At 31.9% G+C, this 142,346-nt stretch overlaps 12 protein-coding genes across 26 annotated transcripts in view; 4 read left to right on the top strand and 8 right to left on the bottom strand.

The window, feature by feature from the left end:
* Positions 1–2,612, bottom strand: part of LOC126670520 (probable phytol kinase 3, chloroplastic) — a 2,847-nt gene extending 235 nt beyond the window's left edge. The window contains exons 1-6 of one of the 2 annotated variants that reach the window (XM_050364272.2): positions 2,265–2,612; positions 1,029–1,096; positions 807–938; positions 365–480; positions 152–266; positions 1–78 (exon numbers count right to left, since the gene is read on the bottom strand). The exon at positions 1–78 is cut by the window's left edge and continues 235 nt beyond it. In XM_050364272.2, the coding sequence (XP_050220229.1) occupies positions 1–78; positions 152–266; positions 365–480; positions 807–938; positions 1,029–1,096; positions 2,265–2,537 (782 nt within the window). In that variant the 5' untranslated portion in view covers positions 2,538–2,612. Of the gene's footprint in view, positions 79–151; positions 267–364; positions 481–806; positions 939–1,028; positions 1,097–1,947; positions 2,111–2,264 lie in introns of those variants that run through there. The other variant, XM_050364273.2, reaches the window with a different exon arrangement.
* Positions 2,613–5,523: 2,911 nt separating this feature from the next.
* On the bottom strand, positions 5,524–18,357 carry LOC126667984 (uncharacterized). 4 transcript variants are annotated; one of them, XR_007638319.2, is made up of 12 exons: positions 17,977–18,355; positions 16,566–16,634; positions 15,993–16,088; positions 15,564–15,685; positions 14,334–14,529; positions 13,034–13,209; positions 11,626–11,755; positions 10,265–10,425; positions 8,846–8,928; positions 7,532–7,625; positions 5,954–6,247; positions 5,524–5,807 (listed from the first exon to the last, which is right to left on the bottom strand). XR_007638319.2 is itself a non-coding variant. In XM_050361145.2 (11 exons), the coding sequence occupies exons 1-11, from the start codon at positions 18,235–18,237 to the stop codon at positions 6,028–6,030; spliced, it is 1,608 nt and encodes a 535-aa protein (XP_050217102.1). In that variant the 5' UTR covers positions 18,238–18,355; the 3' UTR covers positions 5,524–6,027. The 4 variants fall into 4 exon arrangements, 2 of the variants coding, with proteins under 2 accessions (XP_050217102.1, XP_050217103.1); XM_050361145.2 differs by having other exon boundaries at positions 5,524–6,247; XM_050361146.2 differs by lacking the exon at positions 17,977–18,355 and adding an exon at positions 16,833–17,391 and having other exon boundaries at positions 5,524–6,247.
* Positions 18,358–22,083: 3,726 nt separating this feature from the next.
* Positions 22,084–40,589, bottom strand: LOC126667614 (dicer-like protein 4). Of its 2 annotated transcripts, XM_050360620.2 has the most exons (25): positions 40,290–40,589; positions 39,941–40,118; positions 39,260–39,370; positions 38,474–38,614; positions 38,288–38,360; positions 36,969–37,033; positions 36,106–36,249; positions 35,852–35,989; positions 34,475–34,613; positions 33,610–33,706; positions 33,096–33,288; positions 32,536–32,696; positions 32,236–32,442; positions 31,884–32,140; positions 31,533–31,807; positions 31,043–31,464; positions 30,753–30,853; positions 29,983–30,188; positions 29,649–29,858; positions 27,744–28,208; positions 27,332–27,604; positions 26,622–26,948; positions 24,539–24,863; positions 24,343–24,463; positions 22,084–22,507 (listed from the first exon to the last, which is right to left on the bottom strand). In XM_050360620.2, the coding sequence occupies exons 1-25, from the start codon at positions 40,406–40,408 to the stop codon at positions 22,360–22,362; spliced, it is 4,896 nt and encodes a 1,631-aa protein (XP_050216577.1). In that variant the 5' UTR covers positions 40,409–40,589; the 3' UTR covers positions 22,084–22,359. The 2 variants fall into 2 exon arrangements, with proteins under 2 accessions (XP_050216577.1, XP_050216578.1); XM_050360621.2 differs by lacking the exons at positions 38,288–38,360; positions 38,474–38,614; positions 39,260–39,370; positions 39,941–40,118; positions 40,290–40,589 and having other exon boundaries at positions 36,895–36,984.
* Positions 40,590–58,692: 18,103 nt separating this feature from the next.
* On the top strand, positions 58,693–61,309 carry LOC126669583 (wall-associated receptor kinase 2-like). The gene is made up of 3 exons (XM_050363091.1): positions 58,693–59,575; positions 59,673–59,822; positions 60,107–61,309. Exons 1-3 carry the CDS (start codon positions 58,702–58,704, stop codon positions 61,231–61,233), a joined length of 2,151 nt encoding a protein of 716 aa, XP_050219048.1. The 5' UTR covers positions 58,693–58,701; the 3' UTR covers positions 61,234–61,309.
* A 10,706-nt stretch (positions 61,310–72,015) lies between these two features.
* On the bottom strand, positions 72,016–84,914 carry LOC126666614 (probable serine/threonine protein kinase IREH1). 5 transcript variants are annotated; one of them, XM_050359435.2, is made up of 18 exons: positions 83,878–84,910; positions 81,753–81,817; positions 81,467–81,646; positions 79,984–81,369; positions 79,334–79,506; positions 78,898–79,144; positions 78,587–78,679; positions 78,367–78,507; positions 78,191–78,283; positions 77,205–77,409; positions 76,003–76,088; positions 74,753–74,811; positions 74,080–74,131; positions 73,916–73,972; positions 73,646–73,819; positions 73,486–73,563; positions 72,336–72,523; positions 72,016–72,241 (listed from the first exon to the last, which is right to left on the bottom strand). In XM_050359435.2, the coding sequence occupies exons 1-17, from the start codon at positions 84,638–84,640 to the stop codon at positions 72,440–72,442; spliced, it is 3,936 nt and encodes a 1,311-aa protein (XP_050215392.1). In that variant the 5' UTR covers positions 84,641–84,910; the 3' UTR covers positions 72,016–72,241; positions 72,336–72,439. The 5 variants fall into 5 exon arrangements, with proteins under 5 accessions (XP_050215392.1, XP_050215391.1, XP_050215394.1 ...); XM_050359434.2 differs by having other exon boundaries at positions 74,753–74,841; positions 83,878–84,909; XM_050359437.2 differs by lacking the exons at positions 72,016–72,241; positions 72,336–72,523; positions 73,486–73,563; positions 73,646–73,819; positions 74,080–74,131 and having other exon boundaries at positions 83,878–84,914.
* Positions 84,915–88,556: 3,642 nt separating this feature from the next.
* Positions 88,557–92,111, top strand: LOC126669530 (vacuolar protein sorting-associated protein 20 homolog 2-like). Its single transcript, XM_050363019.2, has 6 exons — positions 88,557–88,713; positions 89,061–89,213; positions 89,288–89,440; positions 90,346–90,429; positions 91,295–91,457; positions 91,543–92,111. The coding sequence occupies exons 1-6, from the start codon at positions 88,612–88,614 to the stop codon at positions 91,566–91,568; spliced, it is 681 nt and encodes a 226-aa protein (XP_050218976.1). The 5' UTR covers positions 88,557–88,611; the 3' UTR covers positions 91,569–92,111.
* Positions 92,112–92,234: 123 nt separating this feature from the next.
* LOC126669529 (disease resistance protein RPM1-like) lies at positions 92,235–95,736 on the bottom strand. The gene is made up of 2 exons (XM_050363018.1): positions 95,660–95,736; positions 92,235–95,272 (listed from the first exon to the last, which is right to left on the bottom strand). The coding sequence occupies exon 2, from the start codon at positions 95,232–95,234 to the stop codon at positions 92,403–92,405; it is 2,832 nt and encodes a 943-aa protein (XP_050218975.1). The 5' UTR covers positions 95,235–95,272; positions 95,660–95,736; the 3' UTR covers positions 92,235–92,402.
* Positions 95,737–103,502: 7,766 nt separating this feature from the next.
* LOC126666713 (protein TIFY 6B) lies at positions 103,503–106,546 on the top strand. 2 transcript variants are annotated; one of them, XM_050359565.2, is made up of 6 exons: positions 103,503–103,719; positions 104,504–104,742; positions 104,827–104,920; positions 105,494–105,767; positions 105,864–105,921; positions 106,202–106,546. In XM_050359565.2, the coding sequence occupies exons 1-6, from the start codon at positions 103,570–103,572 to the stop codon at positions 106,368–106,370; spliced, it is 984 nt and encodes a 327-aa protein (XP_050215522.1). In that variant the 5' UTR covers positions 103,503–103,569; the 3' UTR covers positions 106,371–106,546. The 2 variants fall into 2 exon arrangements, with proteins under 2 accessions (XP_050215522.1, XP_050215521.1); XM_050359564.2 differs by having other exon boundaries at positions 103,504–103,719; positions 105,861–105,921.
* Positions 106,547–106,823: 277 nt separating this feature from the next.
* LOC126666712 (calmodulin calcium-dependent NAD kinase-like) lies at positions 106,824–110,067 on the bottom strand. The gene is made up of 8 exons (XM_050359563.2): positions 109,883–110,067; positions 109,609–109,788; positions 109,111–109,334; positions 108,855–108,916; positions 108,453–108,674; positions 107,914–108,363; positions 107,682–107,826; positions 106,824–107,255 (listed from the first exon to the last, which is right to left on the bottom strand). The coding sequence occupies exons 1-8, from the start codon at positions 109,890–109,892 to the stop codon at positions 107,016–107,018; spliced, it is 1,533 nt and encodes a 510-aa protein (XP_050215520.1). The 5' UTR covers positions 109,893–110,067; the 3' UTR covers positions 106,824–107,015.
* A 5,282-nt stretch (positions 110,068–115,349) lies between these two features.
* On the top strand, positions 115,350–125,066 carry LOC126667489 (uncharacterized). Of its 5 annotated transcripts, none has more exons than XR_008790082.1 (11): positions 115,350–116,003; positions 116,101–116,358; positions 118,887–119,129; positions 119,294–119,443; positions 119,638–120,923; positions 121,795–121,868; positions 121,998–122,079; positions 122,154–122,279; positions 122,420–122,513; positions 123,000–123,209; positions 123,334–123,403. XR_008790082.1 is itself a non-coding variant. In XM_050360469.2 (11 exons), exons 1-11 carry the CDS (start codon positions 115,563–115,565, stop codon positions 124,826–124,828), a joined length of 3,165 nt encoding a protein of 1,054 aa, XP_050216426.1. In that variant the 5' UTR covers positions 115,353–115,562; the 3' UTR covers positions 124,829–125,066. The 5 variants fall into 5 exon arrangements, 3 of the variants coding, with proteins under 3 accessions (XP_050216428.1, XP_050216430.1, XP_050216426.1); XR_008790081.1 differs by having other exon boundaries at positions 122,410–122,513; positions 123,334–123,402; XM_050360469.2 differs by lacking the exon at positions 123,000–123,209 and adding an exon at positions 124,583–125,066 and having other exon boundaries at positions 115,353–116,003; positions 122,410–122,513; positions 123,334–123,488.
* A 648-nt stretch (positions 125,067–125,714) lies between these two features.
* LOC126670607 (surfeit locus protein 1) lies at positions 125,715–129,608 on the bottom strand. Its single transcript, XM_050364375.2, has 6 exons — positions 129,359–129,608; positions 129,153–129,268; positions 128,192–128,430; positions 127,211–127,385; positions 126,846–127,129; positions 125,715–126,244 (listed from the first exon to the last, which is right to left on the bottom strand). The coding sequence occupies exons 1-6, from the start codon at positions 129,516–129,518 to the stop codon at positions 126,184–126,186; spliced, it is 1,035 nt and encodes a 344-aa protein (XP_050220332.1). The 5' UTR covers positions 129,519–129,608; the 3' UTR covers positions 125,715–126,183.
* Positions 129,609–133,504: 3,896 nt separating this feature from the next.
* Positions 133,505–136,195, bottom strand: LOC126666750 (non-specific lipid transfer protein GPI-anchored 3-like). Its single transcript, XM_050359611.2, has 3 exons — positions 135,317–136,195; positions 134,649–134,702; positions 133,505–133,693 (listed from the first exon to the last, which is right to left on the bottom strand). Exons 1-3 carry the CDS (start codon positions 135,639–135,641, stop codon positions 133,584–133,586), a joined length of 489 nt encoding a protein of 162 aa, XP_050215568.1. The 5' UTR covers positions 135,642–136,195; the 3' UTR covers positions 133,505–133,583.
* Between the last annotated feature and the right edge of the window lie 6,151 nt (positions 136,196–142,346).

Raw genomic sequence — 142,346 nt, 5'->3', positions numbered from 1 at the left:
AGAGAAACAACTAAGAATCCCAACACCATTTCATAACTTTTCTCAAGATATCCAAAAGAGGCAAAATAATACATATACCTGTGGGACATTACAAAAAATTTAGATTCTTTGAATAAGAAAGAAAGAAATTGGTAAGTGAGTCAATACTTACAATACAGATGATACAAAACCAGCTAGAAACATTGAAATGCTACCAGCTATGGACTTATTTCTGTTGTAGGGGAGTTTCTGCTTACCAAGTCGTCTCCCCACTACGTCCGCAATTCCTGAAACCGAACAGCAGTTGTTTCATGGTATCACTTAAGCTCAGGCATTAGAATAACTGGAAGTATTTGAAATGTTAACAGAGTTCAAACAGAAGTACCATCTCCAGCACACAAGTTGCATATTGCTGCTATAGCAACAGGAGAAGTTCTCCAATAGACAGCACACGCCAACGTAATAGTTAATGCATAGTAGAGTGGCCCCTTCAGAAGTTCCCTGATATATAAAGGACAGTTTGAGAAGTCACAGCATAGCATAGTGGTCTCTTTTGAAGGAGAATTTATTATCTACTTTGTCATTTCCTCAGCTTACTTCATGTAAGAATTCAGTCAATAATAGCAACAGATATCCAGAAATCAATAACATTTCCCCAACAAATCTAGTTTAGATAAGATCATATAAATATAGATTTTATCTGTGGATTTGCATTCAATTGACAGGATAGACACTCAGAGGAAAGCTACCATCAAATGTAAAGACTTAGTACAATTCCAAATTTAAATACAGGCTACATAAACAAAATTAACATATGAGTTTGTAACCTGTGGTCTCCAAATCTGCTCATTGATTTCACTGTGGCTTCATCTTTCAATATCCCTAATCCCAAAAGAAGCATTCGAAAAATGTTTATACCTGGAGTAAGAGCTGCTAAAATTGCTCCCCGATGTCCTGAACTGTAAAAAATGATTATGAAAAGCCATTTCATCAGCCAAAGTGCCTAACAGGTAATAGCTTATGTAAGGCTCCATTAGTCTTGAGATTACCTGAATAATGGCCAGCAAAGCATGAAAACTAGCCCAATGCTTATGTGTACAAGCTTCCTATTTAATTTCTGGACAAGAAAGAATAAAATTATAAGAAACCTCCACGTTAAAAAGAATTAGGGACTTTTATGCAGAAAGTTCCTAAAGAAAACTGTGATCTTTCGGTTCTATTTTAACTGATTAATTAAATGAACAAAATACTAGTATTACTTTATGCAACATATAAGCAGAGGGAAAAGAGCTTCTAATTTGTCGAAGAAGACAAACAACAAGCACAGATTCTTCACATTCGAACTCCCGTCTTACCTGGATTTATGTACTAATCTTATGCTTCCTGCTGTATTATTTTTAAATCTTAAGAATATCAGATGTTGCTGTGCAAGTATTCAGTCAGTTTCTAGTAAAACGAAATGAAAAAGCCACATAAGATATCAGATGTTGCCAGCATGATTGAATTGCAGCATCATATTTCCTAACCAAAACCGCCATTTTAGAGCACATAAACATGATGGAGAGAATCACAAGCTTTATAAGCCTCAAACCTACTACTAACCAGCATCATTAGTTGAAAACCTTTAAATCTGTAAATAAAAAAGATTCTCGCCCTCAATAATTTAACATTTTTGTTTAATTGGCCAACTGGAACTCGAACTTAAGATTTCACACTAACAACTAAGCTACACCCAGTTGACTCTTGCTATTCTATACGCCACAACAAAGCGAATAAACTCGAAAAGTAAAGCATCAACCAGAGGCAGCTAAGGCAAATAGCTACTGATCCATATTTAGACGCAAAAACCAGTAATTAAAACAAACACAGAACAACAGTTGACCCCGCATCTCGAAACCGTGCAATGAGTTGACTAAAAATCAAAGCAAATCTAAACAAAAAACTTGATTTCACAAGCAAAATTTAAACCTGGTCAAGCCCATGCTTAGCTGTTTCTTTCCACAATCCAAGAAACGCGAAAATAACTCCGGCCGTCGCAACGGCCGCCAAAACATCAGACATTACAGGATTACTTCCCAACATGGTAGCCATAACAAAGTTACAGGTTATGTGTGATTTTTATTATTCTGTATTATTATCCTGTGATTTTATTTTACAATTATTAGTGACAGTACGGCAAGTATTATTAAATACTGTCCACTTAATTCTTACAATAAAAAATTAAAATTATTTTACTTCATTTTAAAAATCAACAACAAAACCAAAAAAAAATAGCTGAAACTAACCTGATCAAATATGCCTCGACTAGCGGTTTCTTTCCAGAGCTGAAGAACCGAAAGCGCAATCGAAGCGGACAAACCAGCAGCGCAAAGATCGGACGCCACTGGATTTTGGAGGAGCATGGTGGCTCCGGTGGCGGCTGATTTCAGGCAACGGTGGTTATGTTTACGCCGTTGAGTAGCGGTAAACGGCGGTAAAAGTAAGTTTAAACGCGGGGAATGGTGAGGAAGTGAAGGAGAGTGGTAAAAAAAGTTGGTAGTTACTGGTGCTGTTGCCATTTTGAATTTGGTGGGGTTTTTAAAGTTTGTTTTAAATGTTTAACCAAATCTAATAAATTCTTTCTCTGCTCACACATTGCACATGACTAATGACTTTTCAAGTTCTTACTTTTTTTTTTTAAATTCATTGGATCTCATTAAATTGAATATGAAACAATTATATTTGTAAGAAATTCGGAATAATTTGAAAACTAAATCCGACGACCTGACATGGAACAAACAACATGCTGCCTGATTCGCAGACCTTACTTACGAAAATAAAAATAAATTACTAACTGTTTCGCGAATTAAGTGCAGTCTTCAATCGCTCTTCGTTCAAACTTCTCCAAACACCCGCAAATTCACAGCATCCGATTCAATCAACACTTGATATAACTCCTTCTAAAAAAAGAGACAACAACTTCTTCTAAAAAGGAGACAACAAACCTTTCACAAAGAAAGGACAACAAACTTTTCATAAAAAAAAGGATAAAGTAAAATATTTATAAAAAAGACAAACAATGAAAAATAAATAAAACTAGTATAGCTCATAGACGAGTCCATTTTATTACTGAAGGATCTTCAATCTATCGTCGCTTCTTGATAATTGAATTGCGCTTCGTGATAAATTTTAATCCATCAGAAAAATGAAAAAGAATTGGCTATTTATTATATTCTATGAAATTAAAATAACATAAACAAAAGGGGTGGCTACCGTCAATAGAAAAACTAAGCCATTGACGGCTGCTGAATAAAAAATAAGAAAAAAGCTCTAGGCGGATAGGGTTTGTTAGAGAAAAAAAAAAAAAGGTGGCTAGGGTTTTGGATTTTTTATATCAAGTTCTTACTTAAACCCGGAATATGGAAAATTTATGGAATTATCGAATGAGATGTTAAAAAAATGAGAAGAAAATCATAATTTTCTTTTCTCTTCGAGTATTGTTTGTGCGGAAAATATAGAGCATATATATTTTTAAATTTATAATGAATTTATTTCTTACCTATATCTATATCTGATTCATGAATTTCATTATTGACTGACGGAAATAATGCCCCAAAATAAGTTTGATGTAAAAATATTAATGTAAGTAGTTAGTGTTTGGACATATGACAATCAATTAGACTTTGAAGTGTATATAATTTTCAGAAAAATATGCTCGGATGATATTGTTGATGAGCTTGGTAAAATTAAAAGACTAAATCAACATAAAACGATAAAATTAAGGGATTGAACCGTAATTATTGCAATATTTTTATCAATAGAAAAAAAATCAAACTAATTTCGGAATGTTAATGCCAAATTAGGGTCCTTTTACGCGATAAAATTAATATTTTAGCACAATTTCAGGACAACCTTAATTAAACAATCGAATAATTATTTTAATAGAAAATTAACTATGCTAAGAAATTCTAGAACACACCTCAATAAATACAACTTTCTTCATTTTTTCAAAGAAAAGTACATGAATTAAAGAGCATTAATTAATTAAATATTGATAAATAAGAGTGCTCCTAATCTCAAAAGAATTGCAGCCTCTAAAGTCTAAACACCATAATCATTTCAATCTCAAGTTCGGATCGTTATAGTCGATCAAACTACACTAGATTCTTCGGTCAGATCACCAGAGAACGAGCCAAGAACTCTGAAGCATGTTATGAGCCGTTATAATCATTGCATGAGTATTTTTTTTTTGTGTTTAATTTATTTCAAATTTAATTATTTTATTATTATTTTTTGTGTTCTTGCACGTTAATCATAAAAACACTTAGATTTGCATGTTATATTCATCATTAGCACTGAACAAAAGGTAGTTGATAAGAGTAGAAAACACTTAAATGATGAAAAGCTAGCTGTTATGATTAGGATTTCATGCAATTGAATATAATCTATTTGTAACCTTATTTTATTTTATCAAAATTTTCATCAATTGCATTCATTGGTATTTGTTGCCTTATTCAGTATTATAATTCTAAAAATTGTTCCTAAAATAATTATAAGCAAAAGATTCATAAAATTGTTCGTCTCTTATATTCAATTTCGAATCTCGGTAGTGTCAATATTTCAGGCCGATTTAAAAAATGAAAGTTTAACAACCAACTACTAACGTAATTAGATTTTATCTTTATTAAAAAAAATTAACGATATTTTATAGGATAGTCGCTTCTTTGATTCGATGAACATTAGAAAAGGGTCATCATTTGAGCTCCATAACTCAGACAAACTCTCGAAAAGATAATAATATATAATTCCAGTAAAATAATTATATGAAAGGGTACGACCGGACAATTTAGACAAAATAATAATAAAAAGAGTGTGCTAAGTTGAGAATAAAAAATGATGACTTAAAGTAAAAAAATAGAAAAAGTTGGTAAGTTGAATTAAAAGTATATATTTTGACAAGAGATGAAATATTAGAAAAAAAGGCAAGATGTTTTAGAAACCTCACTTTTTAACCCCTTTTCAATTACATCCTTATCTTGTCAAATCATTAATTTTATCCAAATATCTTTCACTTTCATACACAATAACTTTTTCCCCCTCAAAAAATTCAAAACAAATGCCTTATTTAAATTTTTTTCGAGCAGTAAAGAAGTCAATTTAATGCTTGTTGTGAATACAATTGAAAGTGAATAGCACATATTTGGACAAAATTGACGCTTTTACAAAATCAAGATATAATTAAAAAGGGGCAAAAAAATAGATATTTTCTTAAGACATTTTGGCTTAAAAAATATCATTTCCAATATAACTGAGGACGCCATAAAAGGTTTGGTATTACAAAAAGAATTGCCTTTAAATCTATGGCTTCCAATTTGAACCATTTGAACCCTTCATAAGACGAGCTCAATTAAAACAATACTACAATACAAGAATTGAAATGACCAATACTACAATTTAAGAATTGAAATGGCCAATGAAACGAATTGTGAATGTTTATAAATGACTCTTTAAAATTTTGATAGTTGAAGGATTAATTGATTCTTTTTTCATATGATATAGTACATCTTTTTGGATAAATATGTTAACCAAGTTGCTATATATCAAAGTAAATACAATTTGCCATCCGTTCATCCAAAGCATTTCCCAGAGAAAAGAATATTATAAAAGCCGGAAAAATAGAAAAGATGTACAAGAGAATATGTTTTAACATATAGCATATGATCCATTATGCAAGCGATCGGTCATGAACACTCACTTTAATATCGAAGAAGACGATCTATCCCGTCCGCCCTACAGCCATTGTAACTAAATAAATAAAACCCCGAGCTACTCTCTTTTCTCTTCCGTTCCTGAAATTGGACGAGAAGGCTATTGAACATGGCAGCAACTTGCAGCAATCACTTCCAATTTAGGTCAAATCTTGACAATGATGCACTTGATTCATGCTTAGCGCATCAAAAATGCAGAAATAACATGTAAATTATGCACATCTCACCGTGTATTTCAGGTTTGGCAAAGGATGCATCTATGCAAATATATTTAACCAATGACCTAAGCTGAAATAATCTTTCAAGGCTGTTTTTTCTTGTTCCGAATATGTTGAGGATGAGAGTCCGTTCTTAGTGATAGTTTGCACTTGTCAATCTTTTGCATGACAGTCCAGATGTATGTCAAAACAATAACTGATATTAGTGAGCATGTTAGGGAGAAATCTGGCCTACTAGACTTCCAGAAAAAGCCAGATGTATCCACTGCAACTGATGCAAACCTTTCTCGAGATTGCCTCCGCCTGCAAGTCGAGCAATAACTTAAGTGATGTTTCAGACGAAATGGAAGATAGTAAATAATCCTGACTGAATTACAAATTGTTGCATGCATTTTATTTTATTCCAGCGATAAAGAATGATTGCTTTTCCTTAAAAGATCAGCTATAAGCCCCACAAATTATTATCTGCATTACTCATGGAAAGATATGTATGTTTTCTATACAGCTAAATAATGAAATCGCATAATTCAGGACTTCAAATTGTACAGCCAATATATATATATATATATATATATATAGGAATACAAAGAAAAATAAGAAGACACAGATGCATCAGCTTAGCACAGAGCAATTCAAAAATAAAATCCATAAATTGTTTCTTTTAAAGTTCCAAAACTATCCAATGTAGATTGGGTTTCTATGATCTGTTTGCTTCCTCATATAGGCCACCAAATTGAAATTGTGGCCCGGAATTGCAAACTTGTTTCTTTTCCTCGCGACTCAATAACTTTTTTAATCTTTTTGCTCCTATTTGAATCTTTGTCTTCTCAATTCTTTTGCATTTACAAGCCTGAGAGTAGCTATTGCAGTAACTTGATGCTTTCAAATTAATTCCTATTCTAAATCTTTACCTTTTTCTTTTTTTCCTCATATTATCTGAATTTCATTATTAGAAACTTTTTTATACTCTTATCAGCTCTGATTGCCGGGAGAAATTCTGTTTGTATATTTATTGCAATGTCATTATAAACTGTCCCGTGGGCTATATTTGGCCTCAAAATGTTTCAGTTGGAGAATTCAGGGAGCAGATGGCACATAACTTTGGTTGGGGGACCAATAAAAGATGATCCAAAATTTAGGGTCTAATTAATTAATAGGTTTATCAAAAGCAAAACTTGATCCACATATACATAAGAACATATTCAGAGTGCATTTGCAGTCAGTGCTTAGTGTTATGCATACTTTCCTTCCTTCCTAAAAGTTACTTATGATATTTGTGTGGAAGTAATAACTTACACAAGTTCAATCTAAAGAGAGAATAATATTGTATCAAGAAGCAAGTTCCCATCAATAAAAGAAAAGAGCAGCCTATGGATGACTTATAAATGCATCATAAACAAGCAAAAGAAAAGTAAGTTCGAGTCAGCAAAACAAGAAGACAGAAGAACATATGGATGGTGGCTCATGGATGCAACAGCAAAATTCATCTTTTCATTTTCTGATGTAAAGACTCATGGATGCATTTTAAACCAGCCACTTTTCTATACAGGGGACACGCGAAAATGACAATAAGTTTCTGAAAAGTACCCCAAGAAGTCTCTAATTGAGCTCCAAAGAGATGAAACAGATTTGGTCCTTCCACGTCTGGTCATGCCTTCATCAACTTTGCTTTTGAATGTCCCTGATTATGTAAAAGTATAGATGAAACTCCAACATATTGATGCATTAAGAAGAATGTATATAGATACAGGTAGCAGGTACACGCTACTAAATGAATACATATTCTCATGCATGTGCATGTGCGAATTAAATGCGAAAAGTTCTTGGTTCAAGAGCATCAAAATATAGCAAAAATGAACAAATTAAATTAATGAATTACTGGGTAAATAGTCGAAACTTTTATAGCTGATCAAAATTCCATGTTCTGGTAATTCTACGCTGTAATATTTAATAGATATCATGTTAAGAAACAGGAAAATAGACAAGAAAAAGGAGAATAAGCTTTTATGCCAATAAAGATTGGAAAGGGGATGCCAGAGGTATATCACAAGAAGCATCCCCCTATCAATTTGCATTTTTTGTGCCCCACGCAAATTATCTCAGCATCAACGTGGAAGTATATAGATTTTATTGTTTGACAAGACATCAGATACTTTAAGCAATTTACACTTCTCATGACAAGGAAAAAAGACTGGTGAGATTTAAATCGAAAAGGAATAAATGATTATAGACACAATATAGTGAACTATCATTCTCAACAGAAAATTAAATTATTCTAATGTCTATATTAGTCTTTAATTAATTGTTCAATCATATGTATAGTTACTATTAGATTATAATAAATTTTGTTCCTGATTTAGTTTATGATTCAATATGGATTTAGATTAGTCTTATAAGTACCTAGTTTTGTAAGATTACTTCTCTATGCATACTGAGCCTTGCATCAATCTGAATTTAATAATAATTAACTACCCTTACAATTATAATTGAGTTAATTCAATTCTCTCTTTGGTTCCTTAGGTATGATTCCAAAGTTTAGGTGTCCTAAGAAAACCATCTATTCCTTTTTTTTAGCTTAATTTCCCACACTTGAAATCCTATATCTAAAGTTTACCTCTGCTTAATGTTACTAAGAAATAACAATAGACCTTTTAAATCCATCCTGCATCATAAGGGTTCAGGTGTTCAACAAGTTGAAATAGTTGCCGGGAGGGGTAAAATTTAGATGAAATGATGCATCCAACCAACAAAGAAACACACCTATACACAATTTTCTTAGTTGTTGACTTCTCGATGCATCTGATTTAAAAATGATAACGATACAAGTAAAATTGAACCAGAAATTCAGCAAGTGATACCAAATGACACCAAACACAAATTAATTTGGGAAAACACCAGTACCAGATTCGTTGGAAGGAATCTCATGGTGTTTGTTGTAAGAACCAAGAGAAGCCAACTCCTCAACAAGTGTGCGTTCCTTGTCACTGCCATCATTGCATTAATTTATTAGGAAACCAACGATTTCACAGTACGCGAATAGCAAAAGATTGTGAATTGAACTTCCAAATAAATGGTAGAGAGTATAAAATTAAATTGACTACAACTGATTGAATATAAAAAAAATATATAGTTTCAGAGAAATTGTGTAAATTAAGATATTGCTAGACTAAAAGGAGATCTAACAGTCCCGTATCTAAACTGTTCCAATATAGGACAACAGGATTCCATAACAGTTGAAATGATATTTCATACTGAACTGAGATTTAATCAAAAGAGGTAGGATGGCTAATGTTAAACAGAACTTAGCGTTACAACCATGCACATAATTGTTTCATTCACCAAAATGCACATCAGATGATTTTCATCAAATCTCTTTAGCCAAATTTGACTTAGTTATAATAATCTTCTTGAGAATTTCAAGTCATGTCTTTGACTTAATAACTAAATTATACATGTTAACTAAAGCAAAATTTTAATGTTGAATTTAAGTTTAAATTTAAATTTTGACAAGTTGACATTTAAACTTTTTAGCTTGCAAGGTAAGCATTCTTGTTAATTTCAAGTTTTAAACTTGCAAATTTTGTAGAAATTTGAAATTGCAGCTAATTACAAAATTTGAAATCGCAGATAAAGAACTGCGTTCGACTTGTTTCCATTTAGAAGAGATAAGCAGGCAACCAAAATTTGGATCTAGTCACAAATAAAAAGAACTAAATTCATTGTTTTGAAGTCAATAACGAATACAAAATCAAATGTCATCAAGAAGACAAAAACTTAAGGATAATGTAAATGATTGTAAATTTACCAAATCTTGAAAGCCCTAAAGACTACAAATGGCTTGATCCCTTTAAAGGGTAGGTAGTTTGAATTTCTAACTCAAGTGCAGCACCAGTTTTAAAACAAATATTAACTCTTCAATTAAAAATTAAAATGATTTTCAAAATGAGAATATTGTAATCCTAATCAAATGGTCATCCTTTGTACCAAAAGATTGTAATGAAGGGATACAATAATCCTAAATGGAACTAATCCACTATAATCAAACTTGCATGTTAGACACATATAGGTCAAATTCTGCTTGACATCATGACATGTCTATAATACTATTATTTTGAAGATTTCCCCCAACACTTAAGTTCCATTGGTGGTCTGCCCATTTGCACAGTTTGATCTACTGTTAGATTATATAATATGATAAAAAAACATGCACCAAAAAGAGAGTTCTAACTTAATGTTTTTCAGCTTAATGGTTCTTGCTCATGCAATATGAATTTATTATTGATACTCTTGAGAAAACATAAGTAGCTAGAATATTCAAACCTGATATCTTTTGGGATCAGAATATTTACTACAAAGTGATGATCACCTCGAACAAAAGGCTTATTAATGTCTGGAACCCCCATCTGTGATAATTTTACTGAGTCTCCAGGTTGAATTCCAGAAGGAATCTGAAGATCTCTCAAACCATCAACGGTCTCCACCTGTGGTTATTTAGAATTTTATGCAAATAACTAGCAATATAAGATTAATATTAGCAGTCCAATGTCTTTTTAACAAAATATTATTACTAGACCTAACTAGGTATTTCTTTTAGTAGATCATCTTTCAGATGGCATTAGAACTGTAAACAGAGAAAGGAAGAAATATGTCTTGTGTTTTTTTTGAAAAACCATACACTTATTTATATATGGATGTGAATCTATACTAGGAAAGTTTTGAACCTACTACGAAAATACAACTTAATTTATTATTTACAATTACAACACCCTCACCTCGTGTTGGAGCATAAATATCAATCATACCCATCTTGTTACAGAGATAACTGACTCGAATTCAATTTAAGGCTTTTGTGAAATGATCTCTTAATTGCTATATGGTCTTGCATATCCTATGTAAATTAAGCCATGTTGTATCTTCTCACGAACAAAGTGACAATCAATTTCGATGTGTTTACTTCGTTCATTAAATACATAATTAAATGCAATATGAAGATCAGCTAGATTATTATAGGCTTAATCCATCAAAAGGCCCCTGCACTATCAGTTTTTTGTTTATATGGTCCCTCTTCAAAGTTTGTTATTCAATAGGTCCTAATACTATTCGTTTTTTAATTAATGGATCCTTTTATGGAATGTTGTTGTGAGTGTGCGGCTCAGTCGTGGTGAAATGATCAATAATTTCCATGTCGGAAATGTCAAAAAGTCCCTATACTTTCAAATTTTTGGTCCTTGTTTCAAGTTCTTTTATTCAATATTCAATAGGCCCTTGTACTTATAAATTTTTATTATAAAAATTTGCTATAATCAAACTAATCAATTAAGCTTCTTTATTAATATATTATTTATAGCTATAACAAGGGCCATGGACTTGGAGCATAACATTTAAACAGGAAATAAAACACCCAAAAATAACAACTTGGTCATCAAAGAATACAGTTGAAAGCCATCTAACGAGGTACAGTAATGTCTCACAAAATTATAACTTGAATATCAAGCAACGTCAATAGGAAGCATTGTCCAAATATTCAATACGTGAGATAATACGTTCTTTATGTTAAGTGATCTCAAAACAATTATACTTTACTACTTTATGAAGCAGGAAACAAAAATTACACAATTTGAAAGAAAAAAGCAATCCAACAATTTGACCATGCCTTAAATCACACAAGGAGATGGCCGTACCTTTACTACAGTCCCTAGTATTGCTTGGGTATAATCAATATTGATCTTTGAGTAAAGGTTGAGGCCATCCCTCCGAACCCCACGCTTTTCTTTGACATGAACAGTGATGAACAGATCACCGGCGATGCCCCTGTCAAAGAAGAAAAGAAAAGAAATCCGTCTTACTTATGAAACAATAAATAATTATTTTCCTAATATAGCATATAGTTTTCGCAGTGATTAGAATAAAATTTAAGCAATTCTATAGAAATGATAAACAAGAAAAAAATTCTTAGTGAACTTTTTCTTGTGAAACATAATGTGCATAAGATGCAACATGAGAATATAAGGCCTCCATTCAAGTTGAGTTGTATCATTAAGAAAGCAGCCATGAATAGTTGAGAAAACTTATGTAAAATCACATAACACGATTATCTTCCTTGTCTTTAAGCACCATATGACCAAATAAGGTGCTTAGATGCCACATATAACACCAAATCTCATCGTTGAAGAGTTTTTTCCTCACATGAGAAGGAAAAAAACTGAGGGTGATAATGTTCTATAATGAGGCAACCGCATCCCCACCATCGTAAAATATGAGTTTACAAAGTTAATACTATCGGGAACAAAAACTTCAATATAAAATATCATCGGTAAAACTGTAATTCACGTTAATGGATTAAACAATGAATTTATCCATAGTAGAATTGGGAGAAAAAAATGAAGAAAGAAACTAAAAGCCAAGACAAATGATTCAGTTACCCCAAGTTTTTGTTTATGATACTATTTTAGTCTCTGAGAAAAGGCCAAGGGATCAGCGCAAAGATATGCTTTTTATCTTCTATAAAAGTGAGGCTCTCCGGACTCCAATATTGGCAAGAATGTGAAGTAGGAGTGATCCTGGTACAGTTTGTCCTTCAACCAGCCTGTTATAGCCTGGTCCTCTAACTTGTCCGATGAATGATTCCATTGTTCAAACCAATAAATAGGTCTGATTGCTTTCAAATCAGGATAAAATGAGCTGACCAGAAGCTGGAACTAGGACACAAACTGGTCCAGCTCAACCAGTTCATGGAGCTGGAACCAAACAGCAGTGCCCAGACCAATCTCAGTTCACTTCACCTAAGAGCTGGAACTTCTGGTTCCCAAACCAGGGTGAGCTATAATGTGACTTATCCCTTGTGTTCGCAAAGTCGCATGCTTAATAGTAAATAAATCACAAAAATTTGATAGTTACCATTTATAAATCAACATAATGTAGATTGCTAATGCTTCTAAATACCCGAAAGCTATTTTTTACCCTCTTCCATATATTTCTAGATAGTGATGCTCATTATTAAAGTTGATGACACCAAGCTTGACATATTGGCATGCAAAGGTACACAAAAAGAAGTTCAAGGAATATTCATTCAGTCACCATCTCACCGACCTTTTCTTCTCGAAATTACCCTCTCCTCGAAGCTGCATCATAGCTCCAGTACTGATGCCAGGAGGAATTAATACGTTCATACTTCGCTGTGAACTAACTTTACCACTGCCACGGCACTTTCGACAGTGATCAGTAATTATCTTGCCATCACCATTGCATTTTGAACAAGTAGATACCTACAGAGACCGAATAAAAACTATGCAACACACATCAATGATCACGCAGCATCAGAGACTCATGCTTACGATACTTTTTCATAACGCTGAATTTAAAAATAATAGGATTGGATTATGAAAGAAATTTTCACTAGTCTGGCTTCAATTTTAATTAAATGTGATGGATTAAGTAAATGATTAAAAAAATGGTGATTTATTATTATTTCTTTTCTTGAGACTCCAACATTAGATGTAAATTTCTCGAGTTACTGATTTCCAGTTTAAGAAATAGAAATCACAAGCTTTAATTTGCCATCATTTAATATTTTTAATGCATTTATTGTCTAGTTCCTGAGACACTGAAAAATTGCAAGGAAATAGAAAAAACATCCCATTGAAAGAACCACAGCTTCTAAAAACACTATTAGTGGGCAGTGGACACTTTTAAGCCCTTCACGCAACCTGCAATTAAGAGGCTTCATGATTTACAATTGTATCTATGCCATAGATGGAGCCAGAAATTTTATCGGGTGTAAAGAAAGAAACAGAGCCTTGTGCTCTAGATATAGTACAGAATCAGATGATTGAAAAGAAATAGAGATTGCACTAATAATTTACCTATGTTCTTGATGCGTTTTCATATTTAGAAACCGTGACATGAGTATCAAAGCTTTCTTTATTCTCTCAAAATCAAACTATCAATAAGTGATGAATCACTCTTTTGATTCTATAATTATTCAGTAAATTTGTACAAGGGATGCGTTTGCATTTGGTAATAGTCAAAATATGTAATACTAACTGTAGTTTTACAAACTAGTAATTTTAGGATTTTAGTCTGTTATATATTATTATAGACTAAAACATACTTAATGTTTTTGGAAAAAAACAGCTTGATAAATTCTTAGTAGCCTCATGAAGGAAATTCATAATGATCTGAGAAAAAAAATTCAATTGAAACAAAAAACTAATTCCAGTTGGTGTACCAAATAAAAAAGTTGTATTTCAATTAGAACTATAGATCTACTGTTAGTATTTATGACAATATCATGAACCATTAAGATTTCCAGCACAAACTCCCAACTATTTGCAATAAACGGAAAAAATTAAGAATTGCAATCAGTTAGCATCTGTACAAGTCAAAATACCTGTGACATCATTCCAAACGGTGTTCTTTGGGTTTTCATCACGCCTCCGCGACCTCCACAATCAGTGCAAGAATTGATGCAGCTTGCAGATTTAGCACCTGTTCCATCACAATCGTCACACGTCTCAAAATAAGGAACTTCAATTTCACGCTCTCCACCATAAATTGATTCTTCAAAGCTCAAATAGAGGTTGTATCTAAAGTGGAGAAAATAACAATGTGGTCACAAGAAAATACTATAGCAAACAAAAAAATCTGCATCAAAGTAGCAGTAACATTAACAAAACTACAGTGAAAAATATATACAAATTTATGCCATAAGGTGCACATTATTTAAAAATCCACTATCAGTGGTAAAAACATTTTCATTTTCGTTTTGTTTCTGAGGGATGATTTAGAAAAATGTACAATGTACAAGGGCATCACAAAAGTACATAAGAGGCCATTGGATCAAGTAATATTAACATAACACCAAAAGTATTAGCATTAAGTTTATAGAAAACAATGCTTCATAAGCTAAGCTCTAAAGCTCTTACCAAGAGTTACGTTTCAGCAGATTAATTAAATCAAAAGGAAAGTTACGATTGGATGAATGGATGGATTTTTTTTGGCAATTGGATCAAGTACATGATTTAGACACCCCATTTAGATTCAACTATTGCTTTTGGTCCTATATGTTTATAACCTTCATCGCATAGTAAGAACAGATCTAACATGCTAATAAACGAACGTATAAACATTTGATGTATGGGTAAATTTTCGATTCTGTTTATTTGTTATTTATTTTGATTATTTTGAAACTGATATAGCAGTTCAGTGTTATGAACAGTTGTTTTATTACAGCTGTAATAAGACAAGATCCTATTCACGGGACCTCATTCAGTTGCATATCTAATTAAGACAAACCACCTGAAACTGTACGCATCACTACCAAACCAACTACTATGCAGCACTTGGTGATTCTCAATTTCAAAATAAAATTTGTAAGGACAGCATATGAACTATTTCAAGAATATCTTCATTAAATATATGCAAATGACAAGTTGAGCCTTCCCATGGATCTTTGAACAAAATTTTGTGAGAAAACCACATATATGTTGAACTGAAAAATCTAGTGAATATTCAGGAAAAAGTTGCTTCCTTTCATTTAAGTGAACTCATTTTAAGTGCAAGAAAAAAGAGATATTGCTTTAATAGTCATAAATTTTTAAAAAAATTACAAGGTCATTACCGAATGTCAAGATCCTTTCCCATATTTTTCAAATTGAAATTCATGCCACCTGCTTCACCATTGCCTCCAAAGAACCCGTCTAAATCGCCAAAGAATGTATTATATATATCAAAAGGATCCATCTGAAAATCATGACATAAGTTCGTAAGAAAGTAGCCTGGTCAAGTCTCGGAAATTAATTTGAATGGTGCAATCAAGCCCAGCCAAATCAATACAGTATTTTATCTACTCAACTCGAGTTACTCGACTAAAAAATGCTATGCATAAACTCAACTCGAGTTTACTCGACTAAAAAATGCTATGCATAAACTCAACTAGAGTAGCTCACAAGTAATTTAGCCTTAGTTATACATGCAAAGACACTCATAGAATTACAATGACATGGAAAAAAAATATGCATTCATATTTTGAAGGTGTGCATAATCTTACCCCTTGTGACCCAAAGCTTGATCCATCATATTCACTCTGTAAACCTGCCTCACCAAAGCGGTCATACAAAGATCTTTTCTCGTCATCTGATAGGACCTACATTTATGCTTCATTAATCGATAGAAGAAAAATGTGAAAAATTGCATATACCAATATGTTAACTCTCCAATGGTGCTGAGATGGCATGATTGCACCATAGAGGAACCAAGTCTTCCAATGATATGAGTGGACAGTAACAGACCATATGCATGCATGGCCTACAACATTATGCCACATAACAGTATCAAATAAGAAATTGGTATTGGAAGAGCTGGCATCAAATGCACGGGGAGATGCAATACAACCATTTCATACTAACATGATTTGGTAATGCACTAACCTAACATGATTTGATCATTTGATGATGCACTAACCTAACAGGACAAGTCTAATTAAGCATCTTAAATTAAAAATGAAACATATTAAAACCCTACAACTAGCTAGATGGCATATTATACCCCATAAAAGAATCTAAACATGATTCCGGCCCAGTAGAGAACAGGTAAAGAAGTGTTTTGGGAAAAGAGTAGTTACCTCATATGCGGCACTTATTTCTTTGAACTTCTCTTCAGCACCAGGGCTCTTGTTTAGATCTGGATGGTACTGTTCCAAAACAGGCAAATATCTAGAATCAACATATCTAACAATGCATTTATTGCAGGAACATGACCAAAGCTGCTCATATCTGGATGATTGCTTTTATTGTGACCATTCATCAAGCAGTTCGGTCTTGCAAAACAATTCACATCAAATGCACCTAAGGAAAACAATCAAATTTCAGTTTGTCTTGTAAATGCTCACCTGCCCAACAGAATAAATTCCTCTCATACAAATGAGAATTCTTACTGAAGAAATATAAGAGTTTAATGTCAGAAATTGCTAGAGAACTTATATTGGCCACTAACAATAGACAAGAAAAATAATTTTCCTTAAAAAAACAAATGGAACTTTTTAGCGTGCTTTCACTACAAGGTGAGACAACAATGCCATTTCATACGTGGAAGGATGCCAGAGAATACTTCAAATTGATTAGATGATGAGATTGAAGCTTCTTTTAGGACAGGGAGGAGAGGAGAACATAATGAGAAGAGAGTACTTAGTGATTCTTATTAATGTAGTGCATTACCCATGCATGGATTATAATTATGCTACTTGAATTGTGTTGAGCAAATCCACCTGAACCTTAGGTACGATTGTCTTGCACCATGACATCGTACCACTTAGAGGAAACTTTTTCTACGGGTACATTAGCTAATGGTTTTGATAGGTTAAAATCTTTGAATAATCATAGGATTTAAGATCTGAATACGAGTTCGTATAACTTTGAGCTCAATAGCTACAAGCTAGTTCATGTGATCATATGGAACTAGTGTCGGCCACGGACGATTCACTACAACATTTTTCTCTATAATAGCCACATCTCCTACTTCTCTTTAATGAAAATAAGATTTTAATTAATCAAAAACATTAATTCTAACTTTAATTTTAATTTAAAAAAAAATGAACCAGTCAGAAGCTGCCGATTCCATAAAAACTGGGACCATGAACCGTGGCCAGGGCTACATGGACCATTATATTTAACAATAATAAAGACATGCTGTTTTTCACCCTACACGTGACATCCAATCAAAACTACAACTCATAACATATTAATAATGTATAAGAAGTCTAAAATCACAACAATGCAATTCAATTTAGTCAGATTCTCAATTTAAAAGGGTTAGAATTACTACATTTCAATTTCTTTAACTTAAAAAAAGTGGGGGAAAAAAACACAAAGGCAATTTATTCGCAATTTAAATAACGAAAGAAATTATACAACAAGTTAAATGAGCTTACAAGAAATATCATCCAACAACCTTCACATTCACATCACCGACTAAAATCTAAACTAAACAGCAACTCAAATAACTAAAATTACAGCAGATGAGTGAAGAAAACAAACCTTGCGGGCGAGCTTCCTGTAGGAGCTTTTGATATCTTTCAATCCAGCATTCCGATCAACTTTCAAGGTCGAATAGTGATCACTACCAGCTGCTGCCCTGATTACCAAGTTGAAACGACGACGTTTCAGGTTGGGTGTACTTGTACCGAATGAAATTCTGGAAGAGTGAGCAGTTAAAGAATTTGAAATTGAGGAAGATGAGATGTGTTTGAGGTTTGCATAGCATGGGATTTGGGTCGCAGCTGCCATTGTTAGTTGCATCAGAGAGATGATAATTATTAAACCCTAATTGCCTAATTGGCTAGTTCAGGCGGCAATTCACGAGCAAGGAAATCGGAGGAAGAGACAAGAGAGATATTATTAGATTAATTCATTTTACGATGGTCTAATAGTAAAAAAAACTCAAACCTTTACGATTTGTTGCAATTATATCCAAACTTTTTAATTTTTATAAAAATATCTAAATTGCATGTTTTTTGTTATAATAAAATTCAAATTGCTTTTTTTAAACAATAATAGTCAAATTGATGGCTAAACTTGTTGTTTTCAATTAAGATATTAGGCTATTATTATTTTTTAATGTATAATAATATAGTAAATGTCCTAAGAAATGGCAAAAAACTCAAAAACAATTCACAAAAAAGTGCAATTTGGATATTATTACAATAAAATAATGTAATTTGGATATTAATGCAAAAATTAAAAAGTTTGGATAAAATTACAACAAGTCGGAAAGGTTTGGGTTATTTTTGCCATTAAGCCTTTTACAATTCCTTTTAAATTTACTATTTACGACTTTTTATAGGCTAATAATCACCCATGTTCCCGACTTTTGAACCCTCTTACAACAAACTTCTTAAGTTTTATTTTCGGCCGGTAAATCTTCTAGGTTTTGATTTTATCGATAATAAACCTCTTCCGTCCATTTGAAGAAACACTATGGCATTTTATTATACACACAATAAAAATTTAAAAAAAAAATATAAAATACCCTGAAGAATATAAAACTACAAAAATTTAAACACTAAAATCCTAACCACTTCTCAACCTGCCACCGCCACTCCGGCCGTCGCCTCTTCGCTAGCCGCTACTACCCATTTCGGCTGCCATTCATCCTTAGCTGACGACGGACTGTTCAGTCGGAGAGGACGGCGACGGAGACGGCGGGAGTCTGAGGTAACCGGAGTAGGCGGAGGTAAAATGTTTTTTGATTTTTTAAGTAATTATTTAATTAAATTTTAAGATTTACTCCTTCCGTTTCAATAGATTCATCCACTTTATTATTATTACATGATTTAAAAAAACATAATTAATGTTATAAATTTTTACAATGTTTTTTCACTTTTCTTATTATATTCCTATTAAATATGTCCACTAACTCTTGTTTACTTATAACAATATTTACTAGCTAACTAGTGGGTTAAAATAAAGGTGTTATAAGAAAAATAATTATAAGAGGTATTTACTGGAAATAGACAAGAATTTTAAGATAAAAATATAAAAAAAGTAGACACTCTATGGGATGACGGGAGTGTTTTCTTAATTAATTATAATTAAATTTTAATATTTTTGGTTTAAAGTTTTTAAGAGTATTTTTGATTTTTTGAATTTTTAGGGTTTTTAAATGACATGTTAAGTGATATAAAGCTGATTACGTGTTAATTATTTTTTTAAATATTGTGTTAGCAATGTTTAACGGTGTTAGCCTTTTGGACAAAAAGAATTTACTAGCCCCAAAATTAAAAATCAAGAGATTTATTGACCGAATAATATGAAACTTAAGGTGTTTTTTGTATCAGAAATCATGGATGATTGTTAGCCCTTTTTGTACTTTGATTGAATAAGAAATCGATTCACCTTCAACTTGGTACATAATATCAAGGGCAAATAATAAAAATATCATAAACACTCCTACTTTTAAAATAATGTTAAGTTTATAAAAAATTCTCATCCACTATCTATATTATTCAAGACAATTTCGGAATATCATTTTCTGCAAATTTTAAAAAACCTATGTATTTTAACCTATAATAGTTTTCAATATGACTATTTGATTTTAAATTTATTAGGCTAAACATTAAAATTTATTGTTAATTTTTTATGAATTAACAATTTTATAATATGTTTTTGTTGTTCATTAGTAATATTTAATATCGTTTTTCTATAATTTTTAATTCTGCCATATATGTTTGATAAAATGCTTCAACATATTTTTATATATTTTCATATGTTTTGAAAAAAACATTTTTATAATTAGTCTCGTACAGCTCAAGTGGTTGCACAAGATTTCATATTATTTCATTTAGTTCTATAAAATTTCAAATACTTTCATATATATATATATACTGCATATAAAAGTACGGATGGGGAAGGATAGAAAAATTTACTGAATAATCCTTTTCAGTTTACTATTAAATAAAGGTTTTATAGTCATTAATTATAGTTCTAATTAGAACAGATAGCTAAATTATCTCCAATTTAATTTTTAGTATGTAAAAAATAACTAAATTGTCTCCAAATTATTAGGAATACCTATCTTTTAGTTTGATTGAACTACAAAATTAAAATACTGTATTTGGTCAATATAATATTATTTAAATTTCTATCTTATTATTTTAAGATATTATTAATAAAATTAAGTAATTGTTTAATTATGGTTATCATAAAACCAAAAAAAGAATAAATTCAGTATGTAAAAAAATTACGTTACGAGCCACGTGCATAGCACGTAATGCGAAACTAGTATATATATATATATATATATATATATATATATATATATATATATATATATATATATATATATATTCATAAGGTTTTACAGTTTTTACTTACTTTGAAAATGTGTCATAAGAATTTATAAAATTTAATTTCAATAAGTTTCACAAAATTGAATTTGAATTAAATAAGTTAATTCCAATTTAATTTCAAACAGTTTCACAAAATTGAATTTGAATGGAATTTGTAGAATCTAATTCCAATTTAATTTCAAACAGTCACAAAATTCTACAAGATTAAAAAGATATTAAAGATGAATCTCCAACAGATTGCTAATTTTTATACAAAATTTAACATAATAGAAAAATAAAATGCTATAATTAGCATAGCATTTTAGTTTTTTCTCCAATGCAAAAGATCGAAAATAAGTGTCATAATTATTACTATGGTAATTTGATTTTGTCAATTTTTTATCATTTGATAATTGTTTTTATTATATATTTTAAATAAAAATTAATGTAATAATTTTTTTTGGATGAAATGAGTTTTTTTCTATAAAAATTATTAAGAAAATCAATAAACTATATAGAGATAAATTATTATTTTTTATTATATTGATGTATGATCTACTATTAAAAAGATTAGTCAATCGAGATCGTAAAGTTAAGAAGAAAAAACGCAAAATTTAAAATAAAAAAATTAATAAAAAGAATATCAAATAATAAATGCAAAAATATTACGATAAAGTTGTAATTAATAATAAATTTCTATTGGATGTTATAGTTTAGCTAAATTTAGCACAACACTGAAGCTGCATTTTAAAATTTAATGCTGAATTACGACATTAGCATCCCATTTTAGCATTTATATGCTTTCACAAAATTTTCCAAAAGATTATATCTAGTAGCAAATAATTCAAGATTTAGCTAATTTCACAATATATCACAAAATTTTACAAAAGTTCCTACTAATTTCACAATCACAATATTCATAATTTAATGAGAATAAAAAAAAAAATGGGCAGCACATAGAATAGCAAAAGTAAATGAAGCAATGCTAAAATATTTTTTGTTTACAAATAAACACTTTAAATGGTAAACATTTTCTCAGAAAGGAAGAGAACAAAAACAATTTTTCTGTAAAAATCAATTTTACTATAAACTTTGATCCGGATTTAAAAGAACATAATATAATTAGTCGTAAGCTAAGAGAAACATTAGAATTTAAATCGAATTCAATTTTTAATTTTACGCTTATACTACGAGCTAAATGACTAATGTTTTCAATGAGAGAAATTATTGCATTTGAAAGAGAAAAAAATACATAAAAAAGCTTTTAAAACTAAAGCAATAGTATAGATTTGAAAATAAAGAAAGTAAAAACAAAAAATTGGAAAAAAGAAAGAAAATATTTTATTTAACTCGTACAGTATTTTTTTAAATATAAGTAAATATAAAAATTTCCCTGTAATAAACTCAGAATCAAGGAAATCTCCCTATATATAACCTCATCAACTAATGTCGTCCTGATTTGTTAGCATAAATACATGGAGGCAAACTCATCTTCTATATAATCATGTACCAAAAACTAGTCCATCATTAGCATATGAACTCATAATTTTTCTTAGATCATTATAGACAAATTAGAGGATAATATGTGAAGATTCTAAAGTAAGTAACCTTGATGTTTCAAGTACCAAAGTGCTCCTTCAGCCGCATGCTCGGCCGCAGCTTTCTTTTTCGATCTGAGTTCTCCAAAACACTCCAAAATCAAATGAGGTGCTTCTATTTCTACTACTACCTTGTATGAGAATCTGCAAATTCAGTATTTATGCAAATAGTAATAAATACATAGATTGTACAGGTACGAGACCAACCCTATGGCATGCATGACGCATCATTGGAGTGTGCATTATTTAGGTATAACCGAATTAACCAAAACAAAATTTTAATTTGGTATGAATTAGGTTAATTCAGTTCAATTATGGTTAATAAGTTTAAACTTTTGGATCAACTCGGTTTAGTTAGATTTTCAGTATGAATTTTTAAATTAACCAAACCGACCGAACCATCAGAATTACATGTATAATGCCATTTTTGTAATTCTTTCAGACATTTAAAGTTGGGTTAATATTAAAAAAAATCACGAACTTTATACGTTTTCTCATTTTAATCACGCAGTTTAAATTTTCTCATTTTCATGCACGAACTATCACTTTTTCTCAAATTCATGCACGGTGCTGAGGTGGCACTCTTTCATTGGTCTAAAATAACCTCCACCTCAGCGAATTACACCAATGGAGCAGTGACACCTTAGCACCGTGTATGCATTTGAGAAAAAGTGATAGTTCATGCATGAAAATGAGAAAATTTAAACTTCGTGATTAAAATGAAAAAACGTGTAAAGTTGATGAATTTTTATGACATTAACCCTTTAAAGTATTTAGTAATTTTTATAGGACTCGAATAGCAAGTTGCCACAAAATTTACATGTAACTAAAAATTAACACCAAAACTGATTTATTTTATTTTATTTTTTTCTTAATAATTTATATTATTGAAATTCGGTTAATTGAAATAACCGACCGAACCAAATAATTATTTTAGCTCAGTTACAATTTGGCTACGGATACAGTTATAACAAGTTAGAAAAATCAAACTCATTGTCGTATACCCCTATGTATCACCATGTGGAATTCGTAAATGGACAACTTCCACTGTCTAGATTAAAAGTTTGAGTGGCATCAAAACTTTGCCTAATATTTTGATTTGATACTCATCCCATTTTGTTCGTCACTTTTTTATTCTTGTCTTGGAAATATAATATAGTCAACTACAACATTAAGTTTACCCATTAACCTATAAATCAAATGTTAAGGGTAAAAAAGGAAAATATGTGTTAATAATACAGAAGTGATATTATTTCGAGACATCAAAAAGTACAAAAAGTGACAAACAAAATGGGATGGAGGTAGTATTCAAATTTTAATTCGTAGCAAAGGATACCAATACTTTAACTTTTATTTCAGGCTAAAACACTTTAAATTTCTTAAATCAAAATAAAGTGACGTGGTAAAAATATGCACTATGCTATAGCATAGCGACTGATATGCCGACTGACATGACAGTATATTATGAGAATATATTTCATCTAATAGCTCTATCAAATTAAAACATGAGTACATGACAGGGTATCATAGCCTAAAATAAAAATTAAATTTTGGATACGACTTTGATAAAAGTTAAAATTTTGGTCCAAAGAAATGTTTAGTACCACCACTCAAACTTTTAACCTCAAAAGGGAAGAACAGACATAACATGAGGGGAGCGAAAGAAGTGCGTGAAATGCTAAATCTACTCTTTTGGAGAATCAAAACTAATCTCTACCGATTTTTTACAATTTCATGATCACTTGAAATGAAAAATTATGGGTTCGAAGCTGGTCAAACAGGCCTACATTCATTCTGCAATTGCAAAATTATAGCTTCAAAAAGACATACCAACTGTACATTCAACACAATAGCATCAAAAACAGTTAACCAGTCCTACGCCCAAGTTTCAACTCTATGTCAGTTAAACCTACACTAGAAGTAGTATCCTAACATAAATATGATAGAAGTCACTAAAATAAAACAGATCAGAAACTTACAGCTTCAAGTGGCCTGGCCCTTCATCCGAGCAGCATTCAAACAAAGGAGGTTTCCAATAATTACCAGCACATGTTTCATGCAAACGCGATTTTGCTGATCCATGATTTGAGTTTGAGCCATCTGGAAGAAAATATCAAAGTAAAACTTAAAATCTAATAACACATTTTCAAACCAGCTAATAATATTACCACTGACCTGTGGTGGGCATGTCTGCATCAGATTTGGGACGTGCAAGTGTTCTACTTGTCTGCCTGCCAGCAAATACAGATGGAGATATAGGGTGTTTATTTACAGCAGCAAAGCTGGGGGAACAAGAATCACTAAGTTCACTCATGGAATGAATTTTGGTATTCATATCACTGCCACAAGGCTCTCGGACTTTAACAGTTTCAAGATTAGTAGCATCATAAGCAGTAATATCAACAGGGGTTTCATCATATCCAATCAATTTGGCCTCCATTTTCTGGCTAGACCTTAATATTTCCTCCAAATAGTTAGTCTTGCGAATGTAGCCTTGATCCTGAACATCAGAAGCCAATGAGATAAAAAAAAATAGAGCAAAATCTCCACGTGTTAATCCTAGTTTAAGATTATTAAAAGTCGTGGAAAAAGCATGGTTAGTCAACTTTTTTTTTTCCTTTCTAGCGTTTGGCAAGAGGGATTTCGCATAACTAAGACATGGTTTCAAGCATGAAAATTGATCTAATGACAAGAACCACCACCTTGACATAGTGAAACTTGACAGCTCTCCAGACACGCCTATACACTTAGGGGCCGTTTGGTTAGCCAAAAAAAGGAGAGAATGGACATGGAAATGATTCCCATTGTTTTTGTTTGTTTTGTCAAATTACACTAGGGAATGGGAATGTGATTACCCCTTCAATGGGAATCACCCATTCCCTCCTTACCCCATGGGAATGAACTTTTGGGAATGAGAATCAAAATTTAACAAAATATTTTAATGATAAATAATAAATATATAATTATTTAAAAAATTATTTTTAAATTTTAGAAAATACACTTAAAACAAAAAAATACTTTTTTAAATATTTCTTTTATTTTTTTTATTTTTTTAAAATAATTTTTTTTCATAATAAATTTATTTAAAAAAAAATTGATTTTAAAAATATAAATTTTTATATAAAAAAATAAAAAAAATATTTTAATAAATAATAAATAATTTTTTTATTAAACTTTACCCATTCCCATTCTCATTCCTACACTTTGAACCAAACAAAAAATGAAAACAATCATTCCCATTCCGATTCCCATTCCCAACCTTGAACCAAACGGCCACTTAAATGATACTAAAAGGCAAAGTTCAACACATTGGTCTCATCAGCAAAGTCACCAACTTTAAATGTAAGTTTCCGAGCAGGTAGAAACAAACAATCCAGCTTTATGAGGTTGTCAAATACTCTAATTGGGTAAAAGCAAATTGGCAAACATAAAGTTATCGCTCCTATTAGACCAGGACCAGATTGCTATTAAGTAAAAGTTTGAGCTGAGTAGACAACTCGGTCATGAACCAAACTCCTAGTGTTGTATATGGAAAAGCATTCTTCAATGATGCAGATTTGTGATTTTTAACCACCAACAAAGACATAATCAGCGTATATGTCTGGATAAATTTTTTTCCATAGGATTCCATTAAAATAAAAAATCCTAGCAATACTTAATTATTAATAACTTTTTGTTATTCCATTATCATCAAATTAAAATTCCAATTTAAGCCCACTGCAATATAAACTAGTTTTCAAATAAATTGATTCATATGTTATGACCAATTGGAAAAGGTAGATCTACATCTCATTACTATTTTATAGCTCATATCCTTAGGCAACCAGAAAATTCAGTCGATTTTTAAAATAAGTAGACGATTTGACATATTGAGGGATTATTTTGAGCTTATCCATGTTGTATGTATTCTAGAACTAACTCAACTGGGCCATAATCTAATATTAACTGGAGTCGACTATACAGATTCTCCTTTTTCTTTCAAATGATTTTGGGCTTTATTCTAGATCATGATTTCAAGCTCTAACAAATGAACGAGTTTGTTCACCTTTTGTGGAAGAAAAATGGGAAGTGCAATATAAAACTAGAGATGGAAAACTGAAGTTGGTTTCTCCAAATGGGACCTAAGTCTTTCTGTTTTTTCTTTGTACTATTTTTAAAAGTTTGTTTGTTTAGTAAAAAAAATAAAAGATCTCAATTATGTCTTTTTAACTTTTTTAGAAGTGAATGCATGTAATAGATCAAAAAGCAATTATGTTACCTTTAACTTCACAAATATTTTCTCTGAAGCAATTCTAATAGCCTCTTTTTTGTTCAAGTTACTTGCAGAAGCAGCAAGACAAATATCTTTACCATCTACTTTTGCTTCAACTGAAAAGATCCTGCCCTTTTTTGATGTTGGAAACTGTAACTCCCAGTCACGAGATTGACAGAGCTCTTGTAGTTCTTTAAAAGGATTCAAAAGCACATTTGGAGAATTCAAAACCGGATCCAGAAAAGATAGCATTAATTTCCAGATACAGTTCAGATTGAACCCAGTATCTAGAAGAATGGCACCCAAGCAAGACTCCACCAAGTCACCAAGTACCTGGATCATTAAATAAAATTAAATAAAGATCAAAACTCTCTCGGTGGACCGTGTATCAGAGGCATAACAGAAATTGACCTCATATTATGGTAGCATCGCAATTTCATACCCAACCTACCCACTGAAAAACGTTTATACATATATATAGCTCCTCCTCATCTCAATGAACTAGTTGTTTTGCAGATAATTTATAAATTGATTTTTTAAAATGCTCATGATCTTATCTTGCAACAGAAGAGAATCACAAATTCAAACTTTATCTAGTCAACGGTTTAGCAACAATAACTCGGACAAACTATAAACTCAACCCCCTGTTCAAAAGGCAGAGACTGGCCCAGCCAGTTCACTAAGAAAAAGGACGATGTATAAAGTTTCAAGTATACCTTGGGGCATTTTGGTCCTTCAAACAAATTCCCTTCTGATGCAGGTTCTTTAATAAAATTCACATATGTTTGTATAGCCTCTGAAAGATTTTCAGAATCACATATAAGAAACCTGGGGAAAGATCGATCAACTGCAACGATGGCGAAGGTTCTATTGTTTACCAATGCTGATCTGAGATCAGTCAAGGGACCAGGCTTCAATTTGGGATAAACTGAAAATAAAAATGACGTGATCAAGTAATCCAAGACAGCATCTCCAAGAAACTCGAGTCTCTGGTTGAAACCATCAAAGTATTAGCCATTTGGGTATCAGAAAATAATTTCTCAAATTTAGTTGGTTGAGAAAAAATTATGATAAAGAAAAGAATGCTTGCTTCTTCTTGCCGAAATAAAGATAAGAAAGAAGACCTACTTGATAGCAACCTCCTCCATGCTTGTTGTAGGAAGGGTGCACAAATGCCTGTAGTAGCAGACCTCTATTGACGAACTGACGCCCCAACAAATCTTCAAGGGAAGTAATTTCTATAGAAGAACAAAGTGGCAAGAAACTACTACTTGCTAGGCAGGCCTTGGTCACTTCTGAAGCTTCAAAGTCCACTCTGATGCCTAGCCATTTAAGAAATGCAGTTGCAGCTTTGAAGCCACTATCAACTAAAAATGCTCCAACAAGAGCCTCAACTACATCAGCAATTGTTTTGTTGTACAACCAATGGTGACCTCTACTGCATCTGACTTCACCTGTATATGCTTGATCTAGTGCCTGGCTTCCATTTAAAGAATGAATATTTCCTTCTGATTCCTTGGTGCATATTATAGGGCAAGGACGACCTGGAGCAAAGAACTGGCAAGGATCAAATGGCTGATCACGTATATATACCTGAAAAACAAATGCATAAATTACATCCACCTGATGTTGAGCTTAAAGGAAAAAAGAGAAACAACATAACTGCGAATCTCCTTACTGAAAGGAGTCCATCTACACTATTGTAAAGAAAATTTGGTTTACAAAATCATGTTATCATAACTTTTTCAACATAGAAGTACTTGCAGGCTGGCTGAACTGAAGAGAAGAGGAGCATATAGTATAACATTGTAGGTTATTGTCGTTTCTATATGATTTTCCAAACTCGCCAACACTTTTAATTCTTTGGAGGGCATAGTGCAGTTTATGCATGTAGAAAAGGAGTGTAACCGAGCCGCATCGAGTCGAGTTTTGGGTAACCCAAACTCGAGCTTGAGGGTAAATATACAATCTCGGCCTTGGGTCAAATTTTAAATAGCTCGAGCTCGACCAAATTCTGGTGCTTTTATCAAATTTGAGCTTAACTAAGATCAGATAAATGTTTTTTTCCCTATCAATTTGTGACAAAATTAGTTTTAATTTTATAAATAAATTCAACTTTACTTTGTAACAAAAAATAATCCAAAGAGAACACTAAATTAACAGAAGACGTATAATCTAACAAAAACCAACTTGAAAAAATTAATCAAAATCAGAAATATAACATACAAAATTGAACTTCGAATTTATAGTGTATTTGCTCACCTTATTTTTCTAATACATAATATTTAAAACTATAAAACCTTATTCAGATGAAGCAGAATACAAAAAAAGGTATAAACATAGAGATGTAATTAGAGAAAAATAGCAACAATAGTGTGTAGTAGGCGAATGTGAAACTTGTTAGATTTGGGAGCGGAGAGTTGTTTACTTAAGTGTCGAAAGATTGAAATGAATAGAAAATTATGGTTTTTAATTTATACATATAGGGTATAACCGTAAATATATATTATTATAAAGAGAAAAATAGTACAACAAGCAAGCTCGATAAGACTCGCAAGTCTATCTAGCTGCATATTTTGATACCCAAACTAGACTAGACAGCCTGATACGAGTGACTCAAACTCGAGAACAATTTGGTTAATTTTGACTACTGTTCGATTCAATCACGAGGAGCTCAAATGCTTACTTTGACTCAAGTATACCCCTATGTAGAATATGTAAGTAATTAAAAAAGAGAGTCGTCTTTAAGAACATGGGTCTGCTTCCCTGGTTGTCATGCAACAAAAAAGTTTCATAAGCCTTAGGGTGATTAAAATAACTTAAAGATTGAAAGTCATATTTCATCAGTTATAAGATTTGATTTAATTCCTTTAGCTAGTACACTTTGTTTTGTAATATGTATGCTTCCATCTTCTGTAATAAAATCATCTATCAATTTAATAGATTGCAAAAAATTTAAAACTGAACCATAAACATCCGAAGCTAAAAGATCACACTAGAGTAATTATTTGGAAAATAATTTTCATTTTATACCTGCAGGTTTCTTTTGCATGCCAGTTTCAACAGATTGGAATTGTTTACTGCCTTGGAACGTTTCCTAGTGAGCTCCCCTTCATCAAGGGTATCATGCAAAAGAAACAAATGTCGACCAACTGCAAATTTGAGAAAAGCATCACCCAAGATTTCAAGTCTTTCAAGGGAAAGACGCTCCTGGCACTTCTCTGTAGTGAGCGCTTCCAGTATCTGATACAATTCACCAGCAATTAGTGACAAGAAAAAATAGCAAGTAAGATGATCACTGGCATGATTTTACTAATTGCAATTAGAAACTTTAAATTTAAATTATAATTTGAAGCTTGGGCCTTACTCTACATGCAGTCACTTCAGCTCCCTGTGAGAAAGAAGAAGATAATAAACTCTTCAATTCAATCGCTACAAGCAAGTTTTCCAGTCGATGCATAACTGATGGCAATAAAGAGATGGAACTTCCAATATCCTTAGAGAAGCCTATTATCTTCAACTCACAAAGTTCAGGAGGAAAATCAAAAAAGTACTCTTCCAGCTCTTGTGCTTCTGCAATGAAGAGAATTAATTCTATTAGCACAATTAAACAGAATAAGATTTTTTGTCTAGAAAAGCAACTGCACAACCACAAAACAAGAGTGAAAAGACAAGCATCCAGGGGAAACTTTGGGCTTTAGAAAGTGATAAAGGATACACAAAAAGTAAATGAGAAACAAGAATAAAGATAGAAGAAGTCTATGGGCATGGCAAAATTTCTAAGCCACTAAATAACAGAGTGCAGGACATTATATTCCGTTTTTATATCTTGTCTCTAATGCATAATTTGAAAGAGCAGCGGAGGAAGCAGGTCCGGTCTCACTACTGCCAATCCAGTATCCAATGAGAAATTCAGGAAATTCTTTTTATTCATTCATAGATCCTAAACTTTTACATATTTTAACTTCTAAAAAATGTCCTAATCAGAGGTGTGTAACATACAACCTCTAAGTAGGATCATCCTGCCAAGGAATCAGCACAACAACTAGAGGCTTATAACCATTTAAAGTGAAATAAACAACCTCGGGTGTAATACTGAAGATAAGAGAAACAGGGCTAAGAAACGCAAACGATTACCAGAATCTTCTTTCCTTCTGTCGTGTAGCAGGTTGTGCAAAAAAAAGAGAGGTTTTGCTTGAAGAAGAGGCTGTTCAGGATATTTAAGTTGAACGCCAAACCTAATACCCAACAGTACAATCAATATCCCAAAAACAAAATGAGAATAAATTACTGTCATTAAAAAGTTAAAATTCTTCGACATATAAAAATCATATAATATTAAGGAGACACTGGATGCGAGACAAAACACAGCATTCAAGGGATATCTAAATGCAGTATATTAAGAAGTTTATAGACGCATAACATACATTTGGATTAAGTGCTCCATATAGCTTAAGGAGTTTGAACCTTCACGTGGGCTATAACCATTCTTTTCTTGAACAACCTTCGTAATAAAGTAAAACTGTTTCTTGTGTGGGATGTATACTAAGCTATTCTTGATGTCACTTATGCTTTTGCATCCATTAGCAAGTTGCAAATGATCATCTGAAGAAGGACATTCTTTTTCCAGACCGCTAAAAACAGGAGAAGATAAGCATCTTTCTATAGTCTCCCAATCTACTGTCACTCTATCTCTGTGGCCACATAAAAGGAAGGGAAGCAGCAGATAGAAACTAGAGCTTGGTTCACAAAAAGACTTTTTCCCTAAGGTAACAATAGTAGGAATAAATTCTGATCTGTCAAGAATGACCTTCAATAACATTTCTTGAAAATTCATTGCTTTAGTGATCTGCGTGAAAATCATTTGTGAATGTCTGCAAGTTGAACATCGTGGATTTGCTAAACATTAAAGTTTACCTCCTCGGCTTTGAATGAAAAAACCCCTGATGGAACAAGCTTTGTAAGCACACATCTGCCATGAGCCAGGTGAAGATTGAGTTCCATTTGCTCAGCCTCTAGGGGTAGAGGTGCTTTTATAAAAAGACCAAACTTCTTATAGATCCTGTCCTCAGGAACAGGAAAAAATTCTATATAGTAAGAATGTAGATTAAGTATATTCTCTGAGCCAGTCTTTAAATTCTTCAACACAGCAGGAACTATCATCTCATGCAGTTCACCACGGACATCGTCACCTGCCAACAAACAATATGAACCAACAGCCAAAAAAAAGGGAACAGATATGTTAACTGTGAACTTCCACATTTCAACCTTTGTTGTCAAAATCAGAATCAAAAACTGACTCCTCATCTGCTTCTTTCTGATGCGGCAAAAGATTCTTGCTTAATGCACCAACTTTATGCAATTGTTCAATGGCCTTCAGACAAGCATCTTTTTTTGCAGCTTCTTGCGAAGATTGTGGTGTACCAACAACTTGGTGCACTGGAGCATTTGAGGGTAAGATTATGTGGCAGACAATTCCCCCTAAATCATCAATAAAAAAGAATTGTGGCTTGGGATCAAAATACCTGGAAAAAATAATAAATTTCCTCAATGCACACTGGATGAAGATGAATTGTCAGAAAATAAATGGTCTAAATCAAAGGATAGAATGAAATCATACTCATCACGTGGAAGTTTTGAGCAATAATGATGCAGTAATGATATACTATAAGCAGAAGTGACCCGGGCGCCAGATGCATCTACTTTAAACACTTTTTCCTCCATGCTAACAAGTGGCTCGTTAGAAGTTCTCGAAGATATTTCCATATTCATTCGGTCTTCATCTTTTCTAAACTTCTCTATCAAATCTATTTCCTTCTGATTGCCACTGTAGTATCGAGCAAGTATTATCCAGTTAGAAGGGATTGAGAAAATGATTGATGAATATACATATGTACAGTATTGCAATGTAGGAAATGACCTGTCCACCAAAAATGCATATTCAGACTGAGGCATGCGTGCGCGACCTCTTGATTGTATAAAGCTAGCAACAGTTTCTGGGAGATCAAACCGTATAACCAGACAGCATGTCTGAATATCAAGTCCCTCTTCACCCACTTTAGTTGCAATCAACAAATTCAACTGCCAAATCAACAGCAACAGGGATGAAGTCTGAGTATATAAGAAGCCAATTTAATGAACACTAAATATTTTGATTACATAGATCAAGCAAGGTTACTGTATTGCCTGCATATTCAATGTGCCGAACACCTTAAAAATGTATTGCCTAGTTAGTAACAACTTTGTGGTTTTCATCCGCTTGTGACATAGTGGGTGCTTCACATATCCTAAAGTGCCCTCTAACATCATGATGTGCCTGGCATTTCTTATACAAAAACTCATCGAGTTCAAAGGCATTTTTCATGAAATCCAGGCTTGATTTTTCTTCAAGTGTCACATGCAAATCAGTTGCTAAACTTAAGATGCCACTGCACAGATATGATCAATGATGACATGTTACCAATGTGTATAAAGCATTACCTTTCCCGATCGGAACTTCTCAAGGATGCTGCCCATGGTCTTTCGTGACATACTCTTTAGCCCAGAGTGAACGCCAACAAGAAAATCACACTTCCAAGAATTTAAGAACTTCGTATTTTGCAATATGTACGAAAGGGATCTTGCAGTGACAATCCTATTTACAAAAACTATACCTTTCATATTTGGTTGTAGCCTGAGAGAAACATAAAATTGTCAAAGAACAGCAGCAAAATATGTTTAACCTGATATAGTGGTATGAGCATACATCTAGAAACAAACTAATAAAAGTATCAACGTTGAAGACCGGAGTAATTGAAATTGTTAAGAACAAAGATCAATCTTAACATTTAACAACAAACCAATCAAGAGTAATGTCAATTCAAAAATAAGCAGGAGTTAGAATCTTTGCTAGCATGCAAAATGACAATTGATAAGATAAAACCGAAACAGAACACCGCTTAGAATTGATTTATACAAGTAGCTTGAAAGGATGCATTTAAACTTGATAACCAACCTGAAGGTGGAAAGAATGTCAATAAGTTGTAAAAGTTTTCTTGAGAAGAAAGGCTCGTTTAGAACCTCTTCACATGATAGGTCAAATGCAACACCATCTACAAGAACATAAGAGCAAATCCACATCAAAATGCAACAGAAATGATTTCTTTTTCCATACAAAATTTGAGTCAAACACTGTCTTATGCACAGAAAAGAAATATCTAATCAAACCTTCAAATATCCATTGAGAAATAACGTGCACAAAAAATGTCAATAAGAGGAAATGATTACATGCAATCTGATATTAACTACCATAGATCAAATCAATCTAAAGAGTTAAAGACTGCATATTGTGGATGTTTGATGGCAAAATAGCAGTTTTTTTGTTTGTTATTTTTTTCAAAAACTGAATTACCAAACCTGCTTTTTGGAAAAGCATCTATGTACTAGCTTTTCTCAATAGCAATTTTAAAAACTCAAAAAAGTCCAACAATTTTTTTGATGCAACGGAAGTGCTTTTTCCAACCACAATCCCAAAAACATAATGATTCTTCTCACAATTGCTCGACATCCATAAGTTGACCATTGCAAGATGGAGATCTACACTAACCTGCATCTGTATAATTCTCAATACTGGTAGGACAAATGCCTTGATTTTACATAAATATGTTGCGAGAATAAACTCTAGTGATAATAAATTTACAACACTATTTCATGGTACCAACAGTCAGTTTGATGGTAAGCTCCCCCTTGCCCAATCACTTAGCCAGAAATCAATCAACTTCAACGCAATCATATAGTTAATAACAAATGTATCAAGGATAAAAGTGAGTTGAATATGATAGAGGATGCAACGGAAAATTTCTATTCAAGAAAAAAAATACCTCTCATGCAAACAGAAGAAAACATATTTGTGGCAAGAGCAAGATATTTATCACAAACTGAGGCATCAATGATATTTCCTTCTGCTTCTATCTGTGCATTCCACTCAGAGTAATCGCCACTTATAAGAGTTTTACAAGCCTTCAGAAAAGATAGGAAAATAGAGGGAAAAACAGAAAAGTTACAAAAATGAAGAAAAAACTTTCTGTTTAAAAGTAAATACTCCGCCATAAACTGAAATTTGAATAAACAAGTTATAGCAGGTTGATGTGAGAAACAAACTTGAGACTCCACAGAAACATAGTCTAATTTCTTCCAAACTATCACTCAATATCTAAGCAGTTAAGATTAAAGAGGAAGCATGAAGATCACAATGGTACATGGGAGACAACTAGCCATTTTTCATACATTATACTTGGTTGCCTCAAAATAGAATGCACTATTTATGAATAAAAAATGATGTTTGCAAAATAATACATAAATAAATAGTAATCACTTTCAAATTACTGTAGCTAAGATATTGTACAGTATGTTAGGCTTTTGGCAGCTTCTAAAGTTTGATTATTTAAATATTTTATTATGTTACTTGGGTAATTTTAAACAGCCAAGAGCAATATACTGTTTCAAGAGATACAATCAGATTTAATTAGATATAAAGGGATGTATTGCTGAACTAGAAAGCAGAACATCAAATGGTTATGAAGCATTTTTTGGTTAAATATTTCCCATTCTGCAAAAACATCAGCAAAGTGAAAAGTAAAATGGATTAGAAAACATTCAACGAAGAAAACAAAAATAGCTATGTCTTATATTTTGCTAAACCGACTCATTTTCATCTACTGTTTGCTCCTATAAAAATATTATCTTACTTAGTCTACAACCTCATAATAATTAGAAATGTGCCATAACACAGGAAAAGTAACACAGTTTAATCATATAAGGGTATCCTTATTCCGTAGTAACTTTCTGTTTTACACTACCAGTCCTATAACCTGAGTTTCTAACCACCATATTTAGCATGACTATCATTATAATATCAACGCCAATATCTCTCAAGAGAATAATCACTTCTTTTATTATCTTAACATGTCAAACTATGATCATCTAGCCCTTAACAACTATCACAGCGTGTGCATGTGCACATCCATATGCACATGGTATCTACTTAACTAGAATTTGAAGGAGTGCTGAAAAAACCTAATTTAGAAGGAAAGGTCTATTTGAAATAAGGGTAATTTAACAACAAGATTAACAGTGGTTACCATCCCAGCAGAGACAATAGCTTAGTGTGGATATCAAACATAAGAAATTTATACTAGCATGGAAAAATAATAACAAATGACAATTGGAAGGCTTTATCAGATGCTACGAGAACTTACTTGTAATGCTCCCCAAAAGCCAAGATTTTCCAAACAGAATACTACATTCTCATGCATTCTAGTGAGCAACTTTTTCGTATTTCGTAGACTCCGAAGACTTTGGCAATGATCTAACCTCTTGTGAAGTTCCAATATGCACTGTCCTTATCCGAATAAAATAACAAGTAAAATTGAAAAATCATGATAGTTCACACATACACAGAAATAGAAAAAAAACGAACCTAATTAAATACCAACTAAAAAAGAAAAGATACCATGCGCTTGATCTCCTCCAAATTACTATGATAAGCTATGTAGAAGCTAGATGTTCCATTTGCAACAGAACCATACAGGTATATCCTGACCACTGGAGACGCTACAAACATTTCCAGTTCTTCACTGTCTTCTACAGAATAAACCTGAAAATGGTAGGATTGAAATCAGGTAATAAAGCTGTAGAACAAGAAGATCAGCACAACCACATATAGAATTAAAGCGCTCGTATACTTAGCACACGCTGGGAACTTGAATGCTACTTTCTCATTTCATTCACCATAGTTTATACCTAGTTTGGCAGGTATTGGTCCAAATTGATCCAAAATTGAACAATCATTCAATATGGAAAACAGAGTAGAATGTATTGCAGAATTGCAAATCATAAGAAATGTTTAATACCATCATCTTTTTCGCCACATTCGCCATGTGATTTTTGTAGGTGTAACCAAATTCATCTACCAGCTTAAAACATGGAGAAAATGAAAATGTTGCAAATCTAAGCATGTTTACCAAAGAATGTCTATAGAAATGTTATTTCTTGCATTACTTCCTAAAAAGTACAGGATGTGGACAATAGTAGAGAGTATAGTTGTTGGCACCTTTTCGTTGAATGATGACAGGAACACACAGACTCATATAAGGTAACATATCACAACTCCATAAGTTGTAAAGGACAAAAGTTTGACTGATGACAGGAACACATGCAATGACATGCTAGCAAATAAAGGCTAAAATGGGATATTATATTTAAATGGGTTAGAGACAAAGCTAAATTCAGGTCAGCATACCTCAGCGAGGAAAAGAATAACTACATTAACAGAACATGGCTACTTCCACTGGTTCGCTACAACCCACAACCTACCTTCGCGTCAAGTAAAATTTCAAGACTATTGATGCTTTTGGGTAAATTAGCTTGATTAGAAGCACCTGATATTAAAAAAAAAACATAGAGACAAAAAGCATTTAGGGAACATTGGAATAAAACTATCTCTGAAAATCCAAAATCTGAACCACATGAATAAAGCAATTTGTTAAACATCACATGTATTTTATCTGAGAGGTGGAACCAACCACATCCAGGCTGGTACCCGTTGATTACATAACACTTTAATATCTATTAGTACGATAATTTCAAGATAGAAGGTTAGATTTCTTTCAGAATATTTAACTTGCAGGGTCATATGCATTTTGGATGGGAATGTTTGCTATTTCCATAGAGTCTGCTTCATTGCTTTTAGGTAAAGTGCTCCGAGTATTTCATTTTCATTCCTTTACTAGCATAGGACATAACACAACACATGTATCAGGAGATAGACCTATATTAAGTTGTTTCTTCTGGAATAAGTAAATAGAGCTAACACTTTGAAGAACCACAAACCAAACTCTGGTGATTAATGGTTTCAGTTTCGAAAAGCTTAATGATGGGCTACATAAATGCAAATGCATCAAAAAGAGGTTTCATGAAAAAATGATAGGAAACATTTGGATGCCTTGAGATCTATGATGCACCAAAACCTTGAAGAAGATGTATTTTTTTGTTTTTGAAGTGTCTCAGTGTCTGAAACTTCTAGAATCTCATATGAAACATTTTGCGTCCTTTCTGATTAATAATAAAAATTGAATATCCATCTTAATAGGAAGCTTGTTTCCTACCTGCATGTGTTCTTAATTTTTCACTCTTACTTTGGATTAACCAGAAGTATAATCTGTTTTATTTATTAAAGATAAAAAAAAGAATATACTGAAGAGAGCGATGCCAGTTTAAAATTATACAATAAATCTATTAATTATTTTTCTACTTTTGTTTGATTAAATCATATTTCTATTATAATTATTAAACTTTTTAAATGTTAATTTCAATTATAATATTGGAATTTTCGAACAATTATTATTTATTATGAACATAAATTTTGAGTATATTTAAACGATGTACTTTTCTAATTGTCATAAATGTATAGCAATCCATTAGCATGAAAATATGTTTTTTATAAATAAAATTTGATGTAAATAAAATTAAATTCTTTTAATATTTATAAATATATTTCTATAAATTTTATTCATAAGTTTCTCCACGTTTTCGTTTTCAATTTTGAAAAAGAAAATCGCAATATCCGTTTCCATTTCCGTGCAACATAGCTTGAGATTAAAGAACTCATGATAAACAATCTAGAGTTGAGTTACCTTTTCCCACCACTGGAGATGCAGTCATGCCAAATACACGGGGAAGTTTTCCAACTTCAGTTTTGTAGAAGACCTACATAATATGAAGACAATGATCACCAAACCTAAAAAGAAGATTGCTATAAATTGAGATATACTTCTTTGGCGTTTGTCAAAAGTATAAACATGAATTTATGCAGCCTTTACTTTCATGATTTGTGCATAAGGATGACTGCTTTGAACTTGAGCATGATGGCATTCGTCAAATATCAGAAGAGAAATTTGATCCATCTTGATGAAGCTGTGGCTTAAGGTATGCAGTAATATCTGAGGCGTCATGACAAGAACCTACATAAAACATTCAAGAATACTACGTCAATGGAAAGGTACCAGTTGAAGGGGGCTGTTTAGAGGTAAGAAGACGACATGATAGACGAAACGGAAATAGCAGTGCTAGTGATGCCAGCAGCAGTAGCAATGTATGTGATGCCAGCAGCAGTAGCAATGTATGTGATGCCAGCAGCGGTAGCAATGCTGGTGATGCCAGAAGTAACGGTGGTAAATGAGAAATGATGGTAGTTTGGATGTAGCATTGTAGTAAAAGCACTATTAATAGGTGTTGGAATGATATCAGCCGTGATCCTCATGCTGTCAATGGTAATTTTGCTGATGCCCATGTTTGTACTATTTGAAAAGGTTCGCATGTGAATACTGAATACTAAAGTTCAAAACTTTGCTATATGTGAAAAACACTGCCCAAACAACACCAATTTCCAAGAACCATGCATCCCAAAGTTCATGGAAGGAGAAGTTAATTTCTTGTAAAAGATGTAACTTCATGATTTAGTCAAATACCATTGCCAACAACTTAGTTACATATCAAACTTTGTTATTGTAAAAGGACACATTCATGCCTTATGAGTAGTGAACGGTATTGTACTTTTCAGTATACAATTGCATAACCATGCCATATCTTAAAATAGGCAAATCTACCTCATATTCCTTGATCTCTTCTTCCCAATCACAATGGCTTTTCAAGTGGTTGGATTTCCCACAATGGACGCCAACCTTGAAATCAGTAGACTCTTCTATAACCTTAGCTTGCTGCAAAAAGGATAAAATTCCAAATAGGTTCAGGACTCATAAATTTGACAGGCTGAAATTGATGCTTAGCCTTGAGATATCTCAAGCCAAGTTTATTTATTCAGCTTTAATTGCAGTCACCATTCCACAAAAGCTTAAGTAAGCTCGCCCGAGCCTTGTGGATCAACTGAATGACAAAGACAAAGGTATAACACTAACAGTCTTAAGAAATTAAAAAGACAAAGGTACAACACTAGTAGTATTCTTGCAGATATGTAACTTCAAAATTATGACAAGGTATATGCAAAAATGTTCTAAAATCCAAGAGTCCTTCCGGATCCTTATATATGTATATGCAATTATGCATAGGTCTTTGTTCTCCAATTTATTTATTTTTTTCCTTTAGTTGAATCTTCTATATCTATTATTTTTTAGTTGATCCACATGGTGAACAAACACACATAAGTGGGAAAAAAGACACCTAGTCCATTTCTATAACATAAAAAGACAAGTCCCACGGGCATAAACAATACCCCTAACAAAAACAAATAATCAAACATATAGCTCCACAAGCTAAAAATAGAAGCTCACCTGATGAACAAGGGCGACCGTCGGTGCAAGAAAAACACAAACATTCTTCAAAGGCTTCCTTATAAAGTGAGCCAACTCATACATAAGCAATACAGCAATATGAGTTTTGCCACAACCCGTCCCTAAATACACAATTATATTCTCCTCCAAAGCCTTCCTGCATAACTCCAACTGATATCTAAAACACAAACAAAAACAATTAGTTAATCAATTAAACTACATTATCATTTTAAAAAAAAAAACTCGAAAAAAAATTATGTTACTGTAATCGATTTCTCCACAATTTTCACCAGTGATCAACCAACATGCTTAAAAACGAAAAATAAATTTAAAAAAAACACTGACATACTTTCTCGCGACTTTTCTAGGATCCTTATCAGATTTTTGAAGTACAGAATCGGCGATTGTACTAATAGAACACATGTTACTGTTGCTATCACCGGAAAGATCAGCTTCACCGTCCGGCATACGGATTAATGGTTGATTAGTACTGTAATCAAGAACAATGATTGAAAATAACTAACGAAATTTTGGTTTGGTTTCGTTGAAAATCGATTTTGAAGGAATTTAGGGGATGGATTCTCCAGTACGTTTAGTAGTGTGAGGCGATTTTGCAGGAGCATGACATCATGTGAGTGATGTCGGTTGAAATGGACATTTTTTAGTCAATAGTCAAACCTAAGTCACGTTTAATATTTTTTATAATCATTGCTAATTATTTATTAGGCCAAATGTCGTAAAAAAATCAAACCTTTTATAAAAGTTTCACAAAAGTCCTGATCTTTCAATTTTGTCGATTTTGGCCAAAAATAAATTATTTGGTTTCAATTGTGGCCAACTCTCAATTTGATTTTAAGTTGCCTATGTGACGCATATGTGGCATGCCAAATATTGAAAGATCAGGAATTTTGTGAAACCAAATAATTCATTTTTGGCCAAAATCAAACAAAACTGAAAGGTCGGAACTTTTGTGAAACCAAATAATCAGTTTTTGGTCAAAATCGACAAAATTGAAAGGTCAGGACTTTTTGAAATTTTTATGAAAGGTTGGGCCTTTTTACAACATTTGGCCTATCTATTATGTTATTCTTTGGAGATTTGCGATATTGGTGCTTATACTTTTCATGTTTTCTTACTTCAATGCCCGTATGTTCTTTTTGATACAGGAAAATAGGCAAAACATTTTAACAAAATCAAGCAGCTTCTGAAACAGTTTATCCAAGGTCGGTCCATTAGTGATAATGTTCTAATCGCTTTTGAAGCCATGCACTATTTGAAGAGGAAGAGGCAAGGAAAGGATGGCTTTGCAGCTCTTAAAATCGATATGGCCAAGGCATACGATAGAGTGGAATAGATCTTTTTGAAGAAAATGCTTCTAGCTTTCGGGTTTGGTGAGAAGTTCACAGACCTAGTGTGGAGATGTATTTCCACGGTGAGATACTTTGTGGTCCATAATGGCATTGAGGTAGGTCCGATTATTCCTGGCAGGGGTCTGAGACAGGGGGACCCCCTGTCCCCGTATTTGTTTATTTTATGCGCGGAGGGCCTGAGTCTTATGTTGCAGAATAAAGAAAGGTTAGGGATGATTCATGGGGTGAAGATTTGTCGAAGAGCTCCATCGATATCTCATCTTTTATTTGCGGATGACTGTCTTCTGTTTTTTAAGGCTAATAACAGGGAGGCCCTGCAAATTAAAGAAACTTTGAAAGTTTATGAAGGCTGCTCAGGTCAGATGGTGAATTATGCAAAATCTTCTATCTTCTTTAGCAACAATACTGATGAAATAGAGGTGGAAAATGTTCAGAATTTGCTTGGGGTTAGTATGATGCAGACGGATGGCTCGTATCTTGGGCTTCCGTTTATGATTGGCAAGAAGAAAAGTGCTGTGTTCGGTATGCTGAAAGGCTGTATCTGGGCGCGTATTCAGAGCTGGAAACACCATTTTCTGTCAGCAGCGGGCAAGGAGGTACTTATTAAGTCTGTCTTACAAGCTATTCCTAATTACTACTTTAATGTTTTTCTTATCCCTACTACTATTTGTGTGGATATTGAAAGATGTCTTAATGCTTTTTGGTGGGGTAGCAAAAAGAATGAGGAGTCGAGAGGTATTAATTTGAGTGATTGGGACAAGTTGTGTTTGCCTAAGAAATTCGGAGGGATGGGTTTTAGAAAGTTAAGAGATTTTAATCTGGCCATGTTAAGTAAGCAGGGTTGGAGGTTCCTAAACTCTCCTAATTCGTTAGTAAGTAAAGTTTTTGCTGCTAAGTATTTTTATAACTCTGACTTTTTAAATGCTAGTTTGGGTTCTAATCCAAGTTATGTGTGGAGGAGTCTTATGGCTGCGCAAGAAATTGTTAGAAAGGGGACAAGGTGGAGAATAGGGAGAGGTGATACAGTCCGGATATGCATGGATCAGTGGCTGCCAGATGATTTGTACGGGGTAATGAATTCTGTCTTGCCAGAGGAAGTTAGAGCTGCTAATGTGGAGTTCCTGATGAAGTGGGAGAATGGATGTCGCATTTGGGATGAGGAGAAACTGAATAATCTGTTTTGTGAGACTGATAAGTTATTGATTAAAAGAGTTACCCTTGTTAATGGTAATTTAGAAGATAAATTAATTTGGAAGCCAGAGATTAGGGGTGAATTTTCAGTTAGAAGTGCCTACAGACTGTCCTATGGGGATAGTAGTAATAGTGGAGTTGGGGATGAGAAATTCTGGAGCTGGATTTGGAAATGTAAGATCCCAGGTAAATGTAAGGTGTTCATGTGGAGAGGGATGCGTAATTGGTTGCCTACATTAGATGCTTTGAGGGCAAAACATTGTGATGTTTCGAATTTGTGTCTCATGTGTGAGAATGACGTCGAAACTGTGCCTCATCTGTTCATTAATTGTGCCTTTGTGTCTAATTGTATGAATTTAATTGGTATCTCAAACCATAGTCGGGATTGGAACTCGCTTCTTGATTTTTTCTTTCATCTTAGCTCTTCGCAGAGGGAGGACAAGAAGTTGTTGTGGATCATGTTATTATGGAGTGTTTGGATTGCAAGGAATAATGTGGTGTGGAATAATGCAAAAGAATCTCCTCGTCAGGTAGTCAGTAGAGCGGGGAAGCTTCTCTTCCAGTGGCAATGCGTTCAGAAAGCTGCAATGAAGGAGGTTCTGAACAATAATTTTGTTGGTGGTGCTACAGTTTGGGAGCGTCCTCTTGAGGGTTGGAAGAAAATCAACGTAGATGCTGCGTGTTTCAGTTATGGAGCCCGTACTGGTTATGCAGCAGTTGTGCGTGATCATCGAGGTTGCTGGGTTGCTGGTTTGACGAATACCAGAGGGGATCAACTAACCCCGGTGGTGGCAGAAGCTTGGGCACTCAAGGAGGCTCTTTCCTGGATCAAAGACTGGGATGATCAAAGAGTAACGGTGGAGATAGATTGCCTTCAAATTATTCAGATTCTGCACTCAGATTTTAGGCCTACTTCTGTTTTACTGTGTTTGTTATTTGACTGTGTTGGTTTATTAAATACCTTGGAGCATGTCAAGGTTATTTTTGTTTATCGTTCTGCGAATCGTGTAGCTCACTCTCTTGCGAGAGGCACGAATTCTATGCCAGGACGAAGGTTATGGTCGGATGACCCGCCGAATGTTATCTGTAATGCTTTAGCAGCTGATTTGCTTTAATAATAGTTCTTTTTGATTGTCAAAAAAAAAAAAAATCAAGCAGCTTCTATATAGGAAATGCCTTGAATATCATGCATAATCCAATAGGGACATTTTGTAGTGGCGTTAATTAATTTCATTGCTAATTACAGAGGTTTAAGAAACCCTTATAAATTTAGTGACTGTAAAATAGATTAATCGAACAGGTTTTAAAAAATTGTTTAAACCTAATTGGAAATCGTTTTTTAGCATTCAGAGACGACATCTATTCCGCTTCTCTGTCTCTCTTTAGAGTATAGTACTAATTAATTTTCATCTAAGTAGACCATTGATCTACAAATCATTGGACAATCATAATATGTCCAAGGTGTTTTTTGTGAATTTTAAAAAACGATTGGCGCCTTTATATGTGTGAGCGTGTTATACCTCAAATTTAAGATTTTGAAATAAACAATTGTATCTGTTTCAAAGGACATAAAATCTCTAAAGGTTCTTAAATAAATTTTTTAAAAGCGTTTAAATATGAAAGTAAGTTTCTGTAATTGAGAAAAAAAACTAAGATTGTTGTTGTAATTGAAATTACGATTAAAAATAATGTCAAAGAAAACAAGATTGAAATAAGAAAAACGTAAATTGCAGTACAAATGAATTCAAAAAACTAAAGTGTTTGATATTAATTTCTTCAAAAAAATTCTTTATTATTGGTTTTTGTTAGGGTTGGAATAGTTGTCTTTTTATATTTTTATAGTGTTTGTTCAGAAAACCGTTAGATGCTCACTTTTTTTGCAACTGCCCACGTTCTTCATTTTTCACTTTCTCCACTTTCATTAAAAGAACCGTCATTTTGATAAAATGATAACATATGTTAAAATATGAGATCCTATTGCGGTTCTTCTGAAAACTTTTAGATGTTCATTTTTTCTCAAACCGTACGTTCTCCACTTTCATAAAAACCGGCATTTCAGTAAATGGTCATTGGAGGTGATTTTTTTAATTAAAAGTTTGGAGTCAAGAAATCATCGGAGGTGATGGCTATAAGCAAATTGGAAATCTTGAGCTATAGGTTTCTGGCATCACTTTATTTCTTTTGGTACTTCTAGATTTTTTTTAATTTTGATATAAACACTAGGTAATTTCAATTAGTTTTTTCCTTTTATGTTTTAGATTGAAATTCCTATTTTCGAATTTCTCTTTCTAGCCTTTTCTTTTAAATTTTTCATTGTTTTAGGTTTTGATAGACAGATTTGATTTTGAAATCACTTGAAAAATGTCATTTAGATTCAAGTTTTTTATGTTTTCTTACTGAATTGATAATTTATTAGTATCTGAGGCCTCATTTGGTTCGGAATAAGTTCATTAAGGAAGTCCAACTTCTTAAAAAATAACATTTTTTTACTTATTTTGTTCATTTTTGTCAATCTATTTTTCGGAAAGTTGAGGTGTTTGACTTCTCTTTAATTAGAAAAATGACTTCCATAATAAAATCTAGGTAAGTTCTACTTTTTTTAGTTAAATTGATTAATATCTTTATATTTAATTAGCAATAATTATTGAAGGTAATATTTGTTTTTAAATTTTAATTAATTAAAAATAAAATGCAATTTTCCGGAAAGTTATTAAGCAAACTAAGCAATGAAAATATTCATTTCCTTTACACTAACTTTCTCGTCAATTAACTTTCCGAGAATTATCCACTTTTGAAACAAAGTGAGGCATGAAACTCTTTACAATTTACTTTTTGTTCTCAATCTGATATTATGTTTATTCAGTTAGTTCGAGTTTAATCTCTGTTAGATGATAGATTCTCTAGTTCTTTTTATGATTGTTTTGTAAGATTTTTGATATTGATTGATCTATTCAAGTTTAATCATATCTTAGTTGATCAGTTATTGAACATATTTCTTCTTCAATTATTGACTGGAGAAAGAGTTTTTTAATGCAGAAAACATCAGTTCTCTCTTTATTGAAATGTTAAACATTAGATGATCTGTTGAAGGTAAATTCATTTTTAATTAGCTTATTTGCAATACAGCATATTTAGTATATGCTATGTTTCACGGAAACTTCTCATGTCTACGTTTAGACATTTCATTTCTATTTTTCGTAAATGTTTCTCTTCGATTGATACTGTAGTAAATTAAATGAGTATATGTAATTTATTATGCAATCTTAAATTACATATAGTTATTCAATATGCAATTTAGTCTAATTGAATGACTATATGTTATTTAGTCTAATTGAATCTTGAACAATAGTATTAATTTAATTAGAATTTTGCATATTTGTATGTTTTTTGGAAAATTGCATTGCATGGTCGAGTGGATTAGTTGGCCAGTAATGACTCCAATTGCAATTTCATTTGAAAAATTGTCAATTAACAATTATTATCTATCTTGTTTTCAAAAGGATGCTAGTTGAAAAATTTATGTCCATGATGCAGAAGCCTGTGAAGTTTGATATCTTCAACAGCAAATTGGGTCGGCGTATGCAGCTGAACGAACCGAAGGGGCTATGCATGCCAAAACAGAGCTCGTTGAATATTGAGATGTAAAACTACCTGAATTTGTGCTTCTGTGTACAGAAAATGAACTAGTTCATTATTGACATTTGAAGTAATAATAGATTAGTTTGGGTGTTTTAAGTTTAAGTTAGTTAGCTGAAGATTACAATTTAAAACTATAATGTAGACATTATAATTTCAAGTTAACGTATTCTTGTACACTATTGATATGTCAACTTTTGAATTTTCTAATCATATTTCAGTGACATGTTTATAAATTATGAGCATATATTTTGGGAGTTTTTAGTTTAGCTCATTAGACCATCCCAACAGACAGTTATATTAGCTCGAAGGGGCGGCTAAAACCGCCTGTGAAAACTAACCCTATAAAATGGAATATAAAATCAGCTCGTAGGGGGTGCCTATAACAGCCTCCTCTACAAACCGCCTTAAATCTTACGCTTACCCGGCGCTTGTCAAAACCGACGCTATGATATCGCTACGGCCACAACCGCGGCGCACTTGAGACGGTTTTAAAACCGTCTTTAAACTTTGTAGAGGCGGTTAAAACCGCCCCTACGGTCAGTTTAAACCGCCTCAAATAGGATAAATTTGGTGCAGTGCCCAGTATTGACTTAATTATATATTTTGGTTTCCTTAAACTCCATTTTAATTTGAAAAAATGGTTGCTTTAATTATTCACATCTCAATATCATTCCACGGTACTAATAAGTACATTGTATCATCCATAATATAAAATTGGTGGTTTCGTAATTCCCTTCTTTTTCACCAATGGATGAAAGTAGGGAGAATTTATAAAGGCAAAAGGCTCACTTTAGCCCCCGAGGTCAGACCGAAAGAATTAATAAGACTCTAAAGTTGAAGTTGGCTCAATTATCACCTTGAGGTTGTCCAAAGTGGTTCATATCGCACAAAACGCAAACTCTGTTAGTTTTGTCCGTCTAGACCCTTAGGAAAAAATTTCAAAAACATCCTTAATGTTTAAAATATTTATCAATTTTACATTTATGATTCTTTTTCACCATTTTCACCCTCTTTCTCATTTAAATATATCTAATTAAATAATATTTAAAATTAAAATATTTATTAAAATAATCAAAACCTAATTAAACACGTCAAAATCGAATTAAACAAATTAAAATTCAATTAAAAGAATCAAAATTCAATTTAAACTTAATTAAATCTAATTAAATCAACTAAAATAAAAATAAAAAAATTCATAAAACACCACCAATTCTTTCTCCGAATCTACCTCCGAATTTATATTCCCACATTTTACCGACCGCCGAAATTTTTTTCGGCGGTCGGCTCTTTTCCTGTTCTTCCCAAGTTGGGAAGAACAGGGGCTGTTCTTCCCAACTTGGGAAGAACAAATCTTGTTCTTCCCATGGGAAGAACAGCCTGGGAAGAACAGGCCGTTGTTCTTCCCAACGTGGGAAGAACAAGGCTGTTCTTCCCATGAGAAGAACAGTGAGGCGGAGGACCACCGGAAATAAATTCCGGCGGTCTAAGATGGAGGTGGTAAATGTCATTTTTTTCTGATATTTTTATTTAATTTTTATTTAGTTTTTGGTCGGAATATTTTTTGCCGAAGGTCGTAGAGGTAGTATTCGGCCGATGTGTAGCGGCGGGCGTGCAAAATTTAATTAATTAGTTTAATTGAATTTCGGAGCGTTTAATTAAGTTTCGAAGTGATTAATTGAGTTTTGATTGTTTAATAAATATTTTAATTTTAAATATTATTTAATTAGATATATTTAAATGAAAAAAAGGTGAAAATGGTCAAAAAAAATCATAAATATAAAATTGGTAAATAATTTAAACATTAAGGATGTTTTTGAATTTTTTTCTAACGGCCACGTCATCATTTAGATGGAAGAAACTAACGGTGGTGCGATGTGAACCATTTTGGACAATTTTAGGGGCCAAAGCGAGCCAACTTCGACCTTAGGGTCTTATTTATTCTTTCGGTCTGACCTCAGAGGTTAAAGTGAGCCTTTTGCCATTTATAAAATAACACACAAACCTTAGTGAGGAAAAACAAATAAAATATAACATAATGACAATAAGGCATTTCTAATGATGTTTTTTATTTTAAAGAATATTTTTAAATAAAAAAATTTAATAATAAAAATACAAATTTAGTTTATATTTAATAAACTTTAAATTTAGAGATGGGTTTTTTTTTAAAATGAAAATTAAAAAATGAAAGAGAAATGATAAATGATAAAATATATATTGTATTTTTTAAAAATAAAGAGCTTATTTGGAATGCTCTCTAACTAAATTAATAAGTCATTTTATTAAAATAAAAAAGTTGTTGAAACATTATTTTTCAATTATACTCTTTATGATGAAGAGATTTTTCTGGTCAAAATGTACAGTCGACCCTCTAATAGTTAATATTCTATAAATTAATAATTCTAATAATTAATATAAAATTGAGAGAACCAACTTCGTTTCATGTCGGATAATTAATAAATCTATTATTTAATAATTAATAAAATTTAAAATATATTCTACATTAATATTAATTATTAGAGAGATTTTTTTAAAGAAATATATAACAATTGATGATTTATTTGAGGCAATACTAACCTTAATTCATAAAGTGGAAGTTAAAATACCGTCAAATTATGACTTTTTTATTCTTTTGAGAAATTTTAAAAAAAGTTATTAGATAAACAAATTAAAGTAAGTAAAGTATCTCTAATATAAAAAATATTAAAAATTATTTTACTTTATGAATACAACTTTTTAATAATTATCTTTTAATTTGATATCAATTGATATTTTTTTAAATAGAATATAAAATTGTTTCTTTTAAATTGAGTGATTGTAAAATGTATTTAGTTAGTTTTTTTATAATATAATATTAATATTAGGTCTATTAATGTAGATGCTTTAAAATATCTTTTATAATTTTTTTTATACAAATTCAATAAATTAATAATTCTAATAATTAATAAATTTTTGATCCACCATGTGTATTAATTATCAGAGGGTCGACTGTATATGTGGCAGCTAATGTATGATTTCATTCACGAGGAGAGTTTTTAGGTCAAATTGTATACATTATAAGTTTTTATTTTTTTAATGGTAGCTGACATCACGCATACAATTATAAAAATAGTAATTATAAAATTATATTAATTTAATCGCCAAGTAAGTATTGACTTAATTATATATTCTGATTTCCACAAATTCCATTTTAATCTGAAAAATTGTTAGCTTTAATTATTCACATCTCGATATCATTCCACGATATCATCCATAATATAAAATTGTTGGTTATGTAACTCCCTTCTTTCTTGATGGATACCGAATCCTACTGTAAGTATAATGGAGCCGAGTTGCAGGAGATCTACTCTCAGGTGACGCCGGACTCCCCTGAAGACCGAAAAGGTATGAAGGAGATGCCGAATCTCTAAGATTCGGTAACACGCTAATAAAGACCGAATCCCACATGATCCGCCAAGAGCGCGTCAGGCCCGGGATTCGGGTAAACGACTAAATATGGAAATCTTGTCCTATTTGGACACAAACACTACATATGGAAGGATAAGCTCTACTTTAGGAAGATAAGACTATTTAGGAAGACGTTCCTAAATAGGACTCTTATCAGATTAAGGTAGATCCCGACAAATCAGGAGAATCTCTACGATACGGCCGAATCCCTACAAAGTAGGATTCACCTGCCTAATACAACTTTACTAGGTATATTCGACTACTATAAAAGGAGCACGAGGTATGCCTAGAATCACAATTACATTCATATACTCAAAAACGCTGCTCAAAGCTCTAGACTGACTTTAGCATCGGAGAGTTAATCGGACAACCACCGTCCGGTTAGCTTCTACCCTGTTTTGCAGGTTCACTCACCGGTTCAGAAGGCAGACTCCATCAATTGGCGGCGTCTGTGGGAAAAGCTTAACTAAACTTCAAAAGAAGGAGCTTTTCTGAACTCAAATACAAATCTCATTGAAGAAGATGACTTCTGAAAGAGTAAACCTGAAAGACAAACAACCAATGGACCCAAAAAGCACTCCGGAGATAATCAACGTGACGGAAGACGGGCTTCACAACTCCGGGGAAAAAAGCAACACCGGAGGGCCCTCTTTCTCAACACCCCAGTACCAAACTAATCCGATAAGAGGAAGCATCCCAATTGCTTTCAATCTAGGCACTGAAGAACGAGCACCAAATGCAGCAGCACAAGATTCACACAACGAAATGCTGAAGAAGATACTGGAATCTGTACAGGCAAATCTTGACAGATTGGCTAGCGAAGCCAAAAGAACAAACGACAGGCACGAAGAAACTATGAAAATCCTAAGGGAAAACTTCAGCCCTACAGCTCCCAGAAGAAGAGAAAGAACAGAAAATGCAAACCCAGGCCGACGAGAGGCAAGGGCAGAAAACAATAAAAGCAAGGAACCCCGAACCAGAGGGAACGGAGAAAGAAACGAAGCAAGAAACCAGCGAGAAAATAGAACCAGCAACGAGGAAAGTCCGAACGGAGACAAATCTAACGAGGAATCACCGGAGACACCCAGAAATGAGCACAACCAGGAGGACGCCCGGAGCGGTCTGAATTCAAAGAGAGACGAACGAAGGGAGAAGGAAAAAGAAGACGCCCCGCCAAGGAGTAAGCGACAGGAAAGATATGCAGGGAAAGAGCAAACTAGGAAAAAACACCAAGAAGGAGAGGGCGAATCGTCAGAGACACCCCAAAAAAGCAAAGCCACATATGTGGTGGAAGAAGATTTAGAAGAGAAGATCGCCAAAGCGCTCAAAAAACTAAAATCTGAAGAATTGGATATAGACGACCTCAGGTTGAAAGGATCACCCCTCTCGCCCGAGATCATGGAGGAAACTATCCCGCACAGCATGAAGTTGCCAATCCTGCCAATTTTCAATGGGGAAGGAGACCCCCGAGACCATACCTCTAGGTTCACAGCGACCATGGGGCTACTCAGCGTATCGGACGCCATCCTCTGCAGGGTTTTCCCTACCACACTCACGGGCACAGCCCAGAGATGGTATAACAAATTAAAACCGGGCTCGATCAAAAGCTTCGCTTCGCTTTCAACAGAGTTCCTTAACAGATATCTCACAAACATCCCAGCTAAAACCACTACCAGTATCCTGAGAGCCTGCATCCAAGAAGAAGGAGAAACCCTGCGGAGCTACATCGAACGATTCAACAAGCAAGCTATGAAGATAGACAACCTGAACGTCGACATGGCGACAGAAGCATTGCGAGAAGGGACACGATTCGGAAAGCTGGTGGACAAGTTGCTAGTCAATAAACCCACAACTTTCTCGAACCTAATGGGCATAGCCCAGAAATACTTCGAGTTAGACGAAGGGCGAAGGGCGATTCGCGGAAAAGAAGCAAAAGGAAAAGAATCGAAAGAGAGATCCAGAGAAAAAACCAAGTCCAAACCTGATGACAGGAGAGGAAGACCCGAAGAAAGCAGACGATTCGCCCCCCAGACAAGATATGAATCGAGATACGATCCCAGAGATGACGAGAATAACTTCACTCCGCTAAACACCAGCCGAACCAATGTCCTCATGTGGATCAAAGAAAACGTCAAAAACGTGGTATGGCCACCAAAGATGAAAGCAGAGATAAGAGACACTAGAAAGTACTGCAAATTTCACGACGATTACGGACATGAAACGGATACCTGCAGGGACTTGAAGGTCGAGATCGAAAGAATGATCGACACAGGCGAGCTGAGGAAATTTGTGGCCCAAAAAGAGAAGAGCAATGACAAGGGAGAAAAAAGAAATAGAGAAGACAAGCCAAAAGAAAAGGAAGACGAGCGCCCATCCAAAATTCTGGGAACCATACACATGATTAACGGTGGAGGGCATAGCAGCTCCACGATCAGGAGGAAGCAAAGGAAGGAAGTAATGAACATACGAGAAACTCACATGCCGCCAGTGATCTTCGATGTAGAAGATTATGAACACGTCAAAGCACCCCACAACGATGCTTTGGTAGTGACTACCATCATTGAAAATTGGAACATGGAGCGGATCCTAATCGACGAAGGAAGCGCGGTAAACCTGATGACAAACGCAGCATACAAAATGCTGGGAGGAACAGCGTCAAGGCTACGCCGAGTCCCAATTCCGCTATCAGGACTCGGCGGCCCCTCCATCACTCCACTGGGAGCAGTCACCTTGGAAGTAATAATCGGCCCAGAAAGAGGAATAAATAAGAAAATCATGTCACTATTCAACATAGTGGACATGGAACTGACATACAATGCCATCCTAGGAAGGCCTTTCCTCCATGATTCGGCAGCAGTAACCAGCATAAGAGCGTTGGCAATGAAAGTACCAACCGAAAAGGGAGTAGTGACGCTGAGAGGAGACCAAGGAATAGCCAAGAAGTGCTATGACGAGTCAGTAGTGGATCTCCAAGAAAACAAGACCGAAAAGAAGGAAGAATAGGAATGAAAAACGACCCATCATCGGTAACGACTTTCCGTCTTACCAGATGGCGTCAAATCTATCTTTAATGTTTTGTATGCCATCTTTTTATCAATAAAAATTCAATTTCGCTACCATCTGATTAGCCAGACGAACCAATAAAGAAATAAAAATCAAGAACAGCCACGAATGATTAAATCAAAGACGAAAGAAGAAAAAATAAATTAAAGATCAAATTCAAGAAAAGCTAAAAGCCAAGAAAATGAGTTTAAATTAACTCAAGGCAAAATCGCCGAACTAGGCAAATCGCCACGAAAGGCTAAAAACCAAGAAAATGAGTTTAAATCAACTCAAAGCAAAATCGCCGAACCAGGCAAATCGCCACAAAAGGCTAAAAATGAGTTTAGATTAACTCAGAAAAGGCAAATCGCCAAAAAAGAGTTTAGATTAACTCGAAACAAAAACAAAAATAAAAAGAGTTTAGATTAACTCTACAAAAAGCAACGCCAAGAACAGGGTTTAGAATAACCCTCGAGGCAAGACAAGTACATAAAAATAAGGCGAAAGCACATTTCGAAGAAACACGAAGAAAATATATTCATAAATTGCGAATTACAAAAAGCAAAATTAGTACATCAGCAAATACAATCAAAAGATAAACTACTAGACACGGTCTTTAGACATCTTGACAAGAAGATCACGAGCGATGGCTTGGGGATCCAACCCGTTAACCCCAGAAAGATCAATATCAGGATTTTGCTCCAGAAGCTTCCTCCCAATCGCAAGACGATACTCGCTTATCAAAGCAGAGTAAAAAGCTTTCGTATCTAGCAGACGGATATGAAGACTCTCAACCTCCGATCTTAGACTGTCCCTCTCCCCACCAACGAGGGAATTGATTCGAATGAGCTCCTCAATCTCTTGAGTCAAGTCATCAGTTTTCTTCTCGATCACTTTAACTTGGCGATCATTAATCGCATCCTGCGCCTTAAGCTGCGCCAGAAGGGAATCATGCTCTTCCAAAGAAGCCTTCAATTTGGCCCTTTCAGACTCGGAAGTCGCCAAAAGAGAGGACAGACGCTCAACCTCCTCCTCGGCACACTGTCGGCGGTCGTTCAATACCAGAACAGATTGAAGAGCCTACAAGCACCAAAAATAAACAAATAAGGAAACAACTGAATACAAAAAACATATTATACTCAAGAAAGAAAGCACTTACAGAGAAACCATGAAAACAAGCCAGATCGGAAAGCTCTTGACCCGGCCTACCACAAAACCACGTGACATCAGCAGGAATCGCCAAAGTCCGGATATATTCCGCTAGCACTCTCGGATTCAACAAACTGGCAGGATCCTGACCTTCGACCCACTGAACCAAGTCTGGAGCAGAAGAAGAGCTTCCAGGAAAACTCTCCCTCGTTGGAGAATCATCGCCAACTCGACGTCTTTTTCTAGACGGAGAATCCGGGTCTCGACCTAGAGAAATCTCTCCCGAATCAGCAACAACAGGCCCCTCTGAGGCCACACCCCCAACTCCCCCCGAGACGATAGATGATGCTAGAGGGGGAAGTAGTGACGGAACCGCCTCGTCGCCTACTGGATCAGCCGACTCATCATCATCAACAATAATAATCTCAGGCAACGCTATCTCGGCAGGAGCTATGGGAATATCAACAGGAGCCCCATCCACGTCAATGTCGCCAGGAATAATGTTGGCAATAGGAACGTCAGGACCACCCATCGGAACGTCCAAATCTACTTGAAATCCGGAAAGGAAATCGTCAGAAGAAGAAGACATCCTACAAAAGAAACATTAAAAAGAACTTAAACAAACTAATATACCTTGAACAAAAGAGTAGCAAAGATCCGCCAAGCCTCGAGGAGGATCCTCCAAAGGAAGCCATCGACGCCGAAGATGACTATTGACCAAGACATCTAAAATAGGACGCGATTCAACACTACAGGAAGATATGTCGAAAGCAAGTTTTGACTCGGATAAACTTAAAGGAGAAGAACAGCTCCGAACTGGATGAGAAGAAAAACCATCCGAAAAATGAAGAAAAGCAAATTTATGGTAGACAATAAAGAAACGCCTTCGCCAGCGACTGGTTAGGCAAGGAAGATAAATACGAGATCGCCCTTCTCTACCAAAGGCGAAAACGAAGCAGCCATCACACTTCCTAAAGTCTACAAAATGATATAACACTTTGAGAGAAGGGGCACAGCCCCGGAGCCTACATGCCTCCGAAAAGGCGAGCACTACTCTAATCGTACTAGGGTAAAGTTGCCCCAGAGCAACCTTTAAATCCCTACACACTTCTACTAAAAATGGATCTAAAGGAAACCTAAGACCAGCAGCAAATTGCTCTTCGAAAAGAACCGCCCTACAAGAAGATCCGGGAGAATCAGACGCAGCCATATCGGCACCGGGTAATATTACCCTATAATCGAAAGGAAAACTATACTTAAAATAGATATCTAAGACTTCATCCCTACGAAGCTTTGATCGGGTAAAAGCCATAGCAGCGCATGCATCTTCCACTCGACTAAGAGGCATCCTAGAACAGGGAATCACAAACATAAACACAAAATAAGGATCAAACAAAAAATATATTGAAGAACACGTTGAAGAACACATCGAAGAACAACAAGCACAGAAAAGGAATTTCCAGAATATAAACCATGAAGAATATATACAAAGAAGAAAGCCATATTAACATCCAAACAACGAAAGAAAACATACCTGAAAAATCTCTTGAAAACAAGTCACGAAGAATCAAATGATCAAACGAAGAACAAAAAGGGAAAAGCTACAAGAAATGAGAGTAAATTCGAAAAGTAAGTAAGAGGGAAAAGAAGAAATACAAAGAGATTAAATACAAAACGCTTTTGAATCATTAACCGTTGAAATCATTAAATGCTGACACGTGGCAACACAGAATCTTACTAAAGAAGAAACGTCACCCACAAACATATGAAACGACTCGCCCGGAATACAAAACGACTCGCCCGTATAAGAGAACTCAGCTCCCAAAGAGCCAAAATCCACTAAGGCATAAATGCCAAACTACTTCAGCTCACTTGCGGGGGGGCTAATGATGGATACCGAATCCTACTGTAAGTATAATGGAGCCGAGTTGCAGGAGATCTACTCTCAGGTGACGCCGGACTCCCCCTGAAGACCGAAAAGGTATGAAGGAGATGCCGAATCTCTAAGATTCGGTAACACGCTAATAAAGACCGAATCCCACATGATCCGCCAAGAGCGCGTCAGGCCCGGGATTCGGGTAAACGACTAAATATGGAAATCTTGTCCTATTTGGACACAAACACTACATATGGAAGGATAAGCTCTACTTTAGGAAGATAAGACTATTTAGGAAGACGTTCCTAAATAGGACTCTTATCAAATTAAGGTAGATCCCGACAAATCAGGATAATCTCTACGATACGGCCGAATCCCTACAAAGTAGGATTCACCTGCCTAATACAACTCTACTAGGTATATTCGACTACTATAAAAGGAGCACGAGGTATGCCTAGAATCACAATTACATTCATATACTCAAAAACGCTGCTCAAAGCTCTAGACTGACTTTAGCATCGGAGAGTTAATCGGACAACCACCGTCCGGTTAGCTTCTACCCTGTTTTGCAGGTTCACTCACCGGTTCAGAAGGCAGACTCCATCATTTCTCACCAATGGATGAAAGTAAGGAGAATTTATAAAATAATAAACGAACCTTAGTGGGAGAAAACAAATAAAACATTACGTAATGACAATAGTAACATTTTTAATGAGCATTTTTAATTACATAAACAAAAAATATTTTTAATATAAAAAAAAATTAATTTATATTTAATGAACTATCTAAGTTTAGATGTCGTATTTTTAAAAATTTGCAAAATGAAAAATGAAAGAGAAATGATAAATGACAATATATATTGTGTTTTTTAAAAATAAAAGGTTGATTTGTGTTGCTCTCTAACTAATCTAATATTTTATTTTTATTTTAAAAATAAAAAGAATTGTTGAAATATTATTTAGGCCGAAGGTACAAAAAAATCCCTGAAACTTTTTCGAAAAGTACAAGACAACCCTTTTATTTTTTTTGGGTGCAAATCGACCCTCATTGTTTTCAAATTGAACAATTAAACCCTCCAAAAATTTAAAATTGGACAAATAAACCCTTCTGTTAAATAAAGCGGTTAACGGTGTTAAGTTTATTAAGAAAAAGGTTCAAAAATAACCTTATCATTTACAATATATCTCAATTAATCCTTCAAAAAAATTCATATGATAAAATCAAGGACCTAGTTAACATTTTTCTCTTTAGGTAGAAAAAAACGACCTCCGGTCGCCGGAGGTCGTCTGAGAACTGGGTTTAAATCCAGTTCTCAAAGTCTTCGATCTGTTCTCTGAGAACAGATCGAAGTCTGTTTAGAACAGACCTTTGCCGTTTGTTGGCAAATGTCTGTTCTAAACCGACCTTCGTCCCTTCTGTTCTGAGGAACAGACGATTTCGTCATCTGTTCCTCAGAACAGAAGAAGGTATGTTCCTTCTCAGAACAGACCTTCGTCTGTTCTGTTATTCCTCGAAACAGACGATGGTCTGTTCTGAGCAACAACTGCCCAAAGGTGATGCCGACGGTGTTCTTCATCGCCGGAGGGCCGGTCCGGGACGGTGGTTTTATTAGGTTTCTAATTAAATGATGTAATTAGATTTTAATTAATTTTATTAGGTCTAATAATATTTTGATTGATTAAATTAAATTTAATTAGATTTTAATTGGTTTGATTACATTTTAATTGGTTTGGTTAGTTTTAATTAAACTGTGATTGATTTAGTTGGGTTAAGTTGGGTTTTAACTAGGGTTTCGATGTACTTAATTAGATTTTGATTTGTTTAGGATTTCGATGTGTTTAATTATTTCAAACACGTTGAAATTCAATTAAACTAATCGAAATTCAAATTTTTTTAATTGTGTTTCAAAGTGTTTAATTAGGTTTCGATTGATTGAATCGGCTTTCCATTGGTTTAATTTAATCTTAATAAGTTTTAGTTTATAATTTTATTTAATTACATATATTTAAATGAAGAAGAGGGCGCAAATGATTAAAAAAATTATAAATATAAAATTTGTAAGTATTTTAAACATTAAGGCTGTTTTTAAACTTTTTCCAATGTGCCACGTCATCATTTAACTGAGATTTTGAACGGAAGAGTTTTTTTGTTCGATTTTAAAAGTTAGAGGGTTGATTTGCACCCAAAAAAAAATAAAAAGACTGTCATGTACTTTTTGAAAAAATTAAGGGTTTTTTTTGTACTTTCGATCTATTATTTTATAATTATACTCTTTATGATGAAGAGATTTTAAAAATTTCATTATAAATAAAGTTAAAGGCAACATCTGTCGGTGGGGCATGTAATCATAGTTGACAAGGTCTGCTCATAGGAATGAAATTAATATCAAAATCTATTACCTGATGGAAATATATTGAATAGTTAACTCCAAATTATAGTATTAAAATAAAAGAATTAATTTCAACCAAATGATTTTGGATAATAGTTAACTCTGAGTTATAGTAACTTAAAATAACATAAAATAAAATTTTAAAATATGATAGTTTTGATACTCTTAACAGAAATAAAAAAAAAATTATATCCTTTAATTTTTAAATAAGAAGGACAAAAGTGTGAATTATTACATATATAAAAAAACTTGTAATTTTCTCTTAATTTAATTTCAATACGGTTTTCTGGCCAAAAAATGCATACGTGGCAGTTGAATTTTATTTTCACTTAAAAACTGGTCATGTATGCATAATTTGACCTAAAAACTTCCCTCGTGAATGAAATCATGCATATGTGATAAGTTTTTAAGATAAAATTAGCAAAATTTAATTATCACGTGTCAAACTCCAGTTGCCACGTATGCATTTTGGCCAGAAAAATCTCATTTGAAATAAATTAAAATTTAGTAACTAAAATGAAATAAATTTAAATTTGGCCACCAAAATGTAAAAAAGTGATAGTTTGGGCATCATAGGGATCAGTTATCCAAACAATTTTAGTATATATGTTAGGTTAGTTGCTACAAATTAAGCATTAGCTTCTCAAATAAGTTTACTACAATGTCAAATCTTATGCAGATAATTCTAGCTCTTAGCTTTATAATGATGGTATATTCACTTGATAGTTGCCCTAATAAATGCGGCAATGTTCATGTTCCATATCCGTTTGGCATCAATGACACATCTGCTATTATTGTGAATTCTGCATGTGCCATGAATGAATCCTTCATGTTCTTATGTGATTCAACAGAGGATCCTCCTCGTCTTTATTTTGGCTTGAATCTCCCTATTCGGGATATATCTCTGGAGAAAGGGACCATCACCATCGGCACGTATGAATCTTTTGATTGCTACAATAAATCGGGGCAGACTCATCATTTTAATTACTGGGTGAGTTTAGGAAGTGGCCCTTTCACGTTATCCGACACCCGAAACAAGCTGACGGCTGTCGGATGCGATACTACAGCCTTCATGACTGATGGAGTAACGTTTGGCAGTGGGTGCATATCTTTATGTTTCGGGAACGAAAAGCTTGATTCTTGCTCGGGTATTGGTTGCTGTCAGACAGCTGTACCAAGAAATCTCAAGTTCATAAACATCACCATTCTAAGCGGAAGCAATCATAGCGGAGTGCTCGAATATAATCCATGTGGGTTTGCGTTTATAGCAGATGAACAAACTTTTGATGTCTCAAAATTGAGACTTGATGATCGTCCATATTCCCCTTCTACTAAGGAGTATGCAACTTCTGATGTTGTAGTCGAGTGGGTTGCAAGAGAAGAAACATGCGAACATGCCCAGTCCAGTTCCAACCGGGATAGATATGTCTGTGGTGATAATACTTACTGTACTTACTCCGAAAATGGCCAGGGATATCGATGCTCATGCGCACCGGGATTCACAGGAAATCCTTATCGACCACAAGGCTGCCAAGGTAATTAATTACTAAATACAAACAACACGTTTCTTTTTATTCACAACACTTTACTGTTTTTGATGTATATGAAGCTTTCATTTTAATTGTTCAATAGACATTGATGAATGCAAGGAGGCAGTGAATTACCCGTGTTATGGTGCGTGCAAGAACACGGTAGGGAATTACACATGCCGATGCCCACTTGGGATGCGCGGGGATGGTAAAATTGGCTGTCATGGATTCCGCGTTACAACTATTTTCACAAGTACGACCTCTTTATCCAGTTTTTATTTCACCGAATAGTTGTGCCACATTATTTTTACAACAAATCAATAAATATTTGCAATATTGGAATTTTCAATTATTGTTTATTTTTTTATCATAAAATATACTAACATTACAAATGTCCGATTGTTTTGTTGCACGAATAATGTGACACAACTGTTGTGTTGCCTAATTGTTCCTCTTGATCTTTATGTTCATGCGGTTGATCACTTTTGCTAGATACAAGTCTTATTATTTATACTAATTTTCTCTGTTTTATTGCAGTCTCCGGAGCTTTCATGTTTGTCATGATCATTAGTCTTTTGATTGTGATCATATGGAGGAAACGAATAAAAGAGAAGAATTTCTTAGAAAATGGAGGTATGCTATTAAAGCATCAACGAGTCAGACTTTTTAGCGAAAAGGAGCTAAAAAAAGCTACAAAAAACTATGACATAAGCCAATTTCTAGGCGAAGGCGGGTTCGGATCTGTTTACAGGGGAAGTTTAACAGATGGCACACAAGTCGCAGTAAAGAAGCCGAAAGATTTAGACAAAACTCAAATAAATCAAGAGTTCCAGAAAGAAATTGGCATTGTTTTACAGGTCAACCATGTAAATGTGGTAAAGATCTTAGGCCTGTGTTTGGAGACAAAACATCCACTGTTGGTTTACGAATTTATTTCAAATGGGAGTTTATTTCAGCATATTCATCAGAGTAGGTCTCAAATACTAAGCAGTTGGAAAGTTCGTCTGCGAATTGCTGCAGAGATAGCTCTAGCGCTTGATTATTTGCATTCCCTTGCCAATCCGCCAATTATTCACGGAGACGTCAAGTCAGCAAACATCCTCATAGATGAAAATTACACAACAAAGGTATCCGATTTCGGAGCTTCGGTGCTTATTTCTCCAGGTCAGACAGATATGGCTATGAAAATACAAGGAACATTCGGCTACTTGGATCCGGAATATCTCATGACCGGGATTTTAACAGAGAAGAGCGATGTGTATAGTTTTGGGGTTGTGCTTGTTGAACTCTTGACCGGAGAGAAGCCAAATCCTAATGCAAGATCAGGATCCAACAGTAACATCATTCAATACTTTCTTTCTTCACTAGAGCGTAATGATCTCTCTGAAATACTTTATCTCGCTGTAACCGAAGATGAATTGGAAGATATCAAAGTGTTTGCAGAGCTTGCAAAATGCTGCCTTAGTAGCAGCGGAATGAAAAGACCGAGCATGAAACAAGTAGCTGAAGATCTTGGTAGGTTGAGACAGTCGAATGAAAGTTTATGGGCTCAACAAAACAGCCTTGAGACGGAGCATTTGCTAGCTGCAAACACGAATCAACATGATACCATTATCATGCCAACATTTGATATTGATCACTACTACTCTACTGCTAGCCTTTAAATTTTTCAGTCTTGTATTATAGGAGCACTTGCATTTTCCAAAAATACAACTAGAAATCTCCTACAATTAAGCGAAATATGCGCCTCTCTCCATGTGCGCGCCTGTGTAAGGCGTATGCTGGTCATGTCTGCATTTACAGAAGAATCACCGGTTTGTCTGGTTTTCTTGTTGATTCAAACATGAAAGGAAGCCATGAACTGATGCGTGCACACCCTCCCCAAACCCTTGCATTCTCTATAAATACTAAGGCTAAACACTTGATTAAGGATCCGGGGAAAAAAAATCTTACAACGAAGCCTTGGGATTTTAAAAGAGGAAATTAGACAATACACTTAAAAATTAAAAATATTCACACTGAGCACTTAGGTAGTCTTTTTATTGGGACCAACACTTTTTAATTTGAAAAAATTAACCTTAGCACGTAATTAGTTGCGCTGAACACCTAATTAGTAAAAGTAATTGCAATGGACACGTATTCTTTTATTTCCTCTATTTCTTTCTTATGTAATCTATTGCTTCACCCAATTTCACCATTTTCATCAATCCACTACACAAACCAATGGATATAAAAAAAAGATCATGATCATGGGTTTCTATTATTTCTTATTTTTTTTGTAATTCATGTTTTTTTTTCTATTAACTATGAGTACATTTATAATAGTTTGGGAAAATTATTACTAGAAACCAGCAATTCAATATTGACTTATTTCTCATTTTTAGTTTTTTAATTATTGATATTGTTTAAATCTTAGTTGCATATTCAATTTCAAACTCACTTCACTACTTATTGAATTTTCTAGTTTTCTTTATTCAAGATTTTATCTAATTAAATCTTCATACTTCTATAATTTTTTCTTCTACCAATTATTTTAGCTAATATGAGTGTTTTGTTTGATTCTTTGAGAAATTACAGAGTTATCAATTTGTGACATAAGATTTTCAGTTATGCTTATGAACTGTTTGTTAAAACTTCTCAATGAAATTTTATTCACTTGAGTGAGGTACAATGATAAGGCGAACGTTATATTCTTACTCATTTTGCTAATTACTTCAACCGGTCTGTTACTTAAGTTTTCTGTCATCAATCCTGAAATGTCTATATGTTCAGTCTCATGTCCATTGTGAATTATGAAATGGACAAACCATGTTTTCAAAAGTATACCGAAAGTATACTAAAAGTATACAAATATTAATACTACGTATATATACGATCATATTAGAACTGTAGTACTGTATATTAAAGTATAAATAATAATGATTGGTAGTTCAAAGAAGAGGACGGGGTGGTAATTGAGAAATAATGTTTATGGTGGCAGTGATGTTCAAGAATCAAAGATCTGATGTTATTCCGATGAAAAGAAAAAAAGTAGAAAAAAATGGAAGAAAAAAATGATTCTTTTATGCTCTATTTTTTATTATGTGTTTGTTGTGTTTCTCTTTTATTTACAGTAGAGAGCAGTTAGAAAGAGAAGATAAGAGTAATATGGTTGAATTCTATGACTCAAGAATTTTGTTGGAAATAAATAATAATATTTTGTGTATATTTTTTAATTTTAAAATAATAAGTATATTTTGTATATATTTGTGTATATTTTTATATTTTTATATTTTAAAATACTAATTATATTTAAAAAAAATAAGTATAATTTGTGTATATTTCGTACATTCTTTTTTATATTAAAATAATAAATACACCTTGTGTACTATTCGTGTATATTTTATGTATATTTTATACATGTTTTTTTTATTTTAAAATAATAAATACACCTTGTGTATTCTTCGTGTACACTTTATATATATTTTGTACACACTTTTTTATTTTAAAATAATAAATACACTTTGTGTATTTTTCGTGTATATTTTGTGTACATGTTTTAATTTTAAAATAATAAATATACTATGTTAAATATCGTGTATATTTTGTAATTTTAAAATAATAAATACACCTTGTATATTATTCGTGTATATTTATATATATTTTGTACGTATTTTTTTTATTTTAAAATAATAAAATACACCTTGTGTATTCTTCATATATACTTGATGTATATTTTATACATACTTTTTTTATTTTTAAATAATAAATACACCTTGTGTATTCTTCGTGTATATTTTGTAATTTTAAGCTAATAAATACACCTTGTGTATTATTTGTGTGTATTTTGTAATTTTTAAGATAATAAATACACTTTGTGTATTATTCGTGTATATTTGTACATACTTTTTTTTATTTTAAAATAATAAATACACCTTGTGTATTATTCGTGTATACTTTATGTATAATTTATATATACTTTTTTATTTTAAATAATATATACACCTTGTGTATTCTTCGTGTATTTATTAATTTAAAATGTATATAATGTCAAATACTGATAATAACAGGTGTTGGCATTTCTGAATTATTAAAAAAATACAATATAATGTACAAAAACTATATATAATTTGATTAGTGTAAATATTATAATTATTTAAAAAAAAGTCAGTACATATAACGAATCAGTACATATAACAAATGTACAATATGCATAAAACATTGAAAAGAGATACCAAACCATTATAATCATTAAAAGTAAATAATCATTACATATAACAAACTAAGAAACAAGCGAATAATATTATCAATATAATATTAAAATTATTTAATTTGGATACACTTCACTATTTTAATTTTAAAATTGTGTTAACATATAAAAAAAATATACTAAACTTATATGGGGGTATACTAAACGTATACAACAAATATACAGAAAGTATACTAAAAAAAACAACAGTAGTTGTATAAAACAACAACAGTAATAAAAACAAACAGAAAACAGCAACATAAAAAACAGCAGCAACAGCAGCGTGAAATACAACAACAACAGTAATATCACAATAATTAGATCTAATACACTTTTGTGCTTTTGGTATGGAGTTGGTGCCGCCTGAACCTTCTTCTCCGATCTGCTCCTCCAAGTCGTTGTCGCCTGAACCATCTTCTCCGATTTGCTCTTCTGGGCCGTTGCCGCCTGAACGATCAAATTGATTTCAGCTTTGCTGAAATCAATTAGATTACATCAAATCTCGAATCTGATTTAAGCTTCGTTTTCATCAATTTATAGATATGATAAATTAAAAAATCGAAGAAGAACAAGAATGGTTTATCTTACCTTTTGTTTGATAGCTTGTGATTTTGGATCTGTTAAAAATATTTGGTGGCTTGTGATTTTGTGTTTATAAAGAATAAGTGTTGGATGAGAATATAATTACTAATCAAGTGTTAAAGATGTTTTGTAATGAAATCAAGTATTGACCCAAAAAAATAAGGAACACGCGTGTTTTTGGTATTATTTTCCTAGAATCAAGTAATTTTCATTTTTTCCCATTTTAAAAATTACAAATAGCTTAAGGATTGCCACACCACAACATTGGAATATGGAAGCAACTTTAAACTTAGAATTCAATAGGCTTTTATGTATTAAAATCACTGAACAAATAAATTTCTTCTCTTTGGATATTTTCACGAGGTAAATACTCTCCAACTTATCTTTTGTTAATTACTTGTCATTCTGCACGTTTCATCTATACATTTCTATCGTCTAAATTTTACTATAATTAAAGTTTATATAAACTACTCTTATGTATGAACATATGTTCGTCTCAGCATAATGAGCAAACATGTACATGTCCCCTAAATTCGCGTGTTTGTCTTAGGGCGACTATGGATACTGATCATACGCGAGAGGATGATTTGGAATGAGTGTCGCATGTTTTTATGGTTTGTCGCTCGTGCTTTTATTTGCACATCATCGAGCATTTTTGACACATATTGTCATTTTATTTTTCTTTTCGTGTGTTTTTGATATTGCTATTATGATTCGCCGCGTTTATTTGATTATTGTTTTTTCTTCGTTTGGCAATGTTTTTATGCCAAAATGCTTCAGATGTTTGCCTTGTATGGCTTATTGGTTGGACTTATATTGTTGGATGTTGCCTTTTCTTTTAGATGTTATCGAATGATCAACTTTACGTTCTTTAATTACTGTGATGTCTATGCCATTTGCTCATTTACTAACATCTTAATTTTTGTCTAAGATGAATTAAAATAAATCTACAAACCATATTACAGTGTTGTTAAATTGATGAGGAGTTAAACACTCCAAATTTAATTCTATTTTTACCCATGCTTATATGTAGAAAAACATATGTATTTATTTTCCTAATTTTTTGACATATACAAACAATCAACATTTCAATATTTTTAATAATTGTGTAGAAAAATATCATTTTTGGTAAAAATGCATAGTTGAGGATTTCCTAAAATACCTGACGACTGTTATTCTTGATCAATAATCACCCAAAGTCGAAGCAAAGTCAACTGCGCTAAATTGAAACTTCTCAACGATCAAATTAACGATTTTTGATAATCGATGATTATCAGTTTCAAATCAACTTCGTTAGCTCAAAATTAATCACCATGAAATTCAATTGAATTTCTTGACCGTTTAAAGTCAATGATCGTCATTTTAAATCCAACGATTGTCAGCAACACTCTGAGAAGCATTTAATAAATAAAGAGAAAAGATCAAACGAGATTATTTCAGTTTTGAACCAATGATGGATGATTCAATAAATTTGGATTCTAACTTTGTGCTAAGTAAGAACAATTATTAGCAATTTATATATACAACTCTCTCCAAATACTCTCTACATCTATAGTGCATCAATTTGTTGTGTTGATCGCTTGTTCTTATTAGACGAAACAGTAATTTCGTATCGTGAGTTATTGATTAAACCTTATAAAAAATCATTTATTATGAATTAGAAGTTCAGCTTTATAAAAACTGCAAGTTAGATGTAGAGCCAGTAAAAACACCATTTTATATAACTTGTTCAAATTTTATTGAATTTACAAATCTTAACTTTTGATTGAATAGCGGATGTAGTTTGATTTTGAACCAGAACACTCTAAATTTGCTTTGTCAATTTCTAACTTGCTTTCTATCCTTTCTCTAATCAATTTTTTAATTTATTTGAACAACCTATTAACCCCCCCCCCCCCCCCCCCCCACCACACCCCCCTACAGTTGTATCTGAAATTTCACAGCATGATCAAAGTATAGAATAAAACTAGGTCGATGCATGCGCGTTGCGCGGGTGATTTTAATAATTGTAAAAAAAATTCTTTATATCATAATTTATAAACATGATAAATTTCATAAGCTTTAAATATAATAAAAATTCTTCAAATTTTATATATTTAATACATTAATAAAAATTTGTCATATTTATACCTTTTAAACGTAAATATAGAACTACTCATAAACTTTAAGAAAATTTCATTAAGTTTTAACTAAAATTCATTAAATTTCATAATCAAAACAATAAAAAATTTAATAAGATTAAATTTTAATAACTTTTATTTAATTTCAAAAATATTTCATATTTCATAACATATAAATAATGATATTATAATTAAACATTTAAAATTCATAATCAATTTTTTTATTCACGTACTGTTTTTTTAATATAATTAAAAAATAATAAGAGATATGTCATATAAATGAATAAAAAAGACATTTGATGGAAAATAATTGTCAACTTTAAATCAATTCAATGCAAAACATAAAATCTTTTATGTTAAATAGTTTTGATGAACCTCATAAAATCAACATTATCATTGAAATCATATAATTACGATTGTATGGTTCATGTCTAATATATATATATATATATATATATATATATATTCCAATGGCATTCAATCCTCGTTTCTTTGAATTCTTTAGTAAGTTAGGTCACATGTCACTAAAATAAATTAAAATACACAACAACAACCATACACATAAACTAAACAATTTTAAAAAGATAGACGATACTTACTCCAAGCGTACTTTATTATGAATGATTAAAAAAAAATTATTGCGGGAAAAAGTTGCATGAGACAATATCAAGTATGAAAAAATAGAAAGAAATAGATATAAAAAAACTCTTAAGAACCATGTTTGTTTATAATTAAATATGTGTGCATGGATTTTTATATATATATATATATATATATATATATATATATATAAACACACTTATATATTTCATGACAAAAAAGTTGTAATTAATTGAAAAATATGAAAAGTTAGATGTTATACAAAACTTATTTTTAAAAATATGAAAAGTTAAAAAAAATTAATATATTTGGTTTCATAACCTATAAATGTTAATAATATTTAATTTTTTTTAATATTTTATAACTTATAAACATAAATAGAAACTCTTCAAATTTTAAAACCATCACATTTATAAAATTCTATAACTTTAAATTTTAATTAACTAAATTTAGTTTTAAAATTATTTATATTTTTAGCATATAATGAAATAAAAGTATTTTAGTTCTCATAATTTAATTTTTTAATTCTTATAATATTATTTTAAAATATGTAATTCAATAGGATGTATTTTTAAATTATGAGAAATAAAATATTTTTTATATTATTATATACTAAAAATAAAAAAATTAATTTAATTTAATTTAAATTTAAACTCATAGAATTTTATAATTTTGATGGCGATGAAATTTGAAGAGTTTCTTTTTTCATGTTTATAATTTATAAAATCTTAAAAGTTTTTCTATACTATTAATATTTATAAGTTATGAAACAAATTTAATTATTGCAAGTTTTAACTTTTCATATTTTATAACTTAAAAAATATTAATTATTAGGTTTTTTAATAAAATAATGAATTAATTTTAAATGAGTAATTGCCACATGGAAATTTATAATCAATCCACTTGTTAAAATTAATTTGGAGTTCAAGATTATATTATAGTATAGATATAGATTGAAATCGACTATAATCAATTATTTTTTACAATATCAATTCGGTCATTGTGTCAAATATTCTGATTCTCTCACAATCTTAAATTAAAAATGAATTTAAAATAAATACAAAGAGACTCGAGCTCTATATCAAACAAAAATTGAAACATGATTTGTTAGATATCATGAAAGAAAACTCGAAATCCTACGTAAAAGAGAGTACGTTGTGCCGATGTTTAATCTTGATCGCCGTGGCACCTATTGGTTCTTAAGCAGGCACGATCGTGATTGTAAGCTAGGATGAGCGTAGCCTTCTTGTTAGATTGACAGCCGGGTAGCGGAACACCTCCCAGTATATTACATAGATCAGTCACCGGGTCAGGGCCGGGTTGTTTCGGTATTGCTTTGGCTTCTGCACAGTTGATCAATGCAGCTAAAGCTATGATAAACATGCACTTGGGAGTTTATATAGACATTTTTTAACAAAAAATAGAAATTGAAAGTTGCAATTTTACTATATTTAATATCGTTTAATATATTTTTTTGTTGTTGTTTAACTTTCACCCACAATCTTGTTTGTTCTATTATTAGTAATGATGTTATTAATTTGTAATGAGACTTGTGTACGTGATCCATGCAAAAAAAAAATTGAAAAATAAAACAAATACATCAAGCATGTTGCTATCATTTTCATGATATCGCAAAATCATAATAAAAATATGCATGTTAATTTTGATAGTTTAATTTGTTAATTTGTTTGAGTTAGGAGGGATGATTAACTTCAATTAAATCAGTAATAGTAATTTCAGTTTTTCACAATTTCGTATGAAAAACAATCATTTTATTACATACCTAGAGCTCGTAAATCATGTCACAAAATTAGTCATATCCATTTAAAAGAAGAACAAATTGTTCAAAGTAATAACAACATTAGTATTTAGCCATGTGCTAACACACGTGAATGATATTTATATGACTAAGTATATGTATTAAATATTAAATTATATTAAATATTTTAGTTAATATTTAATAAATATTTTAAGTTCTAATAAATTATTATAGAACTTTTTTAAAATTAAATTATAGAACATTAGCGGTATTTCATTTAAATTAAAATTTAACCTAATTTAATATTTATAATCTAATTAACTTAAAATTTAACTTAATTTAACAATTCTAATCTAATTAAACATATTAATATAATTTAACCTAAATTATAATTTAATTAACCTAAAAATTACCCTAATTTAAAAATTAACCAATAATTAACAATTTAATTAATCTAATTTCATAATTAAACTAACCTAAAATTTAACCTAATTTAATAATTATAATCTAATTACACGTATTAACCTAATTTAACCTAAATTATAATTCAATAAATCTAAAAATTAACCCAATTTAACAATTAACCTAGAATTAACAATTTAATTAAACTACAATCATGATCAAATTAACAAATTAAATAACAAACCTAACCAGATTATTTAAAAATGAAAAAGATTAATTACATGTTAAATCATGACCTTTGCACCAAATTTCAAAAATAACATGACCTTTAAAACGTGTCAATCATAGACACCACCTTTCATTTCTTTTCAATTTCATCATGCGCATATTTTGCAGTGAGATTTTGCTGCCTTGGACATTCGATGGGTCTGCCCACGTCCGTAAAAATGCCATTAAAAATAGCCGATGTTATTTTTGAAAAGAAATGAAAGGTGGTGTATGTGATCGATACGTTTTAAAGGTCATGTTATTTTTGAAATTTGGTGTAACGGTCGTGATTTTATATGCAGTTAATCCTAATAAAAATAATAAAAATGTAAAAAATGTACCTACTGTTTTTGGACTGTTAGCGGACTGCTGGTGAGGGAGGACGATGTCGGTTTTGGTTGAGAGAGGAGAAGAAATTGCAAATGGCAAAGAAGGAAGGGGATCTGCATTTTGGGGTTAAAATTTAGAGACGGATTGTACTTAACTCTAATACGCAACGTTTCATTTAACTCAAGATTTAGCGATAGATTTTTGTTAATCTTTCGTAAAAGTTGCCAAAATTTTGTCAACGTTTCATTTAACTCAAGGCTCATCTATCGCTAATTATGAATTTAGCGATGAATTTAGAGTGCTGCTAAATTTCGTCGCTAAATCCAGCTTTTCTAATAGTGTTATGAGTTATTAATTAAACCTTGTAAAAAACGTTTATTGGAATTAGGCGTGTAGCTTTATAAAAAATTGCAAGTTAGATGTTGAGCTTATAAAGATACCATTTTTATGTAACTTGTTCAAATGTTGTTGAATTTACAAATCTTTATTTTTGATCAAGTAGCGGATGCAGTATGATTTTGAACCCAAACACTTCAAAATTGCTTTGTCAATTTCTAACTTGCTTTCTATTCTTTATTTAATCAATTTTTTAAATTTATTTAAATAACACCCCCTTTTAAAGTTGTATTTGGAATTTCACAAAATGATCGAAATTATAGAATAAAATTGAAATCAACTACAATCAATTATTTGTTGTAATATCAATTTGATAATTGTGTCAAAATATTTTGACTCTCTCACAATATTAAATTACAAATGAATTTGATATAAATACATAGAGAATCAAACTTGATATCAAACAAAGACTGAAAACATGATTTGTTAGATATCATGAAAGAAAACATGAAATCCAACGTAAAAGAGAGTGTTGTGCCGATGTTTATTCTTGACCACCGCGGCACCTATTGGTTCTTAAGCAGCCACGATCGTGATTGTAAGCCGGGATGAGCGTAGCCTTGTTGTTAGATTGGCAGCCAGGTAGCGAAATACCTCCTGGTAGTCGACATAAATCACCTTCGGGGTTAGGGCCGGGATGTTTCGGAATTGCTTTGGCTTCTGCACAGTTGATCAATGCAGCTAAAGCTATGATAGCCAAACAAAACAACCCTACCCCTCTCTTTCCCATCATCTCGTTTGCTTTCTTTGTTTGAGAATTTAATAAGCATGCACTTGGGAGTTTATATAGACATTTTTTAACAAAAAATTGAAATTGAAAGTTGCAATTTTGCTATATTTAGTATCGTTTACTATTTTTTTTTTTGTTGTTTAACGTTCACCCACAAGTCTTGTTTGTTCTATTATTAGTAATGAGACTTGTGTAGTTAGTAATGAACAATATCATGATAAAAATATATACATGCTAATTTTGATAGTTTAATTTGTTAATTTGTTCAAGTTAGGAGGGATGATTAACTTCAACTAAATCAGTAATAGTAATTTCAATTTTTACATCTTCGTGTTCTGAAACCTATCTATTTCATACATCTTTATCATAAAAAAGAAGAAGAAAATATACCAAAAATGAAGATAACATATTTGTGCTTCTATTTATTATCATATGAAAAACAATTATTTTATTGTATAACTAGAGCTCGTAATTCATGTCATGTCATAAAACTATCCATATATCCATTTAAAAGTAGTATAATTGTTCAAAGTAGATGAACATATCGCACGTGCTAACACATGTGAGCGATATTTATATAGCTCTTTATATATATTATATTTTAGTTAATATTTAATACCACGTCATCCACACAAGCATAAAAAATGAAAAAATTAAAATTTATTGAAGGTGAATCCAATTTGATCTTTTTACAATGTTAAAAAGTCCATATGGAAACAAATAAAAAAAAAAAGAGAGTAAGATCTCAAGTAAAATCCAAACCTAACAGGATGGTCTAGATTGTATTAATGCCAATTTAACCATCATAATCAATTTTCAGAAAATTAAACTTCAAAGTTTTTGCAAGCTAATTTCCACTTCATCCTAAAAAAGATTATTACACTGATTTCTTTAATCATGGGATTGAGATTATTACAACAGAATACATTCAGAAAGAGTAAAAATTACATAAAGTAAATTGAATTTAATTTAATACAGGCTTTTGAAAGCTTAAAGTTGCTAAAAATAGCTTGAAAATTTGATCAACATGACTGAAAACAAAGGGATGTATTCTCATTGATGAGGAAACAATTCACAAACGGTGCACAATAGGTTTAACACTGGCATTTTAATTATGGTACAAGTAAGATCCTCGGCGAAAAAATAAATTAACTCTTGATAATATTATAATCAAAAATCCCAGTGTGGATACATTACCTATAATGCGGAAAGAGCACATCCCCAGAGCAGTTTCAGTCCTTCAATATTTTGGCTATTTCTGAAAGAGCACCAAATATCAAATGACAGACTTACGCAGTGAAATTAATCTATTGAAGAAATTGGAGAACAAGTGCTTAAAGATCGAGACGTACATGTACAGAGTATACAAACAACACTGGCAATCAGGCACCTTAAAAGTGCCAAATTAATCCGATGTCAAAACCACAATTGTGGTTCGACTGAGTAGATACAAAGATCATGGATTGGAATTTGTAGATGGATCGTCCTTCCAGCCCTTGGAGAGAAGATCGTAGTTGATTGATGCGAGCTGGGAGAGATTCTAAAACCACAACAAAACAGAGAAGATGAGAAAGCTGAAGTAAAATGCATTATTTATAGAGCAAACACGCCAAGAAAACCAAAACATTAGTAGACAGAAAATATGCATTTTTTTACTCAGTACCATCATCTTATCTATTTTTAAATAGCTATACCATCAAGTACAACTAATAAATCATCTATAATCACTCCCAAATTAAGTTAAAACTGCCATCATAGTTACAAAACATATAATTCCAAATATGAAAAGGCTAATTCTATAACCCACTAAATACTTCAACGAGGTTAACAGCATACAACATAATCTTTAAGGTAAACTTGTTCATATTTTTATATCATTAACTAGTTTACAGAAGCCAATTAAATTCTTAAGGTCACTGTCAAATAACCAGTTCACTAAAAGGCCAAACTGCAACAATAAATTTTTTTATCTCTAACACACCTCCATATACGAATGCCCATTGGACTTGAGGCGTGAACAGATAAACACACAAGCTAATTTTACCTTGTGCTAAATTATTTAATTAACCAAATGAGGATTGCTAAATATTGAACTCTAAACCTTTCAATTCATAGAGGCTTTAATACCATGTCAAATAACCGGTCCACCTTAAAGCTCAAGCTGTTAGGTGAGGCTTCAATCAACCATAGATTTATTTATCTCTAACGATCACTATGCCCAAAGCTCCTATACATATTAGTTTCTAGCAGCAAAGTGACTATAAAATCCTTTCTCTATCCAAAAAAAGGGAAATATGATAAATTATGTCCTTTGTCAAAGCTTATTACATTCGTATTGAAAAAGGAAATTCCAGTTTGATTCTAAAGTTACTTCTGTAAAGGTTTTAGAGAAGGAGGGAGAAACAAAGGGAAAGAATAGAAGGAATAGAAAAGTAAAGTTTAGATTAGATTAGAGATAATACATGGAGAAGTTTGTGGTCTTCTTAAAAGTACGGAAAATACCTTAAATGAGAAATTACTAAATGAATAGTTGACAGATGAGCTAGAGTCGAACTCTGCAAGACCCCCACATTCATCTCCCTGTTGATCATCACAAGCAAAGAGTAAATCTTTTCTAGTTATCAATGTAAAAAATGTATATGGCTTCTCGGACAAAACATACCACTTCATCATGGCGATTGCTTAAGCAGCTACTAGAACCACTTAAGCTGTCAGCATCACTGGAATCTTCAAACTCACTTGCTGGGTATACGTGGTCATCTGAAGTATTCCAAGAGTAGCGACTTGTGAAGTAACTTGTATCAAGTACACTTTCCGAACTGGGAACAAATGCAGCCTGAAAATAATCACAGGTAATCAGCCTATAAATTTATATGCTTCAAGACTGAATAAAGCCATTTAAATGATAATAAAATGGCATTCATAATCATACCTTCTGCCTGGCAAGTGTGTCCCAGTTAATATCCTTAAAGAATACATGCTGCTTCACCTAAACCAAAAAATTTGTTTATGTTAGTGCAAAGTTTAATTTACAGAGACCATACCCTAGCATACACAGGGCATTAAACTAGAAGCTAGAAACAGCAATAAGGTCACCTCAGATGCCCCTCCAGCTCCAAGTCTCTGATGGGGATCTTCAGTTAATAATCTGGAGACTGATATTATTAGCAAGTCTTTACTTAAAATGTGTTAATTCATTATCTAAGACTAGGACAACATTTATCTGGTATCAGTCAGGCTAATAAGGCTAACAAAATTTGATACCATATACATGGGTAATTTTCACAAACAGTCAAAATTTACTCTCTTTTCCCCAACCGTCCCTAAAATTTAGAACGTATCCCAACTGTTCCAGCTGTCAATTTTTTCTAACACTGTTATATTTGCTGAAGTGGCAACATGCCATGGTAGTCTGTGTCATTAAAATTAAGAAAATTACTAAATTATTTGTTGACTATCAAGCCACAAACACATAAGCAAAATTTGACGGTATTAAAAAAAATTAATGGCAGGGACGATTGGGATATAAATTTGAAGTACACGGACAGTTGGGATACTTTTAAATTTTAGGGAGGATATAAATTTAAAGTCCAAGGATGGTTGAGATACGTTTTAAAGTTTAGGGACGGTTGGGGGATGGAGTAAAGTTTGGGGACCGTTGGTGAAAATTATCCCCATATACATAGGTGATAGGAATAACTAGATGAAAAACAGAATTCGGGAGTGATAGTTTTGTGAAATTTCATTATATGTTGGGAAGCTCGCTTACCTATCTATAAGATCCTGTGCGTCAGTACTCATTTCTTCAGGTACCCGGGGCCATGGTATCTTACAATTGAGAATATTATCAAAAATTATCTAGAAGGAAAACAAAATATAAGAATGCATCTACAGCAAGAGAACTACAATAAAAGTCATGGCATATCAACATGAAACTTAAAAATTTCAGGAGCATCACAACTGACAAAATTTGTAGCTCTTAAACACGCCCAGTAAGTCATAAACAAAAAGGTTTTATTCTAAAAAACAGGACTATGAGCTTGATACCTAGTAATCTGAGCTGACAGCACAAAAGAAGCATGGCCTATTGCATTGAGATCATACTGTGATCATGTCAACTGTCTACCTAAAGCAAACTTCCTACAAGGCCAATAAGACAACAAGAGAGGGCCTTGATTTAAAACCTCACCCAAAAGCTAATTTTGCAGCCATTGTATGCCTACCAGAATTGTTATATTTCAAACTCGGACAAACCAAGACTAAAAATACGACAAAAATTTGGAAAATAAGGTGCTTGGTACTTTTTATTTGCCTTCCTAACAGCACTAATCATGAATCAAAATCACGTAAAAATATTGGACTCCCTGTAGTTTTGTAATCATTAATCATTATTATTGATCAACCAATTACAATAACAAGGTCTTTCAAGCCTAAAAACAATTATTGATTAAGCATTTACCGAAACCATAGAAGTCTTGAAATTTTCTACTGATCTCGCATGCAAACGTCCATTAAAAAAATGCTATAAGCCAATTAAGGACCCAAGCCTATCATGCAAAACATAAGAAGCTTCCCCATTATATTCAAACTAAATTTGGCACCTCTCCTGAAAGATTATGCAAGCTAACTTAAGGTAACTTAGAGAAGTACATACCAGATACACAAAAATGTAAAATTATAAAAAGTACACACCATTACACTATTTCCCATGATTCCACAAGTCAACTTATAATGTACTAATTTCTTGCCACCATTTTACTAGAATTGATGAAAACAGAGAAGAAAAACTCACGTAGGATGCATTAAAAGAGAGATAGAAACTAGTATTTCACAGTTTTCATCTCATATTTTGATAATAAAAAGAGCAGAGTAAACTTAACTCCAGAAGGAAAGAAGAAGACATTAATAGAAATAGAGAACTTTAAGTAACAAAAAGAAAGAAGAATGGACCAAAAAGGAAGTGAAAGAGAGCACTTTGCTGAGGAATCAGAGGACAATATCAAAGCCAAAAATACTAACCTGGGGATGTTCTGCATTAAATGGTGGAATACCAACAATCAGCTCAAACAGAATGACACCCACAGACCACCAATCTGCAGTTGTGCCTGAAATTTTTTTACAGAGAAGTTACATTCTAGCAATTAATTCTTTTAATCAGAAATAACGAGAGGAGACTTTCCAGTATACTTTTTGATCCTAAAGTAGGAGTTTATGAACTTTATAAAATATAGCCACTTACAAGTTGCATCCTAAGAGTTTCCATCTTTTTGTTATTGATTAACTAATATCTTTGGTTATTTAGTGAAACTTTATAGTTTAATATCTTTATCACTACAAATTCAGCCTTTCTTCTACCTTTTGTTCCTTATGTTTTTCAGTGTAGCTAACACTTTGTATTCTTTCTCACCCGATGAAAAACCGTTTGTTCTTTATTCATGGACACACAACATGCTATATGAATAAACCTAAAAAAAACCGAAAGCTAAAAACTTAAAATCTTTTCAAGTGTTTACTTTTCTATTTAGTGCTCGTTTGATATAAATGTAACAGTTTTGTTGATACACATGATATATTTCAACAACAATGACCATAAACAATACTTCCTCTATCCCAATAGAATTGTCCATTTTGCTTTTATCACACAGTTTAAGAAAAACAATTATTGTTTATGGGTTTTATAAAAAATTCTTACTTTTCTTGTCATACCCCCCTATTTAATATAGGATCCACTTGCAATTTACTCATTAGTGGATTCTGAATAGGGGTAATATAGAAAAATTGAGTGTAAAAATTAGTTACTTTTTGAAAGTGGACAAGAGTTTTGGGACAAAAAAATTTCTCAAAGTGGACAATTCTATTGGGACGGAGGGAGTACATAAGTAATAACATCCCACACGAACAACCCACTCAAGTCGTAAGATTCGAACAACTATGACCATAAACAATACATAACATTTGAATTTACCTAAACAGAACACTTTATTTTGCTTATAAATAATTTAAAGGAAAATTTAAATGTTATAGAAGAATTACAATCTCATTTTTAAAAAAACGCAATGCGTTAGACCATTAATTAATAACTTGTTACCTGCTTGATGAATCCTCCAAGCAGCAAATTTGTTCTAGTGACCAAGGTTCAGCTATATCTTAAATTATGCATTGAACTTTCCTAGACAAGATATATACAATCACAGGAACTTAAGTAAAAAATGCTTACGAACCATGTCCTGTTCCCAAAAGTATCTCTGGAGCCAAATAATCAGGTGTTCCCACAGCAGAACGTTTCTTCCGTCTTTCCTGCTGTTGCTCAGAAGCTGATAGCTGCGGTTCATCATCCTCCAGCATAGAGGTCCCACCAACTGCTGGCCCAGACAAATCATCAGTGCTGTTGATCAGACCAACCTTGGAAAGACCAAAGTCTGTCAACTGTTCAGAAAGAATGTAAGCCTCTGTTAGTTTAAGGATACCTTGCCTGTTCCTGGCTTGTAGCTATTCCAGCCTCCGTCCTAAATAACCCGGTTTCAATCATAATACATGTCCATATATATATCTGGCCAAGTTACTATAATTATATCACAACAAATTGCTATCCACCTTACGGAATACATTTTTCCCCAGACTTACTTCCCCAGGTAGTACACACCAAAAGCAGAAAATCAAATAAGTTTAGTATTAAATAAAATAAACCATTAAGGTAATGATATTAACTGCTCCATCCGTCCTATAAGTAGAGTCCAAATTGCTTATTTCACATAGTTTAAGGAAATTAATCAATATTAACATAATTAACTTAATAGTACCTGTCATATATACCCCAAATAAGACTTTTAAGCACTCCACATTTAAATTTTGATCCATACTCATGGTGTCATATTTTAAAAGAGAATAGATTATTCACTGTAGCAGTACCAATATTTTAATCTTTTCAAGAAATAATGTTGTAGATTTGCAGTTGATCCGATCTTTGAGAAATGGACTTCTATTAATGGAGCATGATAAAATAAGGGGACTATAGGAAACAAAACAAAATAAGGATTCTAAACTGGACTATATTACAGGGAAAACAAATAGGCAAACAGGACTACAGCTACGGGATGGATGGAGGATAATGGCAACCCATACTTAGAACAATAATCAATTGGCATTAAAATTTTGAATTCCTGACATTCATAAAGCAAGAATGTAGCAGAAGTACAGCAAGCAGTACCTTGATATGGCCATCATGAGCAATCAGCAAATTATCAGGCTTCAAATCACGATGAACCACACGAAGAGAATGTAGATATTCCAAAGCAAGAACCTTAGAAGGAAAAAATCAGTCAAATATACAGGCTATGACATTAGCCAATGGAAAACTATTTGTAAATGTCAACAGAAACTTACAACTTCAGCAATGTATACACGAGCCACATCTTCATCTAAGCAGCCCAAATTCCTCAACAAAGAATATAAATCTCCCCCATTCAAGTACTCCATCACAAGGTATAAATTCTCACGACATGTAAATGAATAAAAAAAGCGAACCTGACAAGTGCACATACATGTTAAAATAGACGAGTAAATCCCAGTGTAAGCTAAAGTTTTACATGTTAGATCTGCTCACCACAAAAGGATTGCGAACTGAAATTAAAATATCTCGCTCTGCAAGTATACTTTCAACAGCATTCTTACGAATCATGTCTGCTTTTTTAAGTACCTGTTAAAAAGTGAAGAAGCACAGAGTTTTCATATCAGATTTTATGTCTAGTTGACAATGTAAAAAAGGAAAACATGTAACATTAACGTCAAGAAGACCGAAAATTAACTTTCAGTGAGTTTCTCAGAACCCTCAAATGCAAAAAGTCTTAGGGGCAAAAAGATCACACCTAACTTAGCTTCAAAAGAATTAGAAGTGTCAACATCACACCTAATTACCTTTATGGCAAAAAGATCTCCAGTAGTTCTCTTTTTTGCCAAGAAAACTCGTCCAAATGCCCCACGGCTTATTGGTTTTATTATCTCAAAATCATCTATTGAAGTGCGATCCTTAGAAGAATGTATGGGACTTGTTCTCAAGCTTCGGACTACATCATCCTCCATAGGAGCATCTTCATCAATCACAGTACTTGATATATCAACTCTTTCATCTTCTACAAGTTCACATAGCTGCAAATACTTCTCCCTGAATAACAAACCTCATTACAAAGTAAAATATGATAACAGAACTTCATTTCAAACTCAAATTTACAAAAAGATTCTCAATACACATTAAGTGGAAGGCTAAGTACGAAATTCATATTGGATAAGTTGTGATTCAAAAGGTTTTCCATTTAAGTCTCTGAACTGTAAAGTATCAAAAACATTTACCCACCGAATAAGCTTTTCAATGCGTGTTCCAAACGTTTCAACTGTAAGTGCATCAAACTTTCTTCGGTCAATGACAATTCTCAGGTCTTCAAGACAAGAAAGTAAGTAGGCAATAGAACGATCATCATCTAACGGTGTAGTTGCCACACATTTAGCAATATCAGCAAGTTCATTCATCTGCATCAAGATAAAAGTAAATTCAGTCTAACATTAAAAAAAATGAAAAATGTCCATTAACTCATCATTCAACAAGATAAGAACCTTATCAGGTCTATGAATCATCTCCCCCTCAAAATCGACAACTTAAAGATCAAACTTAATTATGGTCTCTTTCTTAAACATATTAAAAATTGAAAGAAAGAAAAAAGTATATCGAACTCCTTTGCAAAGCTTGTTTAGCAGTTCTCAAATTTATTGACTACTAAATATCCTCTTATTTCCTGATACTCTAGAGATCCTCTTATTTCCCAATACTCTAGCAATCATGCAACTTGAGAAGATATCTCTCATTGGAGCATATAATGTAAACTCTCAGATTGAAATTTAAAGTTCAAATAATTATTACATTAACTTCACAAGAATACTGAGACATCAGATTAATATCATGTTTTGTTAATTACTGAGCAAAAGCAAAAAATGAAATTTCAAAACTACCTGTACAAGGTCATCGTGCTCAGGAAAAGCACCCTTCCCTGCAAGAAGCAAGTCTATCTGACTGGTCCTAGGTGTCAATAATGGAGATCTAGGAGTCATGCTACCTGCCGATGATGTGGCCATTCCTTGATCTGATTTTGGACCAAAACGAGTTTTGCATGACATTGAAGGCAAACCCTTTAGGTCATCCATAAAAACAGAATTATCAGCTTCAGGAAAACAGTCAAGCATGTCCTCAGATCCTCTACGAGACCAATCACTGAGTTTTGGGGAGAGGACATCAGACTCTTCAGTCACACTAGAATTGGATGCTTTTGCAACATCAGGGCTTCTGACTGCAGGTTGGGTATCCTTCTGGGTAAAAGACTCAATTATCTTCTCAAGAGTTTCAGAAATTCTGGCAAGGCGTTCATTCACACTTACGCCCTTCTGATCACATCGATCAGCCATGGAACAAATTCTTGAATGGTCTTCAACATGTAAAGTTGGAACCTCCTCCTCACAAATACGACAAATTATTGAATTATCATCAGAAATATTCTGCTGATCTCCCCAGTAACCCCAAGATGCTTTATGTTGGTGCTTCGTAGAGTGGTCATGTGAATCTTTGGCTACAGGAAGCTCTAAAGTCTTAGGAGCAGAAAGATCTGCATCTGAAACTAATTTCCTGTTGTTTAATAATTTTGAAGGTTCCATCTGACACTCATTGTTTTCCTTTGAAACTAAAGTTGCAACTTCCTTCACGCTTTTACCTGCAGGAGATGGTAGTTTCTTCCAAGAAGCTATCCTAGACCGACTCCCAGAAGTATCAATATTTTTTGAAGCGTCATCTACAGTAGGGATTGAATTTACTACCTGTTCAACATGGCCTCTGTTCCAATTAAAGCCATGCTGCTCTTGACTATAAGATTTTCTTGCTGAAGTTGCTTTTGATGCCTTGGCAGCACTAGAACTTTTTCCATCCCTTCCAATGCTAGGAGGAATAAGTTTTTCAGCAGATTGTAGAAGCCTAGACTGACGAAGCTGAAAAACATTTTCATCTTGGGGCAGACCACTTTCCTTATGAAATTGCAACAACCTGGTACATCTTGTGAGAATGAAAAGCATTCGAGTGTGAAGCTGCTTCAGCATTCCTGGAGGAAGTTCCTGACGCCTATCATCCAATTCTTGAACTATACCTTCACACTGAAGCCAAAATTCACTCGGGGATGACATAGCACAACTACGAGCCAAAACCAACAAGTCTTCAATAGTCTCTTGCCACTCAGGATGACTTTCAGCATTCTTTTCTAGGACACCAACCAGATCCGCAGCAAATATAGCTAGATCAGAATTCACTTCTTCCTTTGCTTTGTCAAATTTTGCCCGTATAACGACCACAATTTCCTGTATGTAAGAGCAAGTTGATTTAGAAGGGACATGCAAATACCATAAGCACAATACATCTACTGGAACATATAATAGTCATGGGTCAGTTACTAACCTCCAAGTTATTTAGGCCTCGAGGCTTCCAAAATGGGAAAGGCCGCACCCCTTTGGAGTTCAATTCATGGGAGAAACTTTTGATATCAGAAGGAAACCTCTTTCTAGGTGCACTAGTAACTCGAAGTATGGCTTGAAAACGGGGAGATTCAGATTCCTTTGGGTTTTCACAATCACTAGTCTAGAAAAGCACATTCGATGAGATCGTGGGAATGAACTAAAATTTACTTACATTTAAGAGAAGCAAATTCACTAATTGTACAAAGAAAATTTCTCATCCTGATTACCTCTGGTGTAATAGCATCAGAACTTTTTAAGCCTCCAGAGCGACCCTGTGATGACTCGTATCCACCTATCAAGGAAGTTCCACCTTGTAAAAATGAAAAATAACAAATATACCAATCATTTGATCATTTAGTTAGTGAGCTTCTAACTAGCACAGAAAACCTACGACTCATTTGAACCTATCAAGGTAGCTTTAGGTATCTTGCAAAAAAGAAAAATAGCAAGTTTACCATTTAACATCTAGTCATTGAGATTCATTCCTAAATTCAGTAACCTAACAAGCATAGAATTTCAGCCATTACCTTCCTTCGCACCTTTCCCTATTTGAGCACCAAATAATATGCATGTTTTATGTAGCACGAAAACAAACATATTGAAACGAGCAAATGCCACAACGCAACACGAAGAAATTATGCTTTTTACAATAATATGTTATAACTATATAGTTCTGAAATTTCAGAAGAATTTTAGAAAACGAAACACCAAAAAATACCAAAATGGAAAATGAAGAAACTATATATTTTATAATGATATGTTATAAATATAGAGTTTCGAAATTTCTAAAGTATTTCCGAAAGAGTAAAACGAAACACCAAAGCGTACAAGAAGTTTTTGCACAACACATTGCATTTTTCATACATACAAAATCTATTCACCATCCAAACTTTTTTTTTAAACTGATCCTAATTTGCAACAATATTAAAAATCTGTATCATTATAACATAAAAAGGAGAAGATACAGGGAAGAAACAAATTGACTAATGGTAGTTGATATGCATAGAAGGTGCACATGCATAATTTATTTGCATAAAACTATATTTTCTATAATTAAAAACTTAAAATATATAAAATTTTATAATTTTTAATGCTTATAAATATATCTCTATATTTTTATTATATGCGCGTTTTCTTTACAAATTTTTTTTTCATATTTTGAAAGTTCGGTTTTGCAGTATTTGTTTCCATTTCCATTTTTGTTTTTGTACAACATAGGTTTTGGCAACCAAAATTAGAGAATTAAATTTGAACAGTATCAACATGAATGATGAAACTATTTCTAGGAGACAATAACACCTCTTTAGATACATGTCTAGACTTTAACAGCCACTTGTGAAATGTTTCATCCATTTGAGTCGTTTCCTAGGAGATACAACCAATTAATGATGGACTACCTAAACCATGCTCCCTGACAAACCTCCTCACCCATCCAATGCCACGGCTCAATTTTATAGTTCTTTTTTTATTTCACCATCTAAAAAAGCTACTATCATTTCACTACCAATAATGGATCTTCAAAGATGAAGCTTTGATGTGGCTGCAAAAGTACCAAACTTCAAATTGCAGCCAATATGAATGGCAGTTAATTCATCTGAACCAGTAAGAATTTGAAATTTAAACTTAATACAAAATACTCTCCGAAACCATGTACATGCAGCCTTTGAGCTACATTGCCCTTGGATTTTGGGAAGTCCATTCATAACAGCAGCAGGTAGCAGCTTCCCTCGTGTTTTCACATCACAATAAAGAGAAGGAAAAGACACTAGGATAGACAAGATTTACCACCAATGGAAACAATAGAAACTTATTTGAACATTTTATTTTATAAATAACCTAAGATGTACCTTTAATGGCATGAATGCCAAAATATAAAGCTGATACTTTTGACTACTAATTTCTACACCCTACGGATTCACAAATACCCTAATTATTAATATTCAATGTTAAGAATGATAGTAACCGTTCTGTCAAAGGTCATTGGAAGGAAGCACCACACCAACACCCATGGTGACATGACATCTTTACCAAAAGAATTCAGTTTGTCCACAAGAAATGGGTTTATAATTCTTAATTACATGAAACAAGATCATTACATACTCTAAACTTAAAAAAATCTAAAACCCGAATCAGAAATGATACTCTATCTTACATTGCAAGCAAATGTAACTCCATTACAAAAAAAAAAAAACTACTCACCCCGTATGTTCACTAAGCCATTTAACCAAACACTTAACACCACTTATATTTATATAAAATCCTATAACATATTCATCAAGAAGAGCAACAGCAAATGTAGTTAATCCACAAACTATTAAAGCAAGTAATAATAACAAAAATTACAAGCATTACCTGCCTCGGCCGATGGCTCCCCATTTAGCAACCGCGATTTCCCCTGCAAATTAGGACTTGCATCCCTTAGCTGTCCACTTCCACTAGACATATTACTATCCCAATTACTATTAATATCACTAATTAAACTCTCACCACTTCCCATTTTCATCATCCTACTCTGTCCCAAAACCTCCTTCTTCCCTGAACTCGAACTCAACCCTCCATCTCCGCCACCCGACCGCGATAAATTACTCGACCCTTTATCACCACCACCGCCACCACCTCTAAAGCTGAAAAAACTCTCTTGCGGCAACGGCCCGGATCTCGTCTTAATCTTATTTAACCCTAACGACGACGCCAATATCGGCGAAACCGAAGACGAGGCAGCACCAGTAGCAGTAGCCTTATCCAAAGGCACCGCCGGTGTTGCTGTTTTACTGGAGGAAGTTACCGATTTCTTGTTAGAAAATGACAGTTTTTTCGGCGATTGAACTGTCGCCGAAGATTCTTTATCTTTCTTTTTAACCCCGTCTTTAACCTGTGACTGTAATTGTAGCTTCTTACTAGCAAAACTACTGCTACTTGTAGAACTAGAAGCTGAAGTTGAAGTTGCAGTTGGAGTTGGAGTTGGAGAATCGTCTTTACTTACAGATTTGGGTTTTTTCTTGTCGGATCGGATCGGGGAATTGGACCCGATGGATCTCGGGCTGTTAGAAGATCCATCCGGACTTGAAGTGTCTGATTTCTTCGATGAGAAAAATAATTTGTTCTTGAAAACCATTTCTTCCTTCAAATTTCAATTAGGGTTTCGCTTGGTGTCAGTGAAATTTAAGCTCCGTGCTGTGGAATCTGGAAGTTGCAGCCATAGCTGGTAAGAGAGCGACGATGTACTGCAAATTGGAGAGTGGAATTTTAGTTTTTAGAGAGAGAAAGTGTGAGGGAATGTGAATCTAGAGAGAGAAAGTTGGGGAAATGAAATTTGAAGTTTGGAGGAAAAGAAGAAGAAGAAGAAGAAGACTGAAGTGGAAAAGAAAGAAAAAAAGAAGACTGTTGGGATGTGGAAAGATGGAGCCTTAAATAACTCATGCTGTAATAATCAGTGATGTTTTTGCCTTATTGTATCATTTGACCCCTCATCTTATATAGTTTTACTCGTATAACTCTTCATCTTCAACCATTTAACTTGTACTCTTCTAAGCCGCCGCCTCTGAAGCCGGAAGTCGCCGCCGTCGGAAACCACCCAAATGGGTCTATTTTCCAAAGGCGGCGGCAGGCGGGTGGTGTCAGTCAGGGGGTTGGGTGAATGATTTTGGGTTTGATTGAATTTAGTTGGATTTGGTTGGATTTGATTAGATCTGATCTTTTTTAATTAATAATGTTTAGAAATACTTTAGTCATTTTTGGGGCAAAAGGGGTTTAGTGAGTGTCATCATTAAACTAAAAGGGTGATCATTTTTTAAATTTAGGGGGTTTTGTGATTGAAGTCACTAAAATGATTACCAACTAAAAACATTTGATCTGTAAAATTTTAAATACAAATAAAAATATATCGTAAAAAGTTAAATTTGAATTTAATTTTAACATTCTTATAAATATGGTTTTTTTGTTTAAAAAACTTATAAGTTTGTTTTTTAGTATTTTTTATACCGTTTCACTTATCTAATCCCGTATCTTGTGCTTTAATTCATCTTATCTCTTGTTTTTTTTTCCAGTTTTTATTATGTGTGGTCTAGTTATTCCGCTGCATCAGCACGTTTGTATCTCTGTCTCTACTTTAGAAGTTAAAAAAACTTTAAAAATTGAGATATTAGATAGGCTAAAATGAAGAAAAAAAAAAGAATCACATGGGAGGTAAAAGTTCAAGCTCGGAGATCAAATAATATATTAAGCTTACTAGTGTAGTTTATGTAAATGATGGAAACACGTGTTATATCAATCACAATGACTGACTGAGTTCTATGACGGTTTGGCTAAAGATGCCTACTAAGGGACTCGCCTCAAAATAAACCGACGATACGGACGAATCCTAAGAAACTCGCATGTCTAAAGAGTGTGGCAAAACGAACCTCACAGTTAAGATATTGAACCAACCTTTGATGATATCATGATACAATCTTGATAAGAGATCAAGTTTAAAGTCAACTACGATACGATAATTAAGGAGAAAATCTATAAGAATAAAGACTAAAATAGAAAGACATTTCTATTCAGAACTACTACTTGTTAGAAAAAAGAATAAGATCATGCTAAACTAAAAAAATAGAAATCTTTTTCCTACTTCAAAACCTATTCCTTAAAAATTAAAATAATCTATTTTTTATTGGATTCAATTAGGTCAAATCTCACTACTATAAAATATATGAGGTAAATGCGTACCTCTCCCGCTTGAAACCTAAACTGACTTAAATATTAAAGAGTGATAAACCACCGTTCGGTTAACAATCTATCTTGTTTTACAAGTCAGATTCGTCAATCGGAGTTCACAATCCAGCAGTAAATGATATTGTTTTATATTTTTGCATTTTCTAGTAAAAAGAATAATTTTATTTTGTTATTTTTTATTTACCTATATTCATAAAAAATTACATAAACCGAACAATACATTGAATCCGATAATTAAATTTTGAATATAATTTAGAATAACAAACATATAGAATTTTATTGATAAAAATAGAATATAAACCACTTATCAAATTGAATTAGCACGTATACCTGCACTAACTGTTGAACCAGACTCAAAAATATTATTATATATGTAAGAAAGACCACTTTAAACAATTTTTTTATTTATAATTAAACATTCATACTAATTTAAAAATTTATAAAATAATAAAACCAAGCTAACATAAATTCACTTATATATTCATTCATTATCGTAACAATTAAGATAATTATAATATGACTTAATTAAACATTCAAATAATTAAAAAATCTAGAATACGTGTTAAACGATTAATGAATTCTATAAAAAAACTTAAATAAACAACTAAAAATTATGAAAATATTAAATTATTGAAATACAATGAAGGGGAAATTTAACTGTTTTAAAATTATCTAAAGAAAATCACAATAATTACGCAAGTAAATAGAAACTACGTTATGCATAGAAAATTTATAATTTATAATTTTTGAATACTTCAATAGACTAAAAATAGAAAAATTAATTGTAGTTGTCATAAAAAATTGTATTTTTTTAATAATAGAAGAGTGTATACAAATATAAAAACAAGAGAAAATTACGACAAAATTCTAATGGTTTAATGTCTTAAAAATACGAAACATTCGCCTTTAAGATTAATTATAGTCAAAACTTTCAATTAATCCGTTTTGAAAATTAATATCTCAATTATAGCCCATTTCAAAAAAAAAATTAATCAAATTTAAGTCTTTCAAATGGCTATCACACTAATAAAAAATATAATTATTTTCGAAATTGTCTATAACTCACACACATACCTCGCAAACGTGCTAAATAGAGCGATTTTGAAAGGACTGTTTGAAATTAATCTCAAGCATAAATGTTTTAATTATTTAAGATAGCGAATTATAAACATGTTTTCATGAATACTAACTTTCTATTTTTTTTTTCAATTTTTCACATTTTTTAGTACTTTAGTTAGTAGACCAAAAAATAGAAAATTGGTAATTACCATAAAAAAATTATTTATTATTTAATAATAAAAGTGTGTATACACATATAAAAACATGTAACATTACATAAAATTCTAAACACGTTTTCATAAATATCAACTTTCTAATTTCTTTTCATTTGCCACATTTCCTTCCTAATTTTTCCGTTTACCACATTTTCCTTTTAAAAGGTAGCGTGTAGTCTGTAAATACTAGTAGTTCTATTTATCTCTTTATTTTGTTGTTGTAACAAATGATCAATTCACCCTTCAACTTGCCACAAAAATATTAATAGTCATTATCGAACAAAAAGAGTTAAACAGACTCAAAAGTTCTCACTTTCATATCAAATCTACCCTTCTGATATAAAAAAATAACGTACATAGACAATAAAAGCATAAGAACTTAATCTCTACACTTCTAAGTGGAAAAACTCAAAATCAAAATAAATAAACGTGCATGGACTTAAGAATGGCTTTTGCGTTTAACAATTGGCTTATATAAAATTTGATCTCTAAACTTTTACCTTTTTATCCATTTAACCCATAAACTTAATATCTCACCTATCAAACTCTCGAACTTATAAATAGCCTTATTTGATCCCTAAAATTGAGAAATAATTAAACGTTGAACTCCTCCGTATCCACCTAATACTTGAAACACTCTATAAGACTGCGTGTATGGAGATGTTCAATGTTTATTTATTTATCAAGTGTAGGAGTTAAATGAGATTATTTAACAAGTTTAGAATTTTGATAGGTGTGAGACGTTAAGTTTAGTAGTTAGATAGGTAAAATGATACAAGTTAAGGTCAAACTATATATTAAGCCTTTAATAAAAATAGAACAAAGAATAAATTCACTCCCTCAACTTGTTATGAAATATTAAAAAAGTTATTCGACAATTCACACTTCACATGATGGAAACCAAAGTCACTTACACATTTTTTAAACCATTTAAAAGTACTAAGAGCGCAAGTGACTAAAAAATAATTTAAAAGGTTTATGTGATCTTTTTGAATAATTTGGAGGGTTTTATTTTATAGCTTGGCCATAAATAAAATAATGAACTAATTGTCCGGCTGAACTAATTGCCCGGCGATCTAACATAGAACAAGTAGAGATGGGGAACATATTTGTGAAGAAACCTAAAATCACCGACGTTGACCGAGCAATTCTCTCCCTCAAAACCCAACGCCGCAAGCTCGCTCAATATCAACAAAAGGTTAGTTCTTTTGATCCATTTTATATTTTTATTTCTAATCTGATTCTATTTTTTTCTCTGAAATTCGTAATTTATGGTGGATTTTGGATATGGGCATTGTCTGATCAATTTCAAAATTAGACAGTGCAGGAGCGGACCTAGAAAGAGCTTATGGTGGGCAGTTGCCCGCTATTTATTGAAAAAAATTATGAATATAGAATTTAATAGTATAGTTTTTCGACTTAAAATTTATAGCATTGCCCACTTTAAAATTTATATTTTATCAATTTTGGCATCTTAGTACAATCTTGCCTTATGGCTGTGATTCAATGTGTTGATGTTTGTATGTTGTGTATGGTATTTTGTAGCTTGAAGAAGTTATTGAAGCGGAAAAGGAAGCTGCTAAAGAGTTGGTTCGTCAGAAGAGAAAGGACAGAGCTTTGTTAGCCTTGAAGAAGAAGAAAACACAAGAAGAATTGCTTAAACAAGTAGATACATGGCTCATTAATGTTGAGCAACAAGTAAGTTGATTCTTGCTCTTGATCGGTAGCAAATTGTAGAAACGTTGTTAACTCTATATTTTTGTTCGATTCAGTTGGCGGATATTGAACTAGCCAGCAAGCAGAAAGCTGTATTTGAGAGTTTAAAATCAGGTACTGATGCAGTTAAGGCGATTCAAAGCGAGATCAATCTGGATGATGTCCAAAAGCTTATGGATGACACCGAGGAAGCTAAAGCTTATCAAGATGTGGGTTTGATGTTAATTTTTTGTCCTACAATTGTCGTTGATGTTTTATTCGAATATTGGAAGTTTTTATCTTACTCTTATTCTATATAATAATAGTAACAAATTAACATTAGAATGAATATAATCAAACCATTGATCACAACTACTGAACAATTTTTTTGATGGTTTGAGAGTTTACTGTTGTTTTGTCTGGCTATTATGTTTTCCCTTGTTTTCCCTCATTCTCTAATAATTTTTTCAAAAATTTTCTTGGTATAATTTAAGTCTGCTGGAATAAAAAAGTCTAGGTTTTCACGAGCTACGCTGTTTATTTTGTGTTTGTAGGTTAGGGAACTGCTTCATCTCCCCTTTTCTTTTTGTATGAACTTTGCAATGTTTGATGTGTTGAATTTCCATATGCTCATTCCTTTTTTATCCCCTCTCTTTGTGGCACTTCTATAAATAAAATGTTTCACAAACTGTTGCACGGCTGACTTTAGAAGCTTGAATGGTCAAGTAAAATTACATTTAAGTTTAAACTACTGTGAATGCTTCTCATTTTGACTGATTTGCCTACGGGATTTGAAAATGAGGCTGTGAAGATGCATCAAACATGTTTTCTATGTTAGAGTGAATACATTAGCTGCTTTTATTGTCAAAAGCATAGAATACTGTTATTGATAAAGAGACATGTGTGTTAGTCATTGGTGTTAAATGAATGTAATGTGTTCTGCTATAATACTTTATCGAGCAAATGATTTTGCTATTGTTCCTGTGGACCTCTGGCCTGTGAATGTTTTGATATTTTGTCTCAACAGTCAACAGTACCTTTATTGCTTATTTGCTCCCGCTATTTCTTGTTTTTTTTTTTAATATTTTTTCCAAGCTTTGGATTCAAGATCCTGATTTTTGGTGCATTTTTTAAGGAAATTAATGCCATATTGGGGGACAAACTATCAGCAGAGGACGAAGAAGAAGTCTTAGCTGAATTTGAGAACTTAGAAATCCAGGTATGTCCTTTAAAATAAACACATTTCTCAGATATTTTCTTTTTTAATTGATTAAACTGCCACCTTTATTTTAGTTGTAATCATTTTAATCTCTGTAGGTAAATCGCAGTGCTGTTAAACCCGTATATTTCATATCGATGGGTTTGTTTCACTTTAGTGGTATATGATATTGTTGGACAATTAATCTAGAATATGACAGTGGGTTTAACATGTGCTTTTGATGATGCGATCTTTACCCAGAGTGGTGTAGATGGAAACTGCAAAATCAGTTTCCACGAGTTCCATTTTCTATGTTGTTTTTTCTTTTTAAATCATTTTGGCCCTATCCCGGAAGGTGGTGTCCTTTTGGTTCTAGAATGTTGGCCTCGAGGAAAAAGTAGTAAAAATATTATCATATATTAGGAATGAAAAAACTAGGAAATTGATTAATGCAGGATTAAATTTGGGCATCCAAAGTTTATTTAGCCATTTTTACATATTTGATTTTGATTAGATAATTTAATGAACCAATAATAAACTTTTTTAGTTGATTTTAATAGTGTACCTCGTGGTTAGGTACTTAAACCACGAGCATAGCTTTCTCTTCCCATAATTATAAATTATAATTCAATTTTTTCCTCTAGATCTACTCTTACTGCGAACAAGCATTTATGCATTACTGGATTGGGTTGCATTTTTGGCAGACTATTTTTTTTAAACAATTAGTGAGATTATTGGAGAGAATTTAACTTATATGGTCAATGGAAGACTTAACATGCCTTGTTGTTCATATCATGTGACGCTTTAACTTGTTTATTTTTCAGAAAAATATTTTCCTGTACCTGGTTCTTATCTGAAATAAAAAAAATTCCATTTCTATTTTCAGATGGCCGTTGAAGACATGCCAGAAGTACCTACGCCAGTGCCATCCAAGGAGCATGAGGAAAAGTTGGATCTTCCTGATGTACCAACCAAACCACCAGTTGCTCCGCTTGCAGTTGCAGATGAAGACATAATTATACCGACTGAAGCTTCTACGAAGAGAAAAGGTCTTTCTCTCTGTCTCTCCATCTCTCTCATATGCTAATTTTAAAATGTTGTAGCATCTTAAAGGTTACAATTCTCTCAATGCAGTTTTGGAGGAACCATTGCCTGCATAATTTGGGAGCATAGTTAAATCAGCAAACCAGTCACGTGAGGCTTTTGACCATCCTTGATTATGTCATCAACATATTTTTCTTCACAAATTCTTGACTTCAATTTAGCGGAATCTCGCAATTTTGAGTCGCAAACAAACTCGCTAGATGTGTTGATATTGGTAAAAGAACCATATACCGTGTATATATGGTGTTTGCATTAGTTAGGTTTTCAATGCAATAGAACTTTGTTCTCTCGGTGATGTTTCTTGACGTTGTAAATACTAATGCCAGCAGTATACTTACTCCTATTGGCATAGTCTTACTATGCTGGAAGTGTAAGAAATCATACGTGAGCTTCAAATTCGATATGAATCATCTAGCACATAACCTAGTTATGAGATATAAGATGTTCATTTGACAAAAAAAACCGGTAGTCGAGTACCTGTAACATCTCTTAGTGCAGGTCTGCGTCGAAACAGTATTTGAAATGTGTCTGGGACCGAGCTTGAGTTGATTTTGTTTGTGCAAACAGATGAAATTTAAATAAGTCTTTATTCTAGTTAAGCTTTTTGTCCTTTTTTTTTTTTGAACTGTAACTACCTTTTCTATATGATTAGGTCTAAAGACTATTTTAATTCATAGTTTTTAATCTTTATAATTATATTCTAACTTTTAGGGTTGTTACAATTGAGATTAAATTTCAGTAGTATAAAATTTATATGTTGCAAGACACATAGGTGCCTAGTTGGACTATAAATCCTTTATCCATTATTTACCATTCAATCAAACATGTTCTCTTTGGAAAATAAAAAACCACTTATTTTTTTAGAAATCATATCCAAAACAGTATCATCCCTAACCTCGAATATCACACAATTCATCGACTCCCTTCAAGCGCTCGACCAACTCGGAATCACCAAGCTTGTAGCAATTGTAGTTTTCTCCTTTAATCTTGTACCAAAACAGAACAAGTGGTATATGCTCAATTTTACCATATTCATAACCATCATTTTGTTGAATTGCAGCTGCAATTTCTCTTCTTATGTCAGTAAATTCAAGAGACTTGAGATTTCTCAGTAAATGCATACCACATGGTACCTCTTTCAAGTTTGGACAAGGTCCAATCCTTAGCTTTTCCATAACAGGCAATGTTCCTTCATCCATTATTATTTCATTTAGTCCCCTCAATCCAAGAAGATATAGCTGCTTGAGTTTTCGAAACCATCCTTTCTTAAAATGCAGTTTCGCTCCATCGTACCCTTCGTAGAACCCTAAAATAAGAAGATTCGGCAATGTTTGAAGAACTGCCAAAGGATCCTCTGCTAACCTCGACCAATTCATATGAATTTTAACCAAACAGGCGAGTTTACCAATCCACTGTGGCAACTCTCCTACTCGTCCATTTACGTACAAACGTCGGAGCTGTGGAGGAGGATCAGACATTGATTGCAGATCAAGGAATTCCTCCTTAGTTACTGAAGAAACATGAAGTGTCTCAAGGCAAGTCATTTTTTCCAGAGCAGAACACAGAGCCGTCCCGTTTTCGCTTCTCAATTTTTTTATCCCAACTTTTCGCAATTGTGTCATCCTTTGTAGTTCACCAATCAGGCCTATGTCGTGATCTACTTCAATTAAGTAGAGCTTCTGTAATGCTTTTAGACGTCCAATGTTACCTTGCATCTTCACACCGCGTCGGAAATTGGGATTATACGGAACATCATAATTAGAAGAATGAGCCAAAAGATATTTCAGTTTAAGCAGGCTGTTGATCTCAACTGGAAGATCATGTACAAGGGACCATCTCAAATCCAAGGTCTCTAAGTTGCTCAATTTACCAATGGACTTTGGCAATGTCTTAACTCGGGTATACTTTAGGCTTAAATATCTCAAATGCCATAAAGTTCCTATCTCCTTCGGAATGCAATCCATAGGAGCTCCCTCGAAATCCAATAATCTCAAAAGCTCAAAATTTTCAATGAAAGAGCTAATAAGTGATTTTGGCAATTCAGTTGTTACCTCAAAAAGAATGACAGAACGAGTTTGACAATCGCTACTACTTTGAACAAAACTCTTTATTCTGTCATCAATTGAGAGATGTCGGCTTCTGCCCTTCAAACTTTTATAATTCTCAGTAGAAACTTGACGAAAACCCAACTCCCGCGACTGAGAAAGAATAGTATCCCGCATCAAATCATGAATTCTACATTCTCTAGCCTTACCATCAATACTATATCTTGCTACTTGAATAAGGCTTCTATGAATAAGCTCGGTCAAGTATTCTTCAGCAATCTCGTCCGTTGTTCTGCCATGCTTTTCTTCCATGAAACCCTCAGCTATCCACAGTCGCATTAATCTTGAACAGCTGATGGATTGATCCTCCGGAAACAGGCTCAAGTATAGAAAACAAGATTTTAAGTAGCAAGGCAAATCATAGTAGCTTAGAGATAAAATCTTGGTTATATTTGACATACGTTGATCATTTGCCAGGAATGAGCTAAGGCCATCATAAAGCTTTCCCCATCCTAAAGCGGACTTCTGCTTAGTTGCCAATAGACCACCAATTGTCACAATTCCAAGAGGCAAGCCTTCACATTTATCGACAAAGGCACGAGACACCTCTTGGAGTTCCGATGGACAATTTCCGCCATTTGACTGGAAAGCCTTCTTACAGAAAAGGTCATAAGCTTCTCTTTTAGGCAGAGGAGAAAGTTTAAGGATATGGTAAAATGAAGACTCATTAGAAGAAGGGGCAGCACCTTCGTTACGAGTTGTGAGTAAGATTCTACTTCCTTTATTAGAATCAGGTAAAGCATTCTTTATATATTCCCACAAATCAATTCTCCAAACATCATCGAAAACCACGAAGTACCTCTTTTGCGATAAATATTCTCTCAATTTACCAATCAGTTGTATCTCTCTCATTGTGTTGATTCCTTCAAGATCAGGCAACGTCTTTTCTCTTTGGAATTGACTTATCATGGTCCGTAGTAGCTCCTCCGTGTTGTAAGATTGAGACACTGTAATCCACGCCTTGCAATCAAAATGCAAGGCGACAATTTCAGAATCATACACTTTGCTGGCGAGAGTTGTCTTCCCTAGCCCTCCCATTCCCACCACGGAGATGGCTGCATTTTCGGAAGTTCCATCTACTAATATGCTTATCAATTCAGCTTTAACAGAGTCAATACCAACAACTTCAGTTTCCTCAACGAAAAACGAATGCACTCGAGGGTCATGCCATGCGCCATTTCCATCACTATTTCCTTGCTTTGACGTAAAGTCGAAGCTGTATCTATCACTTCTCTCCCTTATTTCAACTATTGATTTCTTGATATCCTTTATTTTTGAGGCTAATCCATGACGACGTTTCAAATTCTTCACAACGCCGGTGACATTGTTGAAATAGCCATGCTGATTTCGACGCCCCAACAAATGAAGCACATATTCATCAATTGTATCTTCTATTCGGAAAGCAACTTGTCTCACTTGTTTAACCCAAACCCTGACTCGCCCATCCACGTTCTCCTGATACAGCCTCGCGTCTGCATCTCTTAGGAATGATTCAATACTCTCCAATTCATCTTTCACATCTTCAACCTCTTTATGAACGCCACTCAGCAGTTTCAGCTCTCCAGTTAGCAATACATCTAACTTGTTAATTGCCCAACCCACCGCAGCTTCAGCCATTTCACACTACGAGACTCCTCACAGCACAACTCCAGCTCCTAACATAATTCATAAGTTAACAAATCAAATCTAAAATAGTATGTAATTATGTAGCACCGAAAAACCGGAACGTAACACATCAAAGGTATACAATTTGTATAAACGCTGAGCAGCAATCTGCTAAGATCGTGGGTTCAATTCCTCCTACCGAAACAAAAAGTGGGAATGTATATACAATTCATTTTTTGGTGATTATAAGAGGTTAAATAATTGACTTAAGGATTGAATGTAATAATTAAGATTAATAACAAGAAAGCTCATAAAACCAATTAAATTGACCTTGTAATGATCAAGATGCAAAAAATATAGAACAACCAATGATCAAACAACTGTAAATTCAAAGGGATGAATACATAAGCAAGTAAAGAGTTTGATTTAAGACTTACCTTTCTACTATAAATCCTTTTAGAACATAGTTACTGTCAAAGATGAAGAATTTGAAACATAGTATCAGTCTTTTTTTATATTGCAAAGTCCAAAGTCCAATGGTTGATTTCTCATTACTTAAAAGAAATTTATGAAAATGTTGGTCCTTGTACTTTTGTTTCTTTTGATATTAACTACTCATACTTTTACTTATTTAGACTGAGTCCTATGTTTCTATGTTTCTATTTTTGTCAATTTTGAATCATTTCTCATGACTAGAAATTCTTAGGTGGACATAGTCCACCACGTGATCCTATTACTTTAAAACACATTATTAAAATGATGGCATTAATATAATTTATTTATTAAAATTATTTATTTTAAAGTAATTAGCTCAGTTCATGAATGACGTGGTAGTGCATGCATTTCATACAATACATTGTTACTTATATGTTTGCATTGCATCAACAGAAAGACTGCCCATCTCTGCAAATCGAATTGAAAAATTTGAACCAAGTAGAGATGACTTCGGAAAATACTCTATTTTCGGACATTAATTTCATGTGAATGCGCTTTGCTTTGTTCAGTATTTACTGTATTTAGTAGCAGAACCAGAGTTGAGCTTGACACCAATTATCATTCAGCTCATAATTCAATCATAAGCTGGTGAGATCAGTAGCGAGTAACTTTTAATTTTCTGTTTCGTTTGATCGAAAATTCCTGAGATGACAAGTCATGACAGTTATAAAATTTACACATCTAATTTAGTCACTTGCTCTGCTCAGACTCATTCAGAATACAAGGAAAAGTTCGCAGGGTGCGATATCATAATGGTAAACGATAAAATTATTTATTAAATTCCTGAAACGGCGTTCTATCAGGATGAAGGCGAACTAAATGGTTGTGTGTAAATGCTGATTGAGTTTCGGAAAAATATATCGAACCCGACTGAGATTGCTCCTCATAATACAAGTCCTGAAGGTGAAGAACCCTCAGAAACACCTGTAAAGGAACCTGCGAAGAACAGGTTATTAGCCAAAACGACACCAAACCTTTGTACTTTGTATCAAAATGATACCTTTTTTTAAATGGCCTAATCACTCAAAAACCCCTCACCTTTAAACTTTTTTTCCATTCCACCCCGACGTTGAAAATTTGTCAATTTTACCCACTTTTAAATTTTCCGTTTTCAATTGTACCCCAATATTTTAATTTTTGTTAATTTTTTTACTTAAATTATGAAATCATTCAATTAATTAAGTCTAAACATGAAATTAAATTCTTTTTTATTCAAAAAAGTACAAATAAGTCCTTTATTTTTAAAAACTAACTAAAAACTATAATCAAATTAACACTAATTTAAATTCTTAATTAATTTAACTAAATTTAAATAAATCTTAAAAATATACAATCAATATATGCGAGACATGAAGAATGTTTTAAACAAATTTCCAAACGCAATAGACGTTAATTTAATTTTTCAGGGTACAATTGAAACACAAAAATGTAAAATAGGGTAAAATCGACAAATTTTCAACGTCAGGGTATGATTGGAAAGGGGCTAAAAGGTCGGGGTTTTTTTAAGACATTAGGCCTTTTTAAATTTATATCTTTTGGTACCGTAGTTTTTGTAGAATCTCCAACTTCGACAGATGCCAATACTGAACATTGGTACATTGGTCAATTTTACAAAATAATTAGGCCGATTGAGTTACAGCTTGTTGATATCTAATGCATATGAGTCCACGAATATCTTAAGATGTTTTGATGATGTATTGAATATTTCAATGAATATTTTTATGTAGAAGTAGAAAAGTATAGTATTATCATATAGTTAGGTGTTTTAGATTGGATACATGAGTCTTATTATAAAATGAACTTCAATTTTGGATAAAAAAAACAGACTCTTGTTCATATGTACTAACGATACAAGAAATTTCTTATAGTTTAAAGGGACATTTTTAAAGTTACCTAAAAATACAAAAATAGTCCCAAAACTGAAAGTATTTAGTCATATTTTAAAATTTCTAAATATTTATCTATTTACTTCGCATTTTCAAATGGTTTCTAAAAAACACAGTTTGAAACTATTTTGAAAACCATTTCTAATGGGGTTTTAGACGGGTTCAAATGGTTTTTAAAAATAATAATTTGAAACCGTTTTAAAAATCTGTTTGTAGCATAGCTTCAAAAGGTTTCAAACAGTTTCTAAATGATTATTTTAGAAACTGTTTTTAAAACAGTTTCAAACAGTTTTACAAAAACGAGTGTTCTTATAAAAATTTTATAATAAAAAAATAATTTTCAGAAAAAAAGAGTAAGAAAATAAATTTTCAAACCCGAAGTATTTTTAGCAGATACTTTTAAAAACAGAACCAATATTTTTGATAAATACTCTAGTTTAAATTGGGCTAATTGGACCTTAATATAACATATAATGGTCTTAAAAATTGATTGATCCATGGTCGTATAAGTGGATCGAGCCTCCAAAGCCTAGTATCCATTAATGAGTAGTTAGAAAATTATCCTTTTTTATACTAACAAGTGGAATATTCTTCTTATATTTAATCAATATAAAACATTTAGAGAGGTACCAACCATTATGATATTTTAATTGGTGTTGCATATTATAGCTCGTTGATTTCTGCATGATTAACTTCTAGATCTCATAAAAGTTCTCAAAAAAAATTAAAATACATTATACGGATTTTAAATTAGTTTGCATGTTTTATTAGTTTGTGCTTTTGATTTATACTTTTGGCTTTGAGTAAGAATGTTAAGATATTTTAACTTGTTAATCTCCTGTAAAAGTTTTCAAAATTTTATTTTATATTCTCTTTGACCAGTTTTGCGACCCAATTAGTTTAAAAAAAAATTATTTATCAATTTTCTTTCTGTGTTCTTTGGCTTGTTAGAGTTAATATTTTTATTTAATTTCCTTTTTGTTTGGATCACATATGGAGCGCAATATCGTTTTTTACTTCTTCTATTCAATAAAATTGTCTATTTTTATTTAAAGTATTTTATCTAGTTTCGGAAAATAACTAATTTTTAAGATTAATTTTTTATTTTTATTTAAAATTCGCCAATAAACTAATATGTATTGCTATCTATTAAAATATATATAAAAAATGAGAATTAATAATTATGTTAAATAAATATATAATAAAAATGGATTTTTTATTAAATTTCATAATATTAATTATATTTTTTATAACGATATAGTAATGAAAAAGTGAACAACTGAGACGGAAAAAGTATACTTTTAGCTTATTTAATTGTCCGGAAAGTGTGGAAAATAAAACTGTTTATACCGATGAATTATAATTCAAATAATATAAATACTCCATCCTTTTAATAATATATATAAAAAGTGGGTTATATATATATATATGCTTGGCTGGTATTAAGTTTATTTTAATTCAAAACCGAGTTGGACCTTCTATGTGGAATCATTTGGAAAACGCAAGCAATGAAGTAGATCACAATTTTTTATTTATATATTTCAATTTGAAATCAATCAAACGTGGGCTAGGGGTGGTTTATTAATTGTTTAACAAGAAACCTCATGGAGAATATGTAATTTAAAGTAACTTAAAAAAAAGACACATCTTAAGCACAAGGCATATTTTTTTTTAAAGCAACTAACCATTGGATGCTCTACGTATAAAGTAACCAAATAGTAATTAATAATGTATGATATTTTATTGGAGGTTTAATTTTTCCAATAAACTATATAATGAAAAGCTAAATACTTTTTTACATCAATTATAAAAATAATAAACTATTATTTAAATAGATGGATGTGTTAATGTAGAAACTAACTTCTTAAATTTTCATAAAGCCATGATTGTTATACTATTTATAAAAACAAAAATATAATTTATGTTATTGCCTCGAAAGTTGACATTACTACCTCCCAATTTTTAAACGTGATTATAGTGATTTTATAATGGTCCGAAGGTTATTTCTAGTTATGTTTAATATAATCAAATTTAAGTTTATTTTACGTGAATATTAATAATTAAATTTATTTATAATTAATTATTTCATCAATTACTATCAATAAATTTCATATGACACTAATATATATATTTTTAATTTTTTTTATCTGAATGTCTAGTATGAACAAAACAGCTAAAATAGAATATTATTATTATTATAAAATTTACGTTCCTTTTAATATATAACAACTGGATAATTCTGGATGTTGATACAATTTTTTTATTATTTCCACTTTTGACTTTAGGGTTATTTTTTTATTTTTAAATATACATTGCTAACATGCATATGAGCTGTTTAATGAGCATAAAATATTTTGGGTTATTATTTTAGGCATTAAATTAATAGGTAATGTTGAGTAAATGAGTTGCCTTCTATTAAATAAATATTGATGTTCTGAATGGTAGTGCCTGACAGATGCAATAATGCATATTGCTTATAAAATATTCGCCCCACCCAATAAAGAGATATATTAATATAATATGTCATGTGAGAAATGAAATCTATAAATATAAATTTTGTATTAAAAGGTATTATGTGATTAAATTATGATCTTATTACGATTCTTTCTCCAATAACGTACTCCCTCCGCCCCGTTTAAGAAGGGACATATCCCATTTTTATTTGTCCCATCTAAGAAGGTCATATCGTGTTTTCTGTGCCAATTTATATTGAACTTCCACTTTTATCCCTTTAGTTATTTTAATATGCATTAAATGTAACTCAATTTACAATACATTTATTCTATTATTAGGAGAAACCATACTAATTAATAGGGGTAGATATGACAAAATAAAATATTGTCTTATTTTATTAATATTTATGCAAAACTCATTTGTCCCTTCTTAAACGGGACGGAGGGAGTAATAACCATTGGTATTATTTTATAGTTTTTATTTTTTTTATTGTTTTTATTCTGAATTGCAGTGCTTGGCTAGTACTTTTAAATGGAATAAGAAAACAAGATTAATGGGGAAAAAATCGAAATTGTTTTCTATTGTTATATAAATTTAATCAATTAGGATGAACTTAATTAAGCCTAATTTTTTTTAAGCTAGAAATATATTCTAATCAATGGGCTAAGGGGTAAACCACCACAAACTTGTTCCTTATAAAATACAATCCTACGAGGACCGAGGGAACGGTTGGCATACACATGATTATCATAGGCAACAAGAGAAATTTATCCAAAATGCTATCTTTTTCGGTCTAACATAAAATATTCTGAACGGATTCCAATTATAAAACAGCATTTATAAATCATTTACATTCAGAATAATTTCTATTAGAATCTAATAGGTGTCTTAAAAATTTATAATTTCAAATTTTAAACAATTACAAACATAAGTACGATTTGAACTTACGATCTCACTTAAATTCGAAGAGCGCTTTATCAATTCACCACTATCTTGAAATTCATCATAAATTCTATAGTGTTTATAAAAATGGTAAAAATTTCATTCTTTACATTAAAATTAAAAACAAATTTTTTTTCTCTCTACTCAACTCTCTCAACTCGCACATAAGGATTGCAAGGTCGGAGGTTCGAACCCCGACTTTCGCTCAGATCGTGATTTGCCTGTTTTAACTTTTAAAAAATATATATTAACTCCCGTTAACCTCCGCTAACAATTAATTCTAGAATAGGTCTATCTCTAATAAAAAAAAAACCTCTCTCAATTCCCTGGTCTAAATTCTGGCCACACGGTCCATGTTGGGAGGTGGATACCATTGAACCACACCTTGCCTCCAAAAACAAATTTGTAGCTGCACATTCTTGGTGACTATTATTTAGTCGAAAAATCATCTCTTCACCTCTAACTCTGTAACTTTCATAATAAATAAATGATTTTGTAGTACTATATTGTTAATTTTAATGTTGTTTTTTCTCTTTTGTTTTCAATTATCTATCTTATCTGAATTTTATTTTTCTCCAAAAGCGAAGATTTTGTAAAATATCATCTGAAAATCGTTCCGCAACAAGTGGATCGTTGAATCTATATTTGTTTGGAGATTAGTCTACAGATATAAAATTTTACAGCTTGATTAACCTTTTTATTATAGATTTATATTTTTTGAGATTTGTAAGTTAATTCCCATTTTTTGAATTTTTCGTATATCATGACTTCATCTTTTATATTATTCAATTTTAAATTATTTTTCTATTTCCAATTTCAATTATATCAATCTGTTCAAATTTAAGCAGGAAACAAATTCTAATATACCCTTCATATAACTTCATGTTTGGATTTTTTGATGATAAAAATTAAATTGGAATATATAGGACATATTTGAATTTTGTCCACTAATTTGAACTAATGACTACAGTTGAAATTGAAAATTGGCTAAAACTGAGGTTTTTAAAAAAGCGAGGCCATAAATAAAAAAAGTCAAAAAGATGAGATATTTTGGATGATTAACTCTAAATTATTACTCTCATTTGGTTAAATCTATTTCTACATCTAATTTTTCAGAATTTATTTAATATTTTGGATGATTAACTCTAAATTATTACTCTCATTTGGTTAAATCTATTTCTACATCTAATTTTTCAGAATTTATTTAATAGATTATTTTAGGAGGTGTTTTAGATATTTATAATGCTCTTGCTTTGCTGTAATTATTTAAACTGATATTGTGGGTGCATGGCGAAACCAAATTATTTTTCAGCCCAGACTTAATTTCTAATTCACTTGTAATTTTCCAGTTGGAGCGTAACTTTTATCTAACTCTGAATTTACTATAAATCTACCTCTATTTAAAAAATTATTTCTATTTTTAGAAGAAAAAAAAAGGTTCCAGTCGAGACTAAAATCTACCTAGCCTAAGAATAGGTATGTCCCTCTGTGATTAGATTTGAGATTTTTATAGTCGATTTATCAACAATAGTATATTATCTTTTGGTAAAAATAAATAAATTAGTTGCTTGCTTATTACTTTTTCATCGTCACTTGTTGTTATTACTTTATATAAATTTGCATTTGACCCTTTCACAAAACTTATTTAATCTTACTTTAAACGTTGCTGCAGATGCAATAGTTTTTAAAAAATAAATTTAATTTTTTTTGTCACTGTACGATTATTTGTATAAAATATGTAAAGATTCTTTTGGCTTATGGTTTGCCTACATTGATGATCAATATAATAATCTGTTCATTTAAAACTTGTCAGATTGCAATTTGGTCTTACTTTTGAGTCATTTAATTATTCAATCAAAGTTTTGTAAGGATTCAAAGGTCAGTTTTTATGTAAGCATGTGATAGAGTACTTATAAATTAATTTAACCTTATTTATATAATTAAATTACATAATTCTTTTTATCTATTAGTCCCTTGAACTTTCTAATTTATATGAAAGTCTAAACACAATTTAAATCTAATTTTTTTCCATAAAATATCAATTACAACTAAATCTTGTAATTTTACAGTTACATCCTAACCTTTAAATTTATTGTGGTGGTTTCCCGCTATCAATTTTGGTATAAAATCCTTTACCTATTTTCTTATACTTATATTTTTTTTTAATTTTCTTACTTCATGTACTTAAACTTTAACAAATATTAAAAAAATAAATTGAAGCCATGAAATTTTATACTAATATAATGTTTGTTTATGCATATTAAAAATATAATTTTAAGCATCAAATTGAACTTTATTATTGTTTAATTAAATCCTTTGATTTAGTTGAATAACACCAAAATTGAACAAAATGACTAAAACGTCAATGGAAACAAAAATGGAGGACTATACCGTTTGATTTTCAACTAAGAGGGACAAAAATGTGAATTATGACAAATATGGAGGACCCGAGAGTAATTAATTTATTAATTTATTCTGTAATGAGTAATGATGCCAGATCTTAAGTTTTCAATAAGTAATACAATCATGGGTCCAACTAGGAAGTTAATTCATTTAGTTTTGAAGTTTGAATGAAATTTTCAGCATCAGCAATGCAGTGGTCATTCTCAAACAAAGTTTCTACAAGTCCTCAATTATTATCATTTAACTCTGATGTGGAAGAAAATCCAAGAAAAAGTGTTTATGATTCTACCAAGCACCAATTTTCCAGCATGGCGCAGGTTAGTTTTATCCATTATCTTAATTTTTTTTGATATTTCCTGATATTGTTGAATGAAAACTTGTATGAGTTCTGCGATTTTACGTTTCGTTTTCGGAAATGATTCTTTAGCTAGGGAGTTCTTTTTGTGCATCTTAAGAATATTTTCAGTTAACTGTTAGTCAAATGACAAGGCAGGTTGATTTTTCTTTTTCGGACCATTGACTTTTTACATAAATTTGCCGAGATTAAATTTGTTATATTTTAGGCTTTGTTTGGGAGAGAAGACATTAAAGTAAAGTACGGGTTTTTAAAGTAAAGTAAAGTACCGTAAGGGACGGTAAAGGAAGGTAAGGGTTGTGCATAACCCTTCCATGTTTGGGAAAATAATAAAGTAAATGAAGGGTTTATAGAAAATATCAGTTAAAAATAATCCAACACCCCAACATGGGGGGTTGGCATATGAGGGTTGAGGGGGGTTGGGAAATATTTTTCAACCCCTCAAAACCTTTAAAAAAAATTTGCCAAACAGGGGTTGAAATTTTACAACCATTCCCTTCCCTTCCTTTCCTATCTCAACCCCTAATCCAAACAATACGTTAGTAATCGAACTTTTATTTTAAAGATTACTATAAGAATTCATGCTAGCTATATAGCTTATGTTGCGACGGTAACCATGCAAATTTCTGTCGCCATATAAGTAATTATTAGCCTGAATTCCTATAGTAACCTCCCGTTTTTATGAAAATAAAAGTTGGATTGGTGATCGTTATATAATTTTTATTATAATTTTTTACGAATTGCAGAGTGTTGATAGAAAGAATTATGGAAGAACAAGATATTGTATGCAACGTTTTGATGCATATTCAAATCCAAATCCAAGTCCGCAAATGAACATATTCCCGGTTTCCACCCAACAAAACCAAACAATTAGTATTTCTATGAATCCTGTTTCGCAATCTTGTTATGGTTCCGTACCGATTATAAGCTCTGTTTCGGTCCATCCCACACCAACTTCCGTTGTTGGGACTACTGATCTAATAAGGTATATCTAAATCTAGTTGTGTATTACTCCCTACATCATCAATATATTATACTTATGACTGAATTTGCTGGGATAAAATTGCAGAAATGGTTCGAAATCATCGGTAGCAGCACCGTCGCAGTTGACCATATTCTACGGCGGATCTGTATGTGTTTACGATGATGTTTGCCCCGACAAGGTATCACTTTGCTGCTCTCTACAATTTTGTTAGTTATTTTTGTCAAATAACATATTCACCAAAAGTATTAAATGTAAACAGTATATGTTCACTCTATCTTGTACTTAATTATTTAAGACAAATTGTATATTTCTATCTACAATTATAATGTGTATGCCAAATATATCATAATTTTGAAACTATGCGAGTTTGATTCATCAATTTTTGAGTGTTGCAAAATATATTCATATATAATTTGTAGCTGATGTGTCGCGATATGATATATGTCAAGATAAGTTTTAAACATATAAGAGTAGTATTGCGCCATGTAACTCTAAACAAGTTGTGGATACATTTAATGAAAGGCAAAGAAAATAATAAGCTAAAATGGAAAATTTTGCAATCATATAGTATATTTGATAAACAAGCTATAATTGTGGATATATAAATAAATTTGCCATTATTTAATTTATTAACTGGGGTTGTCAAAAATCAAACTGTAGACTTTTTAATCATAGAACTTCACCAAAACACATTTGAAGTATTTGGTGGTTTTATTATTACCTCTGAATTTTTATTGAATTGGCCATCCAGGCTCAAGCAATTATGCTGCTGGCTGGACATGGATCGCCATCGACACCTCGAGTGCAAGAACCGATTACGAGGCCTTCTTCTGTCGATGGTTATATCGGTCATAAAGTCCGTACAACGTCTCCATGCTCAGGCCTCTCAAGCCCCATGTATGTCACTTCTAGTGGCACCACAACGATGAAATCACCTGTAGCTTTAGCTTCCGTAAGTAACCGAACAGAACCCTCCCAGGCAGTTACTTCTGTAGGGCCTGGTGCTGCAATTCTGTCTCCAGCAGGTGTGGCCTCAATCTTTAGTCCTAGCTAATTTTTCACTATTGAGTTAATCTGTTTTGTATAAAATGTTAAGAAAATACTGTTCGTCTCTGCAGCAGCTGTTCCGCAAGCTCGTCAAGCATCATTGTCTAGGTTTCTCGAGAGGCGAAAAGAAAGGTATGAATAGTTTCTTTCCCAACTACAATGGTTTATCATTTTTAATAGCTATGTTCATGGAAATAGAAACGCTGAAACATATTATGCTGATATGAAAAGTACCGAAAACGTTATTAATATAAAGTTTCGGAGTGTCAAAAGCATTTCGAAAAACGAAAATAAAATACTGTAATATAAATATAAAGTTTCAACGAATGAGTTATAGCTCAAATGGTATAAGCGCTAGCACTCTGCTACTCAAAGTATCTCACCTTGGCTTTTATTTTCTGTATGCAAACAGGATAACGAGCACCTCTCCGTACAATATGAAGAACAAATCTTCAGATTATAGTGCTAATGGATCAGAAAACGCGGGTTTCTCTACCGGTTCTTTCTCTTCTTCAAGTCATCATCAGTTAGCAGTAAATGAGAGTGGAAAAACCAAAATAATGTACTCTATACCTATGTAATGAAGACTAATCTTCAACATCTTTTTTTAAGTTCAATTCTTTTCACTCAAAATCATCTCATAGGTCTATGTTTTTTTTGTCCAATTCTGTAGTTAATATCATTTTTATTAACATAAGATGATATTCTTTTTGACATAAGAAGTTACTTTTAATTCTATGCTCATTTTTGTTCCCCATTCTACTCCAATTAAAATAAAAGAGTAGTCGGTTTGTTTCTCGAGTATTAAACACGTAGATTTGCGCCTTTAATCTAGTATAAGTTCTTGTGCAGTTATGAGGGTGGACTATATCCGAAATACGCATTTGAATAATATGATTCTCTTATTAAGTCGTGGATTCGATTACTTCCACAAGCACTCCCCTTCCACAATTATATAAAAAAAATATACTTCGAGTAAAACAAACAGAAACAAAAAAGAATCGATAAAAACACATAATTAGATTTACGGTATATGATTAAATTATGATTCTCTTATTAATTTCCGATGTAAAGTAATTACATGAGGTGTTCCTATTTTCTAGCAAATCAGACAAAAATGAAGGCATAATTCTAAATAGAAAGTGCATACAATATACAATACAATCCAATTAAGTAGGATAAATAAATATATCGTTCATCTACTATATAAAGACTTGAAACATGATTTATGACTTGGATCTTTCTACTTTCTGAATACAATACTTCAACTCCTTTTGGATGTTAATCCTTGAGGGTGACAATACGATGTCGTTCCAAATCGAACCCACGGCGCAAGCCGGATTCGGAGATTTGTAAAGCTCATAGATAGAGTCTGCTATCTCATTCAAGCTACCAACCCTTTTCAGACACTCTATTTCATCTGGATCAACTAGCAATGTCTTGTCTCTTTCTTTCCATCCTATCAACTTTACATTGTTCATTCTTGTGTTAGTAGTAGTACCACATATATGCAAACACTTTTCTTACAGCATGAATTTTCTGATTAATTATGTAGGAATATTAAATTTTATCGAGTAAAAGGTCAATCCGGTTTCTGAATTTATGATTCCAGGTCAAATAATGACCAAAAGTGAGTTATTTAATTTTGAGTCACAAACTCAGAGACCACTCTTTACTCAAATTGTATCCTAGTAATCAATTTGAATTTTTATTTCAACTCAAATCACTTTAATTCAGATCAAAGTAAAATGATTATAGTGTTATATTAGGTGTCACGTTAAATGGCGACTAATATGACGACAAACGTGACAGTATATTTTAAGAATATGATTCACGTGATCGTCATACCAGATCGAAAAGTGATAAGGTATCATAGCTTGTATATTATGTACCTTAGGAACGCCTTCCAAAGCATTGGTGCAATATAGCCTAGCATTGTCAACCAATTGGCAGTAAGTTAGAAATGCATTTGCAAATCTCTTGTGAGATTTCAGCTGTGAATTCACCCTTACAGCTCTCCTGCACATTATAGCTCTCCTGTATGCACCCAATTTAGTTAATCCTCAGCGAAAAATAACCTCGTTTAACCCATTATATAGCATTGATGTGACAAAAACTACATACCTTATGCCTCTCACAACAGCCAAATAAGCATCGCAAACAACCCCGACGAGCTCTATTCGATAAGGTTTTCGCTTTTTATTCCCATCAAGAAGTGGTTGTTCTTCTTCCATTTGCTCCCAATAGTTCTCAATTATGCTTCCATCGCTTTCCTCCTTGTACCCAACTCCCATACGGTACCGTCTTCGGTGCACATTTCGGGCCATTGTTATGGTCTGCACAACAAACGGTAACCACGACAGGGTCCCGTCCATGATCACGTCTCGCCCTTCATTTAACGCGGTCACCAAGAGTGACGATGCTGCATTTGTCGATGATTGGTGCACCAACTCAGCTGTTTGAATCATATCAGCGTGGCCTCTAGAGCTGAGGGCTCTATAGATGACATCTGATTCTTTGAAGGCATCTGCTTCAATGATCACTGCATTGCCTGCTGCTCCTGCCCAGAATGGTCTGCTCATCATCCACAAAATCATCGCACGTTATCAGTTGTTTTATTCATTTGTTACAGTGGCGGAACCAGAAATTTTAATCAGACGTACTCTTTGAGAATGTCCTTGAGCACCGTACTCTTGCCAGCGCCCATTCCACCGCCCATGAAGAGGAGCACGGGACTTCTATCAGAGTGAGCCACCGGAGCCATGACCTCCGTGCACACTGAGTCATCACTTGATGCTAGTCCCATTGCTTTCATTTCCTCCACTAGTGTATTGAACACCCTTGCTACCTTCAAATTTTTCGTCACCCTCTCGAATCTTTGCTCCCTGAATTACGAAACAGAGAGAAACAAAATAATTTGTTGGCATGCTATATAGCTCAAATGTATACGCGCTTTGCAGCATTCTGTTAAAGTCGTGAATTCAATTCCTTCCAAATACGCTAAAAATCCCTGTCCGGATCCCAATGATAAAGAAAAAAAAACATATATACTATCTAATACTTACCTTGTTGCTGCCATTACAATGTGCTTGAATTTTCTTTTGGGTTCTGCATCAGCACTAAATACCTGAAATATCCATGAACAACAAAATAAAAATCTTATTATATTATGTCTTGTCACATTTTATTAAAAAAATATAGCATTTGTATTGTTAAAACTACGGAAAATTCTTATCTAAACCCGGTTTTCATAAATTCATTTTCATAGATGAATTAAAAACACAATTTAATAGATCTTAATTATGCCGGATCCATGGTTACCTGATGCATGATAAGATCAGCATGACTCCAATGGAATGCAAAATAGCTAAGAATGCACCTCTCTAACTCCTCTAAAAGCTTCACAAATAGCGAATCTGCTTCCGCTTCTTCGGCGAAAAATGCGAAAATATCTTCTTCGCAGCTTTCGCTTTTCCGAATATATTCTGCAGCTAATTTGCAGAGATGTGGACATTCTCTTCTATCCTTAAATCCCATTTGCCTTGCTGCACAATCAACAATCACATCGGTTTAGATTATATTGCACGAAAACTTTTCGAAATCTATATGTCCGCATTTTGTTTTCATTTCATGAAACGCCTAAATTTTATATTTATAACATATTCTTATAAAAAAAATATCAAAAATATCATTTGGTCGTATTTTCTTTCAGCATTTTCCGTTTCAACGTTTCTGTTCCCGTGCAACATTGGAATTTGATTATAAGAGAAATTCAAACATCATTATCTATGAATGAAAATTATTAGATCAAGTATTTACCTACATAATGAGGGAACCTTTCAAGCTTTTCATTTTTGCCTGCGCGGGCTTTATGTTTTAAACGAGGGACGATCTTCCGATCCTTTTTTAGTCGGAGACGATAATGCACTATCGCTGCGATGAACAACCCGATCGAAGACGCCACAAAGATCTGAGTGAACGTTGGTTTGTTGTTATAATCTAAAAAACAAACAAAAAAACCTTTAAGAATAATAATGTAGAAATAAAGAAAATAAATGTGAGTTTTTCATGCATAATCTAATCAATTAATTACCCCTCTCCATGTCTGAGAAATCCAGGGTATAGAGAAGTTTTGATTTGATTTAATGAAGTTTTGAAGATTGGAAACAAATTTTTCATTGCTTTTGATTACTTCCTAGTTACATGCTAATCTTTATATTTTTGTGTTACATGGCATCTCACTTGCATTAATTTTGTGGATGAGAGGGTATTTAGATAATGTGTTTTGGAGACATAATATTATTATTTGATGCATTCACAATAAAGTAGGAGATATATATGTTTTGACATGTTTTCCATTATTTTTTAAAGGCTTAATGACGTAAAAAAATCACCAATGTTAGCGTGTTTTACAAATTTAACATAAACTTTTAATTTTGATAAGTTAATACATCAACTTTTGATTTTTTACAATTTTAACACCGACCAATTTTCCGTCAGAAAAATGCTGATATGGACACCGGAACAGTGTTTATTCCGGTGTACACATCATCATTTTTCTCTATTTTTCTGAAGGAAAATTGATCGGTGCTAAAATTGTAAAAAATTAAAAGTTAGTGTATTAATTTGCCAAAATTAAAAATTTATGTTAAATTTACAAAACATGCTAAATTTTGTGATTTTTTACGCCATTAAATGTTTTTTAAATAACCAAATATATTTACTTATATAATATCAAAATTGTGTCCCTAGTTTCAATTTAGTTTTGAAACTTTAATTTGTATCAAAGCGGTACCGTAAATTTAATTTATAATTTGCCTACTGGTCCTTGATTAATGATGATGCATATGATGCCGATTGGACGAAGATTTGTTTAAAAGTTATTAGTTTAAATTTTATAAATATAATTCATGTAATTTCTGAATAAAGATACTAAATTGATTTTTTTTTATCGAAATAGTTCTAGCTAGTTCCTTTATGAAGGATTTATTATGAATACAAATTCTTATATTCAAAGATAGCATAAATATTTTTTTAAAGTAATCATGAAAAATATTTCTGCTAATATCTTAAAGTAAAACTTTTGGGATACTTCTTTGGTACTACTTTTTTGTGCTCCTAATTTTAATTCGGTATTGAAATTTTAATTCGTTTTAAATTGATATCATAAATTTATTTTATATTTTAGATTATGGTTATTGAATAAATTTTGACTGATGCATGCTTACGTGATAGATGAAAATTGATTAAATTTATTTATCTCTAAATTCCAAGCATCTATCTACTTATATTTTTTTTCCTCAAAGCTAGAAATTAGATAGATATGTTGAAGGCTTACGTGATAAATGGAAGTCATATAACAAAAATTTAAATATTTTTAAAATGCAAACCAAACAATATAATTATAAAAACAAATGAAACTATATGGAGTACAACTGTACAAGCATTAATTAATCGAAGGAGAGTGATTAAACTGGAATTCCGCCAAATTTGTCAACACAGCGATCTTTTTCAAAAAAGCGGCGTCTTAATCCAAGAAACCCGTTCGATTTTACGATAAAACCGCTTGCTCCTTAAACTCCATCCGCTACTTTAAAGTGAATCTATAAATTATTAGTTAGATCTAACAAACATCATTATTAAGCACCAACACAAACTTTTAAATTCTCTAACTCAAAAAAATTGAAGAAAGACAAATTAAAATTAGAAGGTGGTTTTCAACTCCCAACAAAACTACCTACTCTAAAAAAATTAAATTTCTTCAAAATCCCAAGACACTCTAAAATTTAGCAGAAATATACAAGATAAAACTAGGATGTGGTTTTTCCCTCTCAAAAAAACCATCTTTGAACTTTTCATGAATTCCGGAAAAGTATCAAAAAATGACAATCAAATTATAATCAACTAATTTAAACTAAGACTAATTTAGAGATTAAAAAATTCAAATAAAATTAATATAAAACTACTTTTAAATTAACCAATCGCATGGACTGTTAAGAGAAAGCACAGAGCTTGGAGTTTATTTTTGTTGAGAGATTTGAGGTGTGTGATACAAAGTTAAAACTAATGCGATATAACTTTTTTTTTATCCCACTTTTTATAACTCACTTGATATGGTAATAAAAAAAAGTGTATGGATTAAAAGTTAATTTTGGAGATATAATTTTTTAAAGAAAATTGGATAAATAAAATATTGTCATGCGATGAAAGTTGTAGAAAGTGGGTTAAAATGATAAGTTATAAAGCATTTTTTTAGCTGCTATTTATAGGAATAACACCCTAGTAAAGAAAACTTAACATCATGAGGTTAAATCTCTTCTTTGAAAAAAAAAATACTAAAATAAGCTTAAAAAATCATAAATAAACAAAACTAAAAAAATAAAATACTTTAAGCTGTAAATCTAGGTCATCCCACTGAAGCTCCTTTTGTGTGGGGATAACTACAAAATTATACTACTAAAAATCATTTAATTTACAAAAATATATATTTAATTAAAAATATTCAATTATACCTAAAAATTATAAAATTTTATACAATTTACGTACTTTTTTTGCTACTAGTTTCGCATTACGTGCTATGCACGTGGCTCGTAACGTAACTCTTCAATGTACATATTAGTAAATTTATTATAATTATATCAATTTTTTTATTTATAATTAATATTAAATTAATTAAGAATTTTTGTAAAAATAAATATAATATATTTAGTTATTAATTTTTTACTGAATTTATTCTTCTTTTGGTTTTATAATGAATATAATTAAATAATTAATTTAGTTTTATTAATAATATCTTTAAAAATAATAAAATAGAAATTTAAATAATAATATGTTGACCAAATACAGTATTTTAATTTTATAGTTAAATCAAACTAAAAGATAGGTATTCCTACTAATTTGGAGAGAATTTAGTTATTTTTTACATACTAAAAACTAAATTGGAGATAATTTAGCTACCTATTCTAATTAGGACTTTAATTACAATAGTGATTAATTAAATAACTAATTAGTTAATGACTATAAAACCTTTACTTAGTAATGAACTGAAAAGGGTTATTCAGTAGATTTGCCTGTCCCCCCCCCCCCCCCCCCATCCGTGCTTTTATATATAGTATAGATAAAAAAATACATTGTTTATACATTTTGATATATGTTTGATACATTATTAATACATCTCTGATAGCATGTATAAAAATGTATTTCATATTTTTATGAATTTTTTAGGTATTAAATGTAAATTTCTTGAAAAGTACATATTTTTATAATTTGTTTCCGTTTTTTGAATTTTTTGGTAATTTTTCTTTCTGTTCGGGTGCAAACAAGGTCCACCCGGATATGAAAATATTGAACTTGGATTTTAGCCTCTCTTAGTCTCTTGTCCCTATTGGGTATTACTAGTATATGGGATCAAAACAGTATGCCCTTGGTTGCAATGAGCACTTCGTTTTCAATATACTTCTTCTTTAAATTCATCTCGTGTCCTACTTTTTTCAAAGTGACAAAACACAGTATTAAGATCAACTCCGCCCTGATTGATGGAAGCGGTCTCAACTTAGAATAGTTTATGCTTTTTGTTGTTGTCAAGGATGATAACGATTTTTAAAGTTTCCATTGTTGATTGTTAGTTACAGAGAGACAGAATTTGAACCGACAAATTAGACTCTCATTGGCGAATAGTTTACGCTTGCCAGTGTGTACAAGTGTCCTAGTGGACCAATGTGGATTGTATAATGCAGCATATTCAATTCCAGCTCAGCAATCTGAGGCTTTAGTTCCAGCTCAGCAATCTGAGGCTTCTCATCAAGCAGTTTGCTGCAACAACAAAGTGTTATTTCAAGTGGAAGGCAACTCCACATCAGCAAGCAACAAGGAAAGCATGAAGGTTCATGAGCTCAGCATGAGTTGTCATCCGAGAAATCAGGAGTTAGTTACACACAAAAAAATTAGTTGAGTCTGTTAAGTAGTTAGTTATTTTAACAGAATAGAAATCTTCTGTTTAAAACGTTTGTCAACCGCTTGTAGTATAAAAACAGTCACAACTAGCTTTTGCAATCAACTTTTGCATAATCAATAAAGACTTAATTTACAAAAGTGGTTATCATTATATATTTCTTACTTTCTCAGAACTTTGGCATATTGATATCACTGTGAAGGCTTTCTGCCAATGCTTACACAATTGTTTATGGTTGGAAAATCATGACTATTGTCTTGCAAATTATGTGCTTCATTTTTTTACATTATTCAGTGATCTCCTAAAACTTTACGTCCCTGTTATACACAGAAAATACCTACGGCTTTGGCCAGGGGTGAAAGCCTTACTACGGCTGAGGTAGTGACCGCCCCCGCAATTTTTTCTTTTATAAAATTACTCCTTCAAGTTTTTTTTCTTTTTTTAAATATGGTTACTTAATTTTAAATTTTATACAATTAGCCCTCTCAAATTTTATTTTGTACAAATTAGTCATTTTATATTAGAATTCTTACTTCGTCCCCTGGCTTTGGCTACACTATGTATGGGTGTTTGAGAAACATATTGAGATTGGATGAAATTAAATAAACTTATTTTTGCTTTAACTCTTTAAATAAAATGTTATTTGTGGTAGCTAAGAGCATCTCCATTGCATGTTGTATTTTTTATGCTATTTTTAGCACAAAATAAGATAAAATGCTATATATAGCATATATTATTGAAATTCACTCCATTGCAAAATGCTAAATTAAATGCTAAATTTATAGTTTTATGAGTGATTATTATTATTGATGGCAAATCTGTAAATAATTTATATATAATAAAATTTGGCATATACTAAACTTTCTAACAAATTTGGCACAAAATTTAGCATATGCTAAATTTAGCACATGAAATAAAAGTGCAATGGAGATATGTTTTTTATACTAAATGCTAAATTATAGCATTGTGAGATATTTTGGCACTAGAGTGGAGATGCTCTAAGAACAAATAACATAAAATTAAACAAACATGTGATTAGAGGCGGGACTTCAATTGATTCTTACAATTTAAATATTTGCATGCGAGATCATAAATCATCTTTATAAATCTAAGTTTTATATTAATTAATAATCCATAAAGTTTATTATGAGAGTCATAATTAGTAGCGGACCTAAAAATATTTTATAAAATAAACAAGATTATATCGAAAATTTATAAGATAATAAAATAGATAAAATATAAATTTTAAGGTGGACACTGCTATAAATTTTAAGACGAAAAAACTATAATATTTATTTATATAGTCATATTTTTTCAAAAATTCGAAATAATAAAATATCTAACTGTTCACCATAAGCTCTTTCTAAGCCCGTCTCTAGTTATGATTATGGAAGACAGTTCCCCTAAGGTCCACATCCACAATAAACGTCCGGGCCGGAATCCACCGGGAGTAGCGGAGTATTAACCATATTGAAACCACCGCCGCTAAGCCAGTGCCGCCAGCAGCTGAATTACAACAATAATAAAGAGGTTGTTTTCGTAAATTGACAGTTGTCCAGGTGTTTCTGGCTGTCCCTATCTACGGCTCTATTCCAATTTTAAAATATAAAATAAAACCAAAAATGTCCAATCCAATCATTTCTTTACATTCATACCCTTCCCCAAATCCAAATTTCAAACCCAATATTTCCCAATTTCACATCTAATCTCAACAAAAATTAAAAAATATGGCGGTTTCATTCCTCTCTTCAATTCCACCCAAACCGCCTTTCAATTCCTAATCCCCCAAACCAAACCCTAATTTTCCAATCAAATCAAACCGATGGCCGTCGTAACCGGCGATCGGTACCTAGAAAAGCTAGTACAATTCGTAGAAGCACAAGCCGGTCCGTTAATCGAAGGTAATATAGTGCTGAAACTGAATCCAGTAGGTCTTCACTATGTCCAATCACGGCTCGAAGCGTTTCAAGAGCTGGAAAATTTGTTGTCCAATGCACCGGTTGATTATCTCCGCGCTTACATCTCCGACCTCGGCGACCACCGCGCGCTTGAGCAGCTTCGGCGGATTTTGAAGCTGCTGACTAATCTTAAAGTCGTCTCTGTTTTACCGTACCCGTCGCGTGATCCTACGCCGTTGAATTTGGTTCCGTTTGGGAGGTTGAAAGTTTTGGAACTTAGAGGCTGCGATTTGTCTACCTCTGCTGCTAAGGGTTTGCTTGAGCTACGGCATACGTTGGAGAAGCTTACGTGTCATAATTCTACTGTGAGTTTTTTTTATCTTTTTCAGTGTTTTTGATTCATTTAGGGTTTATGTTGTCGGTTAATTCGAGGTTTCTGATGTGTCTCTGTGCTCTCTTTAGGATGCTTTACGTCATGTGTTTGCGAGTAGGATAGCTGAGATAAAGAACTCTCCGCAATGGAATCGATTGTCGTTTGTATCGTGTGCTTGTAATCTATTGGTTCTCATGGATGAGTCCTTGCAGCTTCTTCCTGCTGTTGAAACTCTTGATTTGAGCAGAAATAAGTTTGCAAAAGTGGATAATCTACGCAAGTGTACTAAATTGAAGCACTTGGATCTCGGGTTTAATCAGTTGAGATCAATTGCTCCCTTTAGTGAGGTACTAGTTCATGAAGTTTATGTTTTACCTAGTCGATCTAATTTTTGCTATTTGCCTGCTTTGCGATCTATATGGTTAATCTGTATTGCTTGATTTTAATATTCAGTGTCATCCGTTTTTGTTGGTATACTATATGCATACGTTTTTAGATAATTTAATTTGCTGATATAGCCATATACGATGTGCATCTTGAATTTTATGCAGTCGACTCTGCTATCTATTTAGGCTGCGTTGATGAAAAATATCCATTTTGAGGTTGGATTTATTATAAATAATTAAGATATGTTAGATTCTATTAGAAAAATAGGAATTTGAGCAAAAAGAAAATTGCATACTTGTGCTTAATTTGTATGATACATATAGCCTATTTGGCCGAGGTTAAAAAAAGTAGTGCCAAATAGGTGATATAAAAAGCAATTTGAAACTACTGTTTTAGCAGTTTCATAGTTTTTATGATCATAGATGTCAAATCTAGATTACAACATACTTTGGTATCCTCAACTTTGCATATTCAAGTCTATTATTTTTTATTAGCTTATTTAATAGTGACAGAATTTTATTTCTATATGAAACTTCTAAGCATTTCAAAAATACATGATTTTTTTAACTTCAAATATAGACTACAGAATGTGTGTTTTTGGAATGTGTCAAGGGCCTATTGATGTAGACATGGGTGGTGTAAGCTTGATTCCAATTCCCGAAATTCCAATTCCCGAAATGACAATTCTAATCATAATTGATCCTTAGATTCCTAATTCTACAAAAAAGAGAGAAAATTGGACGTGTATGGAAGTTTCAGAACCTAAAATTCTCGAGTTTCTGATCTGACGGTGGTTTTGAGTCGGATGTTAACCTTTGTTATTTAGTTCCTCTAATGTGCAAGGATTGATATTGGGCTTTCCTTTGGAACCCTACGGTAAGTCGTAACAAGCACTATTGTAACTCAACATTTGGCTAGTATTAGCATCATCTTGTTTTCAATATAACATATGACATAGCAAGCAGACCCATGACAATTAAAATTAGTGACTATTTTTTCACTCTTTTGTGACTCAGAGAATAGCCTAGCGGTGAGTGTTGTTTACTAGTGACTGATGAGGGGCACAATAAAAATTTAAGGACTTGGATAATAGCCTAACAGAAAAGCATTTTGATGAATGTTGGCGGAATAGGGCATTGTTGCGATGGGGACAAGTGTATATGAGAAGTATGGTTAATTGCTACAAAGAGAAATAAAATGAGTCTTTGAGTAATCTAAACTATAAATCTTGACATTCACCCAGTGTTTCACGTGTTGATGCTCAGGAAGTATATTCCTGATCCTGATCAAATTATTCAACCGCAAGAGGTCGAGATAGACAAAGAACTATCTTACGAAGAAGAACCTGTCGAGATTGTCCAATCAAGGATATATTTGACACTTGTGTGATTTTATTCAATAGGCATGATGTTTATTTTTTTTAACTTTATTCGATTAAGTTAATTTTGTCATTTCAATTCGATTTGGTTGAAATATTTAAAAATTTAGGTAAACAAATTAATCACAAAAACTATTGAACTATTTATACTTTATGTTAAGCTAATCAAACCGACCAATAAACGACAAACTTGGTTGCTTTGGTTTTATTTTTATATCAGTTATTTGGTTAGGCCAATTCAGTTTGTTCATATTTTTTGGCGTTTGAGTTTCCATTTAGATTACTAAATCTGTTAATTAGGTTTTGGTCAACTCCATTCGATTTTAACCATGAATAAACGCTCAACCCCTAGTTTCATGACTCTAGCAACATAGTTTTGATTTGAAAGTATTAATTAATGATGTGAATTTAAAAAAATAGTCTAGAAATTTTGATCTCCTTTTGTTACAATGAACACTAGGTCGTATGCAAAATGTTTATGTTGATTTTTTGGTATATGATAGTCAATAATAGAAGTGAAACTAGCAGGTTATAGACAATGTTTTATGCTTAAATATCAAGGCACAAGCACAAGCTATTAGTATTAAAAGACAACAGATGCTGTCAGTTCTAATTCAATTATATTTGTTCAAGTATGTTTAAAATTGAATTGCTTGGATATTGAATTTAGAAATTCTTATAGTGTGTTTGGTTCAAACAAATTCCATAAATTTTATGGAATTCACTTGTAAATGAATATGACTGTGTTTGATTTATTAGAAATTCATTCACTGATTCTATTTGATAAACTTTTAAAATTAGTCATGCTTATGAGAAATGAATTTATTTGCAAGTAAAATAAATGTTAGAGTAAAATGAAAAAAGAAGGGGCTAGAGTTCTATGTTTAGATATAAAATGGAAATCTTTTATTTTTTTGAAAGCTACAAGGTGAAGGTGAGCATATTTGCCAGAAAATGAAAAACAAATTTGGCTGCTAGATGATTGGTTTAAAAAATTTATTGTGATGTGGCATATATGTAGTTCTAGTTTGAAACTTTAAATACTTTTGTCACTTTTCATTTTAGGAATTAGTTTTGTGACCCATACAAAGATAATCTTGGACTATGCAGGTCTCCTGCAATTTTGTTAAACTTGTTTTGCGGAACAATGCTCTAACTACGTTATGTGGGCTTGAGAATTTGAAGTCGCTCGAAGGGCTTGATGTTTCCTACAATATTATTTCCAATTTTTCAGAGCTGGAGTTCCTTTCAGACCTCCCATATCTAAGGAACTTGTGGTTGGAAGGAAATCCATTGTGCTGTGCTGGTTGGTATCGAGCACAAGCATTTAGCTATTTCGCGCACCCAAATACAGTAAGTGATGACATCTATAATATATCTTTTGAAGTTCTAAATTCATCTTTAAGATCCATAAATTTTTTATAGGCTGACAAGTTTAAATATGATATCATTTGTAATTCTGGAATATTGCTGAATTGACGAGTTTTATCTAAATTTCCCTGCTTTTGTCTGATCAGTTAAAGTTGGATGACAAAGATATAAGCAAAAGAGAGTTCTGGAAGAGGCAAATAATAATTGCCAGCAGACAGAAACGACCTTCCAGCTTTGGATTTTATTCTCCTGCAAAAGACGGTGCTGAAGCAGAGGGGAGTACCATCAGGAAAAGGGTAGGTAATTCAACTGGAGTATATTTGAGGAAGGTTATCATAAGACTGGTATAATGACACAGCTTGATATTTTTTTATTTAGGGTAAAGTTAGTTTCTTACATAAGGAATATCTTTTACTATGGAACATTATGTTTGTTTTGCTACTCAGTTTTGTTATGTTATCAATCTTGATGGTGGTGTCATCTCACGCAGAGAAAAGTATCACGACTTGCTGCAATTGAAAGTGAAGAAGAGAGCACATACTTTTCTTCTGACCAGGAATCAGCATCATGTGATAATGATATTCAAAGCAAAGAGGAGAATGTCATTTCTGATGATGAAGCTGAAATAGTTGATTTGATTAATAGAGTTGAACTTATGAAGAAAGAGGATTCTATTCTTTGGCTGAGGGAATTTAAGGAGTGGATGGATCATGAATCAGATAATTTACTGGATGGGGCAACATTTAGTAGGGGTACATTGCACCATATGAAAGAAAATCATCTGAAGACCAAGACAAACCAGAAGTATCATGGGAAAAGTTCAAGATACAGTTCTCATCCTACAGAAGATGAAACAAGTGCCGACGTTGTTAAATCTGATTCATCTCTTATAGGTATGTCTCTACCTGACATTGGGGGATCAAGACTGAAGTATAGAAAATATAGTTCGCCTGACGGATTAACCATCCATGGAGATTGTAAGATTGTTGAAGATGAAAGCTTATCACCACTGACAGGAATTGATAATACAACTGAGTCTTATTCCTTTTCCTCCTCTGCCTGCCCTGGGTCCCCTCCACATTATCAGGAGGACATTTTGCATCGTCGCCACAATTTGGTAGAAGAAATTTTGCAATTATCTGCAGAATCCTATTCGGTGGCTTCGTCTGATAGTTATACCAGCTCTAGTGAAGACGATCTCTGTGATTGCAGGAATTCAATAAATGAAAATCACTCACAGAATTCTGAATCCTCGACTTCAAGTGTTGGAGGAGACTTGTCTACTGATGACTTAAATGATAAGAATTATAACCAGGAATGTGGCTTTGATCATGTGAAGGAAAACGAGAGGTTTTTGTTTGATTTAAGTGCTGAACAAGCCTCCAATAAAACCAGATTCCTAAGTTTGCAGTCTCATGACTTATCTGATATTTCTTACCGGGGTGAAATTGTTCATCTTGTTGACCAAGAGGCAGATTGGCTGGAGAGCACAGAAGGTAAAAGGAAACCAAGAAGAAGAGTTATTTCATTATCAGATAATGGGGTTAAAAAGATAGAGACATCTGAAAGACCAAGTCACGTGGATAATAATGATTCAAAGCAGTTGCAGACCATTGGAATTGAAACTCCAGCAATTGCAAATGTTGGTAGACTCTGTGATGATTTTATTGCGAAGTATTTTAATTCAAATATTGCAGATTCCAGAATTAACGAGACTTGTAGACATTATATGTGTTGTGACTGTGTACTTGAGCCGGAATCCTTGTACAAGGAAAGGTAAATTTTCTCTCATTAAAGAAAAAATAAATGCTATAAGAATTATTGAATTCTATTTGGAAACCTTAAAGTCTTATCTGCTGAATTCTAATGGTATATTAATCCACATGCTGTCTCTCTCCCTGCATTTGTCTCAACTAAATTCAATTCTGATTGCTTAACATGTACTGCAGTTTTATGACTTCTAATGCATATTACTTCCATTTGCTTTCTGCTTTCTTCCGTGCACATAGCGGGCTTGCTGTGTGCTTCACGAACTATAGATTTAGCAAATCACCAAGGAGAAAAATGTTTCGTTTTCCTTGGGGAGGAGGGTTGTATATGTATTTGAATTAGTTATCTTGTACATTCTTTTTCCCTTTTGATGTTTCTGATAAAAGTTTTTTTGTTTTAAATAACAAAACACGTTTAATTATTGCATGCATGTGATACCTGTTCTGCATCATGTTTACAGTGGTTGACCTTGTATCAGCATCATCATCAAGGGTATGTATGATTCCATTTTTTAAACTTCATTTGCAATCAACTAGTCTAAATTTAATGGATATGAAACTAAAAGTTAGAAAACATATTGTTTAGCTGCACATGTCTTTAGCCTGCACTTAATGATCTTGGGGTTGTCTTACACTTTTTTACAGACAACTGTGATCAATAAGAGCTTTCTGCGTGAAGTTTAAAGCTACTTTCTGAACTTTTTTCCTTTTTTTTTTCCTTTCAATATGGGCGATTTGATGTACTGGTTGTATCTTTGCTTATAGGTTCCCCTGAGCAAACAAAATAGTTTCTGTTTTTGGTTGTAGTATTTAGCAGTTGGATATGATGACACTCTGTAATAATTTTACGATATACTTTCATTTTTTGTTGCTTGCAGAGAAGTAGTTTTACTTTTAAGCAGTGCAGACAAGTTGTACATATTGCTTATTGGAGTAGCGTTTGATGGGTCTGGTAAGCTATGAAATTCATTTTGAGGAAAACTATACATTTGTTATTTTCTGATTGATGCTTAAGTGGAGTTTATTAATCTCTTCTTGGTCAGGCTCTTAAGTTTGTAAATTGATTTCATGAATGTTGCAGGAAATATTTTAAGTTTATTGGGTTGGCACAGGGTTGAAGATGTTAAAGAAATTTTTATTGGTCTAGGACTTCAGGCCATAAGGTTAGTGACTTTTTGGTACTTTTTGCTGTCGTTTTAGTGATTTTTGTCCTAAATCATCTTCTACTATTGCTTAGGGTATACATTGAGAAGGGAGCAACCTATCTGTTTCTAACAAGGAGCATCGAGAAATCAAGACATTTACTTTATTTACTGCAAGTTCTTGGTCGATGTGCGACAAATGATAAATGTTTGTTAAAAAGGTACTTCATTTTATAAACTTCAAATATGTTTGCAATTCTATGAACTCAACCTAATTACTATATATTTTATTTTTTGCATAATTATCTTCTCTGTTATGATAGCTTGAGGTTTTGGGAATTTAAATGGCAGTTTGGAGCAGGTGCAGGTTGATTTGTTTGAGAAACAAATATGTGGAGGTTCAAAAATGAGTTTATTCCAGTATGCCATGGTGCTGTTTTTCCATGTCGATAAAGGTATGCTTCTTAAATATTCATTTGATTGTCTTAAAATTGTAAAAATGACTTGCAATTGAATTTGTAGATTTTTTGAGTTCACGAAGTCAAAATACTTGAAAGAGATTCTGGTCAAATACTAAAGTTGGATATTTAGCAGGTTAATTCAATTTAGATGTTTCCCCAATTGAAACAGACGCATACTTAGAATGGTTTTCGCGAACATGCCAAATATTGTAATGATGACATTCCATACCTATCAAATCCACAAATTAACGGTTATTTTTGATTATGGAAATAGCCCGTGTTTTTATTCAAATGTTAAACATTTTAGCATGCAGTCCCGATTTACAATTTAGTAAAAAACCTATACTAATGTGCCTCTATCAAAAATTGAATTTGCATTGCATATTTCTAGGTCATTTGGAACTCATATCTCGTTTTACCAAAGATAAGCAAATTAAGATTCTTCATGTGCTGTAAATAAAATTTGAAGATAAATTTCAGGTGCAATATGAGGAGCTGAATCCTGTTCTTTCTGAATGAGTAAATCACACTGGGTTTGATTAATTGTTATAATGTTCAAATGTGCATTTCTTGAATAACTGATGATGCAATAGCGTGACAAAATATAGGAAAGAGGAGAGATTTTGAAACTGTTCCAGTATCTACTGCATCACCATCTTTCCTGCAAAAAGGAGATTTTGTGCTACGCATGTATTGACTTGATTGAGACATTCCTCCCATTGACATTTGATTCTGTGCTCTTTTTATTCTTACCATCCCGACTTTGGGTGCTTTCACATTTCGGCATGACTTGAAATTCTTCTTTAATGAATAGGGGAATCATGGCTTTCAAGATCACTGTTTGTAAGTGGCGCGTATGTGCTTTTGTGTGCTGAAGAACTTAAGCTGTTCAGCTCTCTTTCAGTGGATGCATCTTCCTCATATTTTTTCCTCGATTCTTGTTGCTCCATCAGTGAAGTATCTCAGCTGGTAAATTTTCTTTTGAACCTTGTATGTAGTTATGCTCTCCAATTTCAGCCTTTATTAGTGACTGAATGTCTTGTTCCTGTTTATCAAATGATCCTTGCGAGTTGATAGATATGGCTTCCTTTCGCTTTTTTCTCTCAAACGGAGTGTAATGCCTCGTTAAGGTCCTTCAAAAAAAAAATTGTTTTATGTCTGTAATGGTGAAGTTTTACAATTTTTTTCAAAAGGCAGGATATAGGCTGTTGACACCAAAATATCTTTTGATGTCCTTCAGCCCAAATTGCAGTAAGGTTTTACCTGCTTTTGCAAATCGCATTCAAGGACTTCTTTTGGCATAGTGATTTAGAAAATTTAAATTTTTGTGACTTTCATCAATTTTAACCAATTTTTATAGTTTTATTACTTTTAGCCAAATTTTAAGAATTTCATTCTAATTATAAACCCAATTGTAAACATTGAGATGAGGCATGTGTTTTCTGTTTACGTGGCTGCTGTGTTATGTATTTTTTGCTTACAAGGTTGACATGCCAGAATAAATTATTAATTTATAGTTTCATGGTGTTGAAAATCTAAACAAAAATACTGATTAATTATTGTTATTTTTTTTTTTGCTCTTTAAAGATATTTTCACATAGGACAAAAATCCAAAATGGATCCGATACAGCAGCCACGTCAGTAAAGATATGCTCTTCTCATTCAAATTTTATAATCAGACTATAAATTAAATGAAATTCTTCAAATCAGGTCAAAATTGACAATTAAAAGTTTGATTAGAGTCAATGAAGTTGCAAAAGTTCTGGTTTTTAGATCATTAGACCTTATCCTTTTGTTATCTCCACTAGTTGTTAAAAGATCTGCTAATCTCTGGTTTCCGAAAAAGAGCTGGTTTAGATGGCCTTAGGAACCGACATCAGAGCTCTATATCGAGCTAATGAGGTGCTTTGAATTTAAGTTTACTTAGTTAGAAATTGAAGTGTGTTTTAGTAATTTTCCCTATAACCTCTTTTTGCTTCTCCTTTCCTGGGTCATCGACTTGATTCTGTAATCATGAAACGTTGGAAGATTATGTCTGTTTAAGATCGAAATTTCATTTTCAGGTCATTGAGAGGGGAGAAAGTCTGTGCACAACCTTATTTGTTGAGCGTGCTACAACAAAGTTCGGCATCTCATCCAAAAAACACAAAGAGGTTGCAACGAGTAAGAAGGAAAGTTCAAGTCCAGGCTCTTCGACATGGAAGCTCAAGTGGTTTTCAGAAAAGAGCCTATCAAATTTTGTAGCATTGATGAATGCAATTCACGCAGAGACGACTATGTCCCCTCTACTTATAACGTGTGCATCGTGAGCCTTGTCATTTCATAGTTTGCTTCTTTCATATTCATTTCATTCTTTTTCGTATCAGCGTTTTCTTTTCTATAATTTGTTTTGATTTTGTGCTTTTTCAGTTTGGCAGTCTTATAGATTACCTTATTATGATTCATTGATTTGCATTCTTTTCTGTAATATAGTTTGTGTGTACAAATTTTAACACTGCAGTTTATAAATAGAAACAACAATGAGGTTGTACAAATTCTTTTTTGTAATATAGTTTTTGTGTACAAATTCTTACACTATAGTTTATGAAAGAGAAAAAAAATACAAGTCTGGATTTTATGACATACTATATTTAACTTTGGATAATTGTATCCAGCTTTATTTAATCCTTTCCGTCCACAAAAAATAATTTATTCTGTGATATGCTTTGCATTGCACTTTATATTATATAACGTCTCAGCTTATTAAATTACTTATATATTCTGTAAAATTGATTGGTTATTTTCATTGATGATCTCTATTATTTTTTTGTCAAAAAATTCTCAACTTCAATTTTGCAACTTAAAAGTTCTTCTGGTTAGTTTAGTTCCATTTTCATTAAAAATTAATAATGTGGCACTCATTGTAGTCTTGGAATTCTACCAAAATAATCAAAATTTAATTGATTAAAAATAAATTATAAGAACATAACTAATAAATTGAACTTATTAATTTTTTTCATATTGGATTAACAATGTCAACATCTTCCCTCACTGAATATAATGAAAATTAAATTAAATTCTATAAGTGAAAGTGAGAATTCAATATCAACATAAGTTAAATTATGAGGGCTCGGAAATGAGTTGTATCAATGTGCATTCACCATTTGATAATGGCGAGTCAAATCGTAGACCATGGAGGAGGAAGAAAAATAAAAATAAAAATGGAAAAAGGGCCTTTCTTTTTTATTACAGACAAGTACAGACAAGGCAAAAATTTAAAAAGATTCACAATATACTATTGATGTTTATTGCAATTTGGCCCCCAAGTTCCAAAAAATGCTCTCTCTTTCCTAATATAGTAATCCTGACTCCATCACTGAGAAAGGAATCATATTTGAAATATAAAAAGTCATTATTTATCATTAACATGATAAAAAAAAATCAAACTTGCAGCAGCAATGAAACTCCTTTGAGTTCTTTTTTCGTAGCTTAACACAATATTTGTCATTAAGCTCGATTTACCAGCAACGTCAAAAGTTGTCAGGAAATCATTCCTCGATAAATAGACCAAATAAATGAAGTTCCGTTCAGTTAATGCGATCGATGCATTAAAATATCTTCTGGCTCCTTAGATCTCGCAAAAAATTGAGTAAATGTACATTTCTTTTCCTGCATCCTTGCTATGCTATCTCTGTGGCCTTAGCCTCTTGATTGCCATAAATGTGACAGCTGCAGATAGAGAATACCTGCCAAAGTCCAACCAATTTAAAAATGAAAAACTATTAAACATCTGAATCTTACCGATTTGGAGAAGGTCCAGAATGCTATGCGACAAGAATTGTACAATCTGAAACTTTGTTAATGCCTTCAGATTGATGGCAGGGAATCGCGGATCATATGTTAAGTAAACTAGAACTCAGCACCTAAGAGCTATATTGCATGGAAAAGGAGAGGGTGATACAGAAAACGCTGAAGGAAATCGGTGAAGCCAAATATTTTACAATAATAGGTTGTGAATATAAGGTTTTTGAGTTTCAGAAGCATTTTCATAAATGGAAACGAAACACTGAAACAAAGGTCTCGACAAGTTCCCATGCAATATAACCTCATGGTCATCTTGTGATATCTTATCATTTTAGGATGAACCTAAGAATTGTCAGATTAGTGCTAAAACGTTACATAAAACCATGTTTTCCTAATTCTATTCTGGAGTCTCAATGCAATATATGACTTTTACGTCAAGAAATGTTCCTACACTCGGGAGTTTAAAATATACTGTGCAAGGAGCCGCCAATAAAGAAACTGCAATTATCTACATATATATATCAAGAGACTGATGTAGCATACCATGTCATTGTATAATTTAGATGGTCTTGTGGCATGACTGAACTGCGTATCAACGTATTAACATCCTTTGGAAGAGGGTATGGACACGCTGAATTAATATTTTCATTGATGTCTTCCACATAGATGGTATTTTCAGGGAGTTCACAAGCACGGGCAATTGCAGGAACATCAACATAAAACCATTGGCCAGACCTTGGATCATTTTCTGGAACAAAAATGCTAGGCTTTTCGCTTCCTCGAATCACACCAACAACCTCAACAGAAATGATAGACGGGATTTGCTCCTGTAAATTGCAAAATAAAAGCTTTTTATTTCTTAAACTACTTGGCTACAATAACCAGGGACGTTTAGTAAATATGAACACCTGTATAACTTTTGGGTTCTTGGTCCAAAATCTCCACCATGAGGTTCGTTTACTCTCCTGGGCAGACAAGTATGATGCATCTGAAGGCTGTTCGTCATCATGTGACATTTCCAAGGATCTTTGCTTCCAAATACGAGGGACCCATCCTCTGCCGACAAGAATTGGTGCCTGCACACTGAAAGAAAACTACCCACCATTAGTTTCCAATTTTTATTTTTTTTCAAATCCATTAGTTTCCAATTAAATAGTCCAAATGACTATTGTAAAATCAGTAATGGCCAATTTTTGGTTGTAGGTTAGATAATAAGCCAGATTCATAAACTATTTAACTACATTATTGAATTTGCATTATTCAATATACTTGCCAGTTCCACCATTTAAGCAAAATTTCACTTCACAATTAATGCCACTTGGACAGTAGGTGGTCCCGCGGAGCTTTCGGAGTAGGGTAGCCTAGTGTGTAAGCACAGCAATGAACCGCGAGCCAATAAGTAAATTATTAACACGTTAGATACTTCTTCAATCTGTTTTCTTTTTCAATTCCATTGCCACCCCTGTTTGCTAAATTGAAAGGTTTTTTGTGGGATAATGATTCATTAACCTATGGATCAATAATGCCTGCTAAAGTAACTGGCAATGTGCTGCATTTTTTCATCGTCTTCAAGAAGAAATGCTTCATATCTTGAGAAATATTAATAGTTCATCAAGAAAAGCATCCATATTTAATAAAATGTTCTTCTACTCAAAACTAGCCAACAAAATAAAATATAAATACTTAAGGTGATTCTAATCAAACCTAAGCAAACAAATCTATAAAAGAAATTCTTTACGAATTAGAAACATTCCTTTAAAAAATTTAACAGATATAACATGTTTATATCAGCCTAATGTGCCTCAAAGGAGTTAAGAAATTCCATAATAAAATACTTAAATTTCGATGGAACTTTCAACCTAAGCTACAATAAATCCTTCTATGCTTACCTCTCAGGATCGTTGGGGATTGGCATAAGGGGTGTAATGACATAGTAGCCATTTTCGGTCACTCCAGATATACTTCTAGAACGGGGACCCACAAAGATTGACCTCTTCTCATCAAAAACACCTTTGCAAGCAACCCTTCTGAACTCCAAAGTGTCCAATTGTTCACTTGATGGGGATACTTCATTAAACTTCATCGGCTCTAATTCCAATCTCTTCTGTCTAAAATCTAGCATTTTGATCTGCATAAACATGCATTTTATCTGTGAGTTATCTGTTAATAGCTACTAGTATTCTAATACTTCAAAATTTCAATTAATAGACAGAACATTGCATGAAAATATTCCGAGGATACATATTTGTACTGGATCTATGAACATATAATATCTGGTGCTTTTACATGATTACGAGCAAGATAGCCTCAAATATGACAACGGGAGATAAACTGTAGAGTGAGATCCTTTCAACAACATATTGTTCTAGCTATAACTTTTTAGAGTGAGATCAAAAGTTCCTAAATAACTATCTCAATTAAACTAAAGTAAGAAACAAGAATACTAGATCTGCTAGTTGACTCTAATAAACCTTAGACATTATCTGATAACAATGTACAGATCAAAGCATGTAACTTTAACTCTTAGTTTAACAAAACCTTTATAATTTTCAACTTTCTCAGCTATATAACGGAAACCCAGTGTAACTTATAAGCATATCCATCCAGCTTAACGTTCCATTTATACCGTCTCTAAACAACATGAAACATTCAAAATCTTGATTAAACCAAATCAGTAATAGATCACACTCACATAAAAGAAAAAAACTTTCAATCAATTACTTGTCATCAAGATTTCATAGGTCCAAAAAACAAGCTAAAGAAATAAAAACAAACTCAATGATAACTAAACACGCATAATTGAAATACTTAACAATTACAAAAGAACTTAATTAAGGAGTAACATAGAACCTTGTCCTGTCTTCTAAAGATCTGCCAAGTTCCAAGGCCAAAAGAGAGAGTTCCAGGTACAAAAAGTAACCATTTTGTCCAATTTGATCTTCTTTTTTGTTCTACCACATTAACACCTACAAAAAAAACATCAAAAAATTTCTATCTGATATGATCAAAGCACAAAAAAGATAGAGAAATTAAAAGTATGAGAAAAATGAACAGACCTTGAGATTGGGGATTGGTTTGAGGGGTTGCAAAGGCTGATGAGGTAGAATATAAGGCATATGAATAATAAGGAGCTAATAAATGGTTTTTACAACCACCATTAACACCAACTGAACCAACCCTTGTTAAGGATTTAGAGATGGAAGCTAAAGATGTCATCTTTTTAGACTTTCATTTGGGTTTTTCGTTGTTGGAGTTCTGATTCTTCTACATATGAGAGGGTTTATGGGGTTTAGATTCTACAAGGTGAAGAAACAAAGAAACTACACTTGTTTATGGTACGGGCTCGGGCCGGACTTAGCCGGGCTTAACTATCATTAATGTCGTTTGCGTCCGGTCCGGTCCGATTCGGATTCGAGATTTAGTTTTATTATCCAAGTCCGGTTCGTGCATTAAATTTGGGAAAATTTATATTCTATATTATAAAATTATAAAATAATTATAAAAATACTATTTTGGTTTTGTTTTTACAAATTTAATTTTAATTTTTATAAAAATATTAACTATTTTTTTATATTTATAATTTTTTTTATTCATGTTAAAATTATCTCTATTCTTTTAACTTTTTGTTCTTTCTTTTTTAATATTACGATCACCGCCAATCTTCATCTTTCAAACCACACCGCCACCATCACTATCACACTATTGCCACTTGTCATCCCTTCTCGTCGATGTCGCTCAACCTTCCTTGAAACCCTCACTATAAAATCAGATTTAAAATTATCAATTATATTTTTGAAAATATAAAAATTATAAAATAAATTTGTTATTATATGTATAGATATAGAGTTTATTCTATATGATTTATAATTTAGATTTTTAAATTCTAATTCTTGATCGTCAATATTTGCTGTTTTGTAAATGGCATTTGTTGTAGTATTTTTTAATTATTTTTTGAAAATAATATATCGTGCGTACTATATACGAATTATATATTATTAGTATATACAACGTTTAAAAAATACGTTATTATTTGGGTTATATACGAAATGTATACTATATCATAACAATCGTTTTGTTTAATATTTTTATAATTATTTGTATCATAATTTTATAATTATTTGTATCTTTGTAAATATTTAATCGTGTTTTTAGTATTTATGTACTATATGTCTGCTTGTAATTTATATTTTAGTTTTTTTATTTAATATGCTTCTTTTAAAATATATTTTAGGTTAATCATTGGTAAATTTTGGGTAGGTTGTAAATAGAGTATATTTTTATAATAAAAAAACAAATCAAAATGTACTTTTTAATATATTTTTTAAAATTAAAGATACATGGCGTAATTTATGTTTTTTTTCTTTAAAGATAAAAGAGTGTTTATCTCATGCATTAGTTGTGTCATGTCATACTTATAACGAGTCAATAAGCATTTGCGATATATTATATTTTAATTATTGCTTGATTTTTTATCATTAACTTAACTATCGGTTTGTTACATGGATGACATAGCGCGACAGTTGTGTGTAATAATTTTTCTAAAACATGACGTAATTTCCTCCAAAAAAGTTATGAAGCTGGGCAGGCCAAGATTTGAAAAGAGCAGGTTGTATAAGCCCAAGCCCACAGGACCATAATAATTAAAAACTAGGGTTTCAGACTTCTACTCAAATGTCTTCCCCTATATATTCTAAACTCTCCTCCACATCTCCATTACTTCTGCTTCTTTCAATTTAATCCTCCAATTTTTTTTTCATTCTAAATTTCTTATATTTTCACTATTTTTTTTTCGATTTCCTCATCGTCAGAGAAAATAAAATGAAAAATGAAGGGCAAATCGTCACTGGTTGGCTAAATTTAATAGCGAAAACAGTCCTTTTAGTTGCCTATATTAATATTGCGAGATGAATATGGCTGCAATTTCTTTTTAATAATCTGCAGCTTTTTCTATTCATATGCTCCTACATCTTTATTTTTCATATTTTATTGGGCGATTTTGTACATTTTTGTTTTTTTGTCTTTCCACTTTAAAAAACATTATTCAAATTATAAAAGAATTAAAATTGTTTTTTTAAACAAAAAGTAGTAATATTGAAAATTATTTAAATAATTAAAGTAATGATATAATGAAAAGTTAATAAAGAATAATTAATTTTATTATTATCTTTTTAATTCATGTAATTAATGAACAAAATGACTACTTAGAAAATATATATAAGAGATTGAAATTATTGGACATTTAAAATATTAAATTTATCTATTTTTTGGGACGAAGAGGAGGAGTTTTTTTTTAATCAAAAGATAGTAATATTGATAGATTAATAGATTATAATCCTACTGTCAAAGTACATTGTAGATCAAATATAAAAAATAAAAAACAACTGAAACCCTATATCAATCTATAATATTTAACAGGTGATTAAAAATAAGATGAATTCCAGTGTGAAGAATTTTAAAAATCTTGAACAAACCAAGGATTTACATAAACTACTAATAAAACACACCAAAACTCCAAAAAATGGAGCAATTTATTCAAACAAATAATAAAATATTAAAAGAAACAAGCTAAGAAGCCAAATATCATTGTTCTTTGCGCTTGAAATCGAAGAAAATTGGACTTTCTCTCTCTAGAATACTTGGTGTCCACAAAATGTGGCACGGGGGAAGTTTTGTATCTTCAGAGGAGGAGCTGATTAGGAAAAAAAACTGATCAGTAATATTTAATTATTATTTTTAAATTCTATAGAGTAACTTAATTTAATTTAGACTCTTTTAATCTATATAATTCATTTTATATAATAAATTATGTAGATTAACTTAATTTAATTTAGACTGTTTTAATTTATTCAATTCATTTAACCGTGCAATCTGTTTAGAATTCGCTTTATTTTAAACATTAAATTATTATTTTTAAAATTAGTTTGTTTACCATGTGATGTGACTATGATTAGACATTTATTATAAACTCTAAGAACATCCACAATGCAGTGCCATTTTTTATACTAAATTTAGCATGAAAAATTGACAAAATGCTACATTTAGCATAACTTTCTAAATTCATCTCCAATGCAAAATATTAAAAAAAGTGTTATAGTTGCTTAATATGATAATTATTTATTAATTTTTTTATTATGTTATAAAAAAAATTCAATCATATATTTTATAAATTTTTTAAAATATACTACGATCATGTACGGAAGTGTTGGCCTTCGGCTCAGCAATATGGAATAATAATTTTTGTTTTTTATTTGATAAAATAATGAGCTCTTTTAAATAGAATTATTAAGTGAATTGATGAATAATAAAAAAATAAAATATTGTATATATTATTTTAATATGCGGGCTGGTGTCCTATAATTAAAAGTTTAATCAATTGAGATCGTAAAAAAATATAACATTTAAAATGAAAGAAAAAAATAAATAGTAAAAAGAAAGTAATAATAAAATCATAAATAAAAGTGAATTTTGATTGGTTATTGAAATTTAGCATATGCTATAGTACATGCTAAATTTAACATAGGATATAACATATGCTAAATTTAGCACGAAATATAGCACTGTATTGAAGTTGGATTTAATCACTCAGTGCTAAATTATAGCATTAGCACGTCAATTTAGCATTACATTGTGGATGCTCTAAGAATTGTTTTGGTCTTGTATAAAGAATAATTGTTTTGATACTATTAAAAATTAAAGTAAATCGAGAATTTTGGTTGTATTTAAAATTTTATTGATTTGTAAGAAAGAAATTTATAATAAATTGTCTATTTTTATAAGACAGAAGAAGGATATGGTAGAAAAAATTTCTAAAAATTAGAAACATATTTCTTTTAATATGAATTGTTTATCCTTGTTCCTCTATGGAAACTAATTTCATTCCAACCAACATATAAAATTAATTATTTATATTTCTTATAATTTTCTTTAATTTGAACTCCAATTTTGATATTAACTCGAGCATATTTCAATGATGATATTATAATTTTGCTATCATTTTAATAAGGTGTTGTAATGTAATTGGTTTATTCTATGAAAGACGTAGTGGACTCGTTCTACTTAAGAATTTTTCATGCTTGATAATAAAAATAAAAAAAGAGTAGAGTGTTGGGATTGGAGATAAGCAATCAGTACAATTTTTTTTCTTCCAAAGAAGAGTTAATTCAATACATTCACTAAGAGATAGTAGACACAAATGCACAATATTTGAAAGTTAAGGATTCAATTAATTATTTTTGCAGCCAAATAAGTACTAAAATTGTTCTACTCTGATTATGTAATTGACTAAGCTGGTAATACCAGTAAACTGCAGCCTACAAAGAAAGCAATTATCAAACTAAATTTCTCCACATCCTGCATTCTATTCCCTGCATTTTTCTTAGCTGGAGTAGAACCTGAATTAGCAAACAATAATTAATCTTAATTTCACAAAAATAGACATTGAATTACTCAGTACAGTGGCGTAACCAGAAAATAGTATTAGGGGGGAATTGTAAGGGTCAAAATTTTAATCAACAATTTTTTTATACCAAACATGACGGAAATCAAAATAAAAACTTCAAAAATAAAAAAAGGTTGCATCTCCAGTTAATTCTGACTGGTTCATGCTGTCTCATTACTGATCCGTATTATAAAATGTGAAGCACTTAAAAATTTACTAGAGGTACTTTTAACCAATTATTTTTAATATAATTAAAGTAATTAATATGTAAAATGTATAAATATATAGTCTCTTTTTCTGTAAAACCAGTAGTGAAAATGAGGGTTATTAGCCAAAATGGTACTCAACCTTCGCACCTTGTATCAGAATGGTACCCAACCTTTAATTTATATCAAAATGGTACCCAACCTTCTAATGTTTGTATCAAAATGGTTTTGTAAACAATTTCCGGTCACTTTTGATGGCGTGGCAACCGGAAAACTAATTTTTTATATTTTTGCCACATCCCATGACAAATAAGATTTTATATAATTTAAAAAATTAAAACGAACTCTTATTTTACATCAATAAAAAAATTATTTTTCCGGTTGCCACGTCATCAAAAGTGACTGGAAAATGTTAAAAAAACCATTTTGATACAAACATTAGAAGGTTAGGTACCATTTTGATACAAATTAAAAGTTGGGTACCATTTTGATACAAGGTGCAAAGGTTAGATACCATTTTGGCTAATAACCCTAAAAATGAAAACCAATGAATTATAGTTCAAATGGCTGCAATTTGTTAGTTATGGCCTATGGGTTTAATTTTCCCCGCAAATACTATTTCTCTTCAATTATTAAAAAAAAAATTGTAGTAAAACTGAAGTTATAAATTGAGCTTAGTTAACAAAATTAAGAAAAACTTACTGTTAGTAGAAGAATTTGCAGCAGGTGGAACTGAAGGACTGGTTGGCGAAGGTGCTACATTGTCAAATATTGAAGCAGAATTAATTAGAATTAGCAAATTAGTAATGATATATCAATTCAATTAATAAAAATAGTTGTAAGCTGTAACTTATGATGCACAAAAACCTTTATAAAGGTGCATTTTCTCATTTCGGAAATTCTAGATCTCTTATCCGCTTTTATAAATAATAAAAATTAGATACTTATTTCTTAAAAAGAAACCCGTTTTCTAAAAATTTCTTAAAAGTAATTACCATCACATTTTAAAGAAATTCTTATGTAGACTCAGTCTACCACGTCATCTTTGTTATTTGTACTCATAACACACAAATAAAACTCTTAATTCTTTCATGATAAAAAAAACTCTTAATTCTTTCCAAAGACAAAAAATATATAATTCGATTAAGTGTAACAGTAATAATAAAATTTATTTATAATACTATAATTTTTAATATATTATATTTTTATTATTTACACATTTTGGAAAAAAATCATATTTCAGTGTTCGTTTTCGTATCCGTTTCAGCGCAATATACGCATACCATTTTTTTTCTTATTTATAATTTCAGAAAAAAACAATAATTTAATTCAAAATAATTTTTTTAAAAAAGAAGATTAAAAAAACATACAAGTCTTGCAGAGTGAGAGGTCAGCCTTTGCACCACAAGCCTTAGCAAGTTTCATGGTGTCTTCCTCGGTGACATTAAAAGTCTTCATAAGTGCAGGGTTATTCATCACACTACACAGGCATGCTATTTCATCCACCACCATCTCTTTTAACGGCAGGCAACACGTCGCCGGCGCGTTCGCCGGCGCGTGCAAATAGGGTTGGCAAGGCATCAATTTTTGCACGCATGCCTTTGGATCTGACGTGTTTACAGAAAACCCTAGAAAAACACATGCAGACTGTAATAAAATGAAGATGAAGAGATTTGAAATGGATTTGGACGCCATTGATGATCAACTCAAGAGGTTATTTATGAGAAAAGTTTTAGTTATGATTATTATTTATAGAGAATTTAATATTTGTTTTATGAAGAATTATGAGCTGTTTTGATTCAGCTATATATCCGATTTGACCAACGAATTTTGAATTGTTTTCGGCGTTATGCATTAGGTGAATTAGTTTACTTATTTGTTAACTTATTTTCTTCATTTTAGGGTTTAGTTTTCCTAAATATGGAAACTAAATCGTAAGATGATATACTCTCCATATATATACATGCATATCCTAGTCATCATTCCAAAGAAATTATTATATGGTCTTGTTTTTTTTTATTATTATTAGTATTAATGTGAGACGAACCATATCTGGTTCGTAATCCCCCATGGTAAACGAGTTCGTTTTCAATGGAGGAAGAAAGACGAACCAGATCTGGTTGTGAATCCGAAGCGGGTTCGTCACGGGAAAGACGAACAGATTTTTTTAAAAAATAATTTTTAAAAATGTACTTATATTTAATAAAATTAATTAATATTTTATGTATATTAATTTATTAATTAAGAAATACTATTATTTATTCTGAATATACGTCAGAGTTGGCAATGATTTTTTTATATTATAATATTGAGATAATTAAGATATGAATTTTAATAATTAATTAATAATTGATTTGATTTAATTTGATTTGGTTTGATTTACTATTTGATTTGGTTAATTTGGGTTAGTGGTTTGAGATTTTAACATGTCAACTAATTTTGCTCAGTTGGAAGTGATATGGATGCCATAGGGGTAATAATTTTAGTTCGATTCAAAAATGGCCGGAAAAAAATGAATATTGCAAAATTGGCTAAATCTGATAATTTTAAAAGATTTGTCAATAACTGACACAATTCGCAAAGGTTAGATATTTTTTAGTGATTAAATCATTAAAAAAAGTGGGTTAAAAAAGAGAATTATATAGCACTACTCTAAATTAAAACACACATCGAAAAAGGTTCTCATAGTAGTAATCTGAACAAGGTCAAACTTAAAGTTCTTTTATTATAAATTTTTTGTTTGATAATTGAATAAGGAGAGCGTTGAGGGATTGAACACACAACGTAATATATAGCAGCACAACGTTTATATCATTTGAAATATAACTTATGTGTTATTTTTAAAATTTTATTTATATGATCATTCCTTAGATATGTCTTAGACCTTATATTTAATTTATTTTAAAATTTAAGGTTCTTTCTGGGACGAAGAAAAGTGTGCATTACATTCAACAAAAATCGCACATGAGAATAAATTTAAATATTCATCTAACTTGACATGTTGGCAAAGTTAATCACGCCATCAAAATTTAAAAAATGACTATATAAATAAAAATATAAAATATATAGATCTTTTTTTAAAATTGAAAATATATCGGCCCACAAAATAAAATAATTTGAATAAATAATTAGATCAATAAAAATTCAAAATACAATTTGTTGCCGTTTACTACGTCTGAATTGTTAATCACTAAATGTCGACTAACAACATGCTCAAAATTTCCGTTTGTAACAGAACATTAAATAGAAAACGGATAGTATAACTGAATAATGAATTATTAAAAAAAAAAGCTTTTAATGAGTTTATGTAGCAGTTAAATAACCTTTTTATTAGTCTAAAGTTCAAGATCACAAATTTGATATACCAAAGATATAATATATTCCACATATAGCATATCGCTATAAATACAAGGGAGGATAACAAAATATATAAAGGAGGAAACATAATTTATTATGCAATATTTTCAGAAACAAAAGCCGGGTTAAAGGTTGCAGAACTTTTAAATAATTTTTAAAAAATATCAAATTTTTAAATTATTTTTTAAAATTATTAAATTTTAGTTTTTGTTTTAAAAAGATATCTCAATATAATTTTGATGAAATGACTCATTTCTAAACGAAATATATAATTTTATAACGTTTATCGACATGATAAATATTTAGATGGTCACATAATCAAAATAGGATCGAAAATCTTCATGAAACAAAAATTAAAATTCAGTGATCTTAAAGAAGATAGATTAAAATTTGATATTTAGTTTAAAATAACTTAAAAGTTTAGTTACTTTGATAAGTATTTGAACCTCCAACCTCCAACCGCCACAGAACATTACTTATTCTTTTGGGTTGAAATTTCGTGGCCTGGCTGTGTACTTTCTTCGCTGAGCATCTGCTCGGGCTGCGGCCGCTGCGGCCGCTGCTGCTTCGGCGACGGCTTCGGCTTCGGCGGCTGCGGCGGCTGCGGCTGCGGCGTCTGCTTTGTTTTTTTTAACTCTAAATGAAGTTCCACTTGCTGAATTAATTTCGGCGACATCATCGTTATTCCACATCTCACTGCTCTCTATGATCTTGATTTCAAGCTCTTGTATTTGAATGTACAGATAGCTGAAACATTCAGAGATTATATAGAGGAGAAAGTACAGAGTACCCAATTAGTATTCATATAATTGATAAATTAAACCTTACAATATATTTTATTGCAAAACAACCCTGATCTTTCAAAAATAATCAAAATGAACGTCTCTCACCGTCTCAAATTTAAAAAAATGGCTGATATTTTAAAAAATTGGCCTAATGTCTTAAAAAACCCCGACCTTTTAGCCCCTTTTCAATCATACCCTGACGTTGAAAATTTGTCAATTTTACCCTAATTTGCATTTTTGTGTTTCAATTGTACCCTGAGAAATTAAATTAACGTCTTTTGCGTTCGGAAATTTGTTTAAAACATTCTCCATGTCTCGCATATATTGATTGTGTATTTTTAAAATTTATTTAAATTTAGTTAAATTAATTAAGAATTTAAATTAGTGTTAATTTGATTATGGTTTTTAGTTAGTTTTTAAAAATAAGGATTTATTTGTACTTTTTTGAATAAAAGGAATTTAATTTCATGTTTAGACTTAATTAATTGAATGATTTCATCATTTAAGTAAAAAAATTAACAAAAATTAAAATATTGAGGTACAATTGAAAACGGAAAATTCAAAAGTGGGTAAAATTGACAAATTTTCAACGTCGGGGTGGAATTGAAAAAAAGTTTAAAGGTGAGGGTTTTTTGAGTGATTAGGCCTAAAAAATTTAATACAATTTTTCTAAAAAAGTGAAATTATAGAATTTTATGCAAATAAAACTACTTTTTAGTAATGTTTTTATCTTTCTCATTTATTAATAGCTATAAATCACACATATATATATATATTATTTCAAAAAAAAATCACATATATATTATTGAATAATAATTGTAATTTGAGAATTTTATAAAATTTAATATTTGTATCGGATTAGAGTTTTGTACGGTTACTTTTTTTTTTGACAGTTAAACTTCGACTTTATTAATAATTTAAAGCAGTTATATTGTACGGTTATTCAACTATAAATTTTTTATAGAACGGCTACAGTCGTTCAATTTGTCATATTAATGTGGCTGTCTAATATTTTTGTTGCCACCTAAATAATTATCAGCTTAATTGTTATAGGAACCTCTTATTGTAATTAAATGATGGTAATTATTATGTACAAAAGGTATTGTTCGGTAATCGCAGTAAAATTTAATCCAATTTAAATAAATAATGCAAAAAGAAATAATAGTAAACAAATCATTATTAATAATAAATTTTAATTGGTTGTTGAAATTTAGCATATGCTATGGTGAATTCTAAATTTAATACAGAATATAGTGTATGCTAAATTTAATAATGAGTATAACACCTTATGTTTTATAAGTTAACATTGTATTATGGATGCTCTTATATATAATAATTTTTTTTTCATTTTAGACAAAGCCATTACTTGTGAAGACTCGGGTCGAATCCCTAACTTCATATACAATGAGAATGGCTAAGCCCTCAAGTAAATTTCGTCCTTATCAATCCTACTTTAAAATTATACATATTATGAACAATCTTATAAAATGTATTTAATCATTAAGATCAAATAGAAGATAAATTATGCTAAGAAAGTATAATAATATTTTTAGTAAAACACACAAAATATGATTTATTTTGCTATAAAAACGAAGGAGTATTAAATAATATTTAATGATTAATTATTTTTATTTAATGAATAGGGTCACACTTTCAACATAAAGTGCCTAATTATAGGGGCTGAATTTCGTTCAGCCAAAACTTTATAATTGAGAGGCCTAGGCCCTCACTAGAAAAATGGGGTGCAATTACAAAGACTTTTGGGGATTTTTGGGACTTTGAAAGCTTTGTCCTATACAAGGGTGGGTGCTAGGGAGCTGCTTATTACTTTCTGAAGAGAAGTTATTTTTGTACTAAAAATTGAATGATCCTCTAAAATTTATTTGAAAATAAAAGGTCATGTTTTATAAATTTTAAAAAATATTGAAAATTATTAAATTGTAGCTCATTTTTATGAAGAGTCTGATATTAATTTATTTGTTTAAAATTATTAAACTTAAATTTATTAATTACATATTAATATTCTAATAAAATCTTATCAAAAATAAAATAAAAAAAGTCACATCTTTGCAATGTTATAATAGACAGCTTATATTGCGATTAGAAATGGCATTACATTGCCAATTAGAAATGGCATTACATTGGCAATAAAAGATAATTTAACTCCTTTTCGAATCCGTTTTGATTCAAAAGTTGTAGTGAATTCTTTCAAAAGCTGTATAATGATATCAGCTTGGTAACTGTAGACTGTTATTCTATGCTGAAAAATATAAACTGTTATATATATATATATATATATATATCAAAATTTTACTCTATAATAGTAACCATAAACAATAAACGGTCTATATTTATTTTTTGTAACAAAACAATATCATTAAAAGTTTACAGGTGAAAGATTAGCCAATATATATTGTTGAACATCTTGGAGGACAGAACCCCTCTAAGTACAGACATCACTAAAATGACATAAACCTTTTCTAGCTAGAAAATGAGCTACTTGATTAGATTTCCTATTAACATAAAAGAAACCCAATATATATATATATATGTTAATTTGATAAATTTCATACTTGGGCATTTAGTTGATTTTAATATTGATATTTGATGAATCCTCACCTGCATTTCTCTATTTCATATAATTTTTTTTTCTGATTATAAATTGGCAAAAGTAACTGATATTAAAGTATAGAATATAGCAAATTCAATAATTCCTCAAGAAAAAAATCAATAAGCTTTCCTATAAGATAGGTAATTGGTAATGCAAGTGTCAATAATGTTGTGACGAAATTTACCCCAACTCCAAAATTGGTGCCCAAAGATTCCAATATATCTGACTTTAGCATAGCTACATTTATACATAGGGATGGACTGAGACTTTTCATTTGACTATTTCAATCCTTTTTTATATATTTAATTATGAAAGAATGATTGTTACTTAAATTTATATACTTACATAATACATTAAAAAATTGATTGCATCCAAATAAATAATAATGGAACAAAATAATGAAATAAAATTATTGAAAATAAAAATAGCTATAGTTTTAAATGATGAATGAGTGGCAAAAAAAATGTTGAACTTATACTGAAAGGTGGGCGGACGATTTTTTGGGTCTAAAATGCTTCAACTTTCAAGTAATGTTTTTAAAATCGGATCAATAAAAAACTGATGAAGCTATTGGTTCAATTTTTAACCAATTTAAGCGATTCGGCCATTGCTTGAATTTATTGAATGAAATAAACAAACACATCACGTTATCAATTAGTTTTCCATTTTGATTAAGAAAAAATTACAAAAATAAGCCTAATATTTAGGAGGTAATGATGAGTCGAATCCCATAGTATTTTTGTAATAAAATAAAGAGAAAGTTATAAAAATATCACAATATGAATCTTCCTTTTCACACTTTACAAATATTTTGAAATCTTTACACAAACATCATCTTATTTTCATTAATACTATTATGCTGATATCAGTGTGCATCATTCATCAACATGATGCACCTGACGTCGAGTGCACCAGCTTGTAATGACCCGTGCGTGATGCGCGGGTCAAACCTGTGATGTTATTTTTTTTCTTTTTTCAATAAAAAAAAAATTGGTAATATATTTATCGTTGAAATTTAATCTTGAAAAATTCTTTATAATATATTTATTTAAATTTTAAAATATCAATATTAATCTTCATTTTAAAAATATTAATATATTAAATTTTAAAAAATAAAAACACACAAATAATGCAATTTAAAAAAAATTAATTTTATGAATTACAATTTAGGATGTCATTTTTGTTATAAAAATGATGTCATTTTTGGCCGTGTAGATGACCAAACGATATCGTTTTAGACATATTGCTATATATGTCACATAATAAAAGGTTGAAATCTTAAGTTAGACGTTTAAAGGTTATGCTTAAATAAAAAAACATAAAAAGTTGTGATATATGGTGAGATTATCCCTAATTTCAATCAAGTTTATAGAAAAATTTAACAATATTTTGGTCTGTTGATTTTGTGAGTCATGATAATTATATCCAAATTTTTAGTATTATCTTTTAAAATATTTTTTATTATTTTGGCCATAGTTATAAATATATAAAATTATTTTGTCTAGTTAAAAAATCATACCAATAGCTATCAGTTGAAATTCGTGATTTAAAAACCGCATATGTCGGTCGACCGGTCAAATCGGAAACCGGCCATTATTCCAATTAAGAAACTATATAAAACCAAAAACCTGGTCCAACCAGTTTGGA

This window comes from Mercurialis annua, linkage group LG2 (genome assembly GCF_937616625.2).
Source record: "Mercurialis annua linkage group LG2, ddMerAnnu1.2, whole genome shotgun sequence".
Taxonomy (NCBI): domain Eukaryota; kingdom Viridiplantae; phylum Streptophyta; class Magnoliopsida; order Malpighiales; family Euphorbiaceae; genus Mercurialis; species Mercurialis annua.
This window is presented reverse-complemented; position numbering and strand designations above follow the sequence as displayed.

What these genes read in the sequence shown, in the direction of transcription:
- LOC126666750 (XM_050359611.2), bottom strand. Translation starts at nt 135,641, where the DNA reads ATGGCGTCCAAATCCATTTCAAATCTCTTCATCTTCATTTTATTACAG. An exon ending in CCTCTCACTCTGCAAGACTT is followed by an intron (nt 134,703 to 135,316) that starts GTATGTTTTTTT and finishes TTGACAATGTAG; the next exon opens with CACCTTCGCCAACCAGTCCT. An exon ending in TGCAAATTCTTCTACTAACA is followed by an intron (nt 133,694 to 134,648) that starts GTAAGTTTTTCT and finishes TTGCTAATTCAG; the next exon opens with GTTCTACTCCAGCTAAGAAA.
- LOC126666713 (XM_050359564.2), top strand. Translation starts at nt 103,570, where the DNA reads ATGAAATTTTCAGCATCAGCAATGCAGTGGTCATTCTCAAACAAAGTT. An exon ending in GGGACTACTGATCTAATAAG is followed by an intron (nt 104,743 to 104,826) that starts GTATATCTAAAT and finishes ATAAAATTGCAG; the next exon opens with AAATGGTTCGAAATCATCGG. An exon ending in CTCGAGAGGCGAAAAGAAAG is followed by an intron (nt 105,922 to 106,201) that starts GTATGAATAGTT and finishes GTATGCAAACAG; the next exon opens with GATAACGAGCACCTCTCCGT.
- LOC126666614 (XM_050359434.2), bottom strand. Translation starts at nt 84,640, where the DNA reads ATGGTTTTCAAGAACAAATTATTTTTCTCATCGAAGAAATCAGACACT. An exon ending in GAGATCTTTTTGCCATAAAG is followed by an intron (nt 78,680 to 78,897) that starts GTAATTAGGTGT and finishes ACTTTTTAACAG; the next exon opens with GTACTTAAAAAAGCAGACAT. An exon ending in TTAATGCAGAACATCCCCAG is followed by an intron (nt 74,842 to 76,002) that starts GTTAGTATTTTT and finishes TTTTCCTTCTAG; the next exon opens with ATAATTTTTGATAATATTCT.
- LOC126669530 (XM_050363019.2), top strand. Translation starts at nt 88,612, where the DNA reads ATGGGGAACATATTTGTGAAGAAACCTAAAATCACCGACGTTGACCGA. An exon ending in TTGAGAACTTAGAAATCCAG is followed by an intron (nt 90,430 to 91,294) that starts GTATGTCCTTTA and finishes TTCTATTTTCAG; the next exon opens with ATGGCCGTTGAAGACATGCC. An exon ending in AGCTTCTACGAAGAGAAAAG is followed by an intron (nt 91,458 to 91,542) that starts GTCTTTCTCTCT and finishes CTCTCAATGCAG; the next exon opens with TTTTGGAGGAACCATTGCCT.
- LOC126670607 (XM_050364375.2), bottom strand. Translation starts at nt 129,518, where the DNA reads ATGACATCTTTAGCTTCCATCTCTAAATCCTTAACAAGGGTTGGTTCA. An exon ending in AGAACCCAAAAGTTATACAG is followed by an intron (nt 127,130 to 127,210) that starts GTGTTCATATTT and finishes TGCAATTTACAG; the next exon opens with GAGCAAATCCCGTCTATCAT. An exon ending in CTAAATTATACAATGACATG is followed by an intron (nt 126,245 to 126,845) that starts GTATGCTACATC and finishes GGACTTTGGCAG; the next exon opens with GTATTCTCTATCTGCAGCTG.
- LOC126666712 (XM_050359563.2), bottom strand. An exon ending in ATTGTAATGGCAGCAACAAG is followed by an intron (nt 108,675 to 108,854) that starts GTAAGTATTAGA and finishes TTCGTAATTCAG; the next exon opens with GGAGCAAAGATTCGAGAGGG. An exon ending in GCTGTTGTGAGAGGCATAAG is followed by an intron (nt 107,827 to 107,913) that starts GTATGTAGTTTT and finishes GGGTGCATACAG; the next exon opens with GAGAGCTATAATGTGCAGGA.
- LOC126667984 (XM_050361145.2), bottom strand. Translation starts at nt 18,237, where the DNA reads ATGCAACTAACAATGGCAGCTGCGACCCAAATCCCATGCTATGCAAAC. An exon ending in AAATAAGTGCCGCATATGAG is followed by an intron (nt 16,089 to 16,565) that starts GTAACTACTCTT and finishes GCATAAATGTAG; the next exon opens with GTCCTATCAGATGACGAGAA. An exon ending in CGTTTGGAATGATGTCACAG is followed by an intron (nt 13,210 to 14,333) that starts GTATTTTGACTT and finishes CGGTCTCTGTAG; the next exon opens with GTATCTACTTGTTCAAAATG.
- LOC126667614 (XM_050360620.2), bottom strand. Translation starts at nt 40,408, where the DNA reads ATGCCGGACGGTGAAGCTGATCTTTCCGGTGATAGCAACAGTAACATG. An exon ending in TCAAAACTTCCACGTGATGA is followed by an intron (nt 32,141 to 32,235) that starts GTATGATTTCAT and finishes TATTTTTTCCAG; the next exon opens with GTATTTTGATCCCAAGCCAC. An exon ending in AAATATTTGTGAAGTTAAAG is followed by an intron (nt 24,864 to 26,621) that starts GTAACATAATTG and finishes TCTGATGTTCAG; the next exon opens with GATCAAGGCTACATTCGCAA.
- LOC126669529 (XM_050363018.1), bottom strand. Translation starts at nt 95,234, where the DNA reads ATGGCTGAAGCTGCGGTGGGTTGGGCAATTAACAAGTTAGATGTATTG.
- LOC126669583 (XM_050363091.1), top strand. Translation starts at nt 58,702, where the DNA reads ATGTCAAATCTTATGCAGATAATTCTAGCTCTTAGCTTTATAATGATG. An exon ending in TCGACCACAAGGCTGCCAAG is followed by an intron (nt 59,576 to 59,672) that starts GTAATTAATTAC and finishes ATTGTTCAATAG; the next exon opens with ACATTGATGAATGCAAGGAG. An exon ending in CGTTACAACTATTTTCACAA is followed by an intron (nt 59,823 to 60,106) that starts GTACGACCTCTT and finishes GTTTTATTGCAG; the next exon opens with TCTCCGGAGCTTTCATGTTT.
- LOC126667489 (XM_050360469.2), top strand. Translation starts at nt 115,563, where the DNA reads ATGGCCGTCGTAACCGGCGATCGGTACCTAGAAAAGCTAGTACAATTC. An exon ending in CAATTGCTCCCTTTAGTGAG is followed by an intron (nt 116,359 to 118,886) that starts GTACTAGTTCAT and finishes TGGACTATGCAG; the next exon opens with GTCTCCTGCAATTTTGTTAA. An exon ending in AGTAGCGTTTGATGGGTCTG is followed by an intron (nt 121,869 to 121,997) that starts GTAAGCTATGAA and finishes TGAATGTTGCAG; the next exon opens with GAAATATTTTAAGTTTATTG.